At 41.3% G+C, this 120,115-nt stretch overlaps 6 protein-coding genes across 7 annotated transcripts; 4 read left to right on the top strand and 2 right to left on the bottom strand.

Moving 5' to 3' along the window:
* The first annotated feature begins 1,154 nt into the window (after positions 1-1,154).
* LOC145450397 (anaphase-promoting complex subunit 5-like) lies at positions 1,155-13,411 on the top strand. Its single transcript, XM_080328923.1, has 18 exons — positions 1,155-1,460; positions 1,523-1,599; positions 2,782-2,959; positions 3,020-3,132; positions 3,972-4,147; positions 4,477-4,645; positions 5,315-5,460; positions 7,000-7,129; positions 8,186-8,272; positions 8,387-8,568; positions 8,626-8,764; positions 8,828-8,905; positions 9,471-9,592; positions 10,419-10,557; positions 11,553-11,702; positions 12,054-12,204; positions 12,782-12,881; positions 13,001-13,411. The coding sequence occupies exons 1-18, from the start codon at positions 1,328-1,330 to the stop codon at positions 13,152-13,154; spliced, it is 2,424 nt and encodes an 807-aa protein (XP_080185049.1). The 5' UTR covers positions 1,155-1,327; the 3' UTR covers positions 13,155-13,411.
* Positions 13,412-37,965: 24,554 nt separating this feature from the next.
* Positions 37,966-51,931, top strand: LOC145450088 (microfibril-associated glycoprotein 4-like). Its single transcript, XM_080328571.1, has 6 exons — positions 37,966-38,183; positions 40,862-41,306; positions 41,370-41,527; positions 41,585-41,681; positions 42,694-42,790; positions 51,628-51,931. The coding sequence occupies exons 2-6, from the start codon at positions 40,901-40,903 to the stop codon at positions 51,929-51,931; spliced, it is 1,062 nt and encodes a 353-aa protein (XP_080184697.1). The 5' UTR covers positions 37,966-38,183; positions 40,862-40,900.
* Positions 51,932-67,106: 15,175 nt separating this feature from the next.
* Positions 67,107-70,393, top strand: LOC145450446 (uncharacterized). 2 transcript variants are annotated; one of them, XR_013918488.1, is made up of 4 exons: positions 67,107-67,247; positions 68,066-68,204; positions 68,758-68,907; positions 69,248-69,386. XR_013918488.1 is itself a non-coding variant. In XM_080328974.1 (4 exons), the coding sequence occupies exons 2-4, from the start codon at positions 69,248-69,250 to the stop codon at positions 70,360-70,362; spliced, it is 405 nt and encodes a 134-aa protein (XP_080185100.1). In that variant the 5' UTR covers positions 68,765-68,907; the 3' UTR covers positions 70,363-70,393. The 2 variants fall into 2 exon arrangements, 1 of the variants encoding a protein (XP_080185100.1); XM_080328974.1 differs by lacking the exons at positions 67,107-67,247; positions 68,066-68,204 and adding exons at positions 69,991-70,090; positions 70,209-70,393 and having other exon boundaries at positions 68,765-68,907; positions 69,248-69,398.
* A 1,333-nt stretch (positions 70,394-71,726) lies between these two features.
* LOC145450086 (uncharacterized) lies at positions 71,727-73,287 on the bottom strand. The gene is made up of 2 exons (XM_080328570.1): positions 73,136-73,287; positions 71,727-72,990 (listed from the first exon to the last, which is right to left on the bottom strand). The coding sequence occupies exons 1-2, from the start codon at positions 73,285-73,287 to the stop codon at positions 71,727-71,729; spliced, it is 1,416 nt and encodes a 471-aa protein (XP_080184696.1).
* Positions 73,288-102,232: 28,945 nt separating this feature from the next.
* LOC145450875 (uncharacterized) lies at positions 102,233-105,519 on the top strand. The gene is made up of 6 exons (XM_080329375.1): positions 102,233-102,373; positions 103,192-103,330; positions 103,884-104,033; positions 104,374-104,524; positions 105,117-105,216; positions 105,335-105,519. Exons 4-6 carry the CDS (start codon positions 104,374-104,376, stop codon positions 105,486-105,488), a joined length of 405 nt encoding a protein of 134 aa, XP_080185501.1. The 5' UTR covers positions 102,233-102,373; positions 103,192-103,330; positions 103,884-104,033; the 3' UTR covers positions 105,489-105,519.
* A 1,333-nt stretch (positions 105,520-106,852) lies between these two features.
* On the bottom strand, positions 106,853-108,413 carry LOC145450085 (uncharacterized). Its single transcript, XM_080328569.1, has 2 exons — positions 108,262-108,413; positions 106,853-108,116 (listed from the first exon to the last, which is right to left on the bottom strand). The coding sequence occupies exons 1-2, from the start codon at positions 108,411-108,413 to the stop codon at positions 106,853-106,855; spliced, it is 1,416 nt and encodes a 471-aa protein (XP_080184695.1).
* Between the last annotated feature and the right edge of the window lie 11,702 nt (positions 108,414-120,115).

The following is a 120,115-nucleotide window of genomic DNA, read 5'->3' as shown; positions in this document are numbered from 1 at the left end:
TGAGAAGGTTAATGTATGCTGCATTCAGACTGAGTCCTGTTCTGTTCTCGTCGAAGGATGATGACGACAAAGCACAGTAGACGAGTTAGTGAAGATTTGTCATAAAGAATCGTCCGATTAGATAAGGTTTTCAGTTTAATTATTTAAACAAATTTGTGACGTCACTCGAAAATTGCTGTGCAATAAATATTAAATTCAAATCAGCGATTCGCTGGAGTTCAAAGCAATCAAACAATAAGGCCTTTGCGGTTCCGAGCCCCTCTCTTTTTCTGGCTGTTGGAAAACGAAAGGTCCCAATTACGTCCCATTTTCTGGTGGTCTGGAAGCGAGCGATCATTCCTGGTTGTGTCACATTTTCTAATAGTTAGTAGGGAAATGTCAGGGGCGCGTCACTTTATCCGAAAGTTTGGAAGCGAGTGAGACACGGGATGGTATCACGGGCGCTTCACTTATTCTGTCAGTTTGAAATCAATCAGTTTTATTAAAATCCTCATCATTTCAAAACACCACAAAACTGCGATACAATGAAAAGATAGGAAGGTGTCGAAACGATTTGGGGTAGTCTTTGAGATCAGACATCCACCTTGGCCTAGGCGAAGTAAAGAAGAGGCATGCACACTGAATGAGAAGTAAAACAGATAATATAAAAGGCAAGCGACAAAATGAGGTGGCATGCGGCGGAAGGCGAGATCGATGTTAGCTAGTGCTCCTGAACGCGCCATGTAGCCTACTCTTTCTGTTTTGAGAGCCAGATGTCTCAGAAATGTTATGGCGCGCTATGACAAGCTGCATAATGTTCCTCATAATTGCAGTTTTCTAATTAGAGCGAAAGTCATGTAATCTAATTCTAATCAAATATGTGAAAAGTTTTGATGCAATAATCCAACGGCAGATGTTAGACTTGGACAACTAGCTATCTAATTATACTAATCAATAATCGTCGGATTAATGAGATTATATTTTTATCTTAACATCTTGTCTTATCTTGTGTGTGTCTTGAGTAATCTGAATATAATCTGACTATAGATAACTAAGGTAAACCGGTTTACCTTAGTTATCTATAATCTGACGATTACGAATGCCTCAGTGCTCAGCAGTCAGCACCCGTTATGCGGTCATGCTTGACTGATGTTTATTTATCCATCCAGAATCAAGGCAAGAGCGCGAATTTGTTTACCAGCGAGTCGAGTGTTTGCTCCATTTGTATTTGTAATGCATAACCGGTGTTTCATTTTGCACAAAAAGAACAACAGAAATTGATTATTATCATACTTGAGGCCGTATTCCTGCGTTCGTTGCTTTCGGAACTGTCTGGTACTTCCGCACGATGAACTTCAACGCCGAAACGCCGACCGAAATCATCACTCCCTACAAGGTTGTGTTGATCGCTATCATCTCCAACTTTTGTCATATATCAGACGGCAGATGCGAGAAGGTATTCGACATTTCTGATTTCGGAGGTATGAGTAACAAGAAATGCTATTAATCATCGATAAAAGGCCGAAGTTTGGTTCACGTCTAGATGTTGATCGGGAAAAGAAGAGGAAGTTTTACATGTCATTGCTGAGTTGGACTTATCGGCCGGAAGGTTGCTTGAAGGTACAAGACCCTTTTGTATACAATTGCGTGCATTTAACAGAGAGAGAATCTTAATTTGTCAACCGTGCATATCAATTGCATTTTTGTGATGCATGTTTTTCTATTTTCTTTAACAGTAAATTTTAAAATTTTGTATAAGATGCTCCTGGCTTAAGTGGCTCGACGTTGATGACTGTGTTGTATCGAGCTTCGAGCATCACGTCTATATACCTTGCATATCATCAGTACTGAAATCTCGGTACGTTTTGCCTAATATAACATGTGAGTAGTTATGATTTTCCAAGTTTAAGTAATTTAATAAAAAAATTGAAAAAATAAAACATAGTGTGAGCGCAGAACACCGATTCCTAGGGTTACCATACGTCCTCTTTTCTGACTTCTTTTGAAGTGTCCTCGGAGGATGCCCAAATGTTCTCTTTGTTGAGAATGTGTCCTCTTCTTTAAGGATTTTGGTTGAATATAGGGCAAAATTTGACTGAGTTACATCAAATCTGCACTGAAGTAACGCTTAGGCGGCTATTTCGGGAGCTGGGCCAGAAAGTTGACTTTTTTTTCTAGTCGACCACCTGATGATGTGTAATGAAAAACTTTATTTTTGGGAGTTGAGCCAAAAAGTTGACGTATTAATTTTTAGTCAACCAACCACGAGGTGGGAAAAATTAACCGTTTTTTTAGGATTTTCCTCCCGTTTTGGAATTTTGAAAATGTGTCCTCTTTTCAGATTTCCAAAATATGGTAACCATACCTTACAGGTAGTAGACTACATCATGAGTAATTTCCTTCTAAAATGCTGATTCTATCTCCAATATTTATTAGCTTGTTGGCAATTAAGCAACTAATATCACGCTGTTCCATTTTACCAAACAACACAAAGACACTTTCCAAGGCGAAAACTCGCAATTCAAACAGTATCTTAATGGAAACGGCAGAAGTGGTAATGATTTGCAACACATATTCATTACACTGTTATCGTGTTGTGTGAAACATTGTTTTTCTAACACTCTGATGATAGATACCGGTAGTTCATTTGTGCACCAGTTATCTATTTAATGTGTTCGATTTCTATTTTTGTGACCCTTCAAAAATTTGGTCATCTCCAAATGCTTGCGTATTAGCGGGATCCCCAGGATAATAAAGGTCGAGAACTACTGGCCTAAAAGAACCATTTTACATAATTTTCAGGATATTCTCCAAGGCGTCGCCTCGTTTTCAAAAGTTCTCCATAATTCCGTCGTACGGTCTCTACAGGAGCTTTGCGATTCGCCATCAGGCGATGATATCGACATCTTCTTTTCCAATTTTTCATCTCTCTTTGCTGATCCTCCATTCACACGCACACTCCAATTAGAGGGAGCCATCGGTGCGTTGGCATGTCACTTGTTGACTTGTGTCGTTTTGTGATCAATGTCGCTCTATTCAGCATTGTTCGGACGCAGACTCGTTCTCAATTACGAAAGAATGGATTATTCGCAATTTCGAGAAATCCAAAAAGACCTCACGAAATATTGTGCGATCTTGTTGGAGTCGAAAAAGGTACTGTAAATGCTGTTTGTCATTCTACTCTATCAAACTTACACTGAAATAGCAAAAATTTATACACACAAGATTGACCCAAACTCTTCTCAAATGGTTTTCACTAGGTAGTTCATTGATGTAGTGAGTATTGGTTCTGTTACTGGCACAGTAGATTATTCTACCTGAATAATTGTGAAAGCTTTTGATACAAGAAAACATTGAGGTGTGACATAGCCAGAATTTCTTAATCCTAAATCTACATTATAAATAGCCTACATTTGCTAACGAGTCGAATAATTTTTGTTAGATTTAGGTGATTCCATAACAAAACAAATGTTATTGGTACCGTATTATTGTATGTGCCACGTGAACATTAGGAATGTAAATCATAACTATAAAGGAAGCCGTTTGAACAACAAAATTTGACACAAGTTTCAGCATGTTTATTAGCCACACTTGGGAAAGCATGCTATACTCCTAAGCCCTAACTATAAGACTACATTGCCGCAGACATAGTAAGCTATTCAGCTCAATTTTCAATTTGACAGTGTGACTTCATAAATCAGCTGTAACAGAGGAACTAGGGCCTTACTTCATTGCATTTTTGACATATGCCACCCCGTATAAATATGTTTCATACTGTTACCTTCATTTTGAGCTGATGATGTGGTTATCCTGGACAAAAGCTAAATATCATAGGCGCCGGGTCATCGATTGAGCTTATTTGCAAGTAATTTCTTCAATGGTCAATGGTCATCAGCCATGTTTATACTGATAAATTGTAGTACTAGTATATATCATTGACTCTGCTCCCTGAGCATTAAGCAATCATGTTAATTACCTTATTTTTTACGAAGTCTGCACGGTATCAGCATTTGATGAGGGCATCGAGCGATGGATTTACGGACGCGGAAGACAGTGATTCGATTGACGAGATGGAGCTGGAAAGCCAGAGTGAAATGGACAGCAAGAGCAGCGACGGGAGCACGCGATTGGCCGATTTAAAATCGTCAGATCTCAAAACTGAAGTCAAGTGAATAAGCCTTTTGATGAACTATGTTTTATTACATGCTGTAGTCCATGAAGTAGCAGTAATCCTATCGTACTCAAAGTAGTATTCCAACAAAAAATGCGTCCTACATATAAGATTCATTGCTTTCGAAGGTACTAAAGTGTGCAATGGATTAAGTTTTTCTTATATGCGACTTATTACTGCAGTAAACCAATCATCTGATTGATATTTTATTATCGTAACAGCAAAATCTTAACACAGTAATGGTTATTACCAGTTAACTTGATGTATCACTCAATTTAGTTCAAGGTTCAAGTGTTGAATCTAATTTTGATCATGTTCAACTACAGGTTTGTTGATGTGGACGCTTTGGACATCTACACGTCGCGTCAAGCCGACTTTTTCTGTTCGAAACAAGCGGCGTTGATCATAGACAAGGAAAACTATGCGTTGCCGCCTGACAAGCTGCAAAGCAAGATATCGCAAATGTTGAAGAACAACCCCAAGCTTACCGAAGTGGTGTGTAAGGCACTATTTTGATCTTGAATTTATTTCAAGTTGGATCGCCCACCCAAGCTCTGTAGAATGATCACTAGGGAAAGAATTGCAACACCTTTTGACAGCTTCCTAAATACTCGGAATTCATGCTGTATGATGTTTTGAGCTGTTTGTAGGAATTTATGTTGTGTGTTTTTCATGCAACATTCGACTGCAACTTTTATCAAGTATTACGCAGAATGTAAATTTATCAATGTCATATTTAACTTGTTGATGAACAGATTCGGCCAAGACCCTGAAAGAGGTTACGCGTGTGAGTTTGACATCCGGAATAGAATTGTATTTGGATCATCGATTTAAACTGAACGGTGACCTTGAAGTAATTGTGGAAATATTTGGCGCTATATGTAAATAGATCGCTGGATTAAGTCGCTGTCGTTTAAATTTGAGGTCTTTTCCCATTTCATGGATGCTCAGGCGAGGCCGTCAAAAATTACATTTTCAGTGGGTCACCTTTTTCAGGCTATTGATTTTTTTAAAGACGTTAACACTGAGTTTTGTTGCACTACCTTGAATGAAATTTGCAGTACTAGGGGGTTGGGTGTGGTATTTGCCTTGTTTTAGGGGAGGGGTGATCACATTTTGGAATCCCAGATGATATTGACTTGTTACTTTTTCGTATTCTTTCAGCACTACCTGGGCTACCTCAATTGCCTGCGGATCAAGGAGTTCTGCGGTGCCGTCGACCACCTGCTGACTTACTTCAACAAAAATGCAAAACTCGAAAAGCCGACGTCCGAAGACGCCAGCGACTTCTTGGAGACCTACGAGTGCATGTGAGGGATTTGCTTCTGTTATGAAAAACAATACCTCTGTGCAACTATAAATTTTCTAAATTAAATTAGAATTAGAATTATAGCTACACGGTATCTTCCAAAAGGGATTAGAATTTGAGTTATATTTAGTTTTTTCCGAATTGGATTAAAATTAGAATGACTTAATTTTCAAAAATCTGGAAATTGAAATAAATTTTCAAGTAGAAAGAAACACAACAAAAATCAAGTTTTTCTCATTCCAAATTAGAGTTAATTCACGAGAGCAGCAGATGTGTGTCCGAGAGCTGGGCTTTTCGGCATCAAATTAGAATTAGAATCATAGCTACACTTTTATTCCAAATTATAATTATAATTACTGAATCTGCAACAACTCAGAAACTGAATTAGTCAGGGTTGTAACCAAGTCACCGAGTCACAAGTCAATCTCAGATTTATAGTTTTGACTCGAGTCAAGTCCGAGTCCAAGTCATCGAAAATAGGCTAGAGTCTGAGTCATGGCATTATGACTCGAGTCGAGTCCAAGTCATTTTGTTGACCGCTCAGATTCCTGTCAATGTCTTGTTAAACCCACCCTTTATAACTCTGTTTGATGATATCGAATTGTTCGCATTTATAATATGCTAATATTCCTAACTTTTAGCAGTTCCTGGTCGCAATTTCAAGTACCAGTACCAATAGTCGAGATCCCAATTGCGTGGTTACTTTACAACTCTTCGAAATTACAATGAATTGTCGGTCTTCGCTGTCTGAGTCTCGATTCATATGACTTGGTTCGAGTCATGCGCAATGACTCGAGTCCAAGTCGAGTCAATACACTAATTGACTCGAGTCAAGTCATTTCTGAATTTTGCGAAAATGACTCGAGTCAAGTCGAGTCATCAGAAAATCGTGACTCGAGTCAGACTCGAGTCGAGTCATGACTCGAGTCATTCCGACCCTGGAATTAGTTGGCGAGAAATATAATAAAAATCAAGTTCCATTCCTTTCAAATGTGAGCATAAGACTGGCAAATGTCTGTACAGTAGGGCTGTTCAAAAAAAACTTTTTCTTCAGATTTCACTGGCTACTCGATAAAATTGTTAGGTTAGTTAAAAATAAACGCTGCACACCAACTCTGTTATTATTGTAGAAAAATTTCTAATTCCATGATTTTATAATAAATAATTAAAGAGTTGGTCACCGTAAATATTATTTTATTCAAATCCTAATTTTTCTACAGCAATAACATTGCTTCTAGTGGTTGGAACGGAGCCAAATTTGGTGTGCAGCGTTTTTCTAACCAACCTGACAATTTTATCAAGTAGCCAGTGAAATCTGAAGGAAATTTTTTTTTTGGAACAGCCCTACTGTATAGCAAACTTGGCTAGTTTCGCACTCATTTTCAGGAAAAACAGAAATTAGACTAGAAATAGAATTTGAGCAATGAACATTTCACAAATTAGATTAGAATTACATTACCGGTATTTCGCTCTCATTACTATAATTAGACTACCAGAATTACCTAGCTGTTCAAGTGTGCTCTAACACGTGTCACTTTAGATTTGCAGCTCTGCATCTCGCTCAGTTTTATTACAAGCTGGGCCACAAAAACGCGGCGCTCGCAGCTACGCGGGAAGCTGTCGATTTGTGTCAACTTGCTGGCGATACAAGATGCTTGCAGCACGCTATGGTAAGGCGTTTGTTGTGAAGGGTGTTGCTTACGAATTAACGCTGTGCCAGTAAGCTAATTCTGATCTTGTTTTTAAATTGTTTTCATCCCTACTCTAATGTACAATTGAATAATATATTCATATTGAAATGAACCCGAATATTTCCGGCTGACACTCGTCAGGGGTAATCGTATGTAACTAGTAGAGAATTGGAAAGAACATTGTATATTAACAACCATATCACAAACACTGGAATTTCGAATCGTTGAGGCGGAGAGAGCGTACTATTTTTCAATGTTGCAAAAACTTCTTCTGTCATGGTTGGCATATTTTGATAAAAGTCCATGGCGCCCAAATGAAAGTGTGAACATGCCTACGGCAGGAGATCAGGTACCATCTTAAATAGAGTCAGCCAAAAATATTCTGGTTCATTCCAATATCAATATACTATTCAATTGTATATAAGTTATGTACATCTACACGCGAGAAGATCTTCAATTCTAATGTAATTTCTGGTTTTCCTGAAAATGCGAAAACAGTCGAGCTTGCTGTATGAACATTTGATATGAACCGCACTCGATTTCTGTTCAAACTTCAATTTAATTCCCAAGTTTTAGCGAATTCATCAATTCAAAGTCTAATCTAATTTGGGGAAAAACTTGGTACAGTCACTATAATTGTAGTTCTAATCCAATTTGGTATAGCTGACAATATTCCTGTTGTTCAACTTGGAAATTAAATTAAATTTCCGAGCCAGACAAAAATACAACAAAAAGTATGTTCAGTTTATATCGATTCTATTTCGGAATCCAAGATTTTGCAAATTATAATTTTTGGAAAAGATGAAAATTTTCTAGTTTTCATCACTCGTCAGTAACAAAGTACTTCTTCTCGTTCCTGGTACTCAAGTAGATTTTGTTTACTTCCATTACTCAAGTGATATATAATTAGCCCACTGCCATATACTGCCACTCAAACAAATGTCAAGCTTTGGTATGATTAATTATAATTATGCTTAAAACTACCTGTTTGTGTCTATGAGCTTGCTCATTGACTGAAATAAAGTACGGTTTCAGTGCTTGATGGCAGAGTTGGATCCGGAGAATGTTCAACTGTCCTTGCTGGATCACCAGTTGAAGCCGACCATAGCAATGAAACTTTACGTAAGTATTCTGCCTTAGATATCATCGGTCTACCTTTACTTGAGTCTGTCATCGATGAAAATAACTTATAAAACCAATGTATTTTCACTTCAAGTCTTCTATTACATATTTTAGCCCTTAGCTTCCAAAGCTCTGTTGAGGGACGCTACCAAACAAGCTATGACGGGCAAGAGGCCGCGCAGTATATTCACAAAGTTAGCAGCAAACGAAGCCCTGGCTCGATCGAACGCGAATCAAAGTTTAAATCTGACGGGTTACGCTTACAAGGCCGCGCTTTGGAGATTATACGGCAAAACGTAGCTTTCGAATACCACCGTCAACTTCAATGTTTTGACGATATCGTTTTATTGCAGGCAAATGGCTAGCTTGTTTTGCCAGATGGCGCTGTCTAATCACAGAACGGGATACCAAGGATATCATTCCTATTCGTGGCAACCAAATACGTCAGATATTGAAATATCTCTCTGTCATCTATGTGAGATACTTCACGAGGTATTATCATCTCTTCCACACTGTCAAGTTGAATCAATTAGTGCATTTCTCTATTGGTTGCAGTCTGGCGAAATTGCTGGGTCTCAAGAAATCGTACAACATTTGAAACACAGATTTCCAATGGGATCCGAACACAGCAAAGTAATGCATGCTTTTCAATTAGTTTTTTATTTAATCAAGTTAGGAGCAAGCAAAACGATTCGTGTACTCAATTCTGAATCGAGCATTAATTCTAATGATTCAAATCAACAATTGAGATATGATTATTTTACGAGTACTGAAATTATACTTTCCTTCCCACTGAGAGTTATATATCAGCCAAGTTATAGGTTTGATAGCATTTTTCACTGTGGAAGCTTTGAAACTACGCTTGGTCGCATCGCAGCATACGAGATTGTGGTACACAACTATGAATGTTAGTATAAATGACATTCCTGTGAAGTCGTGATTGAGACACAGCATTGTCACAAAGTGCAATGAAATAGGTATGGTCGAAAAAATACCAAATTATCTTTAGTGTGACGTAGAACCGGTATTCTATGCTTTGTGGTCGCTTAAAAGGCACACATTTGAAATTTCCACATCTTTGATGCTCTATTCAGAATCGAAGCACTCGGTTATTTGATTTTGCCAACGCCCAATTTTAACCATGCATTATATATTGATACCACTTTTCCTTGTATTATGGACTCGTGTTTTTCGACAGTTGTGGCAGGTCACGGAACTTCGGCTGAAACACGTCATGGCTTTGAGGAGCTGCAAATATTCGGAAGCCTCCCAAGCCGAGATTGATTTGGTCGCTTTTGACGAGTCTGAAGCGGAATTTCGGTGAGTCGGTTAATTGTATGATGAATAATTTTGTAAGTCTCAGAATTCTCACTCGCTTTAATCAGTTTTGTGGTGTTGTTGATTTTGATGTATGTTTTACTTGGTGTTCAGCAGGGTTGTAAACAAGTCGCGAGGTTCCGAATCACAAGTTAATCTCACTTTTATAGTTTTGACTCGAGTCAAGTCGAGTCATTTTAAATTCACCGAGTTAAGTCCGAGTTCAAGTTAAGTAGTAGATGGTCGAGTCTATTGTGTTGCACTGTCCAATTTTCAGTTCAATCCGGTCCAACCCACTTTATTCAACTCTGTTCGAGTAATATATAATGGCTCGCATTCAAAATATCGTAGTTTTCCTCAGTTCCAACAGTTTGATGTCTTATTTTCGAAGCATCAGGACCGATAGACAAAATACCAACATTGTGGTGACTTTACTATTCTTCGAAGCTGCAATGAAATTTCTGTCTTGGCCGTCCTAGTCTCGAGTCATATGACTTGGTTCAGGTCATGCACAATAACTCGAGAAAAGTCGAGTCGAGTCATTTTACGCATTTGAAACAATGACTCGAGTCAAGTCGAGTCACCAAATATTCGTGACTCGAGTCCGACTTACTGAAGTGGTTACAGACGTGGTCAAAGTAGTCATCGTCGTACTCAAGTAGAAGTAGTGATGTAAATTTCCACTCAAGAAAAAGCGAATGTCAAGTAAGTAAAAGATCAAGTATTCTTGACCTACAAATATTTACATTTCCTCTACTTGCCAATGCTGGCGACTTTGACTGCCTCCAATGTTTTGCGCTTGTAACGCGGTGTTCGATTGTTTTTATAGGAAAGCGGAGAGATTGTATATTAGCGGGGATCAGGTGAAGGCGCACGACATTCTTCAAGAATTACTGCAGACCGATTTCGCCGATAAGCCAAACGACAATCACGACTTGCGTCAATGTTCCGCAGAACTTCGTTGCCAGGTATTTAAGAATAGCAAATGCGGTTTCTCAATGATTATCCGCCATATACAGTTCAGTGCCGGTATCGGGTTCATGTAATACTCATGCTCAACCAGGGTTGTAATGACTCGACTCGAGTCACGATTTTCTGATGACTCGACTTGGAGTCGAGTCATTGCGCATGACCTGAACCAAGTCATATGACTCGAGACTCAGACGGCTAAGACCGACATTTCATTGTAATTTTGGAGAATAGTGCAGTAACCACACTATTGGGATTTCGTCTATTGGTACTGGTACTTGGAAATACGAGCAGAAACTGCTAAAAGTCAGCAAAATTCGTATATTATAAATGCGAACCATTCGATATCACCAAACAGAGTTATAAAAAGTGGGCTTAACAAGACTTTATTTAACTGGAAACTGAGCAGTCAACACAATGACTTGAACTCGTACTCGAGTCATATTACCATGACTCGGACTCTGCTCGCTGACTTGGACTCGAGTCAAAACTATAAAAGTTAGATTGACTTGTGAATCGTAGCATTGAGACTTGGTTACAACCCTGTGCCCAACCCACTTGTTTACAGCTCTGTTCGGGTGGTATCGAATGCCTTGATTCACCTTATTCTAATTTCCTCACTCCTCCTCAATTGAAAATGACTCGACTTGACTCGAGTCAAAACTATAAAAATACCGGACTCTACTCAGACTTGGACAGCTACAGAATTCTAGTTGTCTCATTAGAACATAATTCCAGTAATCTAATCTAATTTGTGAAATGTTTCTTTGCTCTAAGTTCGTGTAGAGCTATTTGCGATTTGGTATGATTTGATTTGATACGAACGGAACTTCATTCAATTTCAAAGTTTTTGCTAATTCAGTGATTCTAATCTAATTTGGAAAAACTAAAAATTCTCTAGTTGTACCCGTCTGGCTCTTGTGGACTTCTCTGATGATCGCCTGTGGATAGTCGTTAACAAATCCGTGTTGAAATTGTAACGCAACCGTTGCAGATTTTCATGTATTTGGGTTGCATTCTGTTCGACGAGAGCAGCGACAATGCCGCCGCGACGCACTATTTACTGAAAGCTCTTTCAACGGCCGGAAAACATTACCTTCATAAATTCTTGGTCAAGTCGAAACTGCTACTTGCGCAGTTACAGGTGAGCTTGGGTTTTCTTTGGGATACATTTCGTCCTAATTTTATATATATATATGATTGCCGTCTCAATACAACTATGATATGATGTGAACTAAACTTGTTTTTTTGTAATTCTATTTCCAAGCTTTTGCAAATTCAGTAATTTCAATTCTACTATAATAAGTAAAAAAATTACTGTGACGCCATAGTGCAAATTTAAATCTAATTTGAAAAGCTGAAAATTTTGTAGTTTTCCAACTGTGATAGTTTCCACTGGGATACACTATTACATGGGCATAGGGAGCTAAGCTAAAACGTTGGATGTCAAATGTGTTGATCTTCCCTGCTGATACTCTCTCCCTGTCGCAAACAGATGTATTCCAGCTGTTTCAACAACGCCAAACGAACCTTGCAATCGTGCTTTTACGAATGTCTAACACACGGAACTGCGATGGACAAATGTTGCATGAAGATGGTGGAAGCCAAGTGCACCTTGTTTGCAAACAGCCACCCGACTGTGTCAGGTCTGTACTGTACACTGAGGCAGTCAGTAACAAAGAACTTCTAAAATTTTTGAAGTACTCACACTCTCTGATGAGAGTGAAATGCTGGTAATCTAATTTGTGAAATATCTCCACGTTGTAGTATTACTTCTAATGATCTAATTTCTGGTTTTCCTGAAAATGCTACAAGAGAACTGTGAAGTGCGAAACAAGCCAAGCTTGATATGCAGGCATTTTTCGTTCTTCAGCTTATAAGAGCTGGACTTCTATTTTTGTTCAATTTCCAAGTTTATGGCAATTCAGTAATGCCAATTCCCATCTAAAGAGCTCTTTGGGTGAACTTAATATACAATTAAATGATATATTCATATTGAAATGAACCTGAATATTTTTGGCTGATACTCGTTAGGTATAATCGTCAGCAACTAGTAGAGAATGGGAAAGCACATTGTATATCAACAATAGTATTACTAAATATGACGTCACCGGCATGAAATTTCGAATGATTGAATCGAACGATCTTCTAACTTGGATTCTAATCTAATTTGGAAGAGCTGTATATTTTTGAATTGTACCAACTTTGCTTACTATCGTTCAGATATCGATGAGGCCATCGCCGTAATTGAGAAGCTAAATTGTGAATTTGAGAAATTACAAGATCTACACAAACGGAAAGATGCAGCGTATTATTTAGCAAGGTGAGTGATGCAATAATTCAATATCATTCAGCTAGACTTGGCCATTTCATCAAAATTTAACATTAATATGTAGGGCCTATCTGCAATGTTTATTGCTAAAGCTTTCTGCATTTTACCAGATTGCATCACAAAAAGTCGCTGCTCTTGAAAAGAAGTCAATCGCCAGATCCGACTGTACTCGTAGACGCCGTCTCGAACAGGAACAAGTTTTCGTCGCTTTTCAAGCAGATCGATTCTGTGTCGTTTTCTAGTCCTACGATCTTGTTGATATGAGTTCCTGGGTCGAAAATCCCAGATAGTGCTACTGTGGGTGCCGATATTTGGATGTCAATGGATGTCAATATCCGCGAAACAGCCAGATACATCGACCCATGAAGTCTGATGCAGCTGGAACCGAATCTGGAACCTCGTTAAGTCGCTTGTTGGGATGCGTTATCAGTTGTATGCGCGTTAATTATTCACGCGAATAGAGAGACAAAATCTTTATTTGGCAACCGTGTGAATCAGTAATATACATAACAGAAAAGCAATTGGTTCAACTGTCATATACAGATAAGAAAGGAATACACTATACACTGGAGGCTCGAAATACGGTCACCGAGGCAGGAGCATATTGCTACTGAAGTCGTTACCCCTAAAAAATTTGAATTAACTAATAAAACATGCAAATGTAGGAAAAACAACAGACCTCATCGTGGAATAATTGGAAACAAAGTCCAGACAGTCAAAACCAGGGTTGTAATGACTCGAGTCATTTTCTCAAAATACGGAAATGACTCGAAGCAAGTCATTGACTCGAGGTTCAGACGGCGAAGACCGACATTTCATTGTAATTTCGAAGTCAACACACTATTGGGATTTCGTTTGTTGGTACTGGTGCTTGAAAATGCGGCCAGAAACTGCTAAAAGTGAGAAAAATTGATGTATTATAAGGTCCGTGGACATATGAGCATGCGACATTACAGCATGCGAGACTTCGGCATGCGACAATTTGGCATGCGACACATGAGCATGTGGGTTAAATTACGGGTTAGGGGTAGGTTAGGGTTGGATTTATGGTTGGGTTAGGGTTAGGCTTTAGGTTAGGCTAGGTTAGGTTAGGTTAGACTATGTTTCGGGTTAGGGTAAGTTTTTGGGTTATACAGTCACATGCTGAAGTGACGCATGCTGATGTGTTCCATGCTGAACTGTCGTTTTCCATTGTGTCGCATGCTCATATGTCGGGCAACCGTATTATAAATGCGAACCATTCAATATCACCAAACTGTGTTAGAAAAGTGGGTTTAGGGAGACTTTAACTGGAAACTGAGCAGTTAACACAATGACTTGGACTCGGACTCGAGTCATAATACCATGACTCGGACTCGAACCTCTGTTCGCTGACTTGGACTCGGTGGGAATTGAAAATGACTCGAGTCAAAAATATAAAAGTGAGATTGACTTGTGACTTGGTTACAACCCTGGTCAAAACAGCAGGGTTGTAACCAATTCAATTTCAGTTTCATAGTTTTGACTCGAGTCATTTTCAAGTCACCGAGCAGAGGTTCGAGTCCGAGTCATGGTATTATGACTCGAGTCGAAGTCATTGTGTTGACTGCTCAGTTTCCAGTTGAAGTCCCCGCAGCCTGATTTGGATAAATTTTGGAAGAAACGCTCAGTAAACCATTTCGAAATGCCGAAATTGATTTCAGTTTAAACATATTGGATTATTGGTGTTGTTGTTGTTCAAAGTAAGCCATTCTACTGTGCCCAATATCACTTTTCCTTCGGTTCGGCGTGGTAATATCATTCTAAGGAGGAATAAAAATTATGCGGCCGTCGACACTCAATTCAATTTGGATGTGTTGGCGGCTGTCAATATTATGCAAATTGAATTTACGAATTGACTCCCTAATTAATGAAAGGTTTGAATTTTTCTTGAAATCGCGCTACGCGCGCTTCAATGAGAACTGATTTTGGATTTTAATACAGCAGTGTCCTTTGAAATCTGAGTCCCACAATACAGATGCGAACAGCAGAGAAAAATGATACTCCCCATCAGTGGCGGCTCGTGACAATATCGGGTGGTGGGGCAAGGGCTGCGAGCGACTTTTATCAACATGACGTCACAATGGCGTTTTCCAACGTAAAAAAGTAACTTTATGATGGTCACATGAATTTCCCGACAACAGTGATTTTAACGTAGGTGCCGCGAGAGGTTTGCCGGTGAGCCGTGACTTGAAGTGTGGTAACAAATGTTTTATTCATTTATTTTTAATCAGAGGATTATTTTACAAAATGTACGTGAACTAAGAATCGTCCCTATGCCACGAATCAAGTATCAGGTCATCCTTAGTAGCATGCGTTTTGATTTCATGGTAGAGTTATAGATTACGCAAATCGATAGACCCTAAAATCCGACCGTCACCCCAAATTCGAAATCCGGATCCAGTCCGGCCAGATAAAAAAACATTGAAATCCTGCTCCGGCTCCTGAACCGGACTGTGGCCATCTCTGGTTACGACCACGTGATAATAGGCAACCAAAGCGGAGGCACCCGGCGTACGATTGGATCAATAGACTGGACAACTTCTAGACCTCTCATTTTCGCTCTAAAGGCAACTGCGTAATACTACGTACGGAATAAAGATTCAATACGATTCATGTTCGCACTTGACTTGACCTGACTAATTCCAATGACTAGAACTCGAGAGATTGCGTAAGCCTAACTGGAAAGGTCAACGAGTTCGGACACATACGCAATTGTTATCTCATGGATTGGGCCTGTTATATTGAATCCAGAACATCAATTTGAATGGTCTTTGAAGAACTAAGGACAGCAGCCTCGGAACTTCGGTCTCGGAACAGCGTAGGACATTTTGGCCTTGAAACTGGAGACTGTGACACAACACATACGGCTTACTGTTTATCAGAGATGAGCATGGATTAGGATTAGGTTTTGAAAAAACAGGATTTGTGAAATTTTGTCGGATTTGGATTGGATTTGGATTAGACATTTTTTTCAGAACGGATTAGGATTTGGATTGGATTTACCTATTTTCTGGAAGATTGAAATGTCGTGTGGCGATGGCGACAAACTTTATTCAGATCAGTAATTGATGGTTACTGAGTTATCTTGAATCAAGTGAGTCGTTGGTTGTGAAAGAAAATTTTCGAATCCCTTCATTGCATAAATTAGTATGTTTTTCTGAATTTCCAGTTGGAATCGGATTAGGATTGGACATGGACTTGAATATGAAAAAGTTATGGATTAGGATTAGGATTTGGATTTGAAGGTTCGGATTTGGATTGGATTAGGACATAAAAATTTCAAATCCGCTCATCTCTGCTGTCTATAAGTCTGCTGCGAAATCGCCGTTGGAAAATATATTAATCAATAAATACATGAATAAAAGCCGTAACTTAGTATACTGCTACAAGAAATCATCGAGAAGTAGCATACGCAATCTCTTAACCCATCCCGGCATGGTACACTGTCAAAATCAATGCAAACAGACGAACACCGAACTTTGAGTAAAATAGATCGAGGAATAGGCTGATCGAATGATCAGCTGTTAGCCGACATCGAAAATGAAATAGCTATCGCAATTGACAGGGGATTGTAAGCAAATGGTTTGAAGGCCACAATTTCACAGTGAAATGGACATTGGCGAACATAAAATTATGTGAATATTTGAATGCAAACCGAGAATCTTGGTTAGCTGTTTCATGCGATCATCGAGATATACCATTGGAAATATCATCACCGATCTCGTTATGGAACGCAGACTATAGATTAGCACAGACCGACACCGGCTTTTGCGTGAGATCCGCAATGACGTAGGTAGGCTAAGTATTAGATCAGCGCGCATCTCTACCATACTCGACCTCGAAAACGAAATAACTGCCTCAATCATTGAGTGTCAACTTTAAGACTTGGCACCGCGTTCGATACTAAAATCAAGACATACCGTGTGAAAGCTCATGACAGATCTAGGTATGGAACATCGCTAAAATCAATAGAGACCAATAACGGCTTTTGCGTAAATTTGTTGGCGATAAATGAAGAGTCAGCTCTTACTCGACTTTGGAAACGAAATTACCACCCACATAGTTCAGTGACAAACTTAAAACTTGTTACAGCGGTCGATACTAACACTTACCGTGCCAAATGTCATGACCGATCTGGGTATAGAACATCGTCAAAATCAATGGAGACCAATACCGGCTTTTGAGTAAAATCTGTTTGCTGTACTATGTACATGATAGATCAGCACACACTGAACTTCGGAAACGGAATTACTACCATTATCTTTAAGTAGCAAGCCTGAAACTTGGAGCAGTGTTCAATACTACCTTCACGACATATCATACCAATTACCAAGTTTCAAGAATTATCATGGTGCGAAACACCGTCAAAATCGACCTATACCAGCAAAGGTCGACTCAACGCATATTACGGTAACCGAGTTCAGATATAGATACGATTGTTACATCACACCTTAGGGGCGAGTAGGCATATTTGCCCCGGTTGCTCGGCCATTTTACGAATAGGAGAGAGTAAATCACCGTTTCTTTATTGTGCGCGGCTTTGAGAGAATAGATAGTGAAAGCTTGTTATGAGCGCTACCGGGGCAAGCCCCGGCTAGGCATTCACAAAGCGAAAACACAGAAGAGAATTCGATTTTCGCAGAGACTTCGCTATGTATGGGCGTTTGCAAGCGAAAGCACAAGAAGAACGCGGGTTTCGCTGTGATCTCGGTATATATTGATTGCTGTGCGTCTATAAATGGTTAAATTGTTATTGAACAGAATTTTAGGTGGGGCAATGCCCCAGTTGCCCTATAGGACGAGCCGCCACTGCTCCCCATAAAGAAATACCAATTCTTAATCGTCTTCTCCTCATTCCGAATTAATTTTTTTCTGGTAGGCCTGCGTTTGGACGAATCCAATATGTTTCCACCATAACGACAATAGTAATGGCAGGTCAAGAAATAACTTCATGCGACATAGGGGACTAATGAGGATTGGCCCACCCAACGATGCACCACAGCATTAATATCTTCTCCAAGTTTTTGAAGATACCCCCTGCATAAACTCTACCGTTGAATCTGGTAACACGGTCCGAGAAAGGATGAATATTTGATTGTAATAGGCTATTTGAAACTATACTAATATTAAATGACGAAATTCACGCATGAACATGAAAAATTTTCGTGCTTCGCGCGACTGCAGTACGATTCCTGTCGCTCCTCACAACATGACTAGGCTATATTTACGATCTCGGTGCCTATAGTAAGCCGATAAGAGTAAATAGATTTGTCCGGAGTGTACCAGCAAGGGACATGGTGCGTTTAACGTGGATATTTGGCACCAGTTTGTTTATTACCTCTATGCACCGGAATGCTGCCGCGGGCTACAGGAGCAATCGAAATGCGGCCGTGAATAGCAAAAAGGTTGGAAACCCCTGTTTTAGTTGCTGCAGAGAGTGCAGAGTGTTGTCAGGTATCGTGCTCAGCTCATAGTTCAAAGTACAATGAAATTGATGAGCATGATATTTTTTGTTGTATTTGTGTTTGTTTAATAAACTATTAATTCATTTTGTGGTTACTATACCCATCGCCCATGTAAGAGAGCACAGCATTGTACTTACGTAGAGTTATCATACGCTGCGTTGGCTATGTTAATCTCGATATTGAAGTCATGCGGCCCGCGCCCGCGGCATCCAAGAATTTTGAAAAGTGAACGCGACCCATTTTGAGTTGGCGACCCCTGTGTTAAACCCACTTTTATAACTCTGTTTGGTGATATCGAATGGTTCGCATCTATAATATACTGATTTTCCTCACTTTTAACAGTTTTTGGTCGCATTTTCAAGTACCAGTACCAATAGACGAAATTCCATTACGGTGGTTACTTAACTGATGTTCTTCAACATTACAATGAAATGTCGGTCTTGGCCGTCTGAGTCTCGAGTCATGCGCAATCACTTGAGTCCAAGTCGAGTCAATACACAGATCGACTCGAGTCGAGTCATTTTCGTATTTTGAGAAAATGACTCGAGTCATGACTCGAGTCATTACAACCCTGCAAAACAGTGTCTTTTCTGGGAGGTAATTACATGCTCTTCGTCAGAATAGAAATCTTCGGTATTCGGGAAATCGCCGAACACTTTTTATGATCGGTATTCCGTGCGATATTACGAACACGATGATAAAAATCTTCGGGAATTTGGACAAATATCTTCGGCAGACCACGAACACTCGATACCATTCGTGTTCGTACGATCGCCATTCGGGAAGACTCGATCGTTTGTTTCGCGGAGATTTTACTTTGGCAATATGGCTGCCCGAAATTTCTTTGTAAATAATCCCACTTTGAAGGATGTCAAGAACGGGAATATTTTGACTTGAACGAATGGAGCGTTGAATGAGCAAATATGAAATCGAATATTTGTGTTCATTACCAGCAGTAAACAATTGCATGGGACCATTGGGTCATCGTCCGGCAGACCTAGTCTTGTTGCCTAAAGTTTTATTATCTGTTAAAACGCTTGGTTCAGGAAGCTTTCAGAATGGCAGCAAGAATTTCTTGAAAGTATCCCAGCCAACTGCGAGTGAAGTATTGAGCGCATTTTGCGATTCAATGCTTTCGACAGCTCCAAATTTCATTTACATGCCAACAAATAGCCAGAGGTGGTCAAAGTAGTCAAGAAAGCTACTCAAGTAGAAGTAGAAGTAGTGACGAAAAAATCTACTCAAGTACAAGTAGAAGTACTTCTTCCATGAGCAACCTAAAACTACTTGAAGTAGAAGTAGAATTGACTGACTTTAAAAGTACTCAAGTAAGTAAGTAGTTGTGAAAACGATCCTAACTCGTTCACATGGATTGTAAAAAGGTGCAAATTGAGCTATGCGAAAGGTGACGAGCCTGATTCATATTGATGCATACCAGCAGGTATCCAATTTTCGATATCATAAGGATAAGCATTCGTCCACACTCCACATCATGGGATGAAAATGATAGTATTGATATGGAAATGCGATACTAATCATCTGTTTACTCAAACAGCACGTTTTAGAAAATATCATGGTATTGCGCACTCCCCCATAATATAAGGCCTGTAGTTTAGTCGAAGTGCAATACGGAGATGGTGTGTTGGATACGGTGTAAACACATTGTGCGATTACTAAACGTTAATAAAAAATATGGCTTTATTGTGTCGCCAGAAAGAACATCTATACACGCTGGGAATCTTCCATTAGTGTTGTTTTGTCATTCGGCTATTTTACTAGAGATAACTAACCTCCGTAGGTTAGTTATCTATAGTTTTACAGCTGATTTTTGTGTGTGCTGTACCGTAACCATGCGCTGATTACTAGGGATGGTGTGAACCACAGAAACGTTCAAATCCGTGTGAACGCGAACCTTTTTGAAAGGTTCTGTGTGAACGCGAACGTGAACCTCATGACGTTACGTGACGTCTTATTGCTAATTCCAATCCTATCTTTCAGTGAAGTGATAGCCTATATCAATGTACACGATACCTAGCGACGAATCGGGCCACATAATGCCACAATGCTGAGGTACATATTGGCGTTTTAAACGTCGCTAAATGTATCAACTGAGGCAATCAAAGAATAAAATAATCCCATAAAATCAATATTTTCCGTCGCTTAGCCAGCAATTTCGACGATGACTTACCAGGGAATAAAAGCTTACGCCTTAACGGTCTAGCCCAGACCGGACAATGTATTCGGCGTCTCAGTATTGCTACATTGATATTAGGCAGAGTGTAAAACGGGTTTCTATACTTGCTACCGATTTTACTCCATTAACAAGTTATACAGCAGAAGCCAACACCTCAATCGTACGGATTTGGTTTTAATGATACAGTGAACCTATGAAGTCAAGATTTACCCTGAACATCTGCTAGATTTTTTACATCAAAAAACGATATCAATCTCATTGATTGTTCGAGTAAGCATCATTGCTGACTACGCATTTCGCTCGTGATGTTGTGTGATTGCGGGTCAAGCTCACAGCAGAAAGTCACAAACGGTAATTAAGCTGGATATTTCGAGCAAACTTTTGTAACAAAGCAAGTAAAACTTTTGAGATTGTCAAAGTGCATGCTCGTTTACTGTAGTTTTTATACTGCCAGTGCCATGAATAGAGTAGCCCGCAGTTGAAATGCAATAAATTTGAACGGAAGATGTCATAATGAAGTGAAAATTGTAATATATGAAAAAGCTTCACAGTACCGAACCTACCAAGGTTCTGTTGTGAGCGTGAACCTCTAAATTTCCCTACTGATTACTGCCGTTTGCGACTCTGTGTAGCGTACTTGTCATTATTATGTCACAACGACAAAATTCTTTCTTTATTTCGAACTTGGTTAACCTCATTTAATGGCGTTCACTGCTGAAGAGAGCAAGTCGAAAAGCTTCCAGTGGAATAAATTTGGCAATATGAACGTATTGTTTGCTGCAAGCTTTATTTCTGGAAATTGAAGGCATTACTGCACTCGCTTTTATACTTCAACATGTATGTTTTATCCAGAAAAAAAGAACTGATCTTAATTAGAAATCAAAATATATTGTACTGGGAGTTGCAAGTGAAATCTAAATCTAAAAACGGAACATGTATTCAATGTCTTTAGTCCAGAAAGTTTCGAAGGTTGGTATGCTGAAACAGCTCTAAAACTAAAGAAAAGTCAGAGTCCACTGTTCCAGATTAGGACACGCCATGGACAGCTAGATTACGATATGATAAGTAAATGCTAGATTGCGAAACATCAGTTTCAAACATTATGATAAGCCATATATACAGCGATGAAATATTTGGTATGGCGAAGGGTGACAATGCGGTGTGAACGGAACCACGCCAACCCGCCACCTAAATTATACTCAACGAGACTTTCGTGAAATCATACTGGATACTCCGCATTCACTGTGCACGAAGCGCGACCAAAATTCTAGGCTTAACTCAACTTTTATGAAAATGAAATGTCGATACTCCGTGAAAACAGCCCCGAAATTACTCAAGCTATCTTCCTGATTGAAGGATTAAACTACTTCTACTTGACAAACTGAAAATAGCGAAAAGTAAGTAAGTAGATCACAAAAAATTATGAAGTAGAAGTAGAAGTAGTGAAATTCAGATCTACTTGAGTAAGTACCAGAAGTAGACGAAAACTACTTGAGTACTTCGAAAAAGTAGAAGTACTTCGTTACTGACCACCTCTGCAAATAGCACGGAAGTCGTTGCCGCAAAACGATGTATTAACGAACTTTATAAAACTTTGAACATGCTTGCAGACAAGCATTTGCAATTAGAAAGCGCCCTTACTCTTTCAATAGCTTGTAGATAGATAGCCCTGGCGATGGAAACAAGTATGGCATTGCCGATAGCGCAGGATAATTGCCATGTTATATTCGGGCTCATTGTCTGGACTTCTATGCTTGTACTGCAATATTAAATTCCAGAATTTGCCGATAGCAAATTTAGATGGGTAATCAAGCAATCACGGAACCCTTCTCAGCTCATTGATGTACGAAACGAAGTGTTAAGTTTCCCACTTCCAACACATCACGAACAGAAGTCACGAGTACGAACAAAACATGTACGTATCTCGAAGATAAATATTCTGTTCGGTTGAGCAAAGTCCCGAACATGAACGCGATTACGCGAACGCTATCGCGAACGTGATTACGAACACGATCACGAATGAGCATGCAATGACCCCCCTGATTCGGTGAATTCTGCGTTCTAGAATATAACTTTTGGATTGCCAGAAATCCTACAGTAGCTGCCGCAAAAAACTACTGAATTCAGCCTCAGCGAAGCGGAACAAAGCTGTAAAATCGCTCTTTGCCATAATGCCATCCTATGTTTACTTACGTTACATTCGATAGTGCGACGTCGGTTAACTTGCAGGGCCCGCGCTCTAAGCAAGGTAGAAATGACGTTGCGAGTGGGTGGTTGGGATAACGAAAAGGATGTTTTCTGGATTCTACGTGTGATCTGCTCGTCGTCGCTAGGTACTTAAAGCGGCTGGTCCTTCAATGTCCCTGTCCATCCCATTGATATTGACATTTGTCCGTATACTCTATAAATGGGTGTGTACAAATAAAGTACGGCAGGTGAGTAGTATAGTCGATCGCTCGCACATCGCCATCGGTTCTTATGGGTGCGGCGGTGACTCGTATTGAAAACTCGTGGTGGTGATTCGTACTTTCAGACCCCCCTCTCGGCCGTGATTCGTAATGGGTTCTTATGGACGCGGTGGTGAGTCGTACTTTTGGGTATAGGCTGCGGCGGTGACTCGTATTGAAAACTCGTGGTCGTGATTCGTACTTTCGGGTATAGGCTGCGGTGGTGAATCGTATTGAAATACTCGTGTTGGTAAGTCGTAATTTCAGGTATAGACTGTGGCAGTGATTCACCTGTCGTGTATTCTTACGGGATCTGTGGTGACTCGCCATGTGTTCTTATGGGTGCGGTCGCATGCGGCTATTGCGTCTCATGGCGGGGGTGGCGAGCGGCTATTGATGCTAACACGAAACCCGGGGTGGTGAGCGGCACTTATTTCTTATGGCGACGGCACTTATTTCTTATGGCGACGGCTCTTATTTCTTATGGAGGGGGTCGCAAGCGGTTCTTATGTCTTATGGCGGGGCGGCATGCGGCTATTGCGTCTTATGGATGCGGCGATGATTCGTACTTTCGGGTATAGGCGGCGGCGGCGTGCTAACGTGAAAACCGGGAGGTGGCATGCTAATGTTTTTAGGTACACGTGCGGTGACATGCTAACGACGATAATGTGCCTGTCATGTATTCTTACGGGATCTTTGGTGATTCGCCATGTGTTCTTATGGGCGCGGCGGTGATTCGTACTTTCGAGTATAGGCATCTCTCGACCGGTGTTGAATATGTATCAAAAAAATAGTCATGTGAATGAATCTTTGTTAATGTGTATATCGTGAAAACTTGTGGTCGTGACTCGCCTTTTTTGCTATAGGCGGTGACGGTGATTCGCCTGCCGTGTATTCTTACGGGATCTGTGGTGACTCGCCATGTGTTCTTATGGGTGCGGTTGCATGCGGCTATTGCGTCTTATGGGTGCGGTCGTGATTCGTACTTTCGGGTATAGGCTGCGGTGGTGACTCGTATTGAAAACTCGTGGTGGCATGCTAATGTTTTTAGGTATACGCGCGGCGACATGCTAACGACGATAATGTGTCTGTCATGTATTCTTACAGGGTCTCTGCTGATTAACCATGTGTTGTTATGGGTGCGGTCGTGAATCGTACTTTCAGGTATAGACATCTCTCGCATATCATACTTTCGGGTATAGGCATCACTAAACAGGAAATTCACTAATCCGCAGTGCATTGTGCGATTTTGAAAACCAGATGTTGGCGGTTGTATTTTGGATCTGTGTGACCCACTAAATACGTCCGTTTTGGAAATTCGGAGCGCGCACTATCGTAGGGTAGAGTGGGGCAGCGCGCCTACCCTAAAGCAGGAAACGTCATAATATCCACCAAACTGGTCGAAACGGGTTGAATTTCGGAATTTGCGCGCGAGATATCGTCCCCACTCTGCCACGATCGTATGAAAAGTCCAAGTATCAATTATCATATGTAAAATTATCATTCATCTATGTCCATCAATTTGACGTTTTGTTAAATGGGTGGGGCAAAACGCCTCCCCAGGCTTTTACCCCGTTATACCCTACTAAATATAGCATGCCACTCAGTAACCGATAAATATATAATCCCTATGCATGCTCCTCCGCCTCATCATGGCGTACCGGATCTTTTGATGACAAATTTCATCCAGAAATGCCAACTGATTATGAAAATCAAAAAACAAGTCAGAAGTTCTTGAGATATGTCTTATTTCGTCGGAGGGATAGTCTATATCCCACAGCTGAATAGCAATTTTGATAGGAATGGTGTTCTCCGAGAAAGCATCCTTGTTGAACCCATAAACGACTACTCAGTCCACATTTACTGGACTAAAGGGGTGGGGCGTTTTACCCCACGGGTGGGGTAGGCATTTTAGCCTCAAGGTCGCCATTGTTTGTGGATCAGTTACCAGGTGGTTATTCTTTAAATTCACCTTCGGACTGTGGCTTAAATCCAACTATGCGTAGTGAAAGCATAAATAGAACCGGAAAAGTTTCTGTAGAATCCGTTAAATATGACATTTCACTTGATTGTAAAAGGCTATCTTTTGGTAAGAATAGTATATGTGTAAAAGTCATAAAATCTCTTAAAACACTACAAATCTTCATCCTGGTGTGGAAATCAAAGTGACACTTTCGTCTGACCATTGGGCGATATTTGCGATACTGTGACGCATTCAATGCTCGCTTTGTTCTGTGATATTGATGGTGGGCGTCTTACCTCGCCTAGGCGTTTTACCCCACTCTACCCTATAGATTATTCCACTAATCCAGTCGGTGCTATTACATTCAGCAGTATTCAGTATTCAGCAGCGACACGAAAAGCGAGCAACAAATAACCGCGCTCGTAAATTAACACTTCAAAAAGTGTAAAATAGATTGCAAATCCCGCGATCGCTAACAAGATAATGTCTCGGACATAACCATTTTAGTGACTTGGTGTTAAAGACATACCGATCACTCACAAGGTAATATTTCGGTAATTAGTTTACCACAGAGCCGGCGTAGCCGGTGATTCGAAAACCAACAATTTGACACTTTCTGGTGGTCGCTATATGTTTTGACACTTCGAACAGTGGCTGACTTTAGTTGCGCGATAAGAATTATGAGAATATTCAATCAATGTATCAATTTGCCAACTCGAAATGAAACTTACTACACAAACCAAGTTGATTCGTATCTGAATGTGTTAATTCGGTACAATTCTAATTATTTTGAGAAATCTTTTCGTGATCTTTTGATTCGACCATAACCCGAATATTACTGACGCCGACTTTCAGCCACATTGAATTATTCGCACATTCCACACCGCTGTTTTCAAACTTATAGAATCAATACCAACTATAATTCTACAAGAATCAAGAATCACAAGTATGTGCATTATACAGTTATTGTCTTTATCAACACGAAATCAAACTCTTAACAAAAACACGCATCTTATCACTCGTCAACTCTATCATGAAAATCCTCGAGTCCTTATCATCAAAAATGTTATAGCGCGGCGTCGGAATCCATTCGTGAGATGTACTAAAGGTAAATCCAGATAAACCAAAATGAAATATTTGGACTTTGACATAGTCTGAATCGAAATATATTGACAAACATGACTACCAACTTTGATCCAGTCACATTTCAAGATCATACTTTGAAACAATCCTTGAAACTTACAACTCTATTCACGACTGAGTTTTCCGTTTATCAGTTTCAGTAAATACTATCGCGATATTTTAATGTGTTACTACACACAATAGAATCAATCAATGAAATAACACCTGTTGTAAATATTTCTAACTTGACAACCACTTGTGCATACCGCGATCGACTTGTGACGCGACGAGTTAAATCGGAATATTTCAATCTATTTGTCGAAACCCTGAACAAACTATCAGGTTATTTTTTGTTGCAATCGAGTGAACGGAAATAGTATTACGTCTAAACATTTCAACATCTTCCCATACACAAAAGAGTAAAATACAAAAAACCTTGTCAAGTCAATCCGTTTGGAACTTACCCAACCAAAACAAAAAGTATCCTTACGAAAAGTAGACAAGACTACGCAAGTAATCACTACAACCAACAAACATATCAAGTTCGGTTTTAGGCATATACCACCAACTCGTCTTATTGGAATGTCAGCAACTCTTTACGGTCGTAGTTACAACCACATAAACTAATTTACCCTGCCCACACGTCATGATCATTCCTGAAATCAACACAAACTCGACCGCTGACTTGAGTTAACCACAAAACGGCATCAAGTTTTTAATCCACTTGTAGCTGACAGATTATTCGAATAAATCGATGGAGAATATTATTGAACTCGTCGGTATTGTTACTTCAACAAATTACACCGACTGCGAAAGTTAATATCGAATGGTAAGACTTGATCACATATTTGTTGAACACGGACATGACAAAGAACATCATCATCATCATCATTGGTTTATTAGCAATTTTATCAGTTCAATACACCACAAAAAATGCGATACAATGAAAAGACAGGAAGGTGTCGAAGCGACAAGGAGCAGTCTATGGAATCTGACACCCTCCTTGGCCTAGGCGATGTAAAGAGGAGGCATGCACACTGAATGAAAGTAAAGAAGATAGTATAGAAAAAGAAAGCGACAATAAATAGGGCGGCATGTCATGGGAAGCGAGATCGATAGGTCAGTCGTGGTCCGGTAATCTTGAGGATGGACTGTATTTATTTAGTAGTAATTGCTTGTATTTCGACTTGAATGTGGACATGCTCGTCGACTGTCGGATGGCCGGCGGGATACTGTTCCATACATCAGGTCCGGCATATTTGATAGAGCGATGATCTTTTCGGTCGATCATATGATATTTGGACGACGTGGACGCGCGTGTGTTGTACTTGTGCGCTTTTGATTCCGAGGTAAAGAAGTCATTGAAATATTCGGGGCAACGACCGCAGTGGAACTGATACATAAACTTGGCGATTTCTAGTTTCCGCATATCTTCTATGTTTAGGACGCCGAATCTCTTCAGCAGCGACTTGTTGGATGGGCAGCCAGGCCCCTTTGGGGCCCTAGCTATGATTCGGAGTACTTTATGTTGTAGTTTTTGCAGTGGCTTGAGTGCAGTTTTACTGGCAGCCCCCCAACAGAGGATGCCATAGTGCAGTGGTTCCCAACCTTTTTCATCTCGTGCCTCCCTTGGCCGAAATTTTAGCCAAAATTCCCCCCTTAGGATAAATCTGCCCGATGATTAAAAATGGTAATTTTTACCGCGCAAACACCTGTTGACTGAGAGAATAAGACGGGCGGTACCGAGTGTTTGTTTCTAGCAGTGCTGTAATAACACTTTGTAGACCTCCAAAAACCATGGTCTTGGTTCCAATCACACAAATTCTGGAAGGCTTGACTCAACAGACCACCACACTTCCATTTGTGTTTTCGGCTTACCATGCACCAATCGCTAATATAACTGCTGTGAAAAATCAGTATCCATAAATTTACTGGTCTCGCGATTTTTTTCTCAAGTTTGCGTATGAATTTGGCCAACAATAGTGGTACTTTCATATATAACAGGGTTTACCAGACTCGAGTTTGACTCGAGTCACCATTTTCTAATAACTCGACTTGACTCGAGTCATATTCTCAAAATACGGAAACGACTCGACTCGACTCGAGACAATCTGGGTATTGACTCGACTTGGACTCGAGTCATTGTGCATGACTCGAACCAAGCCATATGACTCAAGACTATAAAACGGCCAAGACCGACATTTCATTGTAATGTCGAAGAACAGTAAAGTGACCACCCTGTTGGAATTTCGTCTATTGATCCTGGTACTTGACAATGCGACAAGAAACTGTGCAAAGTGAAGACAATTAGTATATCATAAATCCAAATCATTCAATATCACCAAACAGTGTTGACTTGAGTGTGACTTGGACTCGTACTCGAGTCATAATACCATGAATCGGACTCGACCGTCTGCTCGGTGACTTGGACTCGGACTTGACTCAATGGTGAATTGAAAATGACTCGACTTGACTCGAGTCAAAACTATGAAAGTGAGATTGACTTGTGACTCGGAGCCTCGTGACTGGGTTACAGCCCTGATATATAACATACACATGATCAAATTCCCTGCTGGAGCTCATTGAAATTTAGGACACCCATTACGTTTCGGCAACATTGCACCAAGTTTACCATGTCTTTTTTCGATTGGGTAGCTGTTCACTAAAAATAAAGCAAGGCTGGCGATCTCTTTGACTTGCATCGATGACGTTGGAATATTTAGTCACTGTCAGAAAATGTTGACTTGAAAATATAAGATAAATACTTTCACTAGAGGCCTTGTTGTGATAGATTCGGCACGACATTTACTCGCTTAGGATATATTTGATTGAGAAGCCGTCGCTGGCCTGCAAAATTGCCTTGCGAACTGCAGCACATCTGAACTAGTTAAAAAAGGGTGGGGGAATTTGTCTGTGAAAAAGAGATTTCAAATAGCATTTGAACATACTTTCAGCAAATAAAAACAGCCATAAGGAGCATGTTCGGATATAACTGGTTGACTACATGACAGTTCGAGCATGAACAATTTGGGAAATCCGTTACAATTCTAAAGTGGAATTCCTCCCTAAAAATAGCAAAATTCCCCCCAAGGGGGGAATTCCTCCCCTGTTGGGAACCACTGCCATAGTGTAACTTCGATTGGATTAAGGATTTAAAGAGTATCAGAAGAACCCATGCTGGCATGAAGCGCCTAAGGCTGTAGAACAGGCCGCACTTCGGTGATAATTTAGTTTCTAGGGACTGAATATGACTCTTCCAGGACATGTTCGAGTCCAGTAAAACCCCGAGATATTTGGCATTATCTGTGTTGGAAACGGGCTGACCAGCGATATTAACGGTTAGGTTATTTTTTGAATTTAGTGTCAGCAATTGCGATTTCGAGGCGTTTATGCAGAGGTTGTTCTGGGCCGTCCACTCATGGACTTTGGGCATTTGGTCACCAGTCAGGGCATCCAGCTCTGCCGTCGAAGATGCTGAAGAGAGGAGGTGAGTATCATCAGCGAAAAGTGTGGTGTTCAATGAAGAGGTTTCAAAAATGTCGTTGACATATAAGGTGAAAAGGACCGGTCCAAGTACTGAGCCTTGGGGCACACCACAGGTCACCAGGTGAGGAGAGGACAAGGTGTCTGAGATCGCAACCATTTGTTGGCGTCCAGTGAGGTAACTTTTCATGAGCTCAAGTTGTGGGCCCCGAAGTCCGTAGCGCGCCAATTTCGAGATGAGAATTTTATGATCTACGCAGTCAAACGCTTTTTTTAGATCGAGAAAAATGCTACATCCCACATTTCGCTTCTCTGAGATATCATAATACTGTTCGGCCACTGTTAGGAGGGCATGTGCGGGATTTTATAAACTAGTCATATTACTTTTCACATCTATCAATATCAGAATACAAGTCATCAAACTTTTTGTTAAATGTAACATAGCACTTTTGGAATCGGATTCGTTACAGTCGTACAAATTGTATTAAACCCAACATCAAAACAAAAGGACTTTTTTAGTTCATTGAAATCAAATCATTCGTCTTCGACTTGTGCTTTTTTAGATTGCCCGCGACAATTCGTTTCGAGTGAGTTGTAACCAAAGTCAAGATATCTTTGTGTCCACAGATATGGAAGATGAATATAGCTAACACAATCACTAATCGACGTTTCAGAGTATTTCACGGATGTAATAAACTTGTTAGTGTCACCTATCTAAAAGTACGCACGCGTTCGATTTCCATACCGACTGTTGCGACGTTTAGGATTCACTTACAATAACCACGGGTGAGGATTTAACATCAACGTCGTTACTGGTGGTATTCACAACAGAGAATCGAAACATTACACAGTGTGAAAATATATCTTTGATATCAAAGCATTATCCCAAGTACACGATTAATAGTCAACTCCGTTCACACTTTCTATAGAACGTGCTAAATGTAAAATATCACGAGGTTGCACTCTAAGACTTTGATCATTACAAAAGTAAATTGGAATATGTTTGCTGGATGCATTCAATTCAGCTAGATATGTCTAGTGCACAACAATCGTAATATCAAGGAAGTACTTGCTATCACTAAACGTGTTTTGTATCGTTGTTCATTTGTAGTATTGATTGAAATTGTTTTTGAACACTCAAATAATAATTCCCGACATGAAACCAAGCCGCTGAAAGTCGTTACCATAACAAAGAAACAATTTGTACGATGTTTGGCAAATATACCCTATAGTTAGGTGTACTAGAATTATTTGTGTAACACATACACCGACAATGCAATCGAAATTTTTTCCGTTGTCATTCGCTAAAGTAAATGTCATCACAATACTCTGTCACTAAAAGACGTTACTCGGACGTGCTTGAATTCTAGGCATAGTTCTGATTTACCCAACACAAGACCCAAGGACAACCCTAGTTTCAGTCGAACACAGATATCCAAAATATCGCACACTTCGCTATTCCTAAAGCGCGAACACCCGATACAAAATATTACTTGTTGTGTTGTTGCGGCATCATCTTCACAATATCACCCTCAATACAAATGATGTTTATGTGTAACATGCTATTGATTTGAATCACACCCACCCGACGGAAGAGGATTTACTCAATCTTTACAAAATGGATATTGACCAACATCACATCGCCGGATTGTATCTGTTTTGCTGGATACGAGTTATGTTAGTTTAACAGTAAACAAATTTCACCCTCTTGGATTAGGCTATGAACTCAATGCGTTAGCAGTTATTCAATATTTTGTTTGTGTCTATTTTGTTTGTGTCAACTAGTTACTTGGTATGTTACTCCACAACTCTTACAAAAGTACGAAGGATATTAACATCACACTAAGTAATTAACTTTACTCGATATTCTCGCATTACGAAACTAAAGAATGGTTGGTTAGACTCTACAAACTGTTTCGATACCTCAAGAACTTTATTGTCTGAATGGTTGGTCACGTATCTTAATAATCAAGTAGTTCAACACAGAACTAGTATTAACAGAAACACCAGAGTTGTTTACACAAAAGTTTGTATGTGTACAGTATGTGTACCATGTGTAAGTCCAGCACAATTGTGGTATCCATCCGAGTTTAGTTAACACAATTTACGACACCGAGATCGCCTCATCTTTCGTAAGACAACAAACCAAGACTTCAGGATATGTCCATGTCATAGCAATAAATCAGCTACTCCAACAACAGAGTACATATGTTTTCTAGTTACGGTGCTTACATCTTACACACAAATCAATCTACTTTGCTAACGAAAAGTGCTGAGTCATCACATGGTTGTCCTCACAACAATACAACTAAAACATACTATCATACAAAATGGTCGTTATAGTTTGCACACCAATGGTACATCGTGCAAGTAACAAGTCTCGAGAATCCAGTTATTCAAAAAACGTGAAAGTATTTCCACACCAAGTCGTTATGTTGACGAAGACGTATATTGTAATATCATGATCGACTTGTATTCGTTGACCGCAAAATGCCACTACTCTAAATAATTATTTTTCACTCGAACACAAAAACCTACTTGTCGCCATTCGTTTTCATCAAGCACGAGTTCAAGAAACTTACTTACTACGACATGAATTGTTATTTTATGTTGTGTAAATAGGTAATAATTAATTCAAGTAACACTATATCAACATCATCGAGCTGTGCGAATAGATTTACATGTGGTCTTGTGGTTTTAATCGAAGTACACAGCACGGTCTAATGTAGAGTCATCTATCTATATTGTACAGCAACTCGGTAATCGAAATGCATGCATTAACATTTAAACAGCGATCTTGTTTTGTCACGTGGAAAAATATATTCACTATCGCGATACTCTGCACAGGACGTGCAAATCCTTTTCACACTCGTAATAGTATACCAACGGCTACCGGCGACAACGTTTAACAATACCAACGACACTAAACATACGATACCTACTCAAGTAAAATTTCCATTTTCACCTGGAGATCAGCCGTTACCTGAGTAAAAATACCATTATCCTTTGAAAATCTGGCGTTTACCCAGTGTAACAATACATTTTCACATGGGGGTCCAACGTTTCCCAGAGTAACAAATCTTTTTTACTTGGAAATATCTTTTTTCCTCCGGTAACAAACCTTTTTCGCTTGGAAACATATTTTTTTCCCTGGGTAACAAACCTTTTTCACTTGAAAATATATTTTTTCCTCGGGTAACAAACCTTTTTCACTTGAAAGTATATTTTTTCCGTGGGTAACAAATCTTTTTCACTTGGAAATATCTTTTTTCCTCGGGTAACAAACCTTTTTCGCTTGGAAACATATTTTTTTCCCTGGGTAACAAACCTTTTTCACGTTGAGCAGGGTCTGTAGTTCACAAACTTGAAGGCACCCAATATCATTCGCAGTGCATCATTTGCTCCCTGCCTTGAGATGCAGTCTTTGAATCCACTGCTGAATGTCACCCTATTATGATATAAGATCTCCAGAATCTTCCACGTTGCTGTCATTGCAGTCTTCTATAGTCACATTACATTCCTCCTTGCGTATTTGTTTCGTAACTAATTTTCATGCTACCCCAGTAATTGTGCGAAACATTTACAATCAGCAACATACAGCGGGGCTTCCCTATGGTACAGCCTTTAGCTACCCTGATTCTTCCAGCAAGTTCATGATCAAAACGGAATATATCCCATTATCCTGATGACATTCAACATAGTAATAGGTCCATTTTGTGGAAATGTATTCCCAACGTTGGTATCAGTTGAAACAAGATAATACCCGATACCACTTTTGTGATGACTTTTCGCAACTTTCATCGTACTTGCAATTTGCAGTGAGAGATATCGATAATAAGTGTTACATCAATATTACCTTTATATCTGTGAGAAATATACATACAACAAGCAAGTATCTGGATGGAAACAATAATAACTTATGCAATGTGTTACATGATTTAATGATTGCATTTCTGAACAGCCACACTAAATAACTACAACCGTCTGCTCTGCTCGCATCAACTCAACTACAACTACGCTTCCTTCAATATTGATTGACGTAGTCAGTCATCCAGAACTCTTCTGAATTTTCGTCATGAATGTTTGGTTTGATTGAGAAATGACTTTGATGTGATGAGAAAAATCAGCACCGCAATCAAGTTTCTGCTGCAGGTCTGTCTCAGACTCCAAATTCCAGATATCATGTATCAGCTTCAAAATTGGAAGTCACTAGTCACTTAGTCAACTCCAAGGAGCGTCGATCGGTGCGTCAGTGATGCATCATGAATGTTTAGTGCAGTGCAGTTCCATCAACTGTTTCATGGCGATGCGGAACTTAATTTACTGAAACCTGTGATGTGATCGTCGATTTCAGTGGTGTTAGTGGTAGTTAGTTCGAACTGACTGGTCTTCCTTCGTCGTTTTAATATAATGGCTGAAGCACCGTCGACGTCAAGTGGGTTACTCACAAAGACGCGGAAAAAGAGTGACGTGTGGAAGGATTTCACTCTATGCTGCATGATAATAACGGCCAGTATACTGGTTTTGCGAGATGTCAAAATTGCAATGTTCAGCTAAAGCATCACAAGTTGATAAGTGGTACGTCGCATCTTCGAAGACATATCGAAGCGTGTAAGAAGAATTAATCGCAGTTGAAGAATGTTCCTTTCTTCCAACAAAAAAGTAAGCAAGAAATCAAAGGAGAAGGTGATCATGGGGAACACTGATCGCCGGGTGGAGAATACCGAAGAAGTGCCGGTTTGCCGTGGTGTTGTGCAGAAGACGTTTCGCCATCCAGATTTACGGTGAAACGTAAGTTGGATGAGGAGGCTTTATCTTTGAAGCAGAAGCTGTAAGAGTTGCTATCAAGTGTTTTGGGCTGGCTGGCATCACCACAGATATGTGGACCGATCTAAAGGGTCGCAGTTCTATTAGCTTGACCGTCCATTTTGTTGGAGAGAACTTGACTCTCAGAAGTAATGTTGCGACTGTTCGGCAATTCACGGATACTAAAAAACTGGTATGAATATCAGACAGGCTATCGAAAACATCGATTGGGATTCTTCGACAATGGTCTGAATATGTTTCGGAGACTGGACAAGATTTTTCGGGTTATCTCGGAGTCTGGGATTGAGATCCCCGGAGTCGGAGGGACTTTGCCTCAGAGACCAAAGTTGTCGGAGGGACTCGGAGTCTCGAAAAGCAGACTCCGCTCATCACTGGACAAGACCAAAGTCACTCAACTACAACTACTACAATTACAACGTTGTGCTTATTAGTCGGACGACTTGTCATAGTTGAGTGACTTTGGACAAGACAACATTTATTCAAAATACGTCACCCTGTGTTGACTGTGATGATGAGATATATTCTTGAAAAAGGAACAATTTCAATGAATCGAATTGCATAAAAAGAGCAATACATGTTGCAGCGCTACGATCCTTGGGGACTCCCGCGGATCACAATCCAGTCAGCTGCATTGATGGAGTACAAAAAGCGTCTTCACAAGTCGAGTCTCGTGTCACGAATAAATTGGAAACAAGTCGAACATTGGTAAGTTGGACAGTTAAATTTCCATTACCTAGTTCAACATATATGATGAGGAAGATTGCGGTAAATTGCTGGTACGCTGTTCCAAAATTTCACACAGAGGATAAGGAATTTCTTGACACTTGACAGTCTGTTATAATGATGAATTGAACTGGGGTTTTGGCCTGTATTGGAATCGATGTTTTCTGCTCCCACTATTCTTAATTTCTTGATTTATTTTTTATTAAATTACTTGAACTTGAAGAATCATCGTTGCTCAACTGTTATATTAGGCAAACGTACCGTGATTCTAGTTGGGTATATTGGAAGAGATTGTCAAAATAGTCAGGTACGGTAAATGTCTTTAGTTATATTGCTTCATGGTTGACAATTTCAAATTGATGTAAATCACGTTATTATGAGATCCTTATAGGGTGAATTACTGGAATTTGGGTTTTGAGAGGGTTGATATTTTATTTGAAGCTACCCAATTGCTAGCTCAAAATTAGTATTATCATTGACAGATGCAGATGCATCATCAAATTTAGATCTGATAATTCTAGTATCATCTGCAAATAGTGTGATATGTTCTGGAGAGAAGTAGACAATGTCATTTATAAATAGGATAAATAATAAATTACCAAACAAATCTAGTAGCGCGATGAATCCTCTTTTTTGTCTCTCTCCTTCAGCAAGGAACTCTTTTCACTCATGCACGATCAAAGTAGAAGATTTAATTTCCCTAGATTTTAGTGTAAAAATCCTGCTCGTGAAACAGATGGTTACAATCTCGGTATCTAAGAAATCAAGCAATACAAATCCAAGTGTGACTTTTGTTTCTGTCAGCATGATTACGTGCAATGTGAAATGAGTCAGGGAATCCTATCGAGTTTGCCTCCCTAGATGGTATTATTTCGTAACATGCAATTTTGTTCAGAGAATGCACGATACGCTAAAAAACTATCGATCACAAAAAAAGCAGATGCGTGTTTCAAGAGGAAGTAAACTGAAAAAGATCACAAAGTTTCACTGTTGGAAATACTGCACTGACTGACTGCGATGCTCGACTTTTGGCACTGTTTCTTTTCATGGTGCGTTGCTGTATTAGAGGAAAAAATAAGAAAAGCCCAAACCTACAATAGGTAGGTACAATAGGCGAGATGATGTTGAGAGAGAGAGAGAGAGAGATATGATATTCTTTTTCGCCTGCACCATCGAGATGCTTTGACGACGGAGTTGCGATACGGCCCCATGAGGTCATCTAGTCTGCGCCCCCGTTTTTTTTTTTTTCTCCTCCATGCTATCCGTGATTGCTGAGCGCCTAGCAGGATAGCTACGGATACCAATTTTCGAGTCTTTGGTATGACCCGGCCGGGGATCGAACCCACGACCTACCGCTCGAGAAGCCGGACGCATAACCATTACACTATCTCGCTCGGTCGAGTTTGCCGCCCGTGTTCCACGTGAACCGGAAAATGTAGTTTGAGATTGGCCGACCGCTTTATCCTGTTCTGTTGGCGATTCGACTGCCTGGTCTGGGTCCCCGTGGTCGCGTTCCTGCATTTCTCTAGTAGTAGACTTTTTCGATTGTAGACATTTTGACACCGTAATATGAAGCGAATGTTCTTTGATAAATTGAAATTTTGGAAAACTACATTTCATTGCAAAATCACATCTTGGCTCCATTGCTGAGTCCCCAAATATAGGATTGGGTCAAAAAGGAAACCGCATCAAGATATTCATGTAGTACAGGTACGAGTCATCATGAAATTTTGCGCAAATACAAGCCATCTTGACTTGACGTTTAAATAGAAAATAGTTAGCTCACAGATCATAAAGTGCGTATTGGTGAGTAGTTGGTATTCACAAAAGATCAGGGACACGCGAGACTTGCTTGTAAACGTAGACGCACAATTTTTTCAACACGATAATCTTGTATTATCGGCATGTACACATGTACTTGATGCAATCTTGGGAAATTTGAAAATAATCTAAACCCTTTCCTTTTTTTGGCTGGCTACTTAAATTGTGAATCACCATGAACAAAAACATATTTCTTGGCAGGTTTATGCTATATAAAAGTTTTCTTCGCGCTTCCCACTAGATATCTTGGTCTCAATATGGAACTATCATTCGCTAAAAAATCGTCATAATTTATTGAAATAAGTCCAATTCTATGCGCTTGTATGAGAACGGTATATAGCCTACCTAGTATCTTGAATATGTGGCCGGCGCCCGGCGGTTCTAAATATAAATATTGCTTTCACAACTACATTCATATTTTACTGCAATGAATGTAGTTCTAAAATACCTAGTACCGCAAAGCATTGCTAGTGTCACGAAAATAGGATCTAGTCTAGTAGAACATACAGTCCGTATTTTAAAGTTTGGGGAACACTGTTCTAGTGGAACATAGTCAGTAGGAGAAAAAAGGCTTTTTCTGCGCATGTGAACTGGGAATAACACACGTATCAGATATCTGTGTGAGATATATTTATCCATTACAACCGTTTCGTTGACCCTTGACCGTATTAATCAATTGGTTTGAACGAATTGTCTTGCAATGTGAGAATTTCATTTTGAACAGCACTCTTTGTTCGTCGCACGCAATTTTTGAAAAACAACCCCGCTGCCATATTCGTGAATATTCAATAATTGTTTATGTCGTGGATGGCGTATTCTTTGAGAGCGTGACCTCGATGACATTCCAGAGGAGGCTTGGGTCATTTAGTAAGAATTGCAGTTTATTGTCAGCTATGTTTGCACGCGATTTCTGAAAATTAACCTAGTTCGTCCGATTCACAAATATTCAATAGTTCTTTATGTCATAGATGGCTTCGTTCTTTGATAGCATGACCTCGGTGACATCCGTGAAGAGGTGTGGATCTGTTTTTAAGAATTCCAGTGTTATTGGTAATGTCACATGTGACCAATTGTTGAACAGGGATGTACGCACGCGATGTTTGAAAATCAACTCTTTAAAATGAAATGCTGGGGTGACAAGCTGATTCATTTGCTGCTGGCACTGGCAGCGTTATACGGGATTCGTATCTATCTCACGATACGATAAGATAGCCTTGGAGTCACGCGGTAAATTACTGTTATGTTAAGTCCCAAGTAAATTGGATGATAGTTGGTCTGATCCAAAGCCACTCAACCAGACTTGGTATATAATTCCAGTTGTTTAATTAGACAAATTAAAGTTAAAGCAGAGAATCTAGTTCTAATCTAAATTGTGAAATTTTTCAATGCTCGCATTTTAATTCAAATCTAATTTCTGGTTTGCCGCAGAATGCTACAGGAAAACAGCACAGTGCGAGATAAGCCAAGAAACGTGCTGATGAGAATGAACTCTGATATTTTTGTTATGAAGTGTAGCCTACTTGATTTCTGTTGTTTTTTTCTCATGAGGAATTGAATTTAGTTTCCAAGTTTTTGCGAATTCAGTAAATTCTAATCTAATTCTGAATAAAGTGGAATCTAATTCTAGCATAATTTAGAAGAGCTGGAAATTGACTAGGCATGCAACTTTGTACTTGAATACGAGATGGGCGGCTTTCTTCTGATCATAGGAAAGTGAACGCATACGCCAAATACAGGTTGCACAATTTCGTTGCAGTGACGCTATCGTGGAACTTGCCCGGTACGGTCAACTCAGTATTGGGGCAAAGTTTTTGTTATTATTACGAGACCAATTGCAAAACTGCTGCGAAAATGGTCTGTGTATCATTTTAGATGTAGTTCTGTTCTCGAAAATGGTAACTTCTGCAAATTTACTAAGTAGCAGGACTTAGGTGCTTTTATTTTGTTGACAGAAAGAAAAAAAAGCATGCCATTATAAAGGCAAGCTTATCAATGAGGTAGGATCGGACATTCGCGATCATTGAGTGCTAATAAAATCAGCATGTCAAAAGGCATTTGTACAGGACCGGTGTTGCGTACAACCGAAACTCTGCCACTATAACATAAATATACAATAAATATGTCTTGCAAGTTACAAGTCGCGGCTAACGTATACGGTACCGTCAGGGCCGTAACTACCGCACCCCAAACCCCGCAATTGGGGGAGCGAGCTCTAAGGGGGCCCAAAATTATTTCGTGAATTAGCATGAACTATTGAGTATTTTTTGAAAATTTATGCGTCTTTTTCCAACCGCGCAATTTCAAGTCCCCGTATGTCTTGATTACTGAGCACTCTTCCCCCAAGAAAAAATATACAGGATTTATAGAAATGAGCAAATAGGCGTTGGCCATTACCACGCCACGACGCACCAAGACATATAAAGTCATAGGCCATGTAACATGCGACTCCAAGAAGTGTGCCAAAACGATCGGCAGTGAGAAAACCTTGGCCGTAAAGAACTGCCTTTATGCTGACCGAAAATTTCGTTATATATACAAAATACATACAGCTTTAATTGTCCATGTAGGTGCCTAAATGACTGGCGCCGAATGTTCCTGTCTTGGCAATCTGAACCTCGCAAGACAAATACCATCCCGCAGGAAAAAATTGTATGCCAGTGAAGAAATACCAATCTGAAATCGTGTTATCCTTCATTCAGTTTAGTACGTTTGGACGATTCTATATTTTTTGATGTAGCAGACTGAGGTCACGAAATAACATCATGTAACGAAGTCATATACCGACGGTCTGTCCGCCCGAAGATGTTCAATTATTATTCACGGGCTCTACAGTTCAAAGACACCTCACTCAGCTCTACCGTTGAATCTGATCTTACGTGAGCAGAGAGGACAAGAAATTGATAGCAATATATATATGCAATTCCTTATCTTATTGACCGATTTTATCATGAATTATCGAAAATTTTCGCGCTTCGCACTGGCTCACTAAGCAGTATAGCTATAATTTCGTGGCAAAAGCGAACAACGTAATGAGGGTCAGTCTATCACCCATGGGAAACCGAGATTCAAGTTATTTTTTTTGGGGGGAGGGGGCTGACGAAGTGCTGTTTCGTTCCTGCCAACGGGTATACACTCGGATATGTTAAATTATTATTGAGGGGTCCTACCTTTTCAAACACACCTCACTCAGCTCTACCGGTAAATCAGATGACATGAGCAGAGAGAGGATAAAAAATGATAGCACTATATATGCAATTTCCTAACGTTTTTATTTTTTTTTGGGGGGGGGGGGGCTGACGAAGTGCTGTTACGGCCCTGTGTACCGTAGATATTTTCAGAGACCTAAACGCCAATCAGAAACCGTTCTATGCAATTTGCATGGCACTCAATGAGTATGCTGTAATTTTCTGTGGTCGCACTGCTTATAACTCTTGACTTGAGTGATCTGATAATCACACATGGTGATGCAAACATATTCCAAAGCTATGCTTTCTACTTTTCAAAATCCAGAGTGTATAAAGTGATTATGGCTAAAACCTGTTCGAGAAGAAGCGGACTCTAAAAACAAAATCACCTGAGCAAGTGTTGCAAGTAGGCAGAACCTACTTGAGTAATTCACATAAGTAAAATTACTTCGGTACTGACCACCTCTGGATGTGTTATAGCGATTCACATGTCCCATATAAACCAGCTCAACACTGCGAGCGGTTGGTGATAAGTTTAAGTGATTTGTTTAAGTGAGCACTCGACTATGATTCCACCCAGATCTTGACCAATTCTTTTGAGGTTCAATGTCATATGGGGACCCTTTGACCGACAGTTTTATCCAGGGTCACATTGGATTCGTTGTTGAAGCAGCATGGTCGCTGTCAGCTTACTAATGAGATTTCTCATTTATTTTTCAGCTTCTAACTCCTGAAGTTTTGTGTCGTTTGTAACATCAGATGAATATCATGATTCCGTTCTGGCTGTTTTTATTTGTCCTCGACACATCACCAGCGTGGGCAACAAACACACGAATCTCGCATTTCAAAGGAATTGTCTGCAACCAATGCCAGCAATGGTGTGAGAACACGGATTTGGTCACCGCTGGAAGTACTAGGGTGGGCAAAGCAGGACCGCCTGGTGCTCGGGGTCGCCCTGGTCCGCGTGGCCCGGTAGGTAGACCCGGTGACATCGGACCCCCTGGTGGAATTGGCCCGGTTGGTCCTACAGGCCCCAGAGGACCGGCTGGTAGACCCGGTGACATCGGACCCCCAGGTGGCGTTGGCCCGGTTGGTCCTACAGGCCCACAGCGTGAAATTAACATGACACTCTTCGAGCAGAGCATGGATCGAAAAATCAAAGAAGGTGAGATTTCCATCGCTGTCATTTGTCGAGTGACGTTTGTGAAACGAATTCTATGATTTCTAGCTCTTCTGATATCCAATACCGTGAGTAGTTGTGATTACGCAAAATTGGAATCAGCATTCGCACCTAACGATTCTGGAGGTTTCTTTAAATTGTACATACCAGAGGTCGGGATCAGGAATGTGTTCTGTGACGTAACTGACGAAGGTGGAAAATGGACCGTGAGTTGAATGAGCGATTTTTGTTGAAACCAAGATTTATTTTCGGTGTTCTTAAAGGTTTTCCAGCGAAGAATGAATGGAAACGTTGACTTTTACAGAGGCTGGGATGATTACGTGAATGGATTTGGCGATTTGCAAGGAGATCATTGGTTAGGTATGTGACTGGTTATAGATAACTTACTATCTCAGGAATTGCGCTCTGACATCTATCAGGACTGTCAGGATGAAGAGAACTTTTTTGATATTTAGAACGACTCTCAATTCGAACGAACTTAAATCGAGGCATCGCCGCAGAAATCCTTAGGCTATACGTGATAAGCGTGGATCAATATCACAAATATTATTGCAGAAGAACACATCAAGTTTACGGATTGCCATTTTAACGGGAACGCTGAGATCATGAGCCGAATACGCAATCAGAATAAGTCTGCCAGCACACAAGTACTTTCGTAGCCATTAGCTAGGTGCCACTATCGAACTAATGTCTTACTCCAGTAAGAGTAAGAAGTAATGCTTTTAAACCAGCCGAAAACTACTGGGTTTGAGAAAACCGGGTTTCGCGACTTTCGCTCAATACGCAAAGAATTTGAGCCTTTTTCTGTTACAATATAGAAGAGTCACCCAAAATTTAGATTCATGGAATTCAAAACATAAATCCTACTATTTCATGTTGCTGTGTGGACTAAAACCTTATGCTATATATACTGAACCGAAAATTCGTTTATTTCCCAGCCTGTTCATTAATATAACGCGATTACGTACTCTACGCACCTCTCACGTGTATTCAAGATTCAAAATATAGCGAATGTACCAAATTATCCTGTAACAATCAAAGTCGCCAATCCGGACATTATCGCTCACGTCAAGAACCCCTTGATATTTCGGATAGATTGTCGCAATGAAAACAGTCATGGAAATTCTGTGTCTCGGAAGAACCTACTACTTTTACTTGACAAACGGAAAATAAAGAAAGTTAAGCTGATAATTCACAGAATAGGACGAAGTAAAGTAGCGGGGAGTTACATTCACAAGGGTGAGGGCTGCAAGTAGAGGAAAAGTACTCGAGTACTTCAGAGAAGAAAAAGTACTTGGTTATATGTGACCAACTGAGACGTCTACCAAAGTGTTGAATTGAAGACAGTTCTCATGTTTGTGACTTCTTCCAGGTCTGGAAGCAATGCATCAATTGACCAAGGGAGGGAACACGGAGTTGAAAATCACAATGATCAAGAGAGATGGAATTTATTGGGTTGCTAAATACAGGTGAATATCGATTCTAGTCTTCTTATGAACGGTGTTGCAGTTTGTCGATTTACCTTCGAGATGTTATTTCGTAGATTTGATATAGACAAGACACCACCCTTGATATTTTGGCACACGAAACCAGAACCTACCTCAGGCTTATACCGTGGTCCGCAAATTGTGCACGAAGGAACGTAGGATTTCTGACCGCAATAAAATTCTCAGTTCTGTTTTCGTGTGCCACTGGCACATTTCGCAGTTAGTGTTGGTTTGATTTACCTACTGATACGATATTGATTGACTGTATGATAAAGGCTATGGATGAAGCATGAAGTTATCATTTGACATTTCACAGCTTGTAGCCTACTTTAGCCTGCCGTTGTCGACTGCCCACTCTCTGCTCATTGTGAATCAGAAACAGTCAAGTGAAACAAATGGTTGTCATGGTGTTATGGTCAACATACCTCAACTGAAGCAAGACTGTATGGGCATTGCATGGTCATCGAGAAACGTTACTATCTGAAAGACCATCTCCACGTAAAGTTTGAACTTGTAGGGAAATCTGAAGTCAGTGATTCTCAAACATTTTAGACTTTTTTAGACCCTTTGTGACTCTGAAAAATTCCGCGCACACATCATCGTCATATCACAAAATGCAACCAGAATGCTAACAACCCCAACAAATAGTTTAAGGGCACGGAAGCTCATGACTGCTGATGAGCGTTCTATAATATGAATTCCGGACTATACACAGATCAACAACTATGAATTTGAGGTGAATCGCACGGAGTGCGGAAAGAATTTCTGTGTGAGCGCAGCTTGAAAACTTAGCCGTTTTCAAAGTATGTCAGTCTTGTCAGTGTTTGGGCCATTACACATCAAGGCAATATGCTCATTCATATCAGCTGATTCTCCTTGACGGAATGGTGTTGCCATCGCTACAGCCGTTTTAGCTAGTGACGGATAGCAGAGTTGGATCAATTGTAATTTGTAATTGAGCTGAATGTAATTAAAAAACACCCAACCTTTGAATTCTCGTTGGTAGGGTCAAGCCCGCCTATGACAGCTTACGGATGAAGATCCTTTGGCTAAAACACCAGAATGTCTTGTTTGCTAAATTCCTACCAATATATGAATCTTAAATATATATCATGTCTTAAAATATGAACAAGAACTTTGGTGGATCCATTGCAGAGACTCTGTACTACGCCCTTACGGGCGTAGCTATTAGTTTTTCTCACTATGCTGCCTTCGGCAGATTAACATTTGTGAATAAACTCGGATCACGCTTCTGGATATGATTATGTCTGTGTAATTCTTAGCTTTGTTAAATAACCCCACCACTTGATATTATATAACATCTAATCTGACAGCAACCCTTCTGTATCTTATTCCAGACCCCATTTCCAGCTCCTCTTTATAATTCAGTTATCTTTTATTTTCTTCTATACATTATCCTAACAACCACCCCACGGCAGTGTTGGGATGACTCGAGTCATGACTTGACTCGAGTCAGACTCGAGTCACCTTTTTCGTATGACTTGACTTGACTCGAGTCACTTTGCTAAAATGACTTGACTTGACTTGACTCGGCGTATCAGAATTGTGGATTGACTCGTGACTCGGAGCAAAATTCACGAGTCAATTTCAAGTCATCAAGGAATCGGTGTCGATAAAAATCACTGTATCTTGCTTATGGTCGGATTGCTCGCGAAACGCTCGTGTAACCCGTGAGAGCGACTATAATCATTCAATGATCGTGCGTTTACTGTGCCTTCATTGTTCTTTCACAAATAAATTGTCCACAAATGAAGAGATCGAAACTTATAGCTTACGATGTCGTAAACTAGTATAGTAAAGTAATGTAATGGCAAAATGTATATTTCTGTTTTCTGTTCTTACCTTAACCAAGCCTCTTGTTTTATTGAAATTGAATTGGAATATAGTTTATATTGGCATCAACCATTGGCGCAGGCTCGAATTGTATCATATCAATTTGTAAATGGGTAATGTATTGCATCTTAACAATTCGTTTCTCTATTTTGGCTGGTAAACTGAGGCTATGCAATTACTTACGTAGTCTACCAGTTCTACGTATATGTGAACGATGCAGCGCCTTCTTGGGTGTATATTTAACTCTATATTCGTTCATTGGTTCAGAATCAATGACCACTCAATCTGTATTTCAGGCAGCTAGCAAAATCCAATGACGTAATCATGCCTCATACTTCGAAAAGGCAACTTGACCTGACTTGTGACTTGACTCGTGACTTGACTTGACTTGACTCGAGTCACCTCGAAAAATCGAGTGACATGACTTGACTCGAGTCAACTTCGAAAATCGATTGACTTGACTTGACTCGAGTCAAAATGTGCAATGACTCGTGACTCGAAGGTATTGACGTGATCCCAACACTGCCCCACGGCAATTCAATATACTATGATCAATCCTGATCACGATGTTCGATCGTTGCTCTGTTTGCATAGCTTATGGATTAGGTTATTTAATTCGACCCTGTTATTATATTGCATACGGTATAGTTCAAGTTCTCAAATCTCCACGTTCACTCTGATACATGGATACCGTAATATATTGTTATTCTTGTATTTTATTTTAAACTATACACTATACCCAAATCCTAACCCTTGAAGTTATAATATTATTTCAGTTACTATTACTATACCCTAACTCAGGTATATCACTTTTTGTATTTTCAATTACATGAGCCATAATTACCTAGCATACCAAATACGCATATATTACGTCACAATATGAACTGGACTTGTCGCTAGCGACTGCGACCTGACGACGCGAGGTGCTATGGTAGAGTTGCTTTGGACTGATTTTCAGTGGCGGCTCGTCCTATAGGGCAACTGGGGCATTGCCTAGGCTTACCATACGTCCCGCTTTTAAACGACTTGTCCCGGCGTCCCGCCCAGTCAGCAAAGCGTCCCGCTTTTTAAGGCCGTAAGAAATTTAGGTCAGATTTAGAGCAAATTGCGAGTGATAAGCCGTAAATTAGCACAGAAGCGACGCTCCGGCGGGTTTTTCGGTGATTTCAGCTCTGAGCGAAAAGATGACCTTTTTTTTTTTTTTTTTTTAGTCATCCACCTAGCAATGCGGAGAGAAAAACGGTATTTTGAGCTCTGAGCGGAAAGAAGACCTTTTTTTTTTTTTTTAATCAAAAATTCACCGGTTTTTGAGAATTTTTCTCCGGTTTTGCAAGCCTCAGATTTCGGAAAAAGTGTCCCCCTTTTAGATTTCCAGAATATGGTAAGCCTAGCATTGCCCCACCTAAAATTCTGTTCAATAACAATTCTTTACCATTTATAGATATGCACAATTGCACAGCAATCGATATATACCGAAATCACAGCGAATACCGCATTCTTCTTGTTATTTCGCTGGTAAATGCCCATATATAGCGAAGTCTCTGAGAAAATCTACTTCTCTTCTGTGTTTTCGCTTTGCGAATGCCTAGCCGGGGCATGCCCCGGTAGCGCTCATAACAAGCTTTCACTGTCTATTCTCTCAAAGTCGCGCACAATAAAGAAACGGTGATTTACTCTCTCCTATTCATAAAATTGCCGAGCAACCGGGGCAACATAGGTCTGTTGCCCTTAAGGTGTGATGTAACAATCGTATCTATCTCTGAACTCGGTTACCGTCATATGCGTTTCGTCGACCTTTGCTGGTATAGGTCGATTTTGATGGTGTTTCACACCATGATAATTCTTGAAACTTGGTATGTCATGTCGTGATGGTGGTAGTTAACACTGCCCAAGTTTCAGGGTTTCTACCTAAAGTTTAGGGTAGTAATTCCGTTTCCGGAAGTTGAGTGTGTGCTGATCCGTCATGTATCGCAAACAGATTATATTCAAAAGCCGGTATTGGTATCCATTGATTTTGACGATGTTGCATACCGAGATCGGTCATGACATTGGCACTGTAAGTCTTAATGTTAGTATCGAACGCTGTACCAAGTTTCAAGTTTGTCACTGAACTCTATGTTGGTGGTAATTTCTTTTCCTAAGTCAGGTGAGAGCTGACTCGTCATTTATCGCCAACAGATCTTACGCAAAGCCGGTATTGGTCTCTATTGATTTTAACGATGCTCCTTACCTAGATCTGTCATGAGCTTTTGCACGGTATGTTTTGATTTTAGTATCGAACGCTGTGCCAAGTCTCAAGGTTGACACTCAATGATTATGGCAGTAATTTTGTTATCAAGGTCGAGTATGGTAGAGATGTGCGCTGATCTGACACTTCAGCCTACCCAACGCATTGCGGATTTCACGCAAAAGCCGGTGTATCTGTGCTAACTTTAACTGTGTTCCATACTGAGATAGGTGATGAGATTATGATATCATGAAACAGTTTACTAACATTCTCGGATTTACTTTTACTTTATATTCTCAAATGTCAATTTCACCCCTGTCAAGCGCGATAGCTGGCGACTAGCAGCTAATCACTTGATCAGCCTATTCCTCAGTAAATTTTACGCACAATTCGGTGTTGGTCTATTCGTATTAATTTTGACAGTGTATCATACCGAAAAGTGTCATGAGGCTACTTCTCGATGATGTCATGTAACAGTGTACTAAGTTTACGGCTTTCATCCACGTATTTATTCGGTAATATATTTTCCGAAGGCGATTTCGCAGCAGACATATATACAGCAAGCCGTATGTGTCGTGTTACAGTCTCCAGTTTCAAGGCCAAAATCTCCTATGCTGTACCGAGACCGAATTTCCGAGTTCTTCAGAATGATGTTTTGGATTCAATATGACAGGCCGAATCTATGAAATAAAAATTGCGATGTGTCTGAACTCGTTGACATTTCCAGATAGGCTTTCAAATCTCCTGTAGTTGAAGTCATTTCCATTTCTGCAGATAATTAGTGAGGTCAAGTGCGAACATGAACCGTGTTGAATCTTTGTTCCGTACGCCGTTTACGCAGTTACCACACTTCAAGGCACAGCTCACCGGCAGACCTCTCGTGGCACATACGTTAAAATCACTGTTGTCGGGAAATTCGTTTTACCGTACCATCAAGTTACTTGTTTATGTTGGAAAACGTCATCGTGACGTCATCTTGATAAAAAGTCGCTTGCAGCCCTTGCCCCACCACCCGATATTGTCACGAGCCGCCACTGCTGATTTTATGTTACATGATATCTACCCAAAACACCCAACCTTTGAATTCTTGTCGGTAGGGTCAAGCCCGCTTATGACAGCTTACGGATGAAGATCCTTTGGCTAAAACACCAGAATGTCTTGTTTGCTAAATTCCTACCAATATATATATATATTAAATATCATGTAGATCAGTGGTTCCCAAACTTTTTCGGTGTGAGGGCCAAATTTTGAATTTCAGAGTACGGTCGGGGCCGCACGAATACTACGGCTATGAAACGGACCCAAACAGTCATCATGGCTATTTCGGAGTAGTCTTATTGCCCTGACGAGATTTCAAAACTGTACACCGTTTACCGCTACTTATCTGCTGCATTGGGTGTCCGTTGAGTGAACCAGCTTTTCTCGCATAAACGCGCGAGAAATTTATTTAGTTTCATTACTGAATCGGTCAATATGATCGGGAATTGCATGTATTTCTATTAATTTTCATCCTGTCTCTGTTCACGTAATTTGATTTACCGGTAGAGCTGAGTGAGGTGTGTTTGAAAAGGTATAGGCCCCCTAAATAGTAATTAAACATCTCTGGGGGTATACCTGTTGGCAGGAACGTAACAGCACTTCGTCAGGACCCCGGGCTCCCATAGGGTGATAAACTGACCCCGCATCACGTTGTTCGCTTTTGCCACGAAATTAAAGTTGTACTGTTTAGTGAGACAGCGCGACGCGCGAATATTTCGATAATTCATGATGAAATCGGTGAATAAGATCGGGAATTGCATGGTTGTCCTCTTTACCCACGTAATCAGATTTACCGGTAGTGCTGAGTGAGAGGTGTCTTTGAAACTACAGACCCCGTAAAATTAAACATCTTCGGGTGGGTGGACCCCTAGGTATGACTTCTTTACATGATGTTATTTCGTGACCTCCTGTTGTCTGCTATATCAAAAATATAGAATTGCCTAAACCTACTAAACTGAAAGATCACACGATTTCAGATTGGTATTTCTTCAGTGGCATATAATTTTCTTTCCTGCAGGGTGGTATTTGTCTTGTGAGGTTCAGATTGCCAAGACAAGAACATTCGGCGCCAGTCATTTAGGCGCCTGTATGGACAATTAAAACTATACGTATTTTGTATTATTAACGAAGTTTTTGGTCAGCATAAAAGCAGTCCTTTACGGCCAAGTCTTTCTCGCTGCCGATCGTTCTGACACACTTCTTGGAGTCACATGTTACATGGCCTAAAACTGTACATGTCTTGGTGCGTTGTGATGCGGTAATGGCCAACGCTGATATGCCCATTTCTATAAATCGTTCGTATTTTTTCTTGGGGAAGAGTACCCAATAATCAAGATATGTGGCGAATTGAAAAAGTTGCATAAATTTTTCAAAAATAGTTTAATTTAAAATAATTTATGCTAATTCACGAAATAATTTTGGGCGCCCTTCGAGCTCCGCCCCCCTCAATTGGGGGGTTTGGGGTGCGGCAGTTACGGCCCTGACTATAGGACTACCAATTATGCTGCTTTTAGCCGGCTAAGCAGTATGCATCTCGGCGTATTAAACCGTGAGTCACGTGTTGCAGATCTAGTTGTCATAGGGTTACCATACGTCCTCTTTTAAGATGATTTGTCCTCTTTTTTGATTTTTTTAAAAGTGTCCTCGGAGGACGCCCAAATGTCTTCTATATGAGGATTTTGGTTACATATAGGGCCAAATTCGACTGATATACATTACGTCAGCACTGTAGGACTGCTACGGCGGCTATTTCGGGAGCTGGACCGGAAAGTTGACCTTTTTTTTTTCAGTCAACCACCTGTTAATGTGAAAGAAAAACTCTATTTTCTGGAAGTTGAGCCTCTTTTTCTTTTTCAGTCAAGCGACCACGAAGTAGGAAAAATTACCATTTTTTCAGGATTTTCCTCCGGTTTTGAAAGTTATCAATACCTATTTATATCTATAGCCAGAGGTGATCAAAGTAATCAAGAAAGCTACTCAAGTAGAATTGGAAGTAGCAACGGAAAAATCTACTCAAGTACGAGTAGAAGTACTTTTTCCATAAGCAACCTAAAACTACTTGAAGTAGAATTGACTGACTTTAAATCTACTCAAGTAAGTAAGTAGTTGTAAAAACGATCGTAATTCGTTCGCATTGATTGTAAAAAGCTGCAAATTGAGCTATGCGAAAGGTGCAGAGCTTGATTCATATTGATGCATACCAGAAGCTATCCAATTTTCGACAGCATAAGTGTTCGTACGCATGATGGGATGAACATTATAGTATTGATATGGAAATGCGATACTAATCCTCTGTTTACTCGAACAGCACGTTTTAGAAAATATCATGGTATGGTACCCTCCCACGCCCCTTGGTTTAGTTTAAGAGCAATAAGGAGAAGTTGTATCGGATACGGTGTAAACTTGAGTACAAAATATAGTGGATCGTAAAAATGCCATATTGTGTAGCTTTATTTCCGGAAATTAAAGGCATTAATAGATTTGCTTTTATACTTACTGATGTATGTTCTCCAGACAAAAGTACTGATATCAATTAGAACTCAAAGTAGAATACTGGGAATTGAAAGTGAAATTTATATTATATACTACTTCTAAAAGCAGAAAATGTATTTCATGTCTTTGGTCCAGAAAGTGCGGTGTGAACGGAACCACGCAACCCGCTACCTAAATTATATTCACCGATACTTTCGTGAAATTATAGTGGTCACTCCCTATCCACTGTGCGCGAAGCGCGACAAAAATTCTGGGCTTTACTCAAATTTGCTGAAAAATGTTGATACTCCGTGAAAACAGGCCCGAAATTCCTCAGGCTATCTTCCTGATTGAAGGATTAAACCACTTCTACTTGACAAACTGAAAATAGCGAAAAGTAAGTAAGTAGATCACAAAATATTATGAAGTAGAAGTAGCAAAAATGAATTCTACTTGAGTAATTATTAGAAGTAGAGGGAAACTACTTGAGTACTTCAAAAAAGTAGAAGTATTTCGTTACGGACCACCTCTGTCTATAGCTACTGCTCGTTCAACTGGAAAGTTAGGGAACATTGCATTGAAACAGCAGTGACGTAACGTTAGCAGTCTATACTCAGAACTTTCCTGCAATTCTATAATTAAAAACTACAGAGGCCAAGCCAAGCAAGAGTATTTTACAAATATAAATTTTATTTTTTGTTATAAATCGATTTCTTAATATATTTTGGGGGCCGCAAGAAGGCTATCTGGGGGTCGCATGCGGCCCTCGGGAATCACTGATGTAGATCATGTCTTAAAATATGAACAAGAACTTTGGTGGATCCATTGCGGAAACTCTGTACTACGCCCTTACGGGCGTAGCTTTTAGTTTTTCTCGCTATGCTGCCTCCGGCAGCTTAACATTTGTGAATAAACTTGGATCAAAATCTTCCGTTTTTTAGGTAAAAAATAGCCTTAATCATAAGGTAGCAAGCTCTAATGTGCCTACTCTCCTTGATCGTTTTGAAGCTTATTTTCCAAGACATCAGGCAAAAGCCACAACACAAATATGCGGGTTTTCTCCCGTCGACAACTGGAGCCTCCGTGACCTTTGAGTCATCTCTAAAAACGATCTCTGCCGCATTTTTCACTCGCGACCATTTCTTGACAGAAATGACATATGCCAAGTTGCCTTGTGCAACATGTTTTTCGACTTTTTCTAATTCTATTTCCCAATTCACCTTCTCAGTTCCTTCCGCATCGGTCCCGGCTCCGACAACTACAGACTGCACGTATCCGGATACTCCGAGAATTCAACAACCGACGATGCTCTCAGATATTACGCAAATTGGCAATTCTCAACGAAAGACGTGGATCATGACGTGGCGTCAGGCAGTTGCGCTTCTTACCACGAAGGAGGCTGGTGGTATAGCCAATGCACCGCCAGCAATCTGAACGGGAACTTCCACAAAACAGGCTTCAAGGGAATTTACTGGTATGAGTACTACAACCGCCTGCAATTCTCGGAGATGAAGTTCCGAAAAAGATCATGAAATTGACTTTCGCACTCCTATGACGTCACACTGCAAAAGGGACCAGTCGTCTCGTGGGAGTGTGACGTCACATCGGATCAATTGAACTTCACAGCGCCCTCTCGCGGTGTTCGTTTCGCGACGATTGTCGGGTGGCTCATTCAACTGTGTGTATTGTTTATTGGGGTGCAACTAGAACTAGAACTGCTTAATTTTCAAAATCCGCAAGAACTGGAACTAGAATTAAAACTACTCAAAAACCCGTTAGTTAGTTAACCATTAACTGACTGAATGTTTAGCTTGTACAAGTCTGCTGGCGTCCCTTCAATAATATACACTACGCTATTTATAAGCATCTCGCAGGATGTACCAATTAAAAATGCTTTAACGATCTAGACTTGGCCTGGGTTCATCAGTCCAAGAACGGGAGGCCATGCCTAGTAGCCTAACTGACTTTCTGATATACGTTCTTTCGCCGATATACTCAATACAATACAGTTTATTCGATGTTGATACAGTGAAAGTAGTAAGCGCTCGCTTCCCAGCGGAACTGGTCGGCATAATTGGATTTATTCGCTGTTGCGTGAATCGAAGAGCAAAACATAACTGCTCAGTACTCATACCTCGCTGACATGCTTATCTGGGTCAACTTGGAATAATGAACAACAATAACTTCGCACTTATTAGAAAGTGTAATTCAATCTCTACCAAATAAACAGCATCACACAATGCAAACGAAAATTGTGTGTAATCGCAATATTATTTGCACCCATCCCAGTGGGTGTGAATAAGCCTAATACACCCATACCATACCATCAAAAACACACCCCAAGCATTGGCATTTCGGGTGAATTATCAGTGATTACACCTTTTTTCAGGCACTTATGATAAACAGGCAGGGGTGCGACAAGTGTGCACTGCGCACTGTGCAGTGCATTCTTGTTAAAAATTCAGTCAAATCAATGTGCTGATGATCACTGTATGAGCAGTGAGCACTCGCCTGCTGTGGCAAACTGTAGGTCGTGTAGGACATTGTCTTTGGGGCGGGGGTGAATTATCAATCGAAACGCGTGATTTTGCCCACATTATTGTTGTTCAAGGCTTCTTGGGTAGACCTCCGTCAAATTTGCCTCAAACTTGTATGGTTAAATTTTCCGCTGCTTCGGCTACGCTCCGTTTTCCGCTAATTTAGATTCCGCAGCGAGCAGATAACGTCAGTATCAAAGCCCGCTATGTAATCGATGGTCAAATTTTCCGTCATATTCGCCTCAAACTGGTATGGTTAAATTTTCCGCTGTTTCCGCGGCTTCGGCTGCGCTCCGTTTTCCGCTGATTTGGATTCCGCAGCCAGCAGATTATGTCAGTATCGAAGTACTCTCTTTAATAGAGGGTCAATATTCCGTCAAATTTGCCTCAAACTTGTATGGTTAAATTTTCCGCTGTTTCCGCTGCTTCGGCTACGGTCTGTTTTCCGCTAATTTAGATTCCACAGCAAGCAGATTATGTCAGTATCAAAGCCAGCTATGTAATCGATGGTCAAATTTTCCGTCATATTCGCCTCAAACTGGTATGGTTAAATTTTCCGCTGTTTTCGCTGCTTCGGCTACGCTCCGTTGTCCGCTGATTTACATTCCGCAGCCAGCAGATTATGTCAGTATCAAAGTCCGCTATTTAATCGATGGTTAAGTTTTCCACTCTTTCCGTCTTTTAGGAATCAGCATTTTTTATTGTTTCCGCTGTTTCCGCGTTTTAGGGTTCGTTTTCCGCTGTTTCCGCTTTTCCGTCTTTTAGGGATGCCCTACATCGTTCGGCCTGGCCTATACCGTTCAGGTATCCTCGTCGAAATTGTCGGCAAAGCGGCGGAAAATATTGATTTTATGGGATAATTATATCATTTGATTGCCCGAGTTGATACATTTGGCGACGTTTAACACGTCAATATGTACTTCAGCATTGTTGCATTATGTGGCTATAGGTATCGTGTACATTGATATTGAATATGACTCCACTGAAATGCAGGGTTGAAATTAGCAATATGACGTCATGAGGTTCACGTTCGCGTTCACACAGAACCTTTCAAAAAGGTTCGCGTTCACACGAACCTGAACCTTTCAGAGGTTCACACCATCCCTAGTTATCATGTGTCCTGATTGGAAACATCTTGCGCATTTTTTTACCGCTGTAAGCGGTAGAAAGATTTTACACTTGGTCCCTTCAATATCCAAAAAGGGTGGGATGTTGTCGATAATCACGTCTTCAATAGCGACGCTCCGGTACCCATTGTAGTAACCGGTATCTCGGTGTTTAATTCGGTCTATCTGTATAATTTTGCCACAGTTTAGGTTTCGCATTAGTTCTTCCATCTCATCGTCTTCAACTTCCGTTGGAACGGCACTGATGTTCAGATAGAACCAGTTACTTTTTTTTGGTAGGTATATTTTCGCTAGTTTGTCGTTCAATTTTATCTTGCCGTCCGTGTCTTTGTAGATTGCAAGTCTTGTCTCTTCATTTTCGTACTTTACGTTAAAAGTACGTACGCCTATTTGGAATACGCTCACGATTTCTTTTGCATATTTTCGCATCGTTTTTTCATTTTGCAGTATTTCGACTACTTCGCTATAACCGGCATTTGTCGTGAAGACCAGATCTATTGATTTTGGCCTTGCCCTCATATTTGCGGTATCTCGCACCAGTTAATCTGTGTGTAGAGCAAGTAACAATGCTAGGATTGTTTTATTCCATTTTCGAACAATCGGTGAACGAATTTTGTATTGTTTTAGGCGAGAGTGACAATGCTACAAATTTTCAAAGAAGCTGTTTTTGATATGGGTGTACCGGTACTGCTTCTTTATATATTTAGCTATATACGGTCTTTACAAATACTGTAGGCTCGTTCTCCAGCTAAATAAAACTGGTGCGACTAACGACGGGTATGTGTTGTTTCAAATCGATCTGTCTATTTATTTTTTACTTGTGCTACTGTTGCAGCACTTAATAGGTACGTCTTACCGCAGTACGGCTTCTATCTCTACACTACAAAAAATAATTTGCAATTTTGGTCTCAAATTTAAGACATTGAAAAGATTTGGTCTCATTTTCAGCAAATTTCAGTCTTACTGATGAAGTGAGGTCTTAAAATCGAGACTGATTCAGCTTTTCAAGACCATATTGAATTGCTAAGATTATTTGGTCTTAAAATTAAGGCTGATCTAACTTTTTAAGACCATATAGAATTGTCGAAATTATTCGGTATTGAAATTAAGACTGATTCAGCTTTATAATACAATATAAAATTGTCAAGATAATTCGGTCTTAAAATTAGGACTGATCAGACATTTTAAGACCATTATTGAATTGTCAAGATTATTCGGTCTTAAAATTGAGACTGATTCAGCTTTTTAAGACTATATTTGAATTGTCACGATCATAGGCGCCGACTTTTATTTTTTTACGAGGTGGCAAAGTCTTGTGACGTCATAATTGTTCCATATCGATGACGTCATCGTCGCACGAAAACGCACTTTACTACATGCCGCTGGTGTAGCCTACGTGCAGAGTTAAACCATTCGCGTGACGTTTTAATATCGGTACTGCAATCATTAATATCAAACCATGCAGTCGAGTTAGTAAATGTGATCTTAAAACGGTACGATCATTCGAAGGTGTAACTGCGGCCTGCGCTACCAGTCCGTCCGACGGAATGCATCGAACAAAAATCAGAATTTACGTCACTGGGAATCTGCAGTTCCATCAATGTTATTCACGCACAATGTGCCGCGAGTAACGAAATACACTGGCATTGAAAGTAACACAGGACGACTCTTGAATACTTTAAGCAGACAATAATGATGATTACAAATGCGAAATCGCGCAGCCAATCAGTAATTGTCTCTTACGGTTTCCTGCTTCGCGTTGACCAACTCGCATCGCATCGCGGCAATTGTTTGCTGATTAAAACAGCGATTTGGGCGGCATTGGTGCATTTCCCGATTGACGTTCGCGAAGCATTTCGGGAGTACATCGGTCAATTCGTAAATTCAATTTGCATCTCGACGGCCGCCAACACATACTAATTGAATTACGAGTTGACGGCCGCGCAAATTTTCTTCTACGGCCGCAGGTTAGACACCCCTGGGCTAGAATTAATTTCACTTTCGGGCGCATGCCGCGATCTTATCAATAGAAATCGTCTGTCTATCTAATTCCTAATAGTTTGATATTCGATATTGTGGTTCTCGATACGAGTACATCAAGCAATCAAGTTTATCGGAATGTAGAAGGTTCCCTGTTCAAACGAATCGAATAAAATCAGAATTTGTGCCACTCAGAATCTTGCGATGCATCAATATTTGACAATGGCATGGCATGGCCTACTGCACGTTATAAATGAAAAGAACACTGAAAAATGACTTGGTGCGACAATTTCAGAGTACGAATGTATCAAGTAGATAACAAGAAATATGGATGATGGCAAATGAGAAAGCGTGTATTTTAATCAGTATCGCCGCGACTTGGTTTTGAGTCTGACACCGTATTGAGTAGCTTTCGTCGCGACAACTGTTTTCTCATTATATCTGCGTTCAAGCTGTATTGCTGCCGTTCCCGATTAATGTCACTGGCAAAAAGCCTTGTTAGAGAAACGAATCTGCGCAGAAATGAATCAAATTTGCAGGCACACACCAACACACCCTCCAATTCCGAGCTCCCATTACCAAGACTATCACCAAGCTAGCTCGCCCATGAATGGTTTTGTAAACGAATATGGGCGCACATAATTTAGATTTCAGAAAAGCAGAACGTCTATTTGGGCGCCTGGTCGGGAGATGAGATCTAGGTTGGTTCTTCTCAGCACACGCTAGGCGCGTCGCCGGTCGAAAAATTAGGGGGATTTGGATTTTTTTCAAATTTACCAATATAGCATCAATTCAATTCCGGTCAAGTACATGCGTAAATGGCGATCATATATTCTCATCGTATTTACGATTTTAGGCGTATGATAAGCTTGCCAAAGAGTCCGGGAGTGCTGCCAATTAGCGAATCTCTGATCTCTGGTGAACAATTAAATACGTGCGCGTATTACGTAGTCTCGGCGACAGTCTTCGCAAATCAAAATGTCTTAACTTGATGGCACCGATTTCAAATCTTTGACGTCTTTCAGAACTCGAGCCATGACACATATCTGATCGTTATTCGTTCAAGTATGACCGGCAATCAATTACATTTGTTTGCAGCGATTCGATGTTATTCAGTTTCGCGATGTCGCTTTTTAATAAATATGACATAAAACAATTACTAATTAGCGTAAACTCGACCGCATTGTCTCCAAACCAGCGAGAGATAGGAGCCAAAGCATGCTAGGCCTGAGACGCGATAGTTAGGCCAGAAATGATGTCTTCAACAACAGGCCTATTTCATATGCTATTGTGTACACCAGGCTTAAGCCGCCAATGCAGATGCAGATGCGATGGCGCAGGCAAGCGACGATATAGTGTTCACTGAGCCTATTGCAGACGCGATTGTTCGAGACGCGACGAGCCTATTGCAGACGCGATTGTTCGAGACGCCATAAATCAGGCTAGCGACGATTGCCACGCGCACGGGAATGAATGACCTAATTTCGCGACTATCTCAGCGAGAGATCACCACAGATTCTTCTCACTAATTGACAACGCGTTTTTCGCAAATCAGCCGCGCGGAACACTGATAACAAGATTATTGAATGGCAACTGAATACTAGAGTTAGGAATTAGAATGATCATTTCAAAATGACGGACTTTCGCGTTTCAAATAGGGAAGTTCTACCCCCGAAACTCTGTGCATGGCTACGCGCCTGGCACACGCGCGTATCGAAATCGAAGACGTCTCTAACGAGGTCGCATCGATTCGCCTGATCGCTAATTAGTAATTACTGGTCACAAATCACTTCAGCGTCTGAGCAGTTTGTACGAGGTGGCCGCCACCTCGTAAATATGGTCACGAGGTGGCTGCGCCACCTCGTAACCTCGTAAGTCGGCGCCTATGGTCACGATGATTCGGTCTTAAAACCGAGACCAATAAACGGGTCTTATAAGACACATTGTGCTTTTTGAGACAGTTTTTCTGGTCTTGTTTTTAAGACGAATTTTGCTAATCAAGAAACATGATGGTCCGTGGTCTTATAAATCAGAATGGTAAATTGTCATGAGCCCGGAGCACAAGACGTAATTAGCTTTCTTTGACAAATTTTGATCCATCAAAGGTCATTGCAAATACAATCTGGCGGTGACTTGAGAGCGGAGAGCCAAACGTATTTGGTGGTGCCATGTTTGTCCATTTGTCGTTGGTCACATGTCAGACTTCAAATAAGTCAAATACAGGATGCATTTGCGCCAGAACAAAAATTCAAAGTACCGTGCCTTGTCACTTTTCACTGACACAATGGTGTTGGCACGTCGCACCCACCACAAATACTATTATATACTCAGACTACAGTATATATTGTTTAGAGCAGTGGTTCTTAACCTTGCCCCCAGCGCCCCCCCAGGTAGTATTATCGCATCGTGCTTTCACGTGAGACGTGAGACGTGTTGAGGCAGGTGTCTTTAGAGAATATCTTTTCAGATTACTAGATTAACGCGTGGTTTCACCGCTGTGGTGAACGCTGTAACTCGTAATTCTAGACAGGACGTACTTTTTATAGGCATACAAATTTCTTTTGCTGTACGACTTACCTATATAACAGACGATCCGTATTTGACAAAGAAAGCGAAATACGGCGTCGTAATATAAATACCATTTTGGCGAAAATATTTGAGTATTGAGTTGTTATTAAGCCGTGCTTATACTAATACAGACTACAGAGTCGCTATTAAAGTACATTTTGGGCCTTTTCTGCGGTATCTACTTGTAAAAAGCCCCGGTTACCTATACCGGTACTCATCAAAAAATTGGTATTTTTCCGAGAGGTTTACACTAATCGACAGATCTCGTTTATAACATTACACATAACGACCTGGAGCAGGTCTAAACCCAATTTCAGAGCAGATACAGACCCAGAAAGACCTGAAACTTCCGATTGTTCGCATTTCAGCGAAAGCATTGTCTGAGACTGACACAACAATACAGATCGGCTTTTCTGATTGTCTAGAGTAGGAGACAGACAATCGACTTGATTGTTTAGACAGTTTATTGCCTTTGTTTCTATAAATCCAGACAAGCAAGCACTAAATCCCGCGGTTGTGAATACCATTTATTAAAATCTCAGAACATAGCAGTATAACAGGGGTGAGATAAGGAAAGATGAGAGCTAGACCAAAATCTTTGGATCTAGTCTTCTCGACAAACATCAGTTACAAAGAAGTAGTCGAAATAATTCGGAACGAGCAAACACTGCAAAAATATGCGAGCGAAATAGTAAGTGTGTTCCAAATAGGCTTACGAACCTTCAATATCACATACAAAGATGAGGAAACCAGGCTGAAAATATACAAGGAAACAGTCGGTATGATAAAGAGAAATAACAAAGAAGCGAAAATATTTCTACCCAAAAAGAACAATTGGTTTTACATCAACATCAGAGCTGTACCAACTGAAGTTGAGGATGAGGAAATGGAGCAGCTATTGAGAAATTTGAATTGTGGTAATATTGTACAAATAGAAAGGATCAAACACCGCGAAACAGGTTACTATAACGGGTACCGGAGCGTCGCAATCGAAGACGTAAACCTGGATAACATCCCCTCCTTCCTAGACATTGAGGGGACCCACTGCAAGATTTTCTTGCCGTTGACAGCAGTGAAGAAATGCGCTAGGTGCTTTCAGTCCGGGCATCTGATATCAGAATGCACGAATGAAGTAGTGTGTCTGTATTGCAAAGCCACAGGACACACGCAAAACGATTGCCCACAAAAGCAATCGGATTATCCAAAACTGCAGAGAAAAGAAAATGAGAATAAAAACAAGACTAGAGCAGAAGTAAACCACGGCGAAAGCAAACAAAACGAAGAAAAAGAGATCGAAATAACGGAACCAAAAAAAGCAAATACGATGCAAAAAGAACTAGAAATACGAGAAGAAAATACTGTCGAGGTAATAGAATCCCAGTCAGAAATCCCAGAAACTAACGAATGGAAAGAGTTACTTCAGCAGCTCTCCTCTGACGGATCTGATTCAGAATCGGAACCAAACCTGAAATCGCCAGAAAAAGGGGAGAACACACGCCAAGCCGAATCGGACCCAGAAACTAGGATACACACTTTTTCTGAACAAGAACGTAATGATATATTAGCGAAATGGAAAACTGTAACTCCTAGGAAAAAGCGGAATATTAAGAACAGAACAAGAGCGTGGAATAAACAGAAGGGAGAATCTAACACAAATCGGGCGGCCAGAAAACTAATTCCCAACCTAATCAAATAAAATGGAGGTCACCATAGCATCAGTTAACACAAATGGCCTAACAAGAGTATGGAAAACCTTCAGTGAATTGATGATAAGAAAAAAATTCGATGTAGTTTGCGTGCAAGAGACTCACAAGATAAATAGACAGCGCCTAACGACTTGGTGCAATCTAAACAATTTCATCTTGTACGATAATAGTATTGACATTAAAGATAACCATAAAGATAACAGAGGTAAAAACAGGATATTTTCTCAAGGTACAGCAATTTTTCTACATAAAAGGCTGTCAGATCGTTTTACCATCCAACACAATGTACATGTACCGTACAGATTACAAAAATTAATCCTGAACAGCCAGGACGAGTGCGTGGAGATCTGGAATCTGTACGGGCCACCCAAAGTAGGAAAAACCCAAACAGAATTCTACAAACTCCTACGCAATAAAATTAAACAAGGTCAAAACAAAAAAATAGTATGCGGTGATTTTAATATAATCCGAGACAGATTAGATGCAAAGTACACGTCATACTTCAAATTGACGGCCGCAGGAAAGATTTGGAATGAGATTTGCAGAGCAAACGGACTGGTCGACATCTTTAGATCGAGGAATCCGTACAAACGTACCTACACAATTACAAAACATAATCAACAGAGACGCATTGACCGCATATATTGCACCAAAGATCAGCAACAAGATGTACATGACTTTAGATACCAGTTGAACGTGCTGTCGGATCACACATACATGTGTGTTGTTAAAATGAATAAACAAAAAATGAGAAGATGGGGAAAAGGTGTCTGGAAAAACAATGCTGAAATTTACGACGACCAAATTACCCAAAATGAAATTGAAGAAGCATATGACCTACACGTGATAGAAAAGAAACACTTTGATGAGATAGCCACATGGTGGGACCTCATGAAGTTAAAGTTTAAAGAAGTCCTATCAAGGAGAGGTAGGGTCATAAACAGCGAAGAAAAGAGTAGAAGGAGTGCTCTAGAAGAGAAGATCATTGCCGCACAGAGTGACGGGGGTGAAGACAACCTTTTGAGAGAAGAACTCAGAAAATTAGATCTAAAAGAGTTCAAGAGGCAAGCTTTCCAAGCTAGACTAAAGGACGTCGAAAAAGATGAAAAACCGACGAAAGAATTTTTTAAAAGAGTGAAAACAGCCGTGGAGAGACAGAACATCGATGTCTTAATAAACGGCAGTGGAGAGATAGTAAGCTCAGAAAATGAGATTACCGAAGAAGTAACAGAATTTTATAAAAGTATGTGGGGAACAAAAGCAATAACTAATTCGACAATGCAAAAACGATTCGTCAACGAAATGGAAAATAACCAAATATCAGATGAACAGAAAAGGATATTAAATGAGCCAATTGATGAAAAGGAAATTAAAGCGGCCATAAGCAATATGGAAAATGGCAAATCACCGGGATCCGATGGCCTTTCCGCAGAATTTTATAAAACGTTCTGGTGGAGCATTAAATCTGAATTGAAGGAAGTTTTGAACAACGCTTTCCTCTTCAAATCAACTTGCGAGTCTTGGAATAAAGGCCTAGTGAAGTTGATATATAAGAAAGGAGATGCCAAGGACCTGAAAAATTATAGGCCCATTACGTTGTTAAACACCGATTATAAAATTCTGTCAAAAATAATAAACACGAGACTCACCAACGTACTACCGAGTATAATATTGAACACGCAGAAATGCAATGTCAAAACCAGGAATATCTTCGACGCGGCGCTAAATATAAAAACAAGCGTAGAATACGCGACGGAGAAAGGCTTACCCCTTATAGTGATGAGCCTTGACCAAGAGAAGGCGTTCGATTTGGTCAATCATGATTTTATGATGAAATTGATGGATCGCCTGAACCTAGGCAAAAACATTTGCGGATACATTAGCAAGACTTACGAATCTGCCACGAGTAGTGTTGTCATAAACGGAAAAATATCAGAAGAGATAAAACTGGAGAGAGGTATCAGGCAGGGATGCCCAATGAGCATGGCTCTTTACGCAATTGTGGCAGACCCCCTGGCCAGATGCATAATGAAAGATGATGGGATCAGAGGCATAAGACTGGGAAATCATACGTTGAAAATTCAACAATATGCCGATGACCTCACTGCTTTCGTTACAAATACCGAATCGATCAGAAGAATATTCAAAAAATGCAATGACTTCCAAGAAGCAACCGGGCAAAAAATTAATAAAAGCAAAACACAACTGCTCCCAGTAACACCGAGAGCAAGAAACATAATTGAAAACTCAGTATTCAAAGAATTTAGTAGAAACCAAATTAAGATACTGGGACATCTAATTGGGAAAAATAACGAACAAGAGATGTGGGATAAAATTAGAGACAAGGTCAGAAAAGTTTTGAACATGTGCAAATGCCGCAGACTCACTTGGGTGGGGAAGATGACGATTATAAATAGCTTGGCGGCATCACTGTTATTGCACACCGCCCGTGTATACCCGCCCAAAGAAGAGCTGATTAAGAATATAGAAAGAGATTTTTTTGAATTTCTATATTTTCCTGAGAAAATTGAGACAATCGCGAGGAAAACACTGATTAAAAGGAAAAACGAGGGTGGAATAGCAATACCCTATCCTCGAACAAGAATACTTGCAAGTAAGCTAATAATTCTAAAAGAATTAGCAAAGATTGATAAGCCATCAGAATTTTGGCATCGATACCTCATGTATCAATTCGGCTCTAAAATCAAGAGCATAAATTCGGAACTTTACACAAATGAAATACCTCATAAATACAAACCCGACAAGCATTGGCTTGATATCATAAACGAGAATAAAAAGCTGGGGTGGAATAGAGATGAATGGGGCGAAACGACTTTCAAGTCACTCTACTTGAACCTAACTAAACAGCACGAAAAAGAAAACGAATATACAGGAACAAACAGTTGGCTAAAAGTAAACAAAATAAAAAGCAATGATAAAACATACTTAACGAACAAAGAACGAGAAATAAATTTCAGACTTGCAAACAACGGATATATATTTGGGGACCTGAAATACAGAAGAGGAATGTTGAGGGTGAGGAATGGTAGAATGGAAATTTACCGCTGTAAATTCTGTGGTAAGACTGACACCATCGAACATGTCTTCCTATATTGCTCAACGACAAGAGACGTGCTATCGAAGGCCGAAAAGGTGATAGGTATAGATAAGATTGGGAATGAAACAATTCTATACAATGAGGGCGATCGAGTCGACATGGTGACGACGCTAACAGCAGTTTACAAAAAGAGGATATTAAAAACTAAAAGAAGCTTAGACATTGAAAACTCGATGCTAAAACAGGAGAAGATTTGGAAGGAAAGTACAGTAGCAAAAATACTAACAAAAACGTATAAAAGACTGGAAAACGTGCACCAAAATCCAAAAGAAGGAATAATCATCAAGAAATGGAAAGAGAACATCGCAAAATTTATGATGAAAAAGAATGGAATTCATCAAAATGCACCTCTTACCACCACTGACGAGCGACCGACCAGATGATCACCTGAAGCCGATCGAAACAGACGAACCTGTCGAAAGAAGGGAAAATGACGAACCGAGCCCGAGCTCGAAACACGACGAAATTGCAAACGACGACGAGCCGCGTGAAGACCCCTTGCTCGTAACAAGTGATCCCGATTCGACAACGGATGACGAAGCGAGCGCGTGCCCGGACCGGACGACGACGTGCAGAGATGACGAATCCTGAAAGATGAAAAAATTCGATTTTTGCAATACTATATATATATTGAATTTACTTGTATTGAAATTTTAAAGCAATAAATTATGGCGGAAGGCCGAAAGAGAAAAAACAGGGGGCGCTGGCGATTTTGAAGGCGGGCGGAAACGCTCAGGGGGCGCTGGAGAAAAATGGCTTCGCAGTAGATGATGTGGTGATAGGACATATCCTTAATGAGTATTCAGAGCAAATTAACACCGAAAACTTCGTTACATATAGCCTTCAAAATACATATAGGTTTAATTGTCCATGGGTGCCTAAATGACTGACACCGAATGTTCCTGTCTTGAGAATCTGAACTCCAGAAGACGTATTCCATCTGGCAGGGAAAAATTATATGTCAGTGAAGAAATACCAATCTGAAATCGTGTGTGTACCTGTGTACAATTATGCATTTATTAGTGAGTTTTATGCTCAAATAAATGATTAAGCTGTAAATAAAGCAACGAAAGACTTAACCGAAACTTGCACTTGTCACTACCTTCAACTCCAGTGAGTTGACACAAAAGTCTTTGTTAGCATGAACACAAGCAGTGGCGGCTCGTGACAATATCGGGTGGTGGGGCAAGGGCCGCAAGCGACTTGTTATCAATATGACGTCACAGTAGCGTTTTTCAACGTTCATGATGGCCACATGAATTTCCCGTAAACAATGATTTTTAACGTAGGTGCCGCGAGAGGTTTGCCGGTGGCGTGACTTGAAGTGCGGTAACAAATGTTTTATTCATTGTTTTTTATTCAAATGATTATTTTACAAAATGTACGCGAACTAAGAATCGTTCCCATGCCACGAATCAATCATCAGGTTATCCTTAGTAGCATGCGTTATGATTTCGTGGTAGAGATTACGCAAGCGCCGAGTAAGACTATACCAAAAATACACGGACCAACTACCTACAAAGAGCATTCGCATGACACCTTGTGGTGTTTTAATCGTTCCATGCTTCCAATAAAAGACAGTAAAAGCAAAACAAGGCGTTTTTATCCTCGCCATAAGTAAGCCATTCATTTTTATCGAAATGCGCTGAAGAAAAGGCACGAGTGCGCTTTCCTCCGGCGTACGATTGGATCAATGGGCAATTTCTAGGCTGATACGGACCTAGTCGCTTTACCTCTAATTTTTGCTCTAAAGGCAGCTGGCTAAACGGCGTACGGAGCAAAGATTCAACACGATTCATGTTCGCACTTGACCTGACTACTTATCTGCAGAAATGGAAATGACTATAAATCGAGAGATTGCGTATGCCTAACTGGAAAGGTCAACGAGTTCGGACACATACGCAATTGTTATCTCATAGATTGGACAAGGAAATGTCATATTGAATCCAATACATCATTCTGAAGAACTACGGATAGCAGCCTCGGAAATTCGGTCCCGGTACAGCTTGGGAGATTCTGGCCTTGAGGCTGGAGACTGTCACACGACACATACGGCTTACGGTCTATAGTGTCTATATGTCTGCTGCAAAATCGCCTTCGGAAAATATATTACCGAATAAATACGTGGATGAAAGCCGAAAACTTGGTACACTGTTACATGAAATCATCGAGAAGTATAGCCTCATGACCGTTTTCGGTATGGTACACTGTCAAAATTAATACGAACAGATCAACGCCGAATTTTGCGTAATATTTACTGAGGAATCGGCTGATCAAGCGATCAGCTGTTAGCCGCCATCGAAAACGAAACAGCTATCGCGCTTGACAGGGGTTGTAATTGTGAGCAAATGGCCCGAAGGCCACCATTCCACGGTGAAATTGACATTGGAGAATATAAAATAAAACTAAATATTTGAATGCAAACCGAGGATGTTAGTAAACTGTTTCATGATATCATCATCTCATCACCTATCTCAGTATGGAACACAGATACACCGGCTTTTGCGTGAAATCCGCATACTCGAACTTAATAACGAAATTGCTGCCCTAATCATTGAGTGTCAACCTTGAGACTTGGCACAGCGTTCGATACTAAAATCGAGACATACCATGTAAAAGTTCATGACGGATCTAGCTAAGGAGCATCGTTAAAATCAATGGAGACCAATACCGGCTTTGCGTGAAATATGTTTGCGATACATGACCGATCAGCACACACTCGACTTTGGAAACGGAATTACTACCCTAAACTTTGAGTAGAAACCCTGAAACTTAGGACAGTGTTAAATACCACCATCACGACATGACATACCAAGTTTCAAGAATTATCATGGTGTGAAACACCATCAAAATCGACCTGTACCAGCAACGGTCGACTCAACGCATATCACGGTATCCGAGTTCAGATATAGATACGATTGTTACATCACACCTTAGGGGCGAGCAAGCATATTTGCCCCGGTTGCTCGGCCATTTTACGAATAGGAGAGAGTAAAGCAACGTTTCTTTATTGTGCGCAGCTTTGAGAGAATAGATAGTGAAAGCTTGTTATGAGCGCTACCGGGGCAAGCCCCGGCTAGGCATTCACAAAGCGAAAACACAGAAGAGAATTCGATTTTCGCGGAGACTTCGCTATGTATGGGCATTTGCAAGCGAAAGCACAAGAAGAACGCGGGTTTCGCTGTGATCTCGATATATATTGAGCGCTGTGCGTCTATAAATGGTTAAATTGTTATTGAACAGAATTTTAGGTGGGGCAATGCCCCAGTTGCCCTATAGGACGAGCCGCCACTGATTTTACGAGTACTGAAATTATACTTTCCTTCCCACTGAGAGTTATATATCAGCCAAGTTATAGGTTTGATAGCATTTTTCACTGTGGAAGCTTTGAAACATCGCTTGGTCGCATCGCAGCATACGAGATTGTGGTACACAACTATGAATGTTAGTATAAATGACATTCCTGTGAAGTCGTAATTGAGACGCAGCATTGACACAGAGTGCAATGAAATAGGTATGGTCGAAAAAATACCAATTTATCTTTAGTGTGATGTAGAACCGGTATTCTATGCTTTGTGGTCTCTTGAAAGGCACATGTTTGAATTTTGAATTTGCCAACGCCCAATTTTAACGATGCATTATATATTGATAACACTTTTCCTTGTATTATGGACGCGTGTTTTGCGACAGTTGTGGCAGGTCACGGAATTTCGGCTGAAACACGTCATGGCTTTGAGGAGCTGCAAATATTCGGAAGCCTCCCAAGCCGAGATTGATTTGGTCGCTTTTGACGAGTCGGAAGCGGTATTTCGGTGAGTCGGTCAAGTTTGGTTGATTGTATGATAAATAATTTTGTAATTCTCAGAATTCTCAACTCGCTTCAATTAGTTTCGTGGTGTCGTTGTTGATTTTGATGTACGTTATTGGTGTTCAGCAGGGTTGTAAACAAGTCGCAAGGTTCAAAGTCACAAGCTAATCTCACTTTTATAGTTTTGACTCGAGTCAAGTCGAGTCATTTTTCAATTCATCGAGTTAAGTCCGAGTTCAATCCGGTTCAACCCACTTTTTTCAACTCTCCTGGAGTAATATAGAACGACTCGTAGTTTTCCTGAGTCGTAACAATATAAGGTTTATTTTCAAAGTATCTGGACTGATAGACGAAATACTAATCATGTGGTGACTTTACTATTCTTCGAAGTTACAATGAAATGTCTGTCTTGGCCGTCCTAGTCTTGAGTCCTATGACTTGGTTCAGGTCATGCACAATGACTCGAGAACAAGTCGAGGTACAGCAAAAATTGTCCAGGGTCGAGTCATTTTACGAATTTGAAACAATGACTCGAGTCGAGTCACCAAAAAATCGTGACTCGAGTCCGACTTACTGAAGTGGTTACAGACGTGTTCAAAGTAGTTATCGTCGTACTCAAGTAGAAGTAGTGATGTAAATTTCCACTCCAGTAAGAGCGAGTGCCAAGTAAGTAAAAAATCAAGTGTTCTTGGCTTAGAAAACAGAAACTATTCTCTATAATTACCTACAAATATTTACGTTGCCTCTACTTGCCAATGCTGGCGACTTTGACTGCCTTCCAATGTCTTGCGCTTGTAACACGGTGTTCGATTGTTTTTATAGGAAGGCTGAGAGATTGTATTTTAGCGGGGATCAGGTGAAAGCGCACGATATTCTTCAAAAATTACTGCAGACCGATATTGCCGATAAGCCGAATGACAATCACGACTTGCGTCAATGTTCCGCAGAACTTCGTTGCCAGGTATTTAAGAATAATAAATGCGATTTCTCAATAATTATCAGCCATATATAGACACTCGCTTGCAGAGATCCCGATGGCATGAAGACGGGGTTGTAAGGTAACCAAGTCGCAAGGTTCCGAGTCACAAGTCAATCTTACTTTTATATCTTTGACTCGAGTCAAGTCGAGACGTGTTCATTTCACCGTCAAGTCAAAGCCACGGAGCGGAGGTCGAAGTCACTGTGTTTGCTGTTCAGTACCGGTGCCGAGTTCATGTAATGCTCAACCAGGGTTGTAATGATTCGAGTCACCATTTTCTGATGACTCGACTTGACTCGAGTCATTTTCTAAAAATATGGAAACGATATGAGGTCCGATCTCTGCGTGACTGCTGGAGCGTAAAGTTGCTATTGAAATTTCAATAAATTGCAGCTCCAATACGGTGGCGTTCTGAAAAAAACGGCTGCGGCCAAAATTTATTTTTTCGTTTTGCCCTTCAATCTGAGACCACATCAGTTTTAGAGTGCAATTTCCCTTTAACAAATTTGTGTTGAAAAAAATGAAAACATTGCAGATTTTCATGTATTTGGGCTGCATTCTGTTCAACTAGAGCAGCGACAATGCCGCCGCGACGCACTATTTACTGAAAGCGCTATCAACGGCCGGAAAACATTACCTTCATAAATTTTTGGTCAAGTCAAAACTGCTGGTTGCGCAGTTACAGGTGAGCTTAGGTTTTTCTTTGGGATACATTTCGTCTTAATTTTTTATATATGTGACTGCTGTCTCAATACAACTCTGATATGATGTGAACTAAGCTTGTTTTTTTAATTCAATTTCCAAGTTTCTGTGAACTCAGTAATTCTAATGCTACTCTAATGCGGAAAAAATAACTGTGAAGCTATATTCAATCTAATCTGAGGAGTTGAAAATTTTGTAGTTTTCGAACTGTGATAGGTTCCACTCGGATACACTATTACTAGGGCGTTAGGAAGCTAAGCCAAAACGTTGAATTTCAAATATGTTGATCGTCCTTGCTGATGCTCTCTCCCTGTCGCAAACAGATGTATTCCAGCTGTTTCAATAACGCCAAACGAACCTTGCAATCGTGCTTTTACGAATGTCTAACACACGGAACTGCGATGGACAAATGTTGCATGAAGATGGTGGAAGCCAAGTGCACGTTGTTTGCAAACAGCCACCCAACTGTGTCAGGTCTGTACTGTACACCGAGGCGGTCAGTAACAAAGTACTTCTAAATTTTTTGAAGCACTCGGGTAAATCTTGCGTACTAAATTAATGAGAGTGAAATGCTGGTAATCTAATGTGTCAAAAGTTTCTACGTTGTAATGTTAATTCTAATAACCTAATTCCTTGTTTTCCTGAAAATGTTACAGGAGAACTTTATTGAGCCAGGCTTGGTCTGCAGGCAGTTTCTGTTTGCAAGCTTATAAGAACTGGACTTCATTTTTGTTCAATTTCCAAGTTTATGGCAATTCATACATTCTAATTCCCATCTAAAGAGCTTTTTGGAGGTACTGAACTCCAATTTACAATTGAATGATAAATTCATATTGAAATGAACCTGAATATTTTCGGCTGACACTCGTCAGGGTTAATCGTCAGCAAATGGTATTGAATCGAAAAGAACATTATATATCAACAATCGTATCATTAAATATGACGTCACGGCATGAAATCTCGAATGATCATCTGATTCGGAAAAATACTCAGTTGCTAGAATTCTAATCTAATTTAGAAGAGCTGTATATTTTGGAATTGTACAACTTTGCTTTCTATCGTTCAGATATCGATGAGGCCATCGCCGTAATTGAGAAGCTAAATTGGGAATTTGAGAAATTACAAGATCTACACAAAAGGAAAGACGCAGCGTATTATTTAGCAAGGTGAGCGACGCAATAATTCAATATCATTCAGTCGGATTTAGCCATTTCATCAAAATCTTACGTTAATGTGTAGGGCCTATCTGCAATGTTTATTGTTAAGCTTTCTACATTTTACCAGATTGCATCATAAGAAGTCGCTGCTCTTGAAAAGAAGTCAATCGCCAGATCCGGCTTTACTCGAGGACGCCGTCTCGAACAGGAACAAGTTTTCGTCGCTTTTCAAGCAGATCAATTCTGTGTCGTTTGCTAGTCCTACGATCTTGTTGATATGAGTTCCTGGGTCGAAAATCCCAGTTAGTGCTACTGTGGGTGTCGATATTTGGATGTTGATGGAGAAGCGGTTGCGGAACAATGAGATGCATTGACTCATGAAGTCTGATGCAGCCTGAAATGCAGGGTTGTAACAAGTTTCCGAGTCGCAAGTAATCCTCACTTTTTAAGTATTGAGTCGAGTCATTCTCAATTCACCACCGAGTCAAGTCCAAGTTAGTGACTAGAGTAGTGGTTCTCAACCTGGGGGGCGTGAAGAAGCGGTCAACTGAAAAAATTTTTCGTGCTCTGCGCGATTTACCATGTTTCTCTATATATAGACCGAATTTCATATTTTTTAATACTCTCATCAACAGTCATAACCCTCCATGCCATCAAACAATCTGTTGGGGTTGCTAGCATACCGGTTGTATTTTGTGATATAACGATAGGGGGGCGCGAAATTTTTCACTATCATTGGGGCGTGTCTAAAAAAAGGTTGAGAACCACTGGGCTAGAGGGTCGAGTTCGAGTCATTGTGTTCACTGTTTAGTCTTGAGTTCAATCCGGTTCAACGCACATTTTAACTTTGCTTGAGTGATTTAGAATGGCTCGCATTCATAATATTGTAATTATCCTCAGTCCTAACAGTTTCTGGCCAATTTTCCAAGTATCTGGACTGATAGACGAAATACCAATGCTGTGGAGACTTCTCTATTCTTCGAAGTTGAAATGAAATGTCTGTCTGTTCGTAACCTAGTCCCTTATCATACGACTTGGTTAGAGTCATGTACAATGACTCGAGTCGAGTCATTTTACGCTTTAAAAAAATGACTGAAGTCACCAGAAAATCGTGACTCGAGTAGAGTCATTACAACCCTGCTGAAATGAGTTCGATATCTTGGTTAGTCGCTCTGTATATGATGAAAATATTCTCGATGCGTTATCTGTTGCATGCGTGTTTAATTATTCACGTCAAGAGAGACGGAATCTTTATTTGACGACCATGTGGGAAAAACAAACCGTTAGAAATTGAATGAACAAAGTGAAGTTATTGGCAGTACTATTCAGCAGTAGGAGGAGCGGAGAGTCAAAACATTGTATTTCCTTAACTCGCAGGGAAAACTATGGAGATCAGTTCAGGATATGGTGTCAAAGCCTGGCATGGTGGGTTAACTTGCAGGGTTCTGAGAGAGAACAGATTGCCTGGAGTCGAACCCCGTGATGGCTAGTGGCAATCCAGGCTAAAAACAAAGAGCCACTCAGAGTGAGTGATAAGAAAGGAGAGCGAAAAGCACATGTGCGCGCCTACCGCGGCGCGAAAAAAACACCAAAATGACGTCAAGGAGAAGACACGAAATTAAACATTGAGTGGAAAAGAAGAGGGTCAAGTCCTCTCGTTGTCCCGAAAACTACACCAAGCCTTCCAGACCCGATGTGAGCCGCGATGAGAAGCGACTACGGCTCGCTCGGAGACCAGCCTGGACTCGAAAAGAGAAACACCCATCGCCCGTGGGATAGCCAGGTTCCTGGGGTGGTAACTCCCCAGGGACCCGACCGCGAACGTGTGCATCTCCACGGTCTTGGCCGTAGCAAGGCGCAAGGAGTGACAGAGGTCCTCGTACTTAGCGTGTTTCAACTCAACGGCAGCGTCCATGCTGGCTACTCCATTCTCGAAGGGGCACACCACATCGATGACCAAGACCCGGCGAGCATCCGCTAAGATGAGGTCGGGCCTCAGTCGCCTGTTGGCCAATCTGGCGTGCTCCTCGCAAACGCGGTCCACGTCGCATCTGGAAGAAGAAGAAGAGCTTGGTATACTATCCAGGAGCTCCTCAAGTACCGAATTGTGTCTGTTCGTGATGATATCCATCACTGGCATACAGTGGTTCAGTACGTGGGGCAGGGTCTCGGTATGCTGTCCGCACTTGCAGCAGACCACACTTAGCTCCACACGTTTCCTAAACCGACCCCGGATCGACCGGAGCGGCAGAAGATTCAGACGAGCTTTAAGCATCCAGCTACGCTCGACTGCCGTCAGTACGTTGGAAGACCGGAGGAAACGGTTGGAGCTCCCGTACCGGCTGGGGCACTCCACAGTTTTGCCCTGGTCGGGAAGATCCATCCACCGTGTCTTCCAACGTTGGTTCACCTTAAGGTGGAGGAATTTGGTTAAACGACCCAAATCCTGACAGCAGTCGGCGCCCTGTGCCAACTGATAGAGCCCGTCTTCGGTCACGAACCAGCGAGCACCGAGACGCTTAGTAACGGGTCGGACCTCGGTCCAAAGCCCGTGGGCGTCTCCGTATGCTCTGGAATCGTGCCCTGTTAGACTCACGCAGTTTAAAAACTCGACTGTCAGGGTCTCCAACGCTTCTGAGACTCGGCAAGTTCTCCGGACGACCAACGCCAACCTCCCACGCGCAACCGCCCGCACAGAGGGGTCAGTGGAATTGACCATCTTGATGGCCTGGGAAAGCTTCAACACGTCCGCTTCGCAGCAGAGGTTGGGGATTCCCAGACCGCCAGACGTCAGCCCTGCATGGAAGAAGGGCTGAAACGCTCTGTTCGGGCGGCGGAATTCCGCCTTCACCAGCGTGCGGATAATCCAGGCGACGTAGATCGCAACGGAAAAACCTGCGGATTCCCAACTGAAAAAGGAACTTTGGAATAACGAACCTCTTCAGTGCGAGCAGCTTCTGAAAAGAGGTGAGGTGCGACAGAAAAAGCCTGTCACAATAGGCCTCTGGAGTTTTTATGGCCTCACCACCTTTTTCGGTTGCCTGGTAGGCCTACCCCATGTTCTTGCCCAGGTATCGCCAGAAGGAGTCACGATCGAGGACCCGAACCTCGCCACCGTCAAGGCGGAACGGGGCCGAGTCCACGATCGATCGGCTTCCTTTGAATCCCAAGGCAAGAACACGACATTTGGCGGGTTTGAATTTCATACCAGACCACCGAGGAAATTCATCGCACAGATCTAATATGCGCTTGAAGCTGGTCGCGAGACGAAGCACACACACAGGTGTCATCTGCATAACCCTGAACTCTGACAGGTGACGCCCTCCGACGCGGAAAACCGATAACCGCTGCTTTGAAGCCCAGCGACGCCACGCAGGAGAACTTCCATGACCACTTGACCAGGTTGAAAGTGATGGCCGACAAAGGGCATCCTTGACGGACGCCCTTCCCCGCTGGAATGGGGTCAGTCGGACCAGAACTGGTCGTGACTGAAAACACGTTAGACGTGTAAATATCGGCCATCACCTCCACCAGATACTCCGGGGCGTCAAAGTGCCTCAGGACCTCGATCACGGAGCCATGCCGAACGGTACCAAAAGCATTGCGGATGTCAAGCCAGGCAAGATAAATACCCTGCCGTGACGACTTGGCAATGTTGGCATCCGCAAGCAAGGAATCAAACATGAATACGTGCTCGAAGACCCCCTCTCGCGGAACAAACCCCTTTTGCTCCATGGAGACGACATCTCCATCGGATGCCCAGCTCTGGAGACGGCGAGCGATTACGGACGCGTAGATCTTATACAGCGTCCTGGATAGCGCTACGGGTCTCCAATTGCCGACGTCTGGCATGTCGCCGTGGCGGTCCTTCGGAATTAGGATTACCCGCGACGAGCGCCACTCAAGTGGAATTCGTCGGCAACACCTACAGATTTCGAAAAGCTCGGAGAGGATTTCTCCCTTGGGGTCCAAGCGCTTCCAAAATCCATAAGTGAGACCGTCGGAGCCTGGCGAAATACTTGTGTTTAAGGTTGCAAGTACTCCCGCTACCTCTGTCTCGTACCGCGACTATTTCGCGATCCGTACTCCTATTGCCTAAACTTCACCATCTCTGTTACGTAAAACTAAAGTTCTACATAGATATCTCTGCCTTTTTCGTGTCGCGAGTATTTCGTGATCCGTATTTTATCGGCTAAACTTCACAACCTCTGTTACGTAAAACTAAAGTTCTACATAGATATCGCTGCCTTTTTCGTACCGCGACTTTTTCGCGCTCCTTATTTCTATTGGCTAAATACTTCACAAATCCACTATTTTTTCTACGACGTTTCCGCAATTCGTTTCCCTCATTGGCTAAACTTTACAACCATTGTTTCGTACTGCTGTAGTATAAACTCGATCGTTTTCTCGAATAATGTGAGACTCATTTAACAGCTACTAGGACGAACGTATTTTCTTGTCGTTTCCACGTATTTCCACGCAAATACATTCGTGTCAGAGAACTCGCTGTGAATTGAAGAGCTCGCAACAGTACAGGACAACCAAGGCCCACACTACTGCTGCAATGATTATTCAATGAAAATTAATGAAACGAATTCAACAGAGTAAGAAAAAATCAAATATTGTCGCTTCGAATTGTACGGCATCATAAAAATAATCTTTTGATTGTACACCATCGATCAAACATAAGTATCTTATGTGTGGCATCTTGCTCACTACCGTACATCTTTAACCAAACAATGGGGAGGTGTCCATGTGCAGCATACTTGATTTCCATGCATGCAGCAGAATGTGGCTATGCCAAGAGATTCGTCACGAGCTTCCCCAGTAAAGGGAATTTTGATTCACCGAATCCATTGTGCACATATTTCAATTTTTGTCAAAATTCTGTTGGAGGGCATTGACTGATAACCTGCAGCTCATTTTGCAAATTTGCCAAAGCAGCCCATTCTTCCGACGAATCATCAAGTTCATCAAATAATATCACAGAGGGAAATTGCACAGTTAGAGGAATGATTGATTTTCTTTTTCTTTGTGTTGACAAAAATACGAAAGTATGCTGTCCTCGGCAAATGAAAATCTTGCCCGAATCTGCAGAGTGAGTTCAACAAGAAACGACAGAGCTTTATATTTCGCTCTTCATTTTTTCCGAGACTTCCGCTCAAAAATACGGATCCACAGCGCACATAATAATTGCTTGTTACTGCACCAACACATAGAATTGTGGAAAACAAACACAGTCAGAGACACAAAATCGCCTGATTAGCGATAAATTTAGCGTATAATTTGGTAGTCTAGTATTGGAATATTCCTTGTTCGCACAATTGCAGAAAAACACTAGATTAGCAAAATTGTGCGAAAAAAAACACTAGAACACTAGGACGACCGAAAAAACACTAGATCTAGTGTTAAAACACTAGGAGTGGCACCACTGCTCGCGACAAAGTTGAAAATTTTCAACTTTGTCGCGGACTTGCGCAACCCTGTCGCAGACAGCATGTTGCGATGAGTTGCCGGCGACTCCGGTCTGCATGGTCCAGTCGCAGACAGGCGCGATTCTCTCGTTTTATCGGGCCGCGAGCTCAGTGTGCAGCGGGCTTTATGTTATATCTCGAGTTATAGTCTTTTATGTCTGCAGATTCAGTGGCGGCTCGTCCTATAGGGCAACTGAGGCATTGCCCCACCTAAAATTCTGTTCAATAACAATTCTTTACCGTTTATAGACGCAACGAAATCTCAGCGAAAATCGTATTCTTCTAGTCCTTTCGCTTGTAAAGGCACATATATAGCGAAATCTCTGCGAAAATCGAATTCTCTTCCGTGTTTTCGCTTTGCGAATGCCTAGCCGGGGCATGCCCCGGTAGCGCTCATAACTAAGCTTTCACTGTCTATTCTCTCAAAGCCGCGCACAATAAAGAAACGATGATTTACTCTCTCCTATTCATAAAATTACCGAGCAACCGGGGCAACATAGCCTAGTTTAGGGTTACCATATTTTAGTGGGACAAATTCCGGACGCTCTTCAGCGCAGACTAGCGGATTCCAAAATGAGGTATGAGCGAATTGTCGATCAATATGACGTCACACCAGCAACGCTTTGTCTATCGACTAGAAGTGGTCACGTTCCGGAGTATGTGGTTGTGTGTTATAAGTTGTGACCAGCACCGAAGCCACATTTTGTCAGCCCCCTCCCGCCCAAATAAACACTGATCTTGCGCCCACCGTAGGGTAATCGATGCATCTAGTTCGTGGCCCAGCTCAGAATTTGAAGAGCTGATTACTAATTTAAGGTCGGCACATTTGCCCAAACGTACTCAGGGCCTATTTTTGAAGCTGATTACGTTCACCATCTTCGCGAACTCCAGAATATAGGCAAACTACCCCCAGGCTTAGAACCACTATCTTTGAATAAAGCATCCAAACGGCGTAAACCGACCCTATGAATATATCGTTATCTTGTAATTGCGATTACATTTAGACTATTTTTGTAAGTGAATGTAATTTTTATTTATTCTTGATCGCACTGTTTGCGAGGGTATAGTAGTCCCCATATTAAAACCAATACATATTATTCTAAATCGCGCGCAGCGCGAAGAAAAACTTCATGTAGCATAAACCGGCTCAAAATAATATTGTTTATGTGGATTTACAAAAATATTATGAGCTTATTACTTCAAGCCTTCAAAATTCCGGACATTTAGGCATATTTTACAAATTCCTCCCGGACGCAGTTTTAACAGTGAAATTCCGGACATGTCCGGGAAATTCCGGACGTATGGCAACCCTAGCCTAGTTGCCCTTAAGGTGTGATGTAACAATCGTATCTATATCTGAACTCGGTTACCGTCATATGCGTTGGGAGTCGATCTTTGCTGGTATAGGTCGACTTTGATGGTGTTTCACTCCATGATAATTCTCGAAACTTGGTATGTCATGTCGTGGTGGTGGTATTTAACACTGTCCTAAGTTTCAGGGTTTCTACTCAAAGTTCAGGGTAGTAATTCCGTTTCCGAAGTTGAGTGTGTGCTGATCCGTCATGCATCGCAAACAGATTTTACTCAAAGGCCGGTATTGGTGTCCATTGATTTTGACGATGTTTCATACCGAGATCGGTCATGACATTTGGTACGGTGAATCTTAATGTTAGTATCGAACGCTGTACCAAGTTTCAAGTTTGTCACTGAACTATGTTAGTGGTAATTTCGTTTCCTAAGTCGAGTGAGAGCTGACTCGTCATTTATCGCAAACATATTTTACGCAAAGCCGGTATTGGTCTCCATTGATTTTAACGATGCTCCTTATAGCTAGATCCGTCATGAGCTTTTGCATAGTGTGTCTTGATTTTAGTATCGAACGCTGTGCCAAGTCTCGAGGTTGGTACTCCATGATTCGGGCAGCAATTTCGTTATCAAGGTCGAGTATGGTAGAGATGTGTGCTGATCTGACACTTAGCCTACCTAACGCATTGCGGATTTCACGCGAAAGCCGGTGTATCTGTGTTAACGCTAACTGTGTTCCATACTGAGATAGTTGATGACATGATGATATCATGAAACGGTTTACTAACATCCTCGTTTTGCATTCAACTATTTAGTTTTATTTTATATTCTTCAATGTCAATTTCACCGTGCAATTGTGGCCTTCAGGCCATTTGCTTACAATTACAACTCCTGTCAAGCGCAATAGCTGTTTCGTTTTCGATGGCGGCTAACAGCTGATCGCTTGATCAGCCTATTCCTCAGTAAATGTTACGCAAAATTCGGTGTTGGTCTGTTCGTATTAATTTTGACAGTGTACTATACCGAAAACGGTCTTGAGGCTACTTCTCGATGATTTCATGTAACAGTGTACCAATGATATATATACATTGTATATATATCATTGAGTGTACCAAGTTTTCGACTTTCAATCACATATTTACTCGGTAATATATTTTCCAAAGGCGATTTTGCAGCAGACATATAGACACTATAGACCGTAAGCCGTATGTGTCGTGTGACAGTCTCCAGCCTCAAGGCCAAAATCTCCTATGCTGTACCGGGACCGAATTTCCGAGGCTGCTATTGTAGTTCTTCAGAATGATGTTTTGGATTCAATATGACATGTCCAATCTATGAGATAACGATTGCGTATGTGTCCGAACTCGTTGACCTTTCCAGTTAGGCTTACACAATCTCTCGAGTTATAGTCATGAGTTATTTCCATTTCTGCAGATAATTAGTCAGGTGTAGTGCGAACATGAACCGTGTCGAATCTTTGTTCCGCACGCCGTTTACGCAGTTGCCACACTTCAAGTCACAGCTCACCAGCAGACCTCTCGCGGCACATACGTTAAAATCACTGTTGTCGTTTGTGTTACAGGTAGGGTTGCCAGTAGGGATGGTGTGAACGCGAGGTTCACGTTCGCGTTCTGTGTGTGAACCTCGGAAATTTAGAGGTTCACGTTCACAAACGAACCTTGGTAGGTTCTGGACTGTGAACCTATTTCATATATTGCAATTTGCAATTCATTATAACATCTTTTGGTTGAAATTTATTGCATTTCAACTGCAGGCCACTCTATGCATGGCACTGGCATCATAAAAAATCAACACTAAACGAGCATGCACCTTGACATTCTCAAAAATTTTACTTGCTTTGTTTCAAAAGTTTGCTCGAAATATCCAGCTTTCCGTTTGTGAATATTTAGTTACTCTCTGCTGTGAGCTTCACCCCCAATCACACAACACCAAGAGCGACATACACTACATTTGTAGGTAGTCAGCGAATGATGGTTATTCAACCAATCAATGAAATTGATATCGTTGTCTAGTCCGATGTAAAAAAACCTGGCAGAAGTAGGGGTCAATCTTGACTTTATATGTTTATGGTATCATAGAAACCAAATCCGTGGGATTGGGCTGCTGACTACTGCTGTATAAATTGTTAATGCGATAATATCGGTAGCAAGTATAGAAACCTGTTTTACACTCTGCTCAATATCAACGTAGTAATACTCAGACGCCGAATACATTGCCCGTTCTGGCTTAGACCGTTATGGCGTAAGCCTATATTCCCTTGCAAGTACTCGTCGAAATCGTTGGCAAAGCGACGTAAGAGGGTGATTTTATAATATTATTATATCATTTGATTGGCCCAGTTCATACATTTGGCGGCGTTTAAAATGTCCATATGTACTTCAGCATTGTGGAATTGTGTGGCCCGAGTCGTCGCTAGGTATCGCGTACATTAATATAGGCTATCACTTCCCTGAAATGTACGGTTGGAATTAGCAAAATGACGTCACGTGACGTCATGACGTTCACGTCCGCGTTCACACAGAACCTTTCAAAAAGGTTCGCGTTCACACGAACCTGAACCTTTCAGAAGTTCACACCATCCCTAGTTGCCAGTAAATTCGGCCCTCGGTAAATTCGGCCAGGGAATTCGGCCATGACCTCTGTAAATTCGGCCCTCCGAGAATATTGTATTAAAATGTATTACCAACCGTTAACATGAATTAATTACATAATTATACTATTATTTGGTGATTTGGATCGCAGGGTATGCGTGGATCGCGTAATCGTGGGAGATAGCGCGGATATTCACGTGGTACTCGGTAAATTCGTCCCTCGGAGAATTTTGTATAAAAATGTATTACCAACTATTAATGGGAATGAATTATATAATTATATTATTATCAAGTGATGTGAAGGTCAGGGTATGCGTATATCATACAGTCACGGGAGATAACGCGAATATTTACGGGGCTGAATTTACTGAGGAACGAATTCAATCGGTAAATTCGGCCCTCGGAGAATTTTGTGTAAAATTGTATTACCAACTATTAATGTGAATTATATTACATAATTATATTATTATCAAGTGATTAGGAGGTTAGGGTTAGAATTAGGGTTATGATTAGGGTTAGGTTAGTATTAGGGTTAGGTTAGGATTAGGTTAGGGTTAGGTTAGGGTTAAGGTTAGGTAATGTTATTGTTACCCTGGCCCTGGCCGAATTTACCGGGGGCCGAATTTACCGAGGGCCGAATTCACCGAAGGCAGAAGTGACCGAGGGCCGAATTCACTGGCCGAATTTACCGAGGGCCGAATTTAAAGGAAATCTTACCGTACCACCAAGTTACTTGTTTACGTTGGAAAACGCCATCGTGACGTCATCTTGATGTCGCTTGCAGCCCTTGCCCCACCACCCGATATTGTCACGAGCCGCCACTGCGTCACTAGATCTACTGTATTTTGACTTGACCTGGTGTCCTTCATCATCATCATCATTGGTTTATTAGCAATTTTATCAGTTCAATACACCACAAAAAATGCGACACAATGAAAGAAAGGAAGATGTCGAAGCGACTAGGTTGTCTATGGAATCTGACACCCACCTTGGCCTAGGCGATGTAAAGAGGAGGCATGCACACTGAATGAAAGTGCATTTTCTTTCGAAATTCGGCAAATCTAGTGTTCTTTTACTGAAAAAAATTGTAACAGGATGCTATTTTCATGTGCTTCGAATAATTTATACTGGTAGTATACTTGAAGAGATAGTAATTAGTATCCGTCTAGATTTGCTCATTTAGTACAATAGCGACCAGTCCTACATGTACTGTAGAATATGGAATTGCAACGGCTATCAGTGTGCAAAGAAAATGCTCTCTATACCCGCTGCTATTGTTATGTGCGTGCGTGCGTGTTTGTGTGTGTGTGTATGTGCGTGGGGGGGGGGGGCGTGCCTCACCAGCCATGAACCTCACCGCACGTCACTGCATACAACTATATTTCAGACGCTGAAGAAAGTAGATTTAGCAAATGCAACTCATACGCCGCGATTAATATACGAGATATAATTTCATGGATGAACGTCGCGGACGATCACAGGAGATCTATGCAATACTGATGAAATATGTTTGATCCTCTTTCCATGTGGAATTTATATGATCCTCGAGGACACGATCGTTCCAAATAGATAATATTGCCGAATTTATCCGTATTCTGAATTGACCAAATGACCATGCTCATCGTCACGTCACTCCAGATGTTTCCAGTAGGCCTACCATCGATTACCGGTATTTTCAAATATTGAGCTTCGTTCGTTCAACGTGAGGTCACGCAGCTCCGTATTAGAAATTTGGCTTCAGTAAGCCGTGTCTTATAAAAGGCTTAGAAGTATAGGCTCTGCTACAAGTCGTCAGCGACGGAATCAAAGAATATCTCCTTGGAGTAAATGACCATCGCAGTCGATGAATCCAATGCAGTGCACGGCCCGGTCATACTGGAGTTGCGAGTGAATAATGAATTCAATGAGTTCAAGTTGCTGTATTTTGTTAGTATAGCCATCTCACGTGGTTATCTAATTCCTGCTTGTATGACGGTTGATCCAATGAAAGGTAGATATATGCAGGGCCGTAACAGCACTTCGTCAGCCCCCCCAAAGCGTTGGTTTTGGGCCCCCATATGATGATAATCGAACTTCTGGGGAGTTCGCCTCCCAGACCCGGCCCCCTCAGGTTATACACTACTTATCATCTATATTCAGGCCCTTAGCTGAATCTGCTTATTGCGCCTGCTCGCGCCAAGCGCGAAAATTTATTATAATTCATGATCGAATCGGTCAATATGCTCGGGAATTGCATACATATTGCTATCAATTTTTATCCTCTCTCTGCTCACGTAACCAGATTTACAGGTAGAGCTGAGTGAGGTGTGTTTGAAAAGGTAGGACCCCTCAATAATAATTAAACTTCTTCGGGCGTATACCCGTTGGCAGGAACGAAACAGCACTTCGCCAGGCCGACCAAAAAAAACTTGGGTCTTGGACTCCCATAGGGTGATAAACCTATCCCCAATCACGTTGTTCGCATTTGCCACGTATTGCGACAGGCGTGGCCGTCCGTTAGTCTGCGATAGTATACGGCTAGGGTCGGCAACCTACGGCCCGCGGGCCGGATCCGGCCCGCCAAGCGAAATCGATCGTCCGGCCCGCGACATAATAATTAGTTATCACAATAATACGGCCCGCCGCTTCATAATGAGTTTCTATCTGCAGTGCAGCGCTGCATGAAAAAATGCGGCATTGCTATGATATAATAGTAGCCTACATCGTATTAGTCTATTGTTACGCCATAAAACGAAGGTGGTTGAAGTAGGAGATGGAGAATGGAGATAGACTAGACTGGATCAGTGCTTATGCTTATCAATCGGGTGTATCTCGCAACCGAAGGTGTTCCATGCTTTTTTAAAGGGCTAATCACTCTAACGGGGTGAGACAATAAAGGTGTTCTTCCTTTGCTTCAAAAACGCTTGGAGCATCTCAGACGCAATGACGGAATCTCAAACTATTCAATTATAGATAACTAGCCTCCGTATGTTAGTTAGCCTGTCTATGGTTTGATTTTCCAGAAGGCATTGTGTGCCAAGACAAAAAACCTGAATAGTGTTTTGGTCACAATGGGGAAAACTGTTAATATGATTTTTGTCTCATCAACTGAATCAGTTACGCCAGATATTACTAGAAGCAGAGAATCAATATGGCGATGTCATGTAGGCCTATATCTGTCATGTTCGCTCATTGAGTCGAGCAGCTATGCTTACACGAGTGTATGAACTGGGAAATGAAATAGCAACTTTCCTCGAAAATACAAATATCGCCGACTCGTAATCTTGTAATCAAAAATGGGTATCTCATCTTGCTTTCCTGGTACATTTAACGTCACATCTGAACAAATTGAACTTGCAACTTCAGGGGGAAAACAACTACATACACGAGACGTTGAGGCGCATTCAAAACAAATCTGTGACTCTGGAAATGTCAACAGTACAAAGACAATTATGCTCACTTTCCTATACTGGAGGAGAGAACCTAGTACCAACATTACATTTGTAACTGTGATACGCAGGCCGTGTTATTTTTGGCATTTCAGGAGTCAGATGCCAAAACTGCCGAAAATAAAAATTTGAAAATGCCAAAAATAAGCAATTTTTGGCATATGCCAAAAATAACACAGCCTGCCAAATAGTGTATTTCGTTCATGGTGTTGTGTTACCAGGACTGCGTTACAAGCGAGAAGATCGTTTGTGAAAGGCAGGTTTCTTAATCTGGGTCCAGCCCACCCATTAGGGGTGAAACCATGGTGTCCTAAATGTTGTGGGCACAGGGAGATTGAACGGCTGACTGCATTTGGTTTACGTCATACTTTCCATTTGTCCAAAGGCAATTTTATGACCATTTTTGACCGGCTTGTCGAGCGCTAAATTTGATAAAATGGGTATCAATGAGAAGCTGCCGCAGTACTGATTATTAAAATATAAATTATATTCTGCTCGTGAAACTGGAACTACCAAAATCAAGAACGATTTTTGCATTGTGATCGAGTTGAAAATTGTGATGCAACAAACTGTCTGGCTATTTCTGAGCTGCATAGTCTCGCTTTGCCAGGCAGTCTTGTTACGTCAATGTTCTTAAACAAGCTAACCTTCCAAGGCCTCTTCCATGCGAGTTGGTAATATTAAAGCCACCTGAAGTGAAAAAATGTCCTCCGGAAATATATCGGTAGCCTGAAGGAGAAATGATAGTCGGGCTACTAAATAGAATGTGTTGAAACACAACACAGGAAACTCCTGGAAAAGGATCAGGAAGAAAATTATTTCCGCGATGAGATCGATGGCACTGGCGAAGTGATCTCTTTTCATGATGCATGGAAGCCGGTTCGGCCCTCCAAAGATTTTGAAGCTCTGAAAACCTTTTGTGGATGACTGGCAACATTCTTCCCCTCAGCAGCTACAGTTGAAGCCGATATTTCCCAGCTTCGCTGGGCGAGGAATGAATTTAGGAGAAACTTAGCTGACCTGAGTTTGGAAGCACTGCAACAGTGCAAACGATTTAAGTCTATTCAACAGCTGTGACAATCAGCTGTTAAGCGTGTTTGTTAGGCTTTCATTTCTTTTTTTGTTTATTGGCACCGATTCCGATGGATACTGCACATTTTGTGGTTTGGTTTGATATAATTAACCAATGAAATCGTTAGGTTTTTTCATCTCTTATTGTTTGTTGGCACTGATTATACGTAGATGCTGCACATTTTGTGGTGTCTTTTGACAAACTAGCCCAAATATAGCGTTTTTGTGACTAATTCGAGGCTGAAACTATCTATTTAGAGGACGATGCCAAAACTGCCAAAAATAAAAATCGAAAAATGCCAAAAATAAGTTATTTTTGGCAGTTTTGGCTTATGCCAAAAATAACACGGCCTGGTGATACGAAATTTAACTACTGAATATTCACCCGCTTTCCGACATTCCTTCTCTACAAAATGAATTCTGACTATTCAGTACTCTGTTTAATGTGGACGCCAATACCATTGCCTGAAAATGTCAAATGGGCCTTTCTGAAATGCGATGCAGTTGAATTGAATGACAAATTTCATACAAAGAGCATATCGCTGCATGACTTTGACAAAGAGTACGTTCTTGAAATTGGTCTTTATCCCAGCTTGACCAGCAATGCAAAAGAAATTGCATCGATTTTTGGAAGCACGTACGCATGTGAACAATAGTTTTGAACAATGAAATTCACGAAGAGCAAGCTATGATCACGTATTTCGGACGTCCATTTTGAATAGGGCCTGATTCTTGTTTCATCTGACTTGTTACTAGAAGTTGAAAACCTTTCACAAAGCAAGCTGCGTCAATTGTCACAATTATTCTGTGTCGTTGAAGTGTAAATACATGTGTCTTCGGATTGGTATGATTGATATTGCAGCAATGTAGGATAATATACCGAAGTGAGCGTAAAATATAGTACCAAGAAAAAATCCGGCCCGCCAAAAGGTTGTACACCCGAAGTTTGGCCCGCGACTAACAAAAGGTTGCCGACCCCTGGTATACGGCAAGTCCGTTGTCTACGGATATCAGCTTACAGTTTATACTTAACTGGCACTTCCGCAGTAGCTGACACGAACGTCCTGTGTTCTGTGCAGCTCTTGACTGGCAGTTCAATAGAGACGACAACAATTGCCTTTTCCAGATATATTGTACAGGTGGATAGTAATTTGGATAGTTTAAATAGTAAGTACAGCGTACATGAGTCTTGAAAAGACTAATCTGAGTCAATTATACGATATGCGCTAGGTCATATACCAGCGATAAGTCACGTGATATAGCATTATACCATAACTCAGGGCCGGCCAACCCGTGGCCCGCGAGAAGGTTTTGAGTGGCCCGCGAAGTAATTTTAGAAATTGGTAATATTACCAAAAATGGATTGCCAGATTGTGAACTTGCATGGGCCATGGCCAACCAAAAATTTGATTAGTCCGGCCGCAGCACTGGGGATGTGACGCCTAACATGTCAGTTTCAACGCATTGGCAGATCCATGAGCCAGTCAAATTTTGATGGATCTTCTGCGGTAGATTTGTCTAAAGTAAAAAAGAAATCACGCTTTCCGCAATATGTTGTCACTCGATTTCTTGCTTTTAATATTTTTACCCCTCCTGAAAATGAAAGAACGCCTGATGTACGATATTAAGGCTAATTATAATCGCAATTACGAGAGAAAGTGTCGTCCAACATGCGACCTTGCGTTTGCGCCCGCAAAAAGACCGTCGACGGTGAAACATAGGCATAAAATGATTGACGCATAAACGCATGTTGGCCGAAACTTTCGATATCGATATGTCCAGGTATCGAATAGTCCAGTTCTTGCAAACTGAGCCCAGCAATATACAGCAGACCAGCAATATATACTCAAGAAACAATAATATTGACCTATAAACTTTGAAAAATTTTCGCGCTTCGCGCGGCTAGTGGCCCGCGCGATGATTGGCCCTTTAACCGAAAAGGTTGGCCATCCCTAACAGATAGGAGAGAGATGGAGCCTGAGCTCTCACAGTATTTAGTCGTACTGTATAGTGAGCCAGCGCTAGGCGCGCAAATTTTGCATATATATTGCAATCAATTTCTTTTCCTCTCTGCTCTGCAGATTTACCGGTAGAGCTGAGTGAGGTGAAACTGTAGGACCCGTTGGTATGACTCCGTAACATGATGTTATTTCGTGACCTCCTGTCTGCTATATCAAAAATATAGAATCGCCCAAACGTAGAGCGAGATAGTGTAATGGTTATGCGTCCGGCTTCTCGAACGGTAGGTCGTGAGTTCGATCCCCGGCCGGGTCATACCAAAGACTCGAAAAATGGTATCCGCAGCTATCCTGCTAGGCGCTCAGCAATCAAGGATAGCATGGAGGAGAAAAAAACGGGGGCGCAGACTATAGATGACCTCATGGGGCCGTATCGCAACTCCGTCGTCAAAGCATCTCGATGGTGCAGGCGAAAAAGAATATCATATCTCTCTCTCTCTCTCTCTCTAGGCTACCAAACTAAAAGATGCACACAATTTCAAATTGGTATTTCTTCATTGGCATATAATTTTTCCCTGCGGGATGGTATTTGTCTTGTGAGGTTCAGATTGCCAAGACAGGAACATTCGGCGCCAGTCATTTAGGCGCCTAATTAAACCTGTATATGTATTTTGTATATATAACGAAGTTAACGGTAAACATAAGGGCAGTCCTTTTCGGCCAAGGTTTTCACGCTGTCGATCGTTCTGGCACACTTCTTGGAGTCGCATGTTACATGGCCTAAAACTTCATATGTCTTGGTGCATCGTGGCCCGGTAATGGCCAACGTCGATATGCTCATTTCTATAAATCTTGCGTCTTTTTTCTTGGGGAAGAGTACCCCCAAATCAAGATACTTGGCAACTTGAAATCGCGCATAGCGCGAAAAATTTTTCAAAAAGTTGCATACATTTTCAAAAAATACTCTGTAATTTATGCTAATTCACGAAATAATTTTGGGTCCCCTTCGAGCTCGGGCCCCCTCCCCCAATAGGGGGGTTTGGGGTGTGGCAGTTACGGCCCTGGATCAATGTTGAAACGACTTGAGGTTCTAGTCTTTGAAATCGACACCCATATGGGCCTAGGCGATGTAACGAATGAGTCATGCACACTGGATAATCCCGTTTGTGCGAAAAATTATCGAGACGACAGATTTCGCGTCGTTGGGACTCTTGGGAGTGGCCGTTCACACTTTCATTTGTGTGCCTTGGAATCGACTTTGATCAAAATACACCAGCCAAGGCTGTGAAAGCAAAGGAGTTCGTGTACCATCTCTAAAAATACTACATTGAACGCTCTCTTATTCGAAATTTCATGGGGGTGACGTCATATTTTGTGATAGCCTAAGATTGTTGATAAACAATGTTCTTTCCAATTCTCCACTAGCTGCTGACGATTACCCCTGGCGAGTGTCAGCCGAAAATATTCGGGCTCATTTCAATATGAATATACTATTCAACTGAATGGAAAGTGAAAGAAGGCAATATAAAAGGACAAGCGACGGAACAAGGTGGCATATAACTAAAGTCACCATACGTCCTACTTTTTGGCAATTCGTCATCCTTTACAGCAAAGATAATGGATAGATGCGAGTAAAAATGGGCATAAATGACACTAAATAGGAAATTCATGGTTCGATCGGAAGCGAGGACCTTTTTCTTGTTTTTTATTTAGTCAATATAGCGTTATCATCGAGCTTCTAGCTGTAGGACTGACTACTTAGACAAACACCTTTACAAGCCGAATCCGAAGTGTATTCCTTCGGAAGACCACATGCTTGTCTGACAGGAACCCATCGCCGGACTCAATCATGCATATCATAACACCACACCTCCCTTTTTACTACTAACATAATATACAAGTGATAAGGTATCGACAATACAACAGCAATATCAATATATACAAGGTGACACTACCCTTGCAATTGCAAGGTTAGCAAGAGCAGGGCATTTAAACATAACAGACAGAGTCAACAGGGCGGTAGACTACTCGCCAAGGTGTACAACAGGTTAGGGGATTATTCTGCCCCAGATCTTGAAACCTGTGTATGATCAATATTGCTCTATAAATCGTTGAGGCGGCCTTTTAATTCCCGAAGATCGTCTCGCGGGATTCTCCATTGTAGGTTCAAACCGTGGCTTCTTGATGGTTTCCTGGTTGCTTCGGCGCTATAAGACAATAATTCAACCGGTTTATTCTGATGCGGCAAAGATGGTTTTGGTACCTCCGGAGGGTGTTACTTCCGTAAGTGTTTCGCCTCATTAGTCCATTGTTCGTTTCAACGATGATCGCTCTAGGATTTTCATGCATCTCCTTGATGATACCCATCTTTTCGCAATCAGGAATGTAGGCTATACATGATGGTCTCCCATTCCGAATCTATCATTCTCAACCACACGATGTCATTTATTGTAACTCGCACCCATTTTCTGTCTATACTCTGTCACCCTTTTTCGAAGATATTCGGCATCAACAGTCTGTGGTCGTAGCTCGTTAGGATGACAAGTCACCTTTGTCTTCAATCTGCGCCCCATGCTCAATTGCGCTGGCGAAAAGCCGTTGTGCAAATTTGAAGTAAAACTTGTGTAAAACAGGAGTCGAACGAAAGTAATGACCCGTGTGTTGTTGAAAAATTGGAATATTTGAATCTCCTTGTTGTAGTTACTGCCGTTACTCCGAAACCGTCGAACACTTTTCAATATGTTGTCCAAAATATGCTTTTCATCGGAAATTTCTTGTGGATAAATGTGCTCATTTGAAAGTGAATTCGCCATAACAGTTAATGAATGCGTGATGATTCCTAAACAGTCGTCCGTAACTTCGTGCGGCAACAAAACTCGGGCAAAGTTCGACATCAAAATGCTTTACGAAAAGGAGCATCCTCGGCTTGACGTAGTTCATATTCTTCAACGTTACCAGAATCTCCTTCTGGGGCCTGCACCAAGTGCCCCTCATCGGTGTGCGAAAAAGTAAGGAGATCGTGATCGTCTGAAGAGAATGGAATGCACTCTCATATATGAATGAGAATGGATTGTAGGCTACTCTATCTCAACGCGATATCGCCTCGCGAAAATCAGGAAATACTAAAACAGGTACCATCGTTATTTCGAAATGCTTTGCCCGCAAGAACAAAATGCCAAATATAAACAGTATATAATCCCTTCTGATTCACTTCTTATCCTCTGATTCGTTATTCATTCGAGAGAAATGAGTCGAGACCAAAATTTCCTTAAAATTCATAATAACATACTTGCACGAGTTCCCACTTGAGCACGAGCAGCCTCTGAACGCGGCCGAAAATCCTCGACGTCACCTTCTGGTGCGCAGATGAGTCGTCCTTCACCTGATACTGCAAGGAAAGATTTCGTTTATTTCATTATAGAATGTAAACATGTTTACATTCTATAATTTCATGCTGTAGGAAGGCAGAATGCAGCATCAGATTAAGCGCGACGTCTGAATGACATATTGCATTTTCAAATTGATAATGGCGTATGATGAGAGGTCAGTAAGTTTTCGAGAGATTTGCCCGCAAGCATGTGATCACGTGCGGAGTTCTCAATCCCTAGTCCAGTGGTTCTAAACCTTTTTGACCTCGCGGTACCCTCTGAAATGGAAAATTAGTTCGCGACACACCCGAGCCGTGCGAGATAGTGTAATGGTTATGCGTCCGGCTTCTCGAGTCGTGGGTTCGATCCCGGCCGGGTCATACCAAAGACCGCAGCTATCCTGCTAGGCGCTCAGCAATCACGGATAGCATGGAGGAGAAAAAAACAGGGGCGCAGACTAGATGACCTATGGGACCGCATCGCAACTCCGTCGTCAAAGCATCTCGATGGTGCAGGCGAAAAAGAATATTATCATCTCTCTCTCTCTAGCACAGCAGTGGTTCTCAACTGGGGTCCGCGAAACCTCCACATTTGCAAAATGGTTAGTAACCTAATTTATGTTTATTCTTGTTGTATTTTCAAAATTTAATCAGGAGGCAGTTTCGCTTCATAACTGGGCCGAGTTGGAAGCCAGATTAAGACACCGTGACGGCCGTCTCGGCATCCTATTTGATCATTACATCACTTTGTGTCTGATGAGCATGAATTAGGATTAGGTTTTGAAAAAACAGGATTTGTGAAATTTTGTCGGATTTGGATTGGATTTGGATTAGACATTTTTTTCAGAACGGATTTGGATTGGATTTACCTATTTTCTGGGAGATTGAAATGTCGTGTGGCGAATGGCGACAAACTTTATTCAGATCAGTTATTAATGTACTTATGGTTGCTAAGTTATCTTGAATCAAGTGAATCGTTGGTTGTGAAAGAAAATTTTCGAATTCCTCCATTGCATAAATTAGTATTTTTTCTGAATTTCCAGTTGGAATCGGATTAGGATTGGACATGAACTTGAATATGAAAAAGTTATGAAATAAGATTTGGATTTGGATTTGAAGGTTCGGATTTGAATTGGATTAGGACATATAAATTCCAAATCCGCTCATCTCTGCTGTGTATCGCATCTCACATTGTGTGCGCCGCACGTTTTGCCCTGCTTTGAGTTGACTCTTGCGTATTAGGAACTAGAAATATAAGTGGCATTTGACACAGATGAGTAAAATATAGCTGACAAGAATCATAGCCCTTCTAAAGGCTATGCAAGAATGTTTGGTTTGGACTTTAGGAATGAATGCAGATTTACCGATTTTTTCAAGATTTAGCGACATCTAGCGATTTTGCCACCAGTTTTAGCGATTTTAGTCCATCCAGACTCCACCAGAGTTGGCAAGTGGCGACACTGCATAAGGGAACAGTCGAGTCGTCGCTTCAGTTCGGTTCAGTTTATTAAGAATATTCATGAATTCAAAACGCCACAACCCACAAAATTGTCAAGATCCGGACTCGGGTACGCTGGTTTCGCAACCAGAAGTGCGGTGAAGTTGTTACTCCAGTCTCGAGACAGTTGGTATTTTGTTTGTATATAGTGCCAGGACGGCAGGACCATAGCAAAGGCCACCAACGTTACTGAGCTGAAAGAGCAGGTAGCAATTTGCGAATGTGACGATCACAGAATCGATGGTGGTCTGAAATATTACGCGTGCCATTGTGGTTCGTGGCCAGCTCTGTTAAAGATGGCTCACACTCTCAGGTCAGACGGCCGAGGTTGACGAATGTAACAAAGAAAGCCAAGGTACACAGTTCTTCATTGGTTCTTTCGTCCATGATATTTCATGTGCTCATTGCGTAAACTATACTGTTGCAAGTTGGTTGTGTATAGTGACCCCCCCTCCCCGGATAATGAATTTATCGTTCACTATCTCTTGTATATGTACCGTACATGTTCTGATTGAGTGATTGAGGTGTTGTGTTGGTAATGGTAGCCAATGGTAGGCATCATGCTAGTTTTCCTTAGCTGTCTTGTCGCTCTAACACAGTGCCTTGTACGTGTTGTAGTGTAGCCTCATAGAGTAAGCATATTGCCCTACTGATATCTCGGTACATTTTGCCTAATATATCAGGTGAGCAGGGTTGATTCTCCAAGTTGAAGTAATTTAATTAAAGAAATTGATAAAAATAAAACATAGTGTGAGCACAGGACACCTATTCCATACTTTATTGATATTGTGTATTTCAGACTCGGGTTCTATTACACCAGTTGTTGCCAACCTTTTCTGCTGCTCGAAGCCCTTTGTCAGGTGGGTAATTTCTTGCCAAATCAACGATTACCAGTGAACTCGGCCCTTGGTGAATTTGGCCCTTGGAGAACTTGGCCCTCGGTGAATTCGGCCCTCGGGAAATTTTATATTAAAAATGCATTGAATATGAATTATGATTCTCAGATAAGGAAGAATCACATGCCATGGTAGATCTCGTAGCGGTACCGGTCACCATGATTGGTTACTGGAATGTTTGCCGGTGAACTCTGCACTTTGAGTGGTTGTCAATGTTGTACGGAGGTCAGGGCATGCGTAGATCACGCAGTCAGTTAGATCACTGATTGCGTAACCGCGGGAAATAACGCGACTGTAATCACTTGTTGAACTCGGCCCTTGGAGGAATTGGCACTAGAACACCTTCGCATTAGAAATGCATTTAATATGAATGAACATTATCGAAAAGGAAATTTAAACGTGTCGTGGCTCGCGGTAGATCTCGTAATCTTGGGATCCTTCAACCCTGTTATCGGGACACCCTAAGCCACCCCCAAACCTAATATCCTCACATCCAACTTTATTAGACCCTCTCCAAATTCTAATATTTGGATACCCTAGCCCCATCTTTGACCCTAACCCACCTCCAATCCTGATATTCCCCACCCAAACCTAATATCCAACCCTAATATCCCCCTCCCTCGACCCGTGACTGCGTGATCTACGGATACCCCGACCTCCTTACAAGATTGACGAATCACTTGATAATAGCCTACTATTGTTAGTTTAATAATTCATATTAATAGCTGTTAATACACTTTATTACAAAATTTTCCGAGGGCTGAGTTTGTCAATAGCCGAATTCACGAAGTGCCTAGTCTGTGCGGCCGAATTCACCAAGTGCCGAGGGGTTTGCACCAAGGTTTGAGAATTTATATGAAATTTGGCACACTGGTTGATATAGCTTTAGATATGCCAAATCCAAATTTTTTTTTTTTTTTTAATTTAAAAAAGTACCAAGTTTTGAGGCTTAAAAGTTCGAACATTTTCCTTATCACGCTTCATTGAACATTGTCAATTATTTTTTCAATGTCATAATTTTGAAGGTAAAAAGCTGTTAATGTGGCTGAAATTTGGGGACATGACACTACCTGTCTCCACGAATTCTAAAATTGAGGGCCCAAACATTTCAGAGTATGTTATCACATAAAAAAAATTTAGAAACCAAAATTCTGAAGTAGTGATCTTGAATATATTGTCTTTCATTTAATATTGATTCAATCCATTAATTTCCGACTAGACCATTAAAAAACTTCAAATGAATGATTGGATTACAATAACAATAGAATTCAAACTTTTAAGCCATTGTTCATTGAGATGCATCCATTGTTAAAGGTGGCTGAATGGAAAACTGGCCCTGGGAATTACAATATAGTTGTGGCTAAGTAACTAGTCCAATTTTAGTGAGTGAGTGACTTTATTGTTTAATTTCAACAGGTAAATAACTCATTTTGAATGTCATAGTTAGAAAGGTGATGTCTCAGCTTGAAAATTGCAGTATTGGAAGAAATTCGCCACAAATTACATTTTAACGCAAAAACCGGGTTGATAAAGGAACCGCTAAGTGTGCTTATATGATAGGAAATGGTGGATTGGAATGGTGTTGAATGTAAATGAATAGCATTGTGACGCCAAAATCAAATTCCTGGATCCTCATGGTCCAACAGGTTCATTTCATTGGCCAGCAAGAGAAGATATCTGTTATGTCCCATTTTCTCACATACCAGTACAGTACTTCTTTGCATTGACATGCATTCAACTACTAGTGGCAGGCAGTACAAAGTACATGAAGACAATATTAAAAAAATATGGAGATGCTTTTGTATGAAAAACTGTTGCACATTGCATAAGTATACTGCGAGAACATTTTCTAAAATTCAGTATTTTTTTGGTTTTGTAGTTTATGATGTAGAGCAAGGGTCGGCAACCTATGGCCCGCGGGCCGGATCCGGCCCGCCAAGCGAAATCGTCCGGCCCGCGACCAAGTAATTAGTTACCACAAGAATACGGCCCGCCGTTTCGTAATGAGTTCCAATCTGCAGTGCAGCACTGCTTGGAAAGAATGCGGCATTGCTGCGATATAAGTATCCTACGTCGTATTAGTCTATTGTTACGCCATAAAACTGGTGCGAAGGCAATTGACTAGTAGCCTATCTCGTAGTAAAAGTAGGAGATAGAGAATATCTGTAGAGTAGACTAGACCAGTGCTTATTAAGCGGGTGTATCGCGCAATCAAAGGTATACCATACTTTTTTAAGGGTTTGCCACTCTGATAGGGTGCGCCAATAAAGGTGCCGTTCCTCTGCTTCAAAAACGCAATGACAAAATCTCAAACTTTCCGTTTCATTATGGATAACTAGCCTCCGCATAGGTTAGTCAGCTGCAGTTTAATTCACCAGAGGATATTGTACGCCAAGACAACAAACCTGAATAGTGTTTTGGACACAGTGGCGAAAGCTGATTTTGGTCTCACAAACTTATCACTGACAGATAGCCTACCCCATATATTACTAGAAGCAGAGAATCAATATGGCGATGTCCTGTATATCTGCCATGTTCGCTATGCTTGCACGAGTGTATGAACTGAGATGCGAATTAGCAACTTTCCTTGAAAATACAAACATCGCCGACTCATAATCTTGTCATCGAAATGGGTATCTAATCTTGCTCTCGTAGTACATTAAACGTCACATCTAAACAAATTGAATTTGCAGCTTCATGGGGAAATAACTGAATACATGAGATGTTGAGGCGCATTCGAAACAGAACTGCGAGTCTGGGAATTAGTAAAAAGAAAATTATGCTCACTTTCCTATACTGGAGGAGAGTAAACCTAGTACCAGCACTATACATTTGTAACAGTGATAGGAAATTTAATTACTGAATTGTCACCCGCTTTTACGACATTCGTTCTGTACAAAATAAATTCTGACTATTGCTCAGTACTCCGTTTAATGTGAACGTCAATAGCATTGCCTGAAAATTTCAAATGGGCCCTTTGGAAATGCGATGCAGTTGAATTGAATGACAAATTTCATACAAAGAGCATATCGCTGCACGACTTTGACAACGAGTCCGTTATTGAAATGGGTCTTTATCCCAGCTTGACCAACAATGCAAAAGAAATGGCATCGACTTTTGGTAGCGCGTACGCATGTGAACAATAGTTTTCAACAATGAAATTCACGAAGAGCAAGCTAAGATCACGTATTCCAACGCACATTTAGAATATCGTATGATTCTTGCTTCATCTAATTTGTTACCAGAAGTTGAAAACCTTTCACAAAGCAAGCTGAGCCAAGTGTCACATTTATCCTGCGTTGTTGAAGTGTAAATACATGTGTTTTGCCCTTTTTGTGATTTGTATGATTGAGATTGCATCAATGTAGGGTACTATACCGACGTTAGCGTTAAATATAGTATTAAGAAAAATTCCAGCCTGCCAAAAAGTTGTACACTCGGAATTTGGCCCGTGACTAGCAAAAGGTTGCCGACCCCTGATGTAGAGAAACTGTAAAATCCAGATCAATTGGCATGTGAAATTGGGATTGAATTACATTTATTCATTCACAGTATGCCTATACAACCATTTTATGCGAATTCCTTTTGTTAAGCGTGTTTGGTTTATGACATCATAATTGGAAATGCCAAAAATTCACAGTAATCAGAAATGGACAAATTTCCACCAAATAACGTGGAAATTAATTGTTCATTTTTTGTAGCAAAGTAGAATGCACATTGGAAACCACGAATTCATGAAAATGACCTTAAATTTTTTTCCCCATTTTCAGATATATACCACATTTCATTTAGGCTGTCGGAAAATGAGAAGCTACTACTCACAAGCCTCAGTAACAAGATATAGACTACAAGCGGTTCATTCAGCTCAATTTATATATTAGCCAGGCTCTTGCGGAGATTTCCACCAAATTTTAGCGTTATTGAACTATCGTAGCAAAATATATTGACGTTTCACTGCAGATTTAATGAAAATCACTGAAGCGTGACATGCAAATAGCATGATTTTGTGAGGAGTGTAACTCAGTCATAAGGTTGAATTTGAGAAGAAAAAAAATTGATTTCTTCATGATAGTGACAGAAGAATCAATGTGTCAAGTTTTTTAGCCATCCATTAACCTTGGTGCTCATCTGAAAATAAATTTGCTTGTTTGGCAGGAAATTACCCAGGTCAGACCATTCTTCATACCCCCAAAATATTCTGATTGTACTTTTACGATATATAGCCTATTGGTAAATTAAGTTACTCAGACGTTAAACCAGTATTTCACACAAAAATAAATTAAATTTCAGATATTTTGATCCTTCTCACCTCGGTGCTTAAAGGGGAAATGCACTCTAAATACGATCTAGTCTCAAATTAAAGAAAAATCGGGACAATTTTTTTGGCCGTACCATAACTATTTTATTCAGAAAGCCTCTGTAATGGAACTACAGCTAAACAAAAATTCCAACTATCCCCATTCCACGCCAGTTGAATAAATGAATTTCTGTGGTGCAGGCGCAGCTGCGAGTCTCTGCTTCCTAACCCGTTGCGAAATTGCTGGCAGAATATCTTCACTTGCACTTGCTTGACCCGGTTTCTTGACGCGAACTCTATATTCTAGTCTCGTCATTTCTTTAGGTAGTGCATGGAAAACATGATTCCATATCCGCCCTCCTGCAGCATGGCCCATTTCTTGGCTTTTGTAAGGCACTGCTTACCCTGGTCATATGGTGAGGAGCATCCTAGATAGCCTGCTGTGAAGATGACTAATGTGATAGAATCAGGTCGCCAACTCAATCAGCTAACCTTGTAGGCTTTATATATTTGTGAATCTTATTCCAAGCAAATCTGCATCCTCAATCAGGAATCGAACAACCCCGACATTTTACCGTACAAATGATTTCTTCGACCATTTAAGTTTGATGTTAGTGAGAGGTGACATATTTAGTTTCCCGATACAGTGTCCATTTCAATGTGTAAAAAAAGAGATTGGATGAGCAACAGACAATCTAGAATATAAAACCAAAATTAGGACCCTAAATACATTATTTTCTATTTTTTCCTTTCATCCTTTTCATTGAACAATCTGTATTGAATAAACGGATATTTCACTGAAGGAACAAAAATTGAAATATGTGGGCTACTGTAGAATTGGCTAACAGGGTGCAGAGAAAACTCTCTCGCCTTATTGCTTTCTCTTGCTGCTGTTATTAACATCTTTGTGTATCTTTATCAGAGGCTCTACATGTATGGGGGGGGGGGTCTGGGTCAGTGCCTCACCAGCCGTGAGCCTCGTCGCACATCACTGCTAATACCAGTGGTATCTTTGGTATAACGCATGTCTGAGCTCATATATATACAGTGGTACCAACCAGGTCTAGTCAACTCGGTAATTGCAAACTTACTTCCTGACGTGAAATTTTTTTCAGCCAAGGTAATTGAAGATTGCACTGCAACGTTTCATATGGATTCATTGAAAAATGCTATCTCAACAATATGCCCACTATATATATGACATATGGTAAGTATCTACATATACTATGCAGCTTATCCATCATCAATATCATATGAAAGTGTTACAATAATTATTGATGTACTCAACCTTGAATGACTGAATGAATGAACAGGAGCATGTCGCAATATCTTACGTTTTTGAAGATGTTGAAAATGCTATGGTCAATAGGCTATGGTCAATATGTGGGGCCCACATTCAGTACATCATAACTACAATAACAATTGCATGTAGTATAAACAGTGGATACAATAGCCTATATGTTGAAATGACAATACTAAATGTTGCAGTGCAAAACGCTTCGGTACGCCCACAATGTACTGAACCTGAATGATGTGATGACCAGACATGGGGTGATTACTTCACGAATGTAATCGATTGCGATTACGATTACTTGTGAATCCCGCGATTACGATTACAGAAAATCAGGAAGTAGTCGATTACGATTACGATTACATTTCAAAAGTAATCACGATTACTCACGATTACATTTGTTTTACTTCCTAGAACTAATTTCAGAAGAGATATTGGAAGACAATATATGGCTTGCGACGAAAAGGTCTGATGCAGAGGTCTCAAACTCAAATGTGCTCGCGGGCCATTTTCCAGTTTTTGATGACGCCGCGGGCCGCAGCATCAATAATAGGGATTTTCAATGTATAATTTTCAAGTATAGGCCTTATTTGACGGGACCTTGCAGACATGCATTCCACAAACATCGTGGAAATTTAATTTAGGATTGCATTATTCACGCTTGACACGAAAAAAATCACAGTTTCAAATATTTGAATAAAATTGTTTTTGTGCGGGCATAATTTTTTAATTAATGAGTTTGCATCATGACATCGTAAAACTGTCGCGTTATAATATTGTAACTAGTGGACCTTTGACGTGCCACAATTTTATGTAGAATTTTTTAAAATCTAATGAAGATTGATCTGATATCAGACATTTGAGCGGTGTAGCCTAATCCTGGTTTTGATAAAGTCGTCATAAGTATATAGGCTATTGTTATTGTCATTGCCAACTTCAAATTAAATCAGCGTTAGATTTAGCCTCCGATTATTATTGGAACATATCAATAACAACTTAAATATAATCATTATTGGGCCATAGTAATAGCATTGCTTCTTAATCTTTTTAGCAATCGTACTCCTTGTACTTCTAATGAGATTTCTCGTAGCCCCTGTCCATTTTCAGCGCAATTTCTGATGGTGCCTATATTAAAATCAGAAAGCGTATTCACATTTAATCGCGAGTAGCGCGAAGACTATTTTCCAGTTGAATTAAATTGGCCAAGAACATATTCCACAGCATATAGGCCTCATTCCTCAATTCATCTCGCACACCCTGATCTGGTGCTTCGTACCCGGATGGGGTCTACTGACCCTGGTTAAGAACCCCTGGAATAGAAATGTCCAATCGGCGATAATAACATCGATAAAGAGAACAAACAACACCCAGCATGTAACCAACTATATGTCACGGGGGTCATAGAATGCCACTGGTTGCCATACTGACTGCGCCACTGTGGCTGCGCCACCTCGTAACCTCGTAAGTCGGCGCCTATGGTCACGATGATTCGGTCTTAAAACCGAGACCAATAAACGGGTCTTATAAGACACATTGTGCTTTTTGAGACAGTTTTTCTGGTCTTGTTTTTAAGACGAATTTTGCTAATCAAGAAACATGATGGTCCGTGGTCTTATAAATCAGAATGGTAAATTGTCATGAGCCCGGAGCACAAGACGTAATTAGCTTTCTTTGACAAATTTTGATCCATCAAAGGTCATTGCAAATACAATCTGGCGGTGACTTGAGAGCGGAGAGCCAAACGTATTTGGTGGTGCCATGTTTGTCCATTTGTCGTTGGTCACATGTCAGACTTCAAATAAGTCAAATACAGGATGCATTTGCGCCAGAACAAAAATTCAAAGTACCGTGCCTTGTCACTTTTCACTGACACAATGGTGTTGGCACGTCGCACCCACCACAAATACTATTATATACTCAGACTACAGTATATATTGTTTAGAGCAGTGGTTCTTAACCTTGCCCCCAGCGCCCCCCCAGGGGGCGCTGGCGATTTTGAAGGCGGGCGGAAACGCTCAGGGGGCGCTGGAGAAAAATGGCTTCGCAGTAGATGATGTGGTGATAGGACATATCCTTAATGAGTATTCAGAGCAAATTAACACCGAAAACTTCGTTACATATAGCCTTCAAAATACATATAGGTTTAATTGTCCATGGGTGCCTAAATGACTGACACCGAATGTTCCTGTCTTGAGAATCTGAACTCCAGAAGACGTATTCCATCTGGCAGGGAAAAATTATATGTCAGTGAAGAAATACCAATCTGAAATCGTGTGTGTACCTGTGTACAATTATGCATTTATTAGTGAGTTTTATGCTCAAATAAATGATTAAGCTGTAAATAAAGCAACGAAAGACTTAACCGAAACTTGCACTTGTCACTACCTTCAACTCCAGTGAGTTGACACAAAAGTCTTTGTTAGCATGAACACAAGCAGTGGCGGCTCGTGACAATATCGGGTGGTGGGGCAAGGGCCGCAAGCGACTTGTTATCAATATGACGTCACAGTAGCGTTTTTCAACGTTCATGATGGCCACATGAATTTCCCGTAAACAATGATTTTTAACGTAGGTGCCGCGAGAGGTTTGCCGGTGGCGTGACTTGAAGTGCGGTAACAAATGTTTTATTCATTGTTTTTTATTCAAATGATTATTTTACAAAATGTACGCGAACTAAGAATCGTTCCCATGCCACGAATCAATCATCAGGTTATCCTTAGTAGCATGCGTTATGATTTCGTGGTAGAGATTACGCAAGCGCCGAGTAAGACTATACCAAAAATACACGGACCAACTACCTACAAAGAGCATTCGCATGACACCTTGTGGTGTTTTAATCGTTCCATGCTTCCAATAAAAGACAGTAAAAGCAAAACAAGGCGTTTTTATCCTCGCCATAAGTAAGCCATTCATTTTTATCGAAATGCGCTGAAGAAAAGGCACGAGTGCGCTTTCCTCCGGCGTACGATTGGATCAATGGGCAATTTCTAGGCTGATACGGACCTAGTCGCTTTACCTCTAATTTTTGCTCTAAAGGCAGCTGGCTAAACGGCGTACGGAGCAAAGATTCAACACGATTCATGTTCGCACTTGACCTGACTACTTATCTGCAGAAATGGAAATGACTATAAATCGAGAGATTGCGTATGCCTAACTGGAAAGGTCAACGAGTTCGGACACATACGCAATTGTTATCTCATAGATTGGACAAGGAAATGTCATATTGAATCCAATACATCATTCTGAAGAACTACGGATAGCAGCCTCGGAAATTCGGTCCCGGTACAGCTTGGGAGATTCTGGCCTTGAGGCTGGAGACTGTCACACGACACATACGGCTTACGGTCTATAGTGTCTATATGTCTGCTGCAAAATCGCCTTCGGAAAATATATTACCGAATAAATACGTGGATGAAAGCCGAAAACTTGGTACACTGTTACATGAAATCATCGAGAAGTATAGCCTCATGACCGTTTTCGGTATGGTACACTGTCAAAATTAATACGAACAGATCAACGCCGAATTTTGCGTAATATTTACTGAGGAATCGGCTGATCAAGCGATCAGCTGTTAGCCGCCATCGAAAACGAAACAGCTATCGCGCTTGACAGGGGTTGTAATTGTGAGCAAATGGCCCGAAGGCCACCATTCCACGGTGAAATTGACATTGGAGAATATAAAATAAAACTAAATATTTGAATGCAAACCGAGGATGTTAGTAAACTGTTTCATGATATCATCATCTCATCACCTATCTCAGTATGGAACACAGATACACCGGCTTTTGCGTGAAATCCGCATACTCGAACTTAATAACGAAATTGCTGCCCTAATCATTGAGTGTCAACCTTGAGACTTGGCACAGCGTTCGATACTAAAATCGAGACATACCATGTAAAAGTTCATGACGGATCTAGCTAAGGAGCATCGTTAAAATCAATGGAGACCAATACCGGCTTTGCGTGAAATATGTTTGCGATACATGACCGATCAGCACACACTCGACTTTGGAAACGGAATTACTACCCTAAACTTTGAGTAGAAACCCTGAAACTTAGGACAGTGTTAAATACCACCATCACGACATGACATACCAAGTTTCAAGAATTATCATGGTGTGAAACACCATCAAAATCGACCTGTACCAGCAACGGTCGACTCAACGCATATCACGGTATCCGAGTTCAGATATAGATACGATTGTTACATCACACCTTAGGGGCGAGCAAGCATATTTGCCCCGGTTGCTCGGCCATTTTACGAATAGGAGAGAGTAAAGCAACGTTTCTTTATTGTGCGCAGCTTTGAGAGAATAGATAGTGAAAGCTTGTTATGAGCGCTACCGGGGCAAGCCCCGGCTAGGCATTCACAAAGCGAAAACACAGAAGAGAATTCGATTTTCGCGGAGACTTCGCTATGTATGGGCATTTGCAAGCGAAAGCACAAGAAGAACGCGGGTTTCGCTGTGATCTCGATATATATTGAGCGCTGTGCGTCTATAAATGGTTAAATTGTTATTGAACAGAATTTTAGGTGGGGCAATGCCCCAGTTGCCCTATAGGACGAGCCGCCACTGATTTTACGAGTACTGAAATTATACTTTCCTTCCCACTGAGAGTTATATATCAGCCAAGTTATAGGTTTGATAGCATTTTTCACTGTGGAAGCTTTGAAACATCGCTTGGTCGCATCGCAGCATACGAGATTGTGGTACACAACTATGAATGTTAGTATAAATGACATTCCTGTGAAGTCGTAATTGAGACGCAGCATTGACACAGAGTGCAATGAAATAGGTATGGTCGAAAAAATACCAATTTATCTTTAGTGTGATGTAGAACCGGTATTCTATGCTTTGTGGTCTCTTGAAAGGCACATGTTTGAATTTTGAATTTGCCAACGCCCAATTTTAACGATGCATTATATATTGATAACACTTTTCCTTGTATTATGGACGCGTGTTTTGCGACAGTTGTGGCAGGTCACGGAATTTCGGCTGAAACACGTCATGGCTTTGAGGAGCTGCAAATATTCGGAAGCCTCCCAAGCCGAGATTGATTTGGTCGCTTTTGACGAGTCGGAAGCGGTATTTCGGTGAGTCGGTCAAGTTTGGTTGATTGTATGATAAATAATTTTGTAATTCTCAGAATTCTCAACTCGCTTCAATTAGTTTCGTGGTGTCGTTGTTGATTTTGATGTACGTTATTGGTGTTCAGCAGGGTTGTAAACAAGTCGCAAGGTTCAAAGTCACAAGCTAATCTCACTTTTATAGTTTTGACTCGAGTCAAGTCGAGTCATTTTTCAATTCATCGAGTTAAGTCCGAGTTCAATCCGGTTCAACCCACTTTTTTCAACTCTCCTGGAGTAATATAGAACGACTCGTAGTTTTCCTGAGTCGTAACAATATAAGGTTTATTTTCAAAGTATCTGGACTGATAGACGAAATACTAATCATGTGGTGACTTTACTATTCTTCGAAGTTACAATGAAATGTCTGTCTTGGCCGTCCTAGTCTTGAGTCCTATGACTTGGTTCAGGTCATGCACAATGACTCGAGAACAAGTCGAGGTACAGCAAAAATTGTCCAGGGTCGAGTCATTTTACGAATTTGAAACAATGACTCGAGTCGAGTCACCAAAAAATCGTGACTCGAGTCCGACTTACTGAAGTGGTTACAGACGTGTTCAAAGTAGTTATCGTCGTACTCAAGTAGAAGTAGTGATGTAAATTTCCACTCCAGTAAGAGCGAGTGCCAAGTAAGTAAAAAATCAAGTGTTCTTGGCTTAGAAAACAGAAACTATTCTCTATAATTACCTACAAATATTTACGTTGCCTCTACTTGCCAATGCTGGCGACTTTGACTGCCTTCCAATGTCTTGCGCTTGTAACACGGTGTTCGATTGTTTTTATAGGAAGGCTGAGAGATTGTATTTTAGCGGGGATCAGGTGAAAGCGCACGATATTCTTCAAAAATTACTGCAGACCGATATTGCCGATAAGCCGAATGACAATCACGACTTGCGTCAATGTTCCGCAGAACTTCGTTGCCAGGTATTTAAGAATAATAAATGCGATTTCTCAATAATTATCAGCCATATATAGACACTCGCTTGCAGAGATCCCGATGGCATGAAGACGGGGTTGTAAGGTAACCAAGTCGCAAGGTTCCGAGTCACAAGTCAATCTTACTTTTATATCTTTGACTCGAGTCAAGTCGAGACGTGTTCATTTCACCGTCAAGTCAAAGCCACGGAGCGGAGGTCGAAGTCACTGTGTTTGCTGTTCAGTACCGGTGCCGAGTTCATGTAATGCTCAACCAGGGTTGTAATGATTCGAGTCACCATTTTCTGATGACTCGACTTGACTCGAGTCATTTTCTAAAAATATGGAAACGATATGAGGTCCGATCTCTGCGTGACTGCTGGAGCGTAAAGTTGCTATTGAAATTTCAATAAATTGCAGCTCCAATACGGTGGCGTTCTGAAAAAAACGGCTGCGGCCAAAATTTATTTTTTCGTTTTGCCCTTCAATCTGAGACCACATCAGTTTTAGAGTGCAATTTCCCTTTAACAAATTTGTGTTGAAAAAAATGAAAACATTGCAGATTTTCATGTATTTGGGCTGCATTCTGTTCAACTAGAGCAGCGACAATGCCGCCGCGACGCACTATTTACTGAAAGCGCTATCAACGGCCGGAAAACATTACCTTCATAAATTTTTGGTCAAGTCAAAACTGCTGGTTGCGCAGTTACAGGTGAGCTTAGGTTTTTCTTTGGGATACATTTCGTCTTAATTTTTTATATATGTGACTGCTGTCTCAATACAACTCTGATATGATGTGAACTAAGCTTGTTTTTTTAATTCAATTTCCAAGTTTCTGTGAACTCAGTAATTCTAATGCTACTCTAATGCGGAAAAAATAACTGTGAAGCTATATTCAATCTAATCTGAGGAGTTGAAAATTTTGTAGTTTTCGAACTGTGATAGGTTCCACTCGGATACACTATTACTAGGGCGTTAGGAAGCTAAGCCAAAACGTTGAATTTCAAATATGTTGATCGTCCTTGCTGATGCTCTCTCCCTGTCGCAAACAGATGTATTCCAGCTGTTTCAATAACGCCAAACGAACCTTGCAATCGTGCTTTTACGAATGTCTAACACACGGAACTGCGATGGACAAATGTTGCATGAAGATGGTGGAAGCCAAGTGCACGTTGTTTGCAAACAGCCACCCAACTGTGTCAGGTCTGTACTGTACACCGAGGCGGTCAGTAACAAAGTACTTCTAAATTTTTTGAAGCACTCGGGTAAATCTTGCGTACTAAATTAATGAGAGTGAAATGCTGGTAATCTAATGTGTCAAAAGTTTCTACGTTGTAATGTTAATTCTAATAACCTAATTCCTTGTTTTCCTGAAAATGTTACAGGAGAACTTTATTGAGCCAGGCTTGGTCTGCAGGCAGTTTCTGTTTGCAAGCTTATAAGAACTGGACTTCATTTTTGTTCAATTTCCAAGTTTATGGCAATTCATACATTCTAATTCCCATCTAAAGAGCTTTTTGGAGGTACTGAACTCCAATTTACAATTGAATGATAAATTCATATTGAAATGAACCTGAATATTTTCGGCTGACACTCGTCAGGGTTAATCGTCAGCAAATGGTATTGAATCGAAAAGAACATTATATATCAACAATCGTATCATTAAATATGACGTCACGGCATGAAATCTCGAATGATCATCTGATTCGGAAAAATACTCAGTTGCTAGAATTCTAATCTAATTTAGAAGAGCTGTATATTTTGGAATTGTACAACTTTGCTTTCTATCGTTCAGATATCGATGAGGCCATCGCCGTAATTGAGAAGCTAAATTGGGAATTTGAGAAATTACAAGATCTACACAAAAGGAAAGACGCAGCGTATTATTTAGCAAGGTGAGCGACGCAATAATTCAATATCATTCAGTCGGATTTAGCCATTTCATCAAAATCTTACGTTAATGTGTAGGGCCTATCTGCAATGTTTATTGTTAAGCTTTCTACATTTTACCAGATTGCATCATAAGAAGTCGCTGCTCTTGAAAAGAAGTCAATCGCCAGATCCGGCTTTACTCGAGGACGCCGTCTCGAACAGGAACAAGTTTTCGTCGCTTTTCAAGCAGATCAATTCTGTGTCGTTTGCTAGTCCTACGATCTTGTTGATATGAGTTCCTGGGTCGAAAATCCCAGTTAGTGCTACTGTGGGTGTCGATATTTGGATGTTGATGGAGAAGCGGTTGCGGAACAATGAGATGCATTGACTCATGAAGTCTGATGCAGCCTGAAATGCAGGGTTGTAACAAGTTTCCGAGTCGCAAGTAATCCTCACTTTTTAAGTATTGAGTCGAGTCATTCTCAATTCACCACCGAGTCAAGTCCAAGTTAGTGACTAGAGTAGTGGTTCTCAACCTGGGGGGCGTGAAGAAGCGGTCAACTGAAAAAATTTTTCGTGCTCTGCGCGATTTACCATGTTTCTCTATATATAGACCGAATTTCATATTTTTTAATACTCTCATCAACAGTCATAACCCTCCATGCCATCAAACAATCTGTTGGGGTTGCTAGCATACCGGTTGTATTTTGTGATATAACGATAGGGGGGCGCGAAATTTTTCACTATCATTGGGGCGTGTCTAAAAAAAGGTTGAGAACCACTGGGCTAGAGGGTCGAGTTCGAGTCATTGTGTTCACTGTTTAGTCTTGAGTTCAATCCGGTTCAACGCACATTTTAACTTTGCTTGAGTGATTTAGAATGGCTCGCATTCATAATATTGTAATTATCCTCAGTCCTAACAGTTTCTGGCCAATTTTCCAAGTATCTGGACTGATAGACGAAATACCAATGCTGTGGAGACTTCTCTATTCTTCGAAGTTGAAATGAAATGTCTGTCTGTTCGTAACCTAGTCCCTTATCATACGACTTGGTTAGAGTCATGTACAATGACTCGAGTCGAGTCATTTTACGCTTTAAAAAAATGACTGAAGTCACCAGAAAATCGTGACTCGAGTAGAGTCATTACAACCCTGCTGAAATGAGTTCGATATCTTGGTTAGTCGCTCTGTATATGATGAAAATATTCTCGATGCGTTATCTGTTGCATGCGTGTTTAATTATTCACGTCAAGAGAGACGGAATCTTTATTTGACGACCATGTGGGAAAAACAAACCGTTAGAAATTGAATGAACAAAGTGAAGTTATTGGCAGTACTATTCAGCAGTAGGAGGAGCGGAGAGTCAAAACATTGTATTTCCTTAACTCGCAGGGAAAACTATGGAGATCAGTTCAGGATATGGTGTCAAAGCCTGGCATGGTGGGTTAACTTGCAGGGTTCTGAGAGAGAACAGATTGCCTGGAGTCGAACCCCGTGATGGCTAGTGGCAATCCAGGCTAAAAACAAAGAGCCACTCAGAGTGAGTGATAAGAAAGGAGAGCGAAAAGCACATGTGCGCGCCTACCGCGGCGCGAAAAAAACACCAAAATGACGTCAAGGAGAAGACACGAAATTAAACATTGAGTGGAAAAGAAGAGGGTCAAGTCCTCTCGTTGTCCCGAAAACTACACCAAGCCTTCCAGACCCGATGTGAGCCGCGATGAGAAGCGACTACGGCTCGCTCGGAGACCAGCCTGGACTCGAAAAGAGAAACACCCATCGCCCGTGGGATAGCCAGGTTCCTGGGGTGGTAACTCCCCAGGGACCCGACCGCGAACGTGTGCATCTCCACGGTCTTGGCCGTAGCAAGGCGCAAGGAGTGACAGAGGTCCTCGTACTTAGCGTGTTTCAACTCAACGGCAGCGTCCATGCTGGCTACTCCATTCTCGAAGGGGCACACCACATCGATGACCAAGACCCGGCGAGCATCCGCTAAGATGAGGTCGGGCCTCAGTCGCCTGTTGGCCAATCTGGCGTGCTCCTCGCAAACGCGGTCCACGTCGCATCTGGAAGAAGAAGAAGAGCTTGGTATACTATCCAGGAGCTCCTCAAGTACCGAATTGTGTCTGTTCGTGATGATATCCATCACTGGCATACAGTGGTTCAGTACGTGGGGCAGGGTCTCGGTATGCTGTCCGCACTTGCAGCAGACCACACTTAGCTCCACACGTTTCCTAAACCGACCCCGGATCGACCGGAGCGGCAGAAGATTCAGACGAGCTTTAAGCATCCAGCTACGCTCGACTGCCGTCAGTACGTTGGAAGACCGGAGGAAACGGTTGGAGCTCCCGTACCGGCTGGGGCACTCCACAGTTTTGCCCTGGTCGGGAAGATCCATCCACCGTGTCTTCCAACGTTGGTTCACCTTAAGGTGGAGGAATTTGGTTAAACGACCCAAATCCTGACAGCAGTCGGCGCCCTGTGCCAACTGATAGAGCCCGTCTTCGGTCACGAACCAGCGAGCACCGAGACGCTTAGTAACGGGTCGGACCTCGGTCCAAAGCCCGTGGGCGTCTCCGTATGCTCTGGAATCGTGCCCTGTTAGACTCACGCAGTTTAAAAACTCGACTGTCAGGGTCTCCAACGCTTCTGAGACTCGGCAAGTTCTCCGGACGACCAACGCCAACCTCCCACGCGCAACCGCCCGCACAGAGGGGTCAGTGGAATTGACCATCTTGATGGCCTGGGAAAGCTTCAACACGTCCGCTTCGCAGCAGAGGTTGGGGATTCCCAGACCGCCAGACGTCAGCCCTGCATGGAAGAAGGGCTGAAACGCTCTGTTCGGGCGGCGGAATTCCGCCTTCACCAGCGTGCGGATAATCCAGGCGACGTAGATCGCAACGGAAAAACCTGCGGATTCCCAACTGAAAAAGGAACTTTGGAATAACGAACCTCTTCAGTGCGAGCAGCTTCTGAAAAGAGGTGAGGTGCGACAGAAAAAGCCTGTCACAATAGGCCTCTGGAGTTTTTATGGCCTCACCACCTTTTTCGGTTGCCTGGTAGGCCTACCCCATGTTCTTGCCCAGGTATCGCCAGAAGGAGTCACGATCGAGGACCCGAACCTCGCCACCGTCAAGGCGGAACGGGGCCGAGTCCACGATCGATCGGCTTCCTTTGAATCCCAAGGCAAGAACACGACATTTGGCGGGTTTGAATTTCATACCAGACCACCGAGGAAATTCATCGCACAGATCTAATATGCGCTTGAAGCTGGTCGCGAGACGAAGCACACACACAGGTGTCATCTGCATAACCCTGAACTCTGACAGGTGACGCCCTCCGACGCGGAAAACCGATAACCGCTGCTTTGAAGCCCAGCGACGCCACGCAGGAGAACTTCCATGACCACTTGACCAGGTTGAAAGTGATGGCCGACAAAGGGCATCCTTGACGGACGCCCTTCCCCGCTGGAATGGGGTCAGTCGGACCAGAACTGGTCGTGACTGAAAACACGTTAGACGTGTAAATATCGGCCATCACCTCCACCAGATACTCCGGGGCGTCAAAGTGCCTCAGGACCTCGATCACGGAGCCATGCCGAACGGTACCAAAAGCATTGCGGATGTCAAGCCAGGCAAGATAAATACCCTGCCGTGACGACTTGGCAATGTTGGCATCCGCAAGCAAGGAATCAAACATGAATACGTGCTCGAAGACCCCCTCTCGCGGAACAAACCCCTTTTGCTCCATGGAGACGACATCTCCATCGGATGCCCAGCTCTGGAGACGGCGAGCGATTACGGACGCGTAGATCTTATACAGCGTCCTGGATAGCGCTACGGGTCTCCAATTGCCGACGTCTGGCATGTCGCCGTGGCGGTCCTTCGGAATTAGGATTACCCGCGACGAGCGCCACTCAAGTGGAATTCGTCGGCAACACCTACAGATTTCGAAAAGCTCGGAGAGGATTTCTCCCTTGGGGTCCAAGCGCTTCCAAAATCCATAAGTGAGACCGTCGGAGCCTGGCGAAATACTTGTGTTTAAGGTTGCAAGTACTCCCGCTACCTCTGTCTCGTACCGCGACTATTTCGCGATCCGTACTCCTATTGCCTAAACTTCACCATCTCTGTTACGTAAAACTAAAGTTCTACATAGATATCTCTGCCTTTTTCGTGTCGCGAGTATTTCGTGATCCGTATTTTATCGGCTAAACTTCACAACCTCTGTTACGTAAAACTAAAGTTCTACATAGATATCGCTGCCTTTTTCGTACCGCGACTTTTTCGCGCTCCTTATTTCTATTGGCTAAATACTTCACAAATCCACTATTTTTTCTACGACGTTTCCGCAATTCGTTTCCCTCATTGGCTAAACTTTACAACCATTGTTTCGTACTGCTGTAGTATAAACTCGATCGTTTTCTCGAATAATGTGAGACTCATTTAACAGCTACTAGGACGAACGTATTTTCTTGTCGTTTCCACGTATTTCCACGCAAATACATTCGTGTCAGAGAACTCGCTGTGAATTGAAGAGCTCGCAACAGTACAGGACAACCAAGGCCCACACTACTGCTGCAATGATTATTCAATGAAAATTAATGAAACGAATTCAACAGAGTAAGAAAAAATCAAATATTGTCGCTTCGAATTGTACGGCATCATAAAAATAATCTTTTGATTGTACACCATCGATCAAACATAAGTATCTTATGTGTGGCATCTTGCTCACTACCGTACATCTTTAACCAAACAATGGGGAGGTGTCCATGTGCAGCATACTTGATTTCCATGCATGCAGCAGAATGTGGCTATGCCAAGAGATTCGTCACGAGCTTCCCCAGTAAAGGGAATTTTGATTCACCGAATCCATTGTGCACATATTTCAATTTTTGTCAAAATTCTGTTGGAGGGCATTGACTGATAACCTGCAGCTCATTTTGCAAATTTGCCAAAGCAGCCCATTCTTCCGACGAATCATCAAGTTCATCAAATAATATCACAGAGGGAAATTGCACAGTTAGAGGAATGATTGATTTTCTTTTTCTTTGTGTTGACAAAAATACGAAAGTATGCTGTCCTCGGCAAATGAAAATCTTGCCCGAATCTGCAGAGTGAGTTCAACAAGAAACGACAGAGCTTTATATTTCGCTCTTCATTTTTTCCGAGACTTCCGCTCAAAAATACGGATCCACAGCGCACATAATAATTGCTTGTTACTGCACCAACACATAGAATTGTGGAAAACAAACACAGTCAGAGACACAAAATCGCCTGATTAGCGATAAATTTAGCGTATAATTTGGTAGTCTAGTATTGGAATATTCCTTGTTCGCACAATTGCAGAAAAACACTAGATTAGCAAAATTGTGCGAAAAAAAACACTAGAACACTAGGACGACCGAAAAAACACTAGATCTAGTGTTAAAACACTAGGAGTGGCACCACTGCTCGCGACAAAGTTGAAAATTTTCAACTTTGTCGCGGACTTGCGCAACCCTGTCGCAGACAGCATGTTGCGATGAGTTGCCGGCGACTCCGGTCTGCATGGTCCAGTCGCAGACAGGCGCGATTCTCTCGTTTTATCGGGCCGCGAGCTCAGTGTGCAGCGGGCTTTATGTTATATCTCGAGTTATAGTCTTTTATGTCTGCAGATTCAGTGGCGGCTCGTCCTATAGGGCAACTGAGGCATTGCCCCACCTAAAATTCTGTTCAATAACAATTCTTTACCGTTTATAGACGCAACGAAATCTCAGCGAAAATCGTATTCTTCTAGTCCTTTCGCTTGTAAAGGCACATATATAGCGAAATCTCTGCGAAAATCGAATTCTCTTCCGTGTTTTCGCTTTGCGAATGCCTAGCCGGGGCATGCCCCGGTAGCGCTCATAACTAAGCTTTCACTGTCTATTCTCTCAAAGCCGCGCACAATAAAGAAACGATGATTTACTCTCTCCTATTCATAAAATTACCGAGCAACCGGGGCAACATAGCCTAGTTTAGGGTTACCATATTTTAGTGGGACAAATTCCGGACGCTCTTCAGCGCAGACTAGCGGATTCCAAAATGAGGTATGAGCGAATTGTCGATCAATATGACGTCACACCAGCAACGCTTTGTCTATCGACTAGAAGTGGTCACGTTCCGGAGTATGTGGTTGTGTGTTATAAGTTGTGACCAGCACCGAAGCCACATTTTGTCAGCCCCCTCCCGCCCAAATAAACACTGATCTTGCGCCCACCGTAGGGTAATCGATGCATCTAGTTCGTGGCCCAGCTCAGAATTTGAAGAGCTGATTACTAATTTAAGGTCGGCACATTTGCCCAAACGTACTCAGGGCCTATTTTTGAAGCTGATTACGTTCACCATCTTCGCGAACTCCAGAATATAGGCAAACTACCCCCAGGCTTAGAACCACTATCTTTGAATAAAGCATCCAAACGGCGTAAACCGACCCTATGAATATATCGTTATCTTGTAATTGCGATTACATTTAGACTATTTTTGTAAGTGAATGTAATTTTTATTTATTCTTGATCGCACTGTTTGCGAGGGTATAGTAGTCCCCATATTAAAACCAATACATATTATTCTAAATCGCGCGCAGCGCGAAGAAAAACTTCATGTAGCATAAACCGGCTCAAAATAATATTGTTTATGTGGATTTACAAAAATATTATGAGCTTATTACTTCAAGCCTTCAAAATTCCGGACATTTAGGCATATTTTACAAATTCCTCCCGGACGCAGTTTTAACAGTGAAATTCCGGACATGTCCGGGAAATTCCGGACGTATGGCAACCCTAGCCTAGTTGCCCTTAAGGTGTGATGTAACAATCGTATCTATATCTGAACTCGGTTACCGTCATATGCGTTGGGAGTCGATCTTTGCTGGTATAGGTCGACTTTGATGGTGTTTCACTCCATGATAATTCTCGAAACTTGGTATGTCATGTCGTGGTGGTGGTATTTAACACTGTCCTAAGTTTCAGGGTTTCTACTCAAAGTTCAGGGTAGTAATTCCGTTTCCGAAGTTGAGTGTGTGCTGATCCGTCATGCATCGCAAACAGATTTTACTCAAAGGCCGGTATTGGTGTCCATTGATTTTGACGATGTTTCATACCGAGATCGGTCATGACATTTGGTACGGTGAATCTTAATGTTAGTATCGAACGCTGTACCAAGTTTCAAGTTTGTCACTGAACTATGTTAGTGGTAATTTCGTTTCCTAAGTCGAGTGAGAGCTGACTCGTCATTTATCGCAAACATATTTTACGCAAAGCCGGTATTGGTCTCCATTGATTTTAACGATGCTCCTTATAGCTAGATCCGTCATGAGCTTTTGCATAGTGTGTCTTGATTTTAGTATCGAACGCTGTGCCAAGTCTCGAGGTTGGTACTCCATGATTCGGGCAGCAATTTCGTTATCAAGGTCGAGTATGGTAGAGATGTGTGCTGATCTGACACTTAGCCTACCTAACGCATTGCGGATTTCACGCGAAAGCCGGTGTATCTGTGTTAACGCTAACTGTGTTCCATACTGAGATAGTTGATGACATGATGATATCATGAAACGGTTTACTAACATCCTCGTTTTGCATTCAACTATTTAGTTTTATTTTATATTCTTCAATGTCAATTTCACCGTGCAATTGTGGCCTTCAGGCCATTTGCTTACAATTACAACTCCTGTCAAGCGCAATAGCTGTTTCGTTTTCGATGGCGGCTAACAGCTGATCGCTTGATCAGCCTATTCCTCAGTAAATGTTACGCAAAATTCGGTGTTGGTCTGTTCGTATTAATTTTGACAGTGTACTATACCGAAAACGGTCTTGAGGCTACTTCTCGATGATTTCATGTAACAGTGTACCAATGATATATATACATTGTATATATATCATTGAGTGTACCAAGTTTTCGACTTTCAATCACATATTTACTCGGTAATATATTTTCCAAAGGCGATTTTGCAGCAGACATATAGACACTATAGACCGTAAGCCGTATGTGTCGTGTGACAGTCTCCAGCCTCAAGGCCAAAATCTCCTATGCTGTACCGGGACCGAATTTCCGAGGCTGCTATTGTAGTTCTTCAGAATGATGTTTTGGATTCAATATGACATGTCCAATCTATGAGATAACGATTGCGTATGTGTCCGAACTCGTTGACCTTTCCAGTTAGGCTTACACAATCTCTCGAGTTATAGTCATGAGTTATTTCCATTTCTGCAGATAATTAGTCAGGTGTAGTGCGAACATGAACCGTGTCGAATCTTTGTTCCGCACGCCGTTTACGCAGTTGCCACACTTCAAGTCACAGCTCACCAGCAGACCTCTCGCGGCACATACGTTAAAATCACTGTTGTCGTTTGTGTTACAGGTAGGGTTGCCAGTAGGGATGGTGTGAACGCGAGGTTCACGTTCGCGTTCTGTGTGTGAACCTCGGAAATTTAGAGGTTCACGTTCACAAACGAACCTTGGTAGGTTCTGGACTGTGAACCTATTTCATATATTGCAATTTGCAATTCATTATAACATCTTTTGGTTGAAATTTATTGCATTTCAACTGCAGGCCACTCTATGCATGGCACTGGCATCATAAAAAATCAACACTAAACGAGCATGCACCTTGACATTCTCAAAAATTTTACTTGCTTTGTTTCAAAAGTTTGCTCGAAATATCCAGCTTTCCGTTTGTGAATATTTAGTTACTCTCTGCTGTGAGCTTCACCCCCAATCACACAACACCAAGAGCGACATACACTACATTTGTAGGTAGTCAGCGAATGATGGTTATTCAACCAATCAATGAAATTGATATCGTTGTCTAGTCCGATGTAAAAAAACCTGGCAGAAGTAGGGGTCAATCTTGACTTTATATGTTTATGGTATCATAGAAACCAAATCCGTGGGATTGGGCTGCTGACTACTGCTGTATAAATTGTTAATGCGATAATATCGGTAGCAAGTATAGAAACCTGTTTTACACTCTGCTCAATATCAACGTAGTAATACTCAGACGCCGAATACATTGCCCGTTCTGGCTTAGACCGTTATGGCGTAAGCCTATATTCCCTTGCAAGTACTCGTCGAAATCGTTGGCAAAGCGACGTAAGAGGGTGATTTTATAATATTATTATATCATTTGATTGGCCCAGTTCATACATTTGGCGGCGTTTAAAATGTCCATATGTACTTCAGCATTGTGGAATTGTGTGGCCCGAGTCGTCGCTAGGTATCGCGTACATTAATATAGGCTATCACTTCCCTGAAATGTACGGTTGGAATTAGCAAAATGACGTCACGTGACGTCATGACGTTCACGTCCGCGTTCACACAGAACCTTTCAAAAAGGTTCGCGTTCACACGAACCTGAACCTTTCAGAAGTTCACACCATCCCTAGTTGCCAGTAAATTCGGCCCTCGGTAAATTCGGCCAGGGAATTCGGCCATGACCTCTGTAAATTCGGCCCTCCGAGAATATTGTATTAAAATGTATTACCAACCGTTAACATGAATTAATTACATAATTATACTATTATTTGGTGATTTGGATCGCAGGGTATGCGTGGATCGCGTAATCGTGGGAGATAGCGCGGATATTCACGTGGTACTCGGTAAATTCGTCCCTCGGAGAATTTTGTATAAAAATGTATTACCAACTATTAATGGGAATGAATTATATAATTATATTATTATCAAGTGATGTGAAGGTCAGGGTATGCGTATATCATACAGTCACGGGAGATAACGCGAATATTTACGGGGCTGAATTTACTGAGGAACGAATTCAATCGGTAAATTCGGCCCTCGGAGAATTTTGTGTAAAATTGTATTACCAACTATTAATGTGAATTATATTACATAATTATATTATTATCAAGTGATTAGGAGGTTAGGGTTAGAATTAGGGTTATGATTAGGGTTAGGTTAGTATTAGGGTTAGGTTAGGATTAGGTTAGGGTTAGGTTAGGGTTAAGGTTAGGTAATGTTATTGTTACCCTGGCCCTGGCCGAATTTACCGGGGGCCGAATTTACCGAGGGCCGAATTCACCGAAGGCAGAAGTGACCGAGGGCCGAATTCACTGGCCGAATTTACCGAGGGCCGAATTTAAAGGAAATCTTACCGTACCACCAAGTTACTTGTTTACGTTGGAAAACGCCATCGTGACGTCATCTTGATGTCGCTTGCAGCCCTTGCCCCACCACCCGATATTGTCACGAGCCGCCACTGCGTCACTAGATCTACTGTATTTTGACTTGACCTGGTGTCCTTCATCATCATCATCATTGGTTTATTAGCAATTTTATCAGTTCAATACACCACAAAAAATGCGACACAATGAAAGAAAGGAAGATGTCGAAGCGACTAGGTTGTCTATGGAATCTGACACCCACCTTGGCCTAGGCGATGTAAAGAGGAGGCATGCACACTGAATGAAAGTGCATTTTCTTTCGAAATTCGGCAAATCTAGTGTTCTTTTACTGAAAAAAATTGTAACAGGATGCTATTTTCATGTGCTTCGAATAATTTATACTGGTAGTATACTTGAAGAGATAGTAATTAGTATCCGTCTAGATTTGCTCATTTAGTACAATAGCGACCAGTCCTACATGTACTGTAGAATATGGAATTGCAACGGCTATCAGTGTGCAAAGAAAATGCTCTCTATACCCGCTGCTATTGTTATGTGCGTGCGTGCGTGTTTGTGTGTGTGTGTATGTGCGTGGGGGGGGGGGGCGTGCCTCACCAGCCATGAACCTCACCGCACGTCACTGCATACAACTATATTTCAGACGCTGAAGAAAGTAGATTTAGCAAATGCAACTCATACGCCGCGATTAATATACGAGATATAATTTCATGGATGAACGTCGCGGACGATCACAGGAGATCTATGCAATACTGATGAAATATGTTTGATCCTCTTTCCATGTGGAATTTATATGATCCTCGAGGACACGATCGTTCCAAATAGATAATATTGCCGAATTTATCCGTATTCTGAATTGACCAAATGACCATGCTCATCGTCACGTCACTCCAGATGTTTCCAGTAGGCCTACCATCGATTACCGGTATTTTCAAATATTGAGCTTCGTTCGTTCAACGTGAGGTCACGCAGCTCCGTATTAGAAATTTGGCTTCAGTAAGCCGTGTCTTATAAAAGGCTTAGAAGTATAGGCTCTGCTACAAGTCGTCAGCGACGGAATCAAAGAATATCTCCTTGGAGTAAATGACCATCGCAGTCGATGAATCCAATGCAGTGCACGGCCCGGTCATACTGGAGTTGCGAGTGAATAATGAATTCAATGAGTTCAAGTTGCTGTATTTTGTTAGTATAGCCATCTCACGTGGTTATCTAATTCCTGCTTGTATGACGGTTGATCCAATGAAAGGTAGATATATGCAGGGCCGTAACAGCACTTCGTCAGCCCCCCCAAAGCGTTGGTTTTGGGCCCCCATATGATGATAATCGAACTTCTGGGGAGTTCGCCTCCCAGACCCGGCCCCCTCAGGTTATACACTACTTATCATCTATATTCAGGCCCTTAGCTGAATCTGCTTATTGCGCCTGCTCGCGCCAAGCGCGAAAATTTATTATAATTCATGATCGAATCGGTCAATATGCTCGGGAATTGCATACATATTGCTATCAATTTTTATCCTCTCTCTGCTCACGTAACCAGATTTACAGGTAGAGCTGAGTGAGGTGTGTTTGAAAAGGTAGGACCCCTCAATAATAATTAAACTTCTTCGGGCGTATACCCGTTGGCAGGAACGAAACAGCACTTCGCCAGGCCGACCAAAAAAAACTTGGGTCTTGGACTCCCATAGGGTGATAAACCTATCCCCAATCACGTTGTTCGCATTTGCCACGTATTGCGACAGGCGTGGCCGTCCGTTAGTCTGCGATAGTATACGGCTAGGGTCGGCAACCTACGGCCCGCGGGCCGGATCCGGCCCGCCAAGCGAAATCGATCGTCCGGCCCGCGACATAATAATTAGTTATCACAATAATACGGCCCGCCGCTTCATAATGAGTTTCTATCTGCAGTGCAGCGCTGCATGAAAAAATGCGGCATTGCTATGATATAATAGTAGCCTACATCGTATTAGTCTATTGTTACGCCATAAAACGAAGGTGGTTGAAGTAGGAGATGGAGAATGGAGATAGACTAGACTGGATCAGTGCTTATGCTTATCAATCGGGTGTATCTCGCAACCGAAGGTGTTCCATGCTTTTTTAAAGGGCTAATCACTCTAACGGGGTGAGACAATAAAGGTGTTCTTCCTTTGCTTCAAAAACGCTTGGAGCATCTCAGACGCAATGACGGAATCTCAAACTATTCAATTATAGATAACTAGCCTCCGTATGTTAGTTAGCCTGTCTATGGTTTGATTTTCCAGAAGGCATTGTGTGCCAAGACAAAAAACCTGAATAGTGTTTTGGTCACAATGGGGAAAACTGTTAATATGATTTTTGTCTCATCAACTGAATCAGTTACGCCAGATATTACTAGAAGCAGAGAATCAATATGGCGATGTCATGTAGGCCTATATCTGTCATGTTCGCTCATTGAGTCGAGCAGCTATGCTTACACGAGTGTATGAACTGGGAAATGAAATAGCAACTTTCCTCGAAAATACAAATATCGCCGACTCGTAATCTTGTAATCAAAAATGGGTATCTCATCTTGCTTTCCTGGTACATTTAACGTCACATCTGAACAAATTGAACTTGCAACTTCAGGGGGAAAACAACTACATACACGAGACGTTGAGGCGCATTCAAAACAAATCTGTGACTCTGGAAATGTCAACAGTACAAAGACAATTATGCTCACTTTCCTATACTGGAGGAGAGAACCTAGTACCAACATTACATTTGTAACTGTGATACGCAGGCCGTGTTATTTTTGGCATTTCAGGAGTCAGATGCCAAAACTGCCGAAAATAAAAATTTGAAAATGCCAAAAATAAGCAATTTTTGGCATATGCCAAAAATAACACAGCCTGCCAAATAGTGTATTTCGTTCATGGTGTTGTGTTACCAGGACTGCGTTACAAGCGAGAAGATCGTTTGTGAAAGGCAGGTTTCTTAATCTGGGTCCAGCCCACCCATTAGGGGTGAAACCATGGTGTCCTAAATGTTGTGGGCACAGGGAGATTGAACGGCTGACTGCATTTGGTTTACGTCATACTTTCCATTTGTCCAAAGGCAATTTTATGACCATTTTTGACCGGCTTGTCGAGCGCTAAATTTGATAAAATGGGTATCAATGAGAAGCTGCCGCAGTACTGATTATTAAAATATAAATTATATTCTGCTCGTGAAACTGGAACTACCAAAATCAAGAACGATTTTTGCATTGTGATCGAGTTGAAAATTGTGATGCAACAAACTGTCTGGCTATTTCTGAGCTGCATAGTCTCGCTTTGCCAGGCAGTCTTGTTACGTCAATGTTCTTAAACAAGCTAACCTTCCAAGGCCTCTTCCATGCGAGTTGGTAATATTAAAGCCACCTGAAGTGAAAAAATGTCCTCCGGAAATATATCGGTAGCCTGAAGGAGAAATGATAGTCGGGCTACTAAATAGAATGTGTTGAAACACAACACAGGAAACTCCTGGAAAAGGATCAGGAAGAAAATTATTTCCGCGATGAGATCGATGGCACTGGCGAAGTGATCTCTTTTCATGATGCATGGAAGCCGGTTCGGCCCTCCAAAGATTTTGAAGCTCTGAAAACCTTTTGTGGATGACTGGCAACATTCTTCCCCTCAGCAGCTACAGTTGAAGCCGATATTTCCCAGCTTCGCTGGGCGAGGAATGAATTTAGGAGAAACTTAGCTGACCTGAGTTTGGAAGCACTGCAACAGTGCAAACGATTTAAGTCTATTCAACAGCTGTGACAATCAGCTGTTAAGCGTGTTTGTTAGGCTTTCATTTCTTTTTTTGTTTATTGGCACCGATTCCGATGGATACTGCACATTTTGTGGTTTGGTTTGATATAATTAACCAATGAAATCGTTAGGTTTTTTCATCTCTTATTGTTTGTTGGCACTGATTATACGTAGATGCTGCACATTTTGTGGTGTCTTTTGACAAACTAGCCCAAATATAGCGTTTTTGTGACTAATTCGAGGCTGAAACTATCTATTTAGAGGACGATGCCAAAACTGCCAAAAATAAAAATCGAAAAATGCCAAAAATAAGTTATTTTTGGCAGTTTTGGCTTATGCCAAAAATAACACGGCCTGGTGATACGAAATTTAACTACTGAATATTCACCCGCTTTCCGACATTCCTTCTCTACAAAATGAATTCTGACTATTCAGTACTCTGTTTAATGTGGACGCCAATACCATTGCCTGAAAATGTCAAATGGGCCTTTCTGAAATGCGATGCAGTTGAATTGAATGACAAATTTCATACAAAGAGCATATCGCTGCATGACTTTGACAAAGAGTACGTTCTTGAAATTGGTCTTTATCCCAGCTTGACCAGCAATGCAAAAGAAATTGCATCGATTTTTGGAAGCACGTACGCATGTGAACAATAGTTTTGAACAATGAAATTCACGAAGAGCAAGCTATGATCACGTATTTCGGACGTCCATTTTGAATAGGGCCTGATTCTTGTTTCATCTGACTTGTTACTAGAAGTTGAAAACCTTTCACAAAGCAAGCTGCGTCAATTGTCACAATTATTCTGTGTCGTTGAAGTGTAAATACATGTGTCTTCGGATTGGTATGATTGATATTGCAGCAATGTAGGATAATATACCGAAGTGAGCGTAAAATATAGTACCAAGAAAAAATCCGGCCCGCCAAAAGGTTGTACACCCGAAGTTTGGCCCGCGACTAACAAAAGGTTGCCGACCCCTGGTATACGGCAAGTCCGTTGTCTACGGATATCAGCTTA

Source organism: Botryllus schlosseri, chromosome 11 (genome assembly GCF_051294905.1).
Source record: "Botryllus schlosseri isolate E-star chromosome 11, Bs_hap1, whole genome shotgun sequence".
NCBI lineage: Eukaryota > Metazoa > Chordata > Ascidiacea > Stolidobranchia > Styelidae > Botryllus > Botryllus schlosseri.
Note: the sequence above shows the minus strand (reverse complement) of the source record. Positions and strands in the feature narration are given on the sequence as shown.

Bases quoted from the DNA above. Each gene is read 5' to 3' on its own strand.
- LOC145450397 (XM_080328923.1), top strand. From the start codon at position 1,328: ATGAACTTCAACGCCGAAACGCCGACCGAAATCATCACTCCCTACAAG. The intron at 7,130-8,185 runs GTAAGGCGTTTG...GTACGGTTTCAG, and splicing joins GATGCTTGCAGCACGCTATG to TGCTTGATGGCAGAGTTGGA. The intron at 8,569-8,625 runs GTAGCTTTCGAA...GTTTTATTGCAG, and splicing joins TGGAGATTATACGGCAAAAC to GCAAATGGCTAGCTTGTTTT.
- LOC145450085 (XM_080328569.1), bottom strand. From the start codon at position 108,413: ATGAAATTCAAACCCGCCAAATGTCGTGTTCTTGCCTTGGGATTCAAA. The intron at 108,117-108,261 runs GTAGGCCTACCA...TTCCTTTTTCAG, and splicing joins TACCTGGGCAAGAACATGGG to TTGGGAATCCGCAGGTTTTT.
- LOC145450086 (XM_080328570.1), bottom strand. From the start codon at position 73,287: ATGAAATTCAAACCCGCCAAATGTCGTGTTCTTGCCTTGGGATTCAAA. The intron at 72,991-73,135 runs GTAGGCCTACCA...TTCCTTTTTCAG, and splicing joins TACCTGGGCAAGAACATGGG to TTGGGAATCCGCAGGTTTTT.
- LOC145450446 (XM_080328974.1), top strand. From the start codon at position 69,248: ATGTATTCCAGCTGTTTCAATAACGCCAAACGAACCTTGCAATCGTGC. The intron at 69,399-69,990 runs GTCTGTACTGTA...TCTATCGTTCAG, and splicing joins CAGCCACCCAACTGTGTCAG to ATATCGATGAGGCCATCGCC. The intron at 70,091-70,208 runs GTGAGCGACGCA...ACATTTTACCAG, and splicing joins GCAGCGTATTATTTAGCAAG to ATTGCATCATAAGAAGTCGC.
- LOC145450088 (XM_080328571.1), top strand. From the start codon at position 40,901: ATGAATATCATGATTCCGTTCTGGCTGTTTTTATTTGTCCTCGACACA. The intron at 41,528-41,584 runs GTGAGTTGAATG...GTGTTCTTAAAG, and splicing joins ACGAAGGTGGAAAATGGACC to GTTTTCCAGCGAAGAATGAA. The intron at 41,682-42,693 runs GTATGTGACTGG...GACTTCTTCCAG, and splicing joins GCAAGGAGATCATTGGTTAG to GTCTGGAAGCAATGCATCAA.
- LOC145450875 (XM_080329375.1), top strand. From the start codon at position 104,374: ATGTATTCCAGCTGTTTCAATAACGCCAAACGAACCTTGCAATCGTGC. The intron at 104,525-105,116 runs GTCTGTACTGTA...TCTATCGTTCAG, and splicing joins CAGCCACCCAACTGTGTCAG to ATATCGATGAGGCCATCGCC. The intron at 105,217-105,334 runs GTGAGCGACGCA...ACATTTTACCAG, and splicing joins GCAGCGTATTATTTAGCAAG to ATTGCATCATAAGAAGTCGC.